This window comes from Diabrotica undecimpunctata, chromosome 1, assembly GCF_040954645.1.
Source record: "Diabrotica undecimpunctata isolate CICGRU chromosome 1, icDiaUnde3, whole genome shotgun sequence".
Taxonomy (NCBI): Eukaryota; Metazoa; Arthropoda; class Insecta; order Coleoptera; family Chrysomelidae; genus Diabrotica; species Diabrotica undecimpunctata.
This window is the reverse complement of record NC_092803.1, coordinates 150,087,024-150,201,419: the sequence shown is the minus strand read 5'-3', so window position 1 is coordinate 150,201,419 and position 114,396 is coordinate 150,087,024. Positions and strand designations below refer to the sequence as shown.

Sequence of the window (114,396 nt, the reverse complement as noted above, 5' to 3'; positions counted from 1 at the left end):
AGTCTACAAAAATAAGTACATGTCCTGATTCATATCCATGCATCTCTGGGTTACATGTAAGCTAAATTCAACTAAAATATTAAAACATACTATGTGATGAAATGAAAAAATTTAAATGTTGTTATCGGTATCTTAGCAGGGTATATCGCCGGTGTTTGGTGATTTGTTCCCCAGCATTTCTCTCCAATCCTCACCCCCGGAATGAGGCACTGGTGATCGTGATGTCGTATATTATCTGTCTCCAAAGATCACTGCCTTTGGTCATTTCTTTGAACTCGTGCATAGGTCTTTTGCATATAGCTGTAATTTAATCGATCCATCTTCTTGGAGATCTTCCTCGTGATCTTCGGCCTTCTACTTTTCTTTGAATAATAGTTTTTTCATATTTTCTATGTCTGCTATCATAACATGTCCAAAGTAGGTATGTATTTTAATTGTTAAAGATGGATTTTGCTACATAGCCTTTGGTTGACTTTGCCCTTTGTCCTTCTCCAACAGAACGTTTCAGTGGCGTCTATTTTTCTTCTTTCCGCTTGTCGTAGGGTCCAAGATTCACATCCGTATGTCAGTATTGGAAACTTTAGGCAGTTGATCAACCTCATTTTTTAGAGTTCGTGAAATTTGAAAGTGCTTCCATATTTTGGCCATCTTTCCTACGGCGACTTTTGCTAGATCACATATACGTTTTATTTCTTCCTGTAGTCACATGTGTTTGTGATCAATGATCCCAGATATAAATATGAGCTCACAACCTCAAACCGGTCAATCGTGGTTATGTGTGGATGATTGTTATGTAGTATATCCACTATCATGAGCTTTGTCTTTGATATGTTTAATTGCAGACCAAATATTTGATTTTCGTTTTCATTTCCACGGCATACTTGTGTATAATATTGTTAAAGTTTACAAATTAGGAAATCTTTAAATATGTCAAAAGAGGGATAAGCTTAGTAGACCCTAATACAGGTTGAAGGCTAAGTAAAATTTCCATACTACAGACTAATAACATAGAAACTTTATTTAAAATAAGTACGTTAACACACCATGAGTTTGCTAACAGAACAATCTAGTGTTTTGTAGAAATTTTATATTGTCGTAGAACCCTGTAAATACCCTGTGAATTTGTCTTCAGTTCTTATATTCGTAGGCATTTAATTTTTTCTAAAACCCTCCATTCTTAGGAAAATCGAAATAAATCAAAACACCCTGTATATAGGTGTAGGGAACCCTTATAAAAGTTTAGCTTAATTTTTACGGACAATTTAAAAATTTTATCAAATATAGGGTATTTCATAATAAAAAATATAACTTTGATATACCACTCTTTTTGAAGCACCCTGTACAATTCACATTATTTTTAAATTGTAGTGGTAATAGCCCTGTACAGTTCTATGAAGAAAAAAAACTTTGGATATTAGGCGTATGTTCGTTAAAAACAGTAGTCACACTATCAGTTAGCTATTTACATAATTAGTAATTAAAAACAAAGCAAAATTAAAACCAAGTAACAAATTACACAATCAACATATCGAAAATAAAATTAGTCATATTTATGTAAGTTAAAAATTTATAGGATGGTTACAATTTTGTTGTTTAAACATAAAAATTAGCTTAAAATATTTGGAATATTACAGTAGATATTGCTTGATTGTTCCGCGTCTGCTGTGTACTTCATTGCATCGTTTTTCTTATTTTTCTTATATATTAATATCAGTTACTTAAGGATGTGTTTTGGGTATCCAATATTTTCAAAGATGTTTAATAGCAGGTTTAAATTTCTGTTTATGAACTTTTCGTCCTTAATATTCTTTACTCTATTTTTCATTTTAATTGCAGTGTATGATTTTTGATGAGTTGGGTGATTTGAAAAACAACTTAAACATCTTCCAGCTTGTGTTGTTTTGATACCAATTTATCATTATTTGGTTTTTTTCAGTTCTTATTCTGTTCTAGACACCAAATTAATGATAAGGAGATGATAAGGATTATGATTCTTACTATAGTCTGTCCCACCTTAACTTTATAGTACGGGTTCTTATGATCAACAGTGATGGCCAAATTTTATCAGAAACAGATTTGTAGTAAATATACTTTTTTTTATAGGATAACTATAAATAACTTATGATTTATATTATTGACATTTTGTGGCTGTCAGGGGTTCTAAAACATTTTTTTTTGAAAAATACCTTTATGTGAATAAAATAAAAATAATTTTGTATAAAACATTTCTATAATAATGTATTTAAGCGCATAAATATTTTAAACTTTAATAAATACATAGGTACCTACATAAATAATTAAAATGTATTTAAACTGTGTATTTTACATTTCTTCTATAATCCACAAGGAAACAAAGTTCCTGTATTTGGCTGTATACCATATATTAAAAAATTTTGAATAAAATCCTTTATAAAAAGGTATATAAAAAACCCAGTTGGGCTATGTTGAATTGAGAAAACGTTTTCGGAATAAATATTCCATCATCAGTGTCTAGTTAATACATGGATGTAGCCACTAAATATGTGGGTAAAAACCTTTTAAAAATTATTAAATAAAATTTGGTTTACATTATGTCTAATTTACAGTTAAGATGTTATAGTTACCGTTGGATTGGTAACATGGCGACATATGACTCTACATTAGTTGCGAGTCCTGAGACGGTATGTCTACGAGGACTTTGACAAAGTCAAAGTCCATTGATTTCGTCATGATAGTCTGCTGTATTTTTCTTTGCTAAAAAATTTTTAAATATACAATGTACGAATTTCTAGAGCTTTTTAGCTTCTATGAGTTCCGTCTGTATTTCTAATTTGTACGTTGCCTCCCATAGTTCTGGCCTTGGTACAGAGTTATACGTCTTTCTCAGGTCTACAAATGCAAAATATTTACTACTGCTAACAGATAATGTAATGTTGGGGGTGTATTCTTTCGAAAAAATCATGCACTATTCGAATGCTACTCTTTGTTCCTTCATCGTAAGTTTTATCAGGTGAGAATAAAGTTAGCTTGTTTTTGGATCATCTCTTTGTTGGTTGTAATCCAAGTGCCGAGGAATTTTCTTTTCTTACAGAGTAAATTGTTTTTTCGGAAATGTCGGTTTCTACTGCCACTGTTTGTACAGTGGCAATAGAAACACAGCTCTTTCTTGATTCGGTGGGTGGTGGTGCATTGCCGTTCTTAGTTGGTGGAGCGATTTGTTTGGTTAATTCCGATAACGAACGAGACCCTAGCCTGCTAACTAGGCGTATTTCGACATCTCAAAGGCCCGTCGTTGGAGTTTCCTACTCTTGCTGCACGCGGTTTTACATTCAATGCACAATTCTTCTAGAGGGACAGGCGGCTTCTAGCTTCACGAGATTGAGCAATAACAGGTTTGTGATGCCCTTAGATGTCCTGGGCCGCACGTGCGCTACATTGAAGGAATCAGCGGCCCGGGTAACCAGCTGAACCTCCTTCTTGCTAGGGATTGGGGCTTGCAATTGTTCCCCATGAACGAAGAATTCTCAGTCAGCGCGAGTCATAAGTTCGCATTATTTACCTGCCCTTTGTACACACCGCCCGTCACTACTACAAATTGAATTGTTTTTGAAAGTGAATCATATCCTTAATTTACACGATAATAATTCACCATGTTGACTAAGATTTGTTTCTCCCCTAATGACAATGCCTTCCTCTGGGGATGTTTCAGAGTACTGTTCTCCATTAATAAATTCATTCATTATAAATAAAAAACCTCAATAATAACTATAGTCGATATAAACTTCAACGAATCAAACGAACTAACTAAAAAATGAACTAACTAGAATTAATTTCAAGTTTAGAATGTATACTAAATTTTAATGAGGCTGTAAACACATTAAATTGACATTAATTTCAGGTTGGAAATCAGTCGTTAAGAATAACAAAAAACTGCAATTAGGATCCAAATTTTCCAAATGAATAATGAGTTACTCAATACAATGTTATCAGTAATAAGTATAAGCTTATTTGATATTCGTTGTTATAATTTAATTTAGGTGAACTGACCATCAACAATTTATTATATTTATTCTCAACTGCAGGACAATATAAAACGTTACTTAAACTTGACTGACAATATATTTTATATTTTTCTTGACATTACTTTAGAACTGTCTATACTGTCAATACATAAATTAACAAACATAGAACAACATTCACTTTTAATGTTGGATATTCTTCTATTGAACATTCTATACCAAAATAAGTTATTACGCATATCGATTATAAAATTACTGATTACTTTTCGAAGATGACTATCACAAAAAAACAATGAAAAATATTGTTTTACTGCAATGCTATTGACTATAATGGCACAGAATAATAAACAATCAGAAAGCCCACTCTGCACGTCAAGATAAGTACGCGCTTCTCGTCAGACAGAATCAGCCATGTTTTAAACGGAACCAGTATTAGTTCAGTGAAATTTTATCTGGTGTGCATAGAAAAATTAACCCGGTATAATTTAATTAAGAGAGGACTAAACGATGGAGAATGAAACAACAGAGAGAGATGGAAACGGTTGAGCGAGGGAAGGCAGTGAATACTGTAGAATCCCTAAATATATATATAATTTAATTACGGCAACCATAGACATAATATGCACTATCTTATTCGTACTTTTAGTTGAAGAATAGATTAAATTATTTCAAATTTACTAAATTATTAATCTTTAAAAATTTAAATTACAGTTCGGTTGTAGCTTGTCACAAATTTCTCAATCCAAGTCTGTTTCCGTTTAAAATATGGCGATCGCGTGCTGACACACCTCAAAGGCGGCATCTAAGAGTGGGCATTCTGATGTTATTTATTCTGTGGTAACGGGTTAGTTTTAATTTAACATTTTTAGGGCCCTACATTTTTAGGACCCTGGTAATGTTCGATTGAAAATTCTGTTTATCTGTTTGTCTAAAAACTCCCATAAGGATTGCATTGCCGTATGTTCGTGTACTGTAAAGTCATGGAAGGACAGACTATAGGATATATTATATTCAGTATATATCTCTCTCCAATGGCGCTACAACCCAAATTGATCCTTGGCCTCCTCCAAACTATGCCTCCAACCTTGTCGGTCCCGCGCCGATCTTCTCCAGGTTCTCATGTCTAGCAAATTTTGCGCATCCGCTGCCACTTCATCCTTCCATTTTTTCCGTGGCCTTCCTTTTGGTCTTGCTCCCTGCATTTTACTATCTAGGTCTCTTTTCGGCAATCTTTCTGTCTCCATTCTTACTACATGACCCGCCCAGCGAAGTCTCTGAAGTTTAACGAATTCTGAGATCGGTGTCTCTTTGAACAGTTGGTAGAGTTCATTGTTATACCTCGATCTCCATATTCCGTTTTCGTTAATAGATCCAAATATCTTTCTTAGGACTCTTCTTTCGAAGACTTCCAGTTTTCTTTTTGTCTCTTCTGTCATCACCCATGTCTCGTATGCATAACATACTATTGGTCTGATAATAGTTTTGTAGACCCTGATTTTCGATCTCCAGTGTGTGTTTTTTGAGCGAAACACATGATCGAGTGAAAAATAAGCTTTGTTTCCCTTTACTATTCTTCTTAGGATTTCTAGTTTTTCTGTTCCATCCGTGTTTAATGCAACTCCTAAATATGTGAAACTTTCTACCGTTTTAATATCGTCCTCTAATTCAACTGTGCGTCTGTTTCCCCTAGCTCTTGCCTGTGTTAACTTTATTGTCTTTTGAGTATTTATTTCTAGTCCGGTCTCTTTTGCCTTTGATTTTAATTGTGAATATATTTCTGCCGCCTCTTCTGTTCTGCGAGAGATGATGCTGATATCATCGGCATAGGCGGCAATGTGTATTGATTTATTTGTTAGGAGACCTCTTCCTATACTCAGCTGTCTTATCAAATCTTCCAAGGTCAGGTTAAATAGTGTCGGTGCCAGCACGTCTCCTTGCTTTAATCCTTGGGCTATCCTAAAGTTTTCAGTGAGCTCATTTTGGACTCTGACAGTTGCTATTGAATCCATTGTTGTTTTTATCAGTCGGTTGAATTTTTGAGGGATATTAAAGGTCTGCAATATTTGATATATGATATTCAGTATATATGGGAAAAATAATAACAAAAATTATAATCTAGTTTTTTAATAAATTATTTGATAAAGGTACATTTCTGATAAAGTTAATCTAGTCTTTCCTCTGGTTTCAGTTTCACTATTTCTTCCGACGCCCTCCAGATCGCCTCACAAAATTTTGTATCGTAAGCTGCTCTTGGTTTAACATTATGCAAAAATCTTCCGACAAAACTGCCTGTTACATTCTCAAACTCTTTGGCAATTGCTATTTGCACGGCGCCTTGTGAGGTTACCCTTGGTTCCTACAAATGAAGTATTTAAGTTACACAAAATATACTATAATTAGTATGTATATCTTGTGAAAATTGTAACAAAAAAAATCGGTTGCCTGTAAAGTCGGTTTTACGGGCGAGGATTTTACGTGACAACGTCTTTTTCTCGGTAGAATATTTATTGATATGAATATTATTAAATTGCACAATAGGAACAAGGAATTGAATGAAAATAACAATTGCACAAATTTTAACTATAGAAATATATTTTGTTTACTAAAACATTGTACATGTAAACTTAAACTTAACTAATTTCTATTTGAGTGATTTTGTTGAGGATAGGACGATGATAGGAGAAATATGAAATGAAAGGAAGTGTTTCTGCTGTAATATGTCTTGAACGCCAAGAACGCTCGAGAAAGACAGAGACACAAGCACGGAAGCACGCACTGATTCAACGCGCCTAATTCTCTAGTGCTGCGCGCGCAGCGGACCGATCATGTTTGAGTGGGAGAGAGACGCAAGGCATTCGCCGGTCCAGCGGGCCTCTCTCTCGTTCGGTGACTCACTGTAACAGACGTGAGCGGGCGTTACACTTTTTCATGAATGACTCCGAGCCACAACCTAATTTAAGACGTTGTCACGTCAAAAAGTTTCTTGTCTAGCGTCCAATGTAATTTCTAAACTATACGCCAATGGTAAAGTCTTTCATTGTGGATATTTTTTTAAACTGAAAACAAAAGCATGGCTTTTTGAGATATTTGAAGTTAAATGATATTTATAAGAACATATTGTTCAGATAAAACTTCTTGCTTAATTAATTCATCTTTCAAATTAATATATTACATGTGAATCGCCTATTTCAGAAACAACCTAAGTCACATTTTGACGATTTTGAGGTTATACCACTAACATATATTTCTGTGGATTACACACAATTTAATGCAGAATACACCACAAGTCCCGTGAGAATAGTTGATTTTATATCAATTTAAAATATTCATATATTACTGAAACCACCTTAGTACCGGACTAAGGTTGTTTCTGCACTAAATTGTCAGTTGTCATTTTGCATATCGACGTTTACCATAATCTATAAAATTTATAGTGTTTATATTGTTTGTTCTTATTGCTGCTTATAAAAAAATGTCTGTATATTGGAAGAAAAACGTTCATATTTTAATATTATTATGGACAACGATCAACCAACCGCTAGTGCTAAAAACGCTAAGGATGGAGAGCCTGCTACTAAAAGGCGTAAGGCAATTAGGAAATCGGATGAATATCAGCGTACTGTTACCAGAAACTCTAGAGTTAAAGGGCAAACATATATTAGCTATAAAACTAAGGCAATGGAAGCAAAGCAAATAGGATCTCAGTGCAAGTAAGTTAATAAAAATATAATATTTTTGAGTTTGTAAAGTACAGTGTGTACAGTTTGTAAAGTTTTAGGTGTCTACTCAAATGTTTTGAAAAAGTGAACGAATATCAAAGGAACATTATTTTTGGTAACTTTTACGGTATGATAACAAAAACGAGCAGGATATATATCTACAAGGATTAACAGAAGTAATGGAGGTGTCTACAAGAGAAAACGTAATGAATGAGATAAAGATAGGACAAGAAGTTATTTGTTAATATTGATCAGACAAAAAAAAAAGAGATACGAAGGAGCTTTTTTAAGTATTCACGCCATTCGAAGAGAAAGGCTAAAGAGAATTAAAAGACTTGTGGTAGGTGGTGTGATACCTACAGATAAAAGGTGAAAAAATATAAAAGGGAACATTACACAGGTCTGCGACATAAAAATTGTTTAAAATTGAATAAGTGATTTTTATAGTATTTTCAACGCTAATTTTGGGAAAAATAGTGAAAACATTCCATCACGTACAGTTATTCCACAAACTGCTTGTCTATTTTTAGCTTTTTTTCGATATTTTTATACATAGTTCCGTACTCTAGTGAGTTTGAATTTTTGTTTTTTGGATCTTTATGAACTGTTTATTAAGCCCATAGTACTTTTAATAAGTATAAAAAATACTTTAAGGTATTTTCAGTTACTTAGCTGTTTTTTTACTATACAAGTTGTATGTAAAATAAAGAGTTGATTAGAAGAAACCAGCATTATTTTCATGTCGGTACTTGTCCATTGCCTCCCCTCCCTCGCCATCCACTTACTGACTCACTGAGCATCTTTTATGTCAGTGCCTGTCTGCCACAGTGCCCATCCCCCTCTCCATCACCAAGCAGTGAGCTTCTGCTACCTGTTCTTCAGTTCACAGTATCTCTTCACTCTGAGCTGTTCACGTGCTGTGGTTACTAGTGATTTGTAGTAGTGATTGTGAGAGTAGTATTAAATGATATCTCGTTACACACGGATAGTTGGCAATAAAGTATGAATCAAATAACTTTCAGTGATTTTTTATCGAACTACAAAGAACATAAATTCAAGGCATCAGCCTAAACAGATTGTTTTCTTGTGGTGTGAAGTTGTTTTATGAAAAATGGCTACCAGAGGATGTATCAACTCACCAGATTGCTTCTGCTACATTTGTGGTAACTATACAGTTAAAAAGCAACAAAGAAACATTTCCGATTTTGTTGAAAAAGTATATTTTGCTTATTTTGGTATAAAGTTGGGTGATCAAGACAAGTCTTGGGCCCCACACAAAGTTTGTTCAGTGTATGTTGAAGAACTGAGGCAATGGTTTCAAGGTAAAAAGCAGTCATTTCGTTTTGGAATACCAAAGGTTTAAAGGGAGCCCAAAAACCATAGTGATGACTGCTATTTTTGTTCTTGCAATGTTCAAGGTTTCAATTTGAAAAACAAAAAGGGTATTTCTTACCCTAACATTAAATCAGCCATTCGCCCTGTTCCTCATGGACCTGAAGTACCAATACCCTCCCCTCCAGTTTCTTTGGATGGTATTTTAGATGACCACGAGCCATTGGCTCAGCTAGGTGAAAGTGAAGAAGACAGTGATGGCTACGATCCTGGCACAACCGATCCCGTTCCATTCTCATAATCTGAACTGAATGATTTAATTAGAGACCTAGGTCTTCCTAAAGACTCGGCAGAACTTTTAGGGTCTAGATTAAAAGATAAAAATATGTTGGCTCCGGGTACGTCCTTTTCTTGGTATCGTTCCAGGGAAAAGAAGTTTGTATCTTTTTTCTCTCAAGAAGGTGACTTGGTGTTTTGCAGTGATGTTCCTGGACTTATGGCACGTTTCAAAATAGAATATGCTTCTATTGAGTGGAAACTTTTTATAGATTCTTCAAAAAGAAGCTTTAAAGCAGTGCTTCTACACAATGGCAATAAGTATGCTTCTATGACAGTTGGACATTCTGTTCACTTGAAAGAATGTTATAAAAACCTCGAACTGGTTTTAAACAAACTCTGCTATTCAGACCATAAATGGAGACTATGTGGTGATTTGAAAGTGATCTCAATGCTGCTTGGTCAACAAAGTGGTTATACAAAGTTCTCTTTCTTTCTCTGGGAATGGGACAGTAGAGATAGAAAGCAACACTAGATTAAAAAAGTTTGGCCCTTGAGAAAAACCTTACAGGTGGGGGTTAAAAATGTTGAGAGGAAAAGCCTTGTGGATCCCAAAAAGGTATTACTACCACCACTCCACATTAAGTTGCGGCTAATGAAACAATTTGTAAAGGCGTTGCCAAAAGAAGAGGAGTGTTTAAAGTTTCTTTGTGTACAGTTTCCTGGTTTATCCGAGGCAAAAACTAAAGGAAGGAGTCTTTGTCGGACCAGACATTAGAAAACTGATGAGAGATCCCAATTTTATAGACAAAATAGAAACAAACGAAAAAGCAGCATGAACATCTTTTAAACTAGTTGTTACCGGTTTCCTAGGAAACAAAAAAGATCCTAACTACAAGACAATCGTCGCAGACATGCTCGACAACTTTAAGAAGCTGGGATGTAACATGAGCATTAAAGTTCACTTCCACCATTCACATCTAGACTACTTCCCTGCAAACCTTGGTGATGTAATTGAAGAGCAGGGTGAAAGATTCCACCAAGATATCAAGGAAATGGAAAGAAGGTATCAAGGAAGATGGAACGTCAACATGATAGCGGACTACTGCTGGATGCTAAAACGAGATGACCCTCAACGAGTGCAGAGCCGGAAAAGCAATAAAAGAAGCTTCGACGGAAAGCAAAAGCGTTACTATAAGGACTTATGAGCTTAAAGAGAAATATAAGTGTACTAGATATGTAGTTTATAACATGTATTATACATGAAATAAAATCCTTTAACTTAAGAAAAAAATTGAAAAATTGCTAAAATTTTGTTATTATACCAAAAAGTAATTCCTTTTTTGTGAGAAAACCTTACGTGATAGAAAAAAATGGATTGCATTTTTGCAATCACCGCTGAAAAATACATAAAAATCAGTTATGAAATTCCAAACAATTTTAAAAAATATTTTTTTTGTAAACCTGTGTTATTGATGGAACTAGGGAACTTAGTCAAAGAGTCTTATTACTCTGGTAAGGAATTTAGGTACTTAGATGCGAAACTTAATACAGTAATAGTAGATAGATAGGGTTCCTTCTGGAGCGGAAGTGACGTCACACGTCGATCGTCAAGCGTACGTATCCTCATGGGTCAAGGCCACGCCCCCCTCGTGACGTAGGAACGAGTCTAGGGTCTCGAGGCCACGCCCCTCGACCAATGGTGACGTAGGAACGTACCTCGTGTCTCTAGACCACGCCCCTTGGCCAATGGTGGCGTAGGAACGTCCCCCCATGTCTTGCTGACCAATGGTGGACGTCCTCGTGACGTCGGAACGTGTCGTCGACCAATGGCAGCATAGCAGCGTCAGTGGTGGGAATAGCAACACCCCCAGCGACCAATGACAGCTCAGAATTTGAATAAACATCATAGAAATGGCGGTATAGCGATGAGGGACCAATGGTGACATAGTAACGCCCTCCTCGTGACGTCGGAACGTGTCGTCGACCAATGACAGCATAGCAGCGTCAGTGGTGGGAATATCAGGCCAATGGTGGCATAGTAACGCCCTCCTCGTGACGTCGGAACGTGTCGTCGACCAATGACAGCATAGCAGCGTCAGTGGTGGGAATAGCAGGCCAATGGTGGCATAGGAACGTCCCCCAATGTCTTGCTGACCAATGGAGGACGTCCTCGTGACGTCGGAACGTGTCGTCGACCAATGACAGCATAGCAGCGTCAGTGGTGGGAATAGCAGGCCAATGGTGGCATAGGAACGTCCCCCAATGTCTTGCTGACCAATGGTGGACGTCCTCGTGACGTCGGAACGTGTCGTTGACCAATGACAGCATAGCAGCGTCAGTGGTGGGAATAGCAACACCCCCAGCGACCAATGACAGCTTAGAATTTGAATAAACAACATAGAAATGGCGGTATAGCGATGAGGGACCAATGGTGACATAGTAACACCCTCCTCGTGACGTTAGAACGTTTTCCTCGACCAATGATGCCACAGAAACGTGTCCTCGACCAATGGCGGACATCCTCGTGACGTTGGAGGCCAATGGTGTGCATCAACGGCCAATGAGAAAGACGTGCATCGACTAATGGTGGAGTCGTACCACAATATTAACGAAAAGACGCCCCCAGTCCCCCCCATTCCCCGAAAAGACGCCCCCAGTCCCCCCATTCCTCCCGAAAAGACGCCCCCCCAATAATAACGAAGCTACACGTCCAACGTAACCAATGAGAACGATGTTCAATCGCTGGTCGGTGACTGCGTTCTATGAATTGACAAAGAGAAGAAGACGAATGACAGACAAAGAGAGCAATTTTTCCTCGTATTTTTTGTAATTAAAACCTACAACCATTAGCGTAAAACTTCTAAATTTTTTCAATTTATATTTTACGAGTTACCTCGTATATATTTTATCGATTACCATAATAACAAAAATTCGTTTATTTTTCAATTTATACTTTACATGATCAGTTGAAATCTTTATAAAATAGATCTTGCTACTGAGAATAATGACATCATCGGATACGCCGGCTATTAAAAATGTCTCACGCGATCACGATATATAGCCGGAAACACGTGCACATTCCAATTCGATTATTTAATGTAAGATAAAATATATTCTCTCATGGAGGCAGGAAGTTAATAATTAAGCCCGGCATGTGATGCATAAATGAATAGTCTTACGAAATATTGCGCAACATAGTTTTAGCGTGGGAGAGGCAGTTAGATAAAGAGCAGATGCACTACATATCGTCAGTTCAATTCTGATCATCCTTCAGACAAGTTGTGTGTTTTGTGCAGCGTCAGCAATTATACAAAGTACCGTTCGGAGAAGTTCTGTGTTTGTGAAGTGCCGGCAATTATATATACAAAAGTAAGTTTTATTATACTTAACCTTTTTTATATCATTTAGAATTCATCATTATCTTTACTAATTTCCAATTCTTAATAATTTTTCTGATTTAAACATTTTATTCAAATTACTTGGTTATATTCTCCGTTCTAAAAAAAAATGTTTGTAAATAGTGCGGTATTTGTAATTTTTTGTTTCTATGAAAGTTTTGTTAGTTAAAACTATTTCATTGTTAAATTAAAAAATATACATATTATAATAGATAGAATTTTTGTAAAATAATATTGCTACTCAAAGATATTTCACTGTTAAATTAAGAAATTGCTAGTCAAAGATATGTTACTGTTAAATTAAGAAAATATATATTGTTGCAGATGGACCTAAAAAAGATTAATGCATCCTCTCTGCTTACAGAGAAGACAATCAAGCCAATTAGAAAGCTAAACAGCCTACCCGTAGGAGTACCCCAGAAGATAATTGCGGCAAGAGAAGTCGATACGAAATTTGGGAAATCCATCCTTATTGAATTAGAAAAGGAGGTGACGTTCTTGCCGCAAAGGGTGGTTGAACTCTACAGGCCGCATTTGGAACATTTCAGCGAGGGAAAGTACAGCTTGGTGTTCCGAGGAAACGTTGCCACTGGAAAGGTGCAGCCAGCCGCCTCGTTTGAAATAATAGAAAATTAGAGGATAAAAAAAATATTGGTGAGTTTTTCATTTATTGATTTATTGCTTTTTACTTAATCATGAGTAACATTGGTGATCTTAGTAGTGACATTGTACAACATTTAATTCAAGCGCGTGATGTTTTGTTTCGAAATTATACACCGCGAGAAGCGAATATTTGGTTAAATCACATTAAAAGACATTTGACTTTGTTTACTAAAGCGATTCGGTGTGGGGACTTGGAATTAGCTAAATTACGGCAACTACAGACAAACGCGGGGCATTTAAAGACAATTAAATCGGAAATTCAAAATTTCGGTCTTCGCGTGGGTGGTGGAATTACTAAACATCGTCGGGTTAAATGGGAAGATGTAAATTCCGCATTCAAGAGTAGAATCAGAACAGGTATAATTATTAATCTAGGACACAAAGATTTAATGCAATTTTTCGGGGATTGTTTTAAGTTATTTAGAATTCGAATTAAAAACATTTTAAAAAAATTAAATATGATAAAATGTAATATGACATTATGTGGAGAATTTATTAGAAAATCAAATCAAGGAGGTGATATTAACCAATTTAAATATTTTAATACCAAAAACGAAGCCATAGACGCAGGAACGGACTTGGTTTTATGGTTTCACACAAACATAGTCGATAAATTAATGTCTAAGCTATCGGAATTTGAAGAAACGGGATCAGGGTGGGCTTTGAAAAAAATAGTTTCTTTAGAAGTCAATATAAATAAATATGAAGTGGGAAATGGAGCTTCGTCGTTCATTAGACTACCAGAACAAATCCAAAAGAAGCACGCATGTATTAATATCAAAAACGATGATGAAGCATGCTTTTTTTGGAGCATAGTTTCAGCGATTTATCCAGCTAAATGCAGTTCAGATCGTACATCTTCATATCCACATTATGCGACTGTCTTAATAATCGATGGGCTAGAGACACCTATGACTATAAAGGGTATTTCAAAATTTGAAAAGTTAAATAATATTTCTGTAAACGTGTACGGGTTAGAAATGAATGTTGCTAAAGAGAGAACATTTTACGTAACAACGCCGGTAAGGCTATGCAAAACCAAATTAACTAAACATGTAAATTTATTGATTGTACAAGATAAATATTTTCCAAAATTGAATGACTACAAAGCACCTATGGCTCACGATGAATCTGTAGAAATTAAGTATCATTATTGCATGATTAAAGATATGTCTCGACTTATGTCCAGGCAGTTAAGTAAGAACCGTAATAAAAAATTTTTATGTGATAGGTGTTTGAATTATTTTAGTAGTTTTGACAGATTAAATGATCATGCAAAATACTGTGAGAAAATTAATGAATGTAAAGTTTCTTTTCCATCATATCAGAATGTTGAATTTAAAAATCATATTTATAAACAAACAACTCCTTTTGTAGTCTATGCCGATTTTGAGTCAATGTTGAACAAAGTTAAAAACAGTCCATTAAAATGCAAAACAATTAAGTATCAGCAGCATAAAGCCTTTAGTGCAGGTTATTACGTAAAATGCTCTTACGATGAATCTCTGTCGTTTTACCGAAGTTACGCAGGTGAAGATTGCATGGAGTGGTTTGCCAAGGAAATGACGTTGTTGGCGGCATTTGTGCAAGGAAAAATTAAAGATATTGTACCTATGAATGTCACACCCAGTTTTAATGCATCTAATTGTCACATTTGCGAAAAAACGTTTTCAGATAAGGATGTAATTGTTCGTGATCACGACCATTTTACCGGAGATTTTCGAGGACTCGCACACCAAGTGTGTAACTTAAATTTCAAAAAACTTTTCGTTGTCCCAATTTTTTTTCATAATCTTAGCGGTTACGATTCGCATATGATGATTAGAGATCTTGCGAAAAATGGTAGTATCAGCTTACTACCAATAAATAAGGAAAAGTATATTTCATTTACAATATACGATTCTGAGGTCAGTATTAAGTTGAGGTTCGTTGATTCACTGAGATTTTTAAATTCATCATTGGACAAGTTGGCTGCCACATTGCAACCTGAGGATTTAAGATATTTAGCTAGCGAATTTCCAAATACCACTCCCGAACAAATGGAATTATTGAAACGAAAAGGCATATTCCCATACGAATATATTGAGTCTTTCAATAAATTGAATGAAACGCAACTACCATCAATTGATAAATTTTACAGCTCATTATCGGGTGAACACATCTCCAAAAATATGTATCATCATGCTCAGAATGTTTGGCAGTCATTCGGTATTAAAAATATTTTGGAATATAGTATGTTGTACATGAAAACTGATATTATGTTACTGACTTGCATTTTTGAAAATTTTCGACAAAAATGTCGAAGTACATACAGTCTTGATCCTGCATGGTACTATACCATGCCTGGATTTTCTTGGGATGCAATGCTTAAATATACTGGATGTAAACTTGAACTGCTGAATGATATCGATAAAATCATGTTTATTGAGAAAGCTATCCGAGGTGGTATAAGTCAAGTAAGTAATCGGTATTCTGAGGCAAATAACAAATACATGCATAATTATGATCCATCAAAGCCTAGTAAATATGTGCTATATTTAGATGTCAACAATTTGTATGGTTGGGCAATGTCTCAATTCTTACCATATGGGGGTTTCGAGTGGGTCGATACCAATATTGATGTCTTGTCTATTCCTGACGATGGAGATACAGGATACATACTACAAGTGGATTTGGAATACCCAGAACACTTGCATGACTTACATCGAGATTTACCGTTTTGTTGCGAACATCGTGTGCCACCAAGAAATAAGCTTCCAAAACTTATGACCACCTTGTACCATAAAAAAGAGTACACTTTGCATTATCGCAATCTAAAACAAGCTCTGAATGCAGGACTCAAACTAACAAAAATCCATAAAGTGTTGAAATTCAAACAGAGCGCTTGGCTTAAGCCATATATCGATCTTAATACAAAATTGCGAACTGCAGCAACTACAGCATTTGAAAAAGACTTGTACAAGTTAGCCAACAACGCCATATTTGGTAAAACGATGGAAAACATTAGGAAACATCGCATTGTAAAACTTGTATCAAAATGGGATGGAAGATATGGAGCGAAAAATTTGATTGCTAGTCCAAGATTTCATAATAGAACTGTGTTTAATGAAAATTTAATGGCAATCGAACTTAACAAAACAGAGCTCATTTTCAACAAACCATTGTACATCGGCATGTCAATTTTAGATATATCCAAAGTGTGTATGTACGATTTTCATTATAACTTTATGCTGCCATATATGGGAGTTGAAAATTGTAAGCTAATGTATGGGGACACTGATAGTTTTATCTATGAATTAAAATGTGATGACGTTTACAGAGATGTTATTAAAGCAAATTTATCCAAATTCGATACATCAGACTATTCTGAGAATAATATTTATGGAATACCTCAAGTCAACAAAAAAGTTCTCGGAATGATGAAAGATGAGGCAAACGGTCGCATTATGACTCATTTTGTCGGACTTAGATCTAAAATGTATTCGTTTAAGATTAGTACGACGGATGAGGATCGAAATGCATTGTGGGATAAATACAAGAATAATATGGATGATGCAAATATTGAAAGACTTGCAAATAATTTAGGCGTCACAAAAAAATCTAAGGGTGTAAAATATTCAACGGTAAAAAATGACATTACTTTCGATGATTATGTTAAGTGTTTAAACGAATTTACAACTAAAAGTGTTTCCCAATCAACGTTTCGTTCCTACGCCCATGATCTTTTTACAATAACACAAGAAAAAATTGCATTAAGTCCGTATGACGATAAACGTTACTTGCAACAAAATTCTCATGACACTTTACCTTGGGGTCATTATGAAACCACAATGATTGAGTAAAAACAAAAATTAATAAATGAAAACATAACCAATTTTTTTTTTATAGCTTTATCAATCTCCACACGAAAATGGACTGGCTATTTGTTAAATGAATATGTAGAATGATAATTGTAATTTAGTGAAAATCAACATTTGTAATTATTATAAGTAGAAAATAAAAACTCTAAAAAATATACATTGTTTTCCTGTAATTTTAAGTCTCAGCTTATCTTTTCCAGCGTTGTGAGACATTCAACGTGAAAATAAAAAAAGACATGTTTGCATAAATAGCATTTATTTTGATTATTACATAAAATCATTTACAACTTTAATTTTATAATAATATAAATATTCTCTTAAAGCATTACTTAACAAAGTGTCTGTGGAAATTTCGCAAAACGCAGTTAGAGCTTCAAGTGGTCCATATAAACTGCTTCTGCTGCAAAAGTTTGATTGTATCAAATCGATAACATTTCTATAATAAGCATGAAAGTGTAAATTATCCAATAACGATACACGATGACACACCAGACTGCTGTTTACTTCTAGGATTTGGTTGACATCCCTTTCATCTAGATAGTATTCCAGACTATGCTTTTCAATAACAAGGAACTTGGTTGAATCATACACTATTTGTTTAATTTTACAATAGTCTCCACACTGAAACTCGATAGGATTGTAATCATCTTGAGAGGTGCTGTTAAAGAAATCGCAAATCTTCTGCTTAAAAATTCCGATTATATCATCCCACTCGAACGTGTTTAAACTAATTCTTGCATTCTTGTTGTGCTGACACAAAATAATGGTTGATGAAAAATCACGAGCTGGAGAAAGGCCAACTTTGATTATACACTTGTCAAGCGGAAAGGATGCTTCTAGTAAATAATATGGTTCATTTTTGGCTGCTTCTTCGAATTTCGCCAAAACTCCATCTAATTCAGCTTCATAATCGATATCATCTGATGGTGAAGCAGCAGCTACCACCATATCGTCTGATGAACTATAACCACTATCTTGAGAACTCATATTGATGAACTGGCAGGAACAACTGGGCATGAGCTTGCAGCATTTATGAAATTTATACTTTTTGTCACCCCCCACTCATTTAGTGTATATCTACGCGGTGTATGTAAAAGTAGATCCTAAATGATATCTTTAACGTTAATCCAACTATTATGGCTACTATCGAATCCCAACCATTGAACATACATCTTATTTCCACGTCTGCGCAGTACTTTCTCTACTAAATATATGTCTTTATTTTTTGTTTTCTGTAATTCTTCTTCGTAGAATGCTCCTTTGATAGGCGCTCCAGTCATATCTTCAATCAAGTATGTTGTGGGATTCGTTATTTTAATTTCAGTAATTTTAAACAGTTCTGTTGTCCAATTCGGTTTATATCCCTTATCGAAAATGTGTTTATTTTTACTAATGCGAACCACGTCACCAACTTTCAATTTTCTTGGACCGGCAATTTTCAAGTGAGTATAATATTTTCGTAAAATGTCATTTTCGTTAGATTTATTAACATCAATAGGTCTAAGTCGAATTTTGCTGTGTTTCGTGTTGTTGTACTCTTTTGTAATTTGAGGCAAGATATCAATCCATTTGTAAGTTCCATTAAGACTGAAATACTTGTAAAGTTTTTCCTTCAATGTTCGAATAACTCGTTCACATATGGCTGCTTTTTTAACACTAAAGGTATTATAGTGATTAATACTATGCTTTCTCATGAGATTTTGAAACTTGGAATTGAAAAATTCTGTGCCTTGGTCTGTTTGTAAATTTTTCGGACATCGTCGAGTATGAGCGAGAATATCCGAAAATGTTCGAGTAATTTCCTCCCCTGTTTTCGTCTTTAATGGTCGAGTCCACACAAACTTTGAAAAACAATCAATTACAACAAGAATGAGCTTGTAAGATTTATTTTGACTGGCATAAGGTCTCATCTCAGCAAGGTCCATTTGCCACAAATCGTCTAGTCCTTTAATGATTGTTCGTCGACGAGGATAATTTTTTCGTGCAGGCTTGTGTAGCTCGTTAACTAGTTGTATCTTCTCCTCGGTAAATGCCATGTCTAGCTTCCAACGATTCGATTCTTTGAACTAACGCTAATTCGTTGTTCCGTTGGCTTTATTATGTAAGAGGTAATCTTCCATTACATTAAGACGCTCATCTAAATCATGTGAATTAAGATCCGCCGTTTTAATCTTTTTTTCTATTTCCAACGTTTTCATCATAATTTGTGCATTTTGGTTGGCGGCATCTGTAATATTCTTCGTCATTTCTTGTTTAAATATATCAAGATCATTTTTAAATTCATGCATTTGTTTTGATAAATCAGATATTTTCGAAGCAGTCATTTTATTCTCATCAGACAACTCGTTAACTTTTTTACTTAAATTAACTTCTATTTTACTAATGGAGTTTGAGATTTTTTGTTCGAGTTGAGTATCTTTTTGAATTCTATTTTTTTGTATCAAATTAATCTCTTTTCTTAGAAAAGTTTTCGCACGAACAATGCTGTCATCTACATATTTCTTATTGGAAAGATGATTACCTGCTACAGGAGGATCTCGTGTAATGTCTTTATGTACTTCATGTATCTGGTTTTGTAAATCCAAAATGGATTGCTTTAAGCCTTCACGTAGCTTTTTAACAACTTGTTCATTAGAACGGTAATGATGACGACCAAACTTGTCAACACTCATGTTGGAAATGATGTTCCAATAATCCAAACATTAATATATAATATCTGCTTCACGTAATTCGTTGATAATGGCAACAATTTCGTTATTGTGAGATGTGTTTCCTGCTTCTTGGGAAGCAACCAGCAATTTGAGTCTGTCGCATAGTTCGTTTGGATCATCCCAATATACATATTCAATAGGATTATCGTTGTAGATCAAATGAGAATTATCGACGAGCCCTGACCCTTTGGAGCTAGATGGTGAAGATAACGATGTTCGAGGAGACGTTGTCATCGATGATGAACGAGTCGTTTTTGCTAAACGAACAAGACCTTCGAAAGGTTGTCTCTTTAATGCAGTAGATCGAGTTTTCGGTGGCGATTTCTTTGTTGTTTCATCGGTAGGTTTAAATAGCGGTTTGATAATATGATGATATTTTTTCCCAGTTGCACCTTTAAGACGACCTTTGGAATCCAGATGAACTTCTGTACTATTTAATAAACTTTTATAGTGCTTTAAATCTGTATCATTATAATCTTCAGGGTTATCATAGAAAATTAGTTGGTATAGACCTGGCGTTCCCGGCACCCATCCTCCTTCCCCACTACCATCACTGATGACTTGTATACTACCTTTGTTTTTGTTAAAGTTTATTCGTCGTTTACCCAACATCCAGCCAATTTCATCATTGTAAATAGGTCCGTAGTTTTTATCAATTTTATTATCTTTCATCCAAAATTCTTTTATATACTTATGGCTCATTGGAGGATATTGCTCGATATATTCATCAATAGCCTCTTTCGAAACATTATTAGGATCAAATATATCATGTTCGTTAACTTGATCGATTGATACTGCATCGGAAAATACATCGTCATCTCTGGCTTCTTTTTTTATCTCTTCCTCCGTTTTCACCTCTTCTTTTTTAACGTGTCTAAGCTTGTTATTAATAGCATGATGCAACGTTTTTGACGATTGCGCAATATCTGTTAGAGGTTTAGCTATGGGCTTAAAGAGTTTATTTAGCGACTCATCTTGTTCTGTTTTACCTAACTTTAATGCCAAATACTTTTTGCGAATGACACGAGCTAGTTCGGCAACTTTACGCGTGCGCGCAGCTACCTCTTTGTCTGACATATTGTTATACAATGCGTGTTTTTCAACCATACCTACAGTTTTATAAACTTGTCGAAACCTTTACGATATCGTCCGTTAGAAATATCGAAATCCTTAACAATGACGAATGTACCGTATTTGTCCTTCCAACATTCGGAACAAAATTGTTTAAATTGCTCAAATGTCATATCAGGTGATACGTGGTCATCAAAGACGTGTTTCAAATTGAGCTCATCTTGCTTAAACAATACAATAAGATTCGCATTATCACGTAAAAGTTGTTTGCCTGCTCGACTGTATGATTGACATAGGTATGCACAATCAATGTCTTTATGTCTACCCATACAGTAATATTCACGTATTGTTTGTTGTGGATCCGTTGATACGTCATCAAATATGAATATTGAGTTTGGTTTAGCTTTACTTGGGCTTATAACATCATCATTATCTTTAAATGGAAAATAACCTACTTCTTTCACAGACTCCAACACTTCCTTCAAAAATTGATACTTGGGCTGAAACAACGACTTTGAATAAACGTAAACATTTTTGAATTTAGCGCCATTCAGGTCAAAAAGTAATGCCAACATAACATTAGTTTTTCCACATCCGCTTGGACCACATATGATAGCACGAAATGAATGTGGTAGCAATGCACCATGTTTGCTGGTTCTTGTCACGTTGTCGACAAAATCCAAGTTTTCCACTGCTAGTGTCTTGTCTTGTTGAATGACCTTCATCTTGTGATTGAGATGTATTTTGTACACATGGTTATATAAAGACATTTTTCAAAAAGCGATTCATTTCAATGTTGATCGTTCAAGGTGAAGGAGTGTTGAATTCTCTGATCAATAGTCTACCGTTTGAATTGCATGCTCCTGGTTACCAATATCTAGGACCTGGAACTAAATTACAGAAACGTCTAGCTCGTGGAGATCCGGGGATAAATCCGTTAGATCGAGCTGCGAGAGATCACGATCTCGCATATTCCCAAAGTAATTCATTGAAAGATCGACATAAAGCAGATTGGGTGTTGGAAAATAAAGCGTGGGAACGAGTTAAAGCAAAAGACGCATCTTTGGGTGAAAAAACCGCTGCCTGGTTAACTACTACAGCAATGAAAGCTAAACGAAAACTGGGTATGGGTATGAAACGTGGTAAAGGTGTTGGTTCATTTAAGCGACATGTGTTACAGCCAATTATCAAAACATTGAAACGTGCTCCTCCGTCACCAAATCTGCGTAAATCCGCTCTACTTGCACTTGCAGCAGCTAGAACAGCCGTTAAGAATGTAGGTGGGAAGAAAAATGTACGTGTTCCAAGAATTATTCCATTTGAACCAAAATCTGGTGGGATTTTACCTTTAATCCCAATCTTTGCAGGCCTATCAGCTCTCGGAAGCCTCGCTGGGGGCGCAAGTGCGATAGCGAAAACTGTTATCGACTCAAAGAATGCTCAAAAGAAACTAGAAGAAGATAAACGTCACAACAATGCAATGGAACATCTAGGCAAAGGATTATACCTGCGAAAAAACGCTAAAGGTGGCTTTGGATTATATTTAAAAAAGACAAAAAACTTCCGCTGAAGCTACCTAATAGGCCTTTAACCAATGTGGATTTAAATAGATTTGTTAAACTACTTAAAATTTCAAATTTCCGCGGCGTGTTCATGCGAGATAATTTACCACGTAGCCCTCGTAAACATGAATGTGCTATTATTAATCTCGACATTTCCACAAACCCCGGTACACATTGGGTAGCTTACAGAAAGATAAACAACGATATAGAGTACTTTGATTCATATGGTTGCCTGAAACCACCGCGAGAACTAGTATCCTACTTGAACGGTGGAAGAATTTTCTACAATAACGATCAATATCAAAGTTATAACCAAATTAACTGTGGACATCTTTGTTTAAAGTTTCTCTACAATGGAACCATCTAACGATATATTGAGAAGTGCCATTTGCATTTTTATGAAAAATATAACGAGCGTTGTTTGGTATGAACTACCTCAAGATATTCGTCGCGCACTAAAAGATTATTTACCCTGCAAGAAAGACTATGATAGACATGAATGGAGTGATGTTTGCGGCATGTATATGGAAAGTAGATGTGTATTTTGTAATGTATCATATTATGAGAAAAATTTGTAACAGTATAAGAATAAATAAAGGAATTTTTAACATATTTTGCTATTTAATTTCATACACCTATTCAAATGTATCAGTCATGTCTCGATTGTTGACCTTGACAAGTACTTCCAACGAGTTTTCGTTTACTCCTCAAGTACCTCTTGTGCTTGACCCTAACCGACAGTATTATGTAGCAGTGTTGGGATTTCATACATTTAATTCGATTCCAAACATCGATGGCGAAAAGTTTTACTACTACGAGAAAAATGATCGAAAAAAGTTGTGTAGCATCGATATTCCGTCTGGATCTTATGAAATTACCGATATCGAAACGTACATTTATAACGCATTAATCGATAAATATAATTCGATTCGAGATAATGAGTTCATCTTAAGACCCAACAACAATACGCTCAAGTGTGAAATCTTTAGTCAAGATCATGCTGTTACTTTCGAGAAAGATGACAGTCTCGGCAAAATATTGGGTTTCTCATCAAACAGAATATTGGTGCCAGGAAAAATGCATTCTTCGGACCAACCTGTAAACATTATAAAAGTATCGAGCCTACTTTTTGAATGCAACATTACCGAAGGAGCCTTTTACGAGGACAGACCTGCGCACACCGTTCTACATTTTCCGATAAGTGTTGATCCTGGTTTCTCTATTGACGAACGTCCTCATAATCCTATATACATACCAGTAAGCAATAGCATACGTGAAATTGCCAACATTACCGTTAGCGTACTCGATCAAGATTTAAGACCAGTCAACTTTAGAGGAGAGAAAAGTACACTTCATTTGGATTTTAAGGAAACGATATAGATGGGTTTAATTATAAAACAAAGCTCTACGCATCAATATCCATTAGTCTCACGCAAATCTTACAAGCGACGTGACGTGTCTGCTGTCAATAAAGCCTTTCTTGTTTCCATTGGATTACAGCTAAAAGATGTCAAAACGTCAATACATTCGACGACAGGTTCAGGAACCTCAACCACCTATTTTAGATCTGTACCAGAAACCTCAGTTCGACGATACTATTAGAAAAGAAGAATTTCGTACATATACACCTTACATCAAGTCATTTAATAATAGCGACGTTGTCGAGTTTATCATCAATCAATCAGATGCATTTTTTGCCATACACGAAACACTTTTGGAAATTAAAGGAAGTATAAAGAAAGTGGGTACTGGAACTGTTTCTCTTGCACCGAATGCTGGAGCCTTCTTGTTTGATACATGTACATACATCCAAAGTTCACACGACATGGAAATAGTTCGAGATCCTGGTGTAGTTAGCACTATTCGCAGTTTGTTGTGTTACACTCCTGACGATTCCAAGTATCTCAGTACTGCAGGATGGAACTATCCCAATAATCCACATTTATCGGGAGACAGCTTTAGTTTACTGATTCCGATAAAACATATTTTCAACATTTTCAACGATTACAATAAATTAACCTATGGTCGTCAAGTGTTTCGATTTGTTCGAGCACGTAATGATAGAGACAGTATTTTAGTGGAAGAACCTAATGCCACAACAACAACAACAGTGTCTTTAACTGTTACCAGCATGGAACTGAAGGTCAAACATGTCTTTCCGAATGACGATGTGAAAATTGACCTAATGACTCCGATTAAGAATAATACGCCGATAACCATACCTTTCCGTAAATGGGAACTTAATGAACTACCTTCACTTACGGCTGGATCCCGACGTGAGATATGGAGTGTAAAGACAACTTCAGCTGTTGAACGTCCACGCTATGTCATTGTAGCTTTTCAAACTTCTAAACGAGATGACATTCACGCCAATCCAACGTTATTCGATAACATTAAGGTGTCCAGCGTACGAGTGGTTATTAATGGTGAATATTGGCCTAACGAGAGAATGCAATTGGATTTTGCGAAAAATGATTATGCTATAGCTCACTACAACTATACCCAATTCTTTCCCAGTTATACTCATTCGTCAACAAAACATCCAATCTTGGATTATAATGCTTTTAAAAAATATGCTTTGTTTACTTTCGACTGCTCCAAACAGGATGATACGTCATTTAGATCGGGAACCGTTGATATTAAGTTGGAAATCGAAGCAGATGAAGGTTTTTCTGCAGGCACTCGAGCGTACTGTTTAATTGTCCACGACAGTCTACTCGAATACTTTCCTCTAACTGAAGTTATCAAAAATATCATTTAACTTGACTTATTCAATCATATCCAATTCAGTATACTATCAGCCATCATGAGGATCGCATTAGTTGACATTCAAGGATTCACCGTAGATGGGTGGTTTGTTCCCAAAGAACTTAGCATTGAAATTGGCTTTAAACATTGCCATTATATATTTAAACCTCCACAACCGTTTGCTACATTAAGTAATCAAGATAAGAAGACTGCTGTGTACTTGGAGAAAAACGTGCATGGTCTTCGGTATTCTAATGGAGATGTTAAATATTCAAAAATAAATAAAATACTGGAATCTAAGTTGTTGTATGCAGCTGACTACATCTACGTTCGCGGAGAACAACAAGCAGAATTTTTAAGATACAAATGTTATATGCTTGACGTCTGTCCCATAATTATTGATGTTTGCAAGTTTGATGATTCTCCATACTCCACTGGAGGCTTTGCTCCACATGAATACAACTGCCACGCTACTGGACTATTTTCCTGCTCCTCGATAAATGTGGATCACCTCCGTCAATGGCTGTGTAACAAAATATTACCTATATAAATTGGATTTTTTTAAATAAAAGATTAAAAGTTTTATTTTAGTTTTATTTTAACAGTTTTACATATTTATTTTAATGCAAGATGATTCGCATTTACGATTTACAAGAAATTTTTTAATGATATTAATCGCTATAAAGGCATTTATTACGAATATAATACTTAAGAGTATAATCGATAAACCATATTGATCGATGTCATCATTATTAGTTTTGTACCATTTTGAATCACTTTCGGTGTTATTTGGGGATATTAGCTTGATCTTATAGAATGCTCCTCCTGATTTTGGTATCGCTTTGAAAAATACTGGAAGCTGTCCATAATTCACCACTTCATGATCCATTAGAGTCCAGTTCGGTCGATTACAATCAGTTTTTTCATCATTAAAACATATCGCCTGGTTCTTAACGTTGTTTGGAACGTTTGTATAAAGGACATTGTTAACAATAGCTGTAAGGATGATGAATGAGGTTGTTAGTGGAGGCATCTTGTCGGTTGAATTCTTTTTAACGGGTATTGTGTTGTTTTTGGTAACTTTCTTTCTGACAAATTAAACTCTGCAAATCGTTTTTCAATTGCAGTTCTATCTTCGTACCACTGTATATCGGCTTTTAACTTTTGTATTTTTTCGTACAACTCTTCTAATCTACACCGTATGGAAGTCATCGATGAAATAAATGTCTTTCGCTCCAGAAGCCAATATAAATAATATTCTTAGTCACCCCCACTACCCTGGTATAATAAATAGAAATAAATGTTTTAATTCTTTATTCAAAAATACTGCTATTTAATTCACTAATTGTATCTTCCTTATAATAATACAAATATTCCCTTAATGCTAAACTTACAATACTAGTATCACAAGAAGTCTCACAAAATGAATATAAAATGTCTATTGGTTGTAAATCGTTTTTGAATGAAGTAGCAATTTTTAACGCATTACAATAGTAATCTAAAAATCTCAGTCCTTCGAGAAAACGAATGCGTGGTAAAATTAACTTTTCATTTCCTTCAATAAGATTTTTAACATCTTTTTCAAATATCTGCAAAGTAACACCAAGTTTCTTAACATTGAGCCATTTAAGTTGATCTGTCGCTTGAGTTTCAATTGCTAACAATTCACAACATTCTGGAGGTTCATCTTCACAATAGCATTGCAGAGGCATCAGGAAAAACTGATTATATTTACGATTAAGTTCATCGATGAATTGGATCCAATCACATATACCGAACGATATCTCATTATTCTCGCTGCTTAATTTAACACCCGGTCCAAATGATCGAGCTGAACTTAATCCAACTAATACTTTTAAATGCTCAAAATTATACAAAGTATTAAGCAGCATCATTTCACTTTTGGCTCTTACTTCCACACTGTTCATGTTGTAATGACTACGTTTTACGAAATAACGCTGTGAACATGAACACGTTTAATTATATCTTCTTACCTCTCCACACCTGCCTCTCCCACGCTAAAACTATGTTGCGCAATATTTCGTAAGACTATTCATTTATGCATCACATGCCGGGCTTAATTATTAACTTCCTGCCTCCATGAGAGAATATATTTTATCTTACATTAAATAATCGAATTGGAATGTGCACGTGTTTCCGGCTATATATCGTGATCGCGTGAGACATTTTTAATAGCCGGCGTATCCGATGATGTCATTATTCTCAGTAGCAAGATCTATTTTATAAAGATTTCAACTGATCATGTAAAGTATAAATTGAAAAATAAACGAATTTTTGTTATTATGGTAATCGATAAAATATATACGAGGTAACTCGTAAAATATAAATTGAAAAAATTTAGAAGTTTTACGCTAATGGTTGTAGGTTTTAATTACAAAAAATACGAGGAAAAATTGCTCTCTTTGTCTGTCATTCGTCTTCTTCTCTTTGTCAATTCATAGAACGCAGTCACCGACCAGCGATTGAACATCGTTCTCATTGGTTACGTTGGACGTGTAGCTTCGTTATTATTGGGGGGGCGTCTTTTCGGGAGGAATGGGGGGACTGGGGGCGTCTTTTCGGGGAATGGGGGGGACTGGGGGCGTCTTTTCGTTAATATTGTGGTACGACTCCACCATTAGTCGATGCACGTCTTTCTCATTGGCCGTTGATGCACACCATTGGCCTCCAACGTCACGAGGATGTCCGCCATTGGTCGAGGACACGTTTCTGTGGCATCATTGGTCGAGGAAAACGTTCTAACGTCACGAGGAGGGTGTTACTATGTCACCATTGGTCCCTCATCGCTATACCGCCATTTCTATGTTGTTTATTCAAATTCTAAGCTGTCATTGGTCGCTGGGGGTGTTGCTATTCCCACCACTGACGCTGCTATGCTGCCATTGGTCAACGACACGTTCCGACGTCACGAGGACGTCCACCATTGGTCAGCAAGACATTGGGGGACGTTCCTATGCCACCATTGGCCTGCTATTCCCACCACTGACGCTGCTATGCTGTCATTGGTCGACGACACGTTCCGACGTCACGAGGACGTCCTCCATTGGTCAGCAAGACATTGGGGGACGTTCCTATGCCACCATTGGCCTGCTATTCCCACCACTGACGCTGCTATGCTGTCATTGGTCGACGACACGTTCCGACGTCACGAGGAGGGCGTTACTATGCCACCATTGGCCTGCTATTCCCACCACTGACGCTGCTATGCTGTCATTGGTCGACGACACGTTCCGACGTCACGAGGAGGGCGTTACTATGCCACCATTGGCCTGATATTCCCACTACTGACGCTGCTATGCTGTCATTGGTCGACGACACGTTCCGACGTCACGAGGAGGGCGTTACTATGTCACCATTGGTCCCTCATCGCTATACCGCCATTTCTATGATGTTTATTCAAATTCTGAGCTGTCATTGGTCGCTGGGGGTGTTGCTATTCCCACCACTGACGCTGCTATGCTGCCATTGGTCGACGACACGTTCCGACGTCACGAGGACGTCCACCATTGGTCAGCAAGACATGGGGGGACGTTCCTACGCCACCATTGGCCGAGGGGCGTGGTCTAGAGACACGAGGTACGTTCCTACGTCACCATTGGTCGAGGGGCGTGGCCTCGAGACCCTAGGCACGTTCCTACGTCACGAGGGGGGCGTGGCCTTAACCCATGAGGATACGTACGCTTGACGATCGACGTGTGACGTCACTTCCGCTCCAGAAGGAACCCTATCTATCTACTAGTAATAATCCACAAATTATTTATTAAAAAGTATCCTGAGAGTACAGTAAAATACAGTTACTACAATAAATTCTTTCATGAAAATTTTAACCTACATTGTGATAGTCCACAAATTGACACATTATGCAGTGTCTGTGAGGAGCCTAATTTAAAAAATTAAAAGCCCTAGTTTTGGCGAAGCAGCAAAAAAAGTAGCGATTGCCGAAAAAATCGTACACTGCCGCCGAAGTAAAAAATTTTACACTACCCTACATGATCAAGTTGAGGAATGCATTCAAAGAGATGATGTAGAAGCAATCGCCTTCGATTTTATGCAGAACCTTCAACTTTCTGCAATTCCTGTACAAGACCAAATTTATCAGCAAAAACCACTGAGTTACAAGAATCTGTTTCTAGAATCTGAGTTACAAGAATCTGGCTTTAACCGATATAGGCAGATTTAAAAAAATTCAACAATTTTTCCCACTTTTAGGTTACTCATTTCTGACCGTGTTTTTGGGGTTATTAAAAGAAACCTTAGAAAATTTGACCGAGTTTATGACATCCATAAGTATACGGAGATGATTGTTAACGCAAGTGCCCAAAACCTATTCACGGTCTGTGAAATTAAAAGGGAAAGTATTATAAATTTTAAAGACTGGTAGCCTACGTATTATAAGTTTGCATGTGCGTCGACCAAGATACAGAAGTTAACAAGGGACCAACGAGTTCGTTCTCAATTTCCCAATTTGTATCATTTTGTCCACAGCGTTGATGCTCCCGGCAGTATTCGAGGTAGTGAATACATTAATGGTGCGTTATGGAGTACCTTCAATGTTTCCATTCCAAAAACAAGCAATTTCACAGTTAAAATGCCAACTCAAAAGGCGTATAAAGACCGAATTCTTATACTAGAGGCCAAAACAGAAAATTTTACCACACTGCTTCAATGGGTGGAGAAATCGTTAAAACAATTTTACGAAAATATTATTCAAATATCAGCCACTAAGAAAAAATCCAAGGAAGTCACAAAATAAACTGTATGAGATTAAAATTGTTTAGTAATAAATACTTTTGTTTTGAAACCGGTCATTTCATTATTGAAACAACCTAAGTTCATTTTGTAGCATTTTAAAATTCCTTGGTATATATCGATATCCCCTCGTATATGTATTAAATTATCAAAGTATTTCAATTCCTCTTAGCGTCGTCGCCAAGTTAAAATAAACCATTTTAGAGTTTGTTTGTATTTCACAGATGCGTTTTTCCTCGGTATTTCTTTTGATCGAAGCCATTTTTTAGATATTTTGGGCGTTACAAATAGACAGAAATATTCCAGTTTATATGTTTTGTTTAGGCTAAGTTGGGCGAATGAATTTAAAAGATAATTAGATCACTCTCGCTGAAGCTACTGTCAAAGGCAGTTGGTGTCCGTGTTAGTCCGAATTTTCGTCAGATTCGTAAATTTTTTTATTTTATTTTTTTTTTATTTTTTATTTATTTTGAGAACGATTTCCGAAGTGGAAATTGAAACGTCAATAAACGTAATTTAACCTTTAATTGTGGCTTATTCCCATTTAAATAGTAATTACTTTAAAATGCCACACTAAAATAGCTTCAGAACAATAGCTGTTTTTTTATTGTTTCTTTGTTATGGAACATAAGTAGTTTTGTGGCAGTTAATAGTAGCAGTTCAATATGTGGTCGCAGTCTAAGTGAGTCAACTTCCAACCTCAATAATTCGCAGTGTGATATGCCGTTTTTGTTCGTGTGGCAGAGAATTTAAGCCCAGTTCTAACCCCAGAAATTCCAGTGAAGTCTAGTTTCCACCCCCTGCATTTTTGTGTAAAAACCCAGTGCAATCCAGGTAACTTTTGTGTTTAAATTTTAAAGGAAAAGTAAAAGTTAACATTTTTATAAATAATTGCTTTCATGGGAGTTTGTAAAGATAAATTTTTATTTGCAATAATTTATTTCTGTCGCAGTTTATAGCCCAATAACAATTTTTTTGTAAGTTTTGTAGCATCTCCCACTTTTACACAGAGTTTGTAAACGGATAGGACGTGTAAGTTTTTCTTCTTTGTTATTTTTGTATTTATTTTTTAACTATTAATATAGTATTTTTGTGCCATTTATATTTGTAACAATTGTAAAACAATTTGTTTCTCACATATGTCGTTACAATTTGTCACCTCGAAGCAGCGTTCTTATTTTAAATAGCTAGAGGTCTTTCTTGTTGTTTTGTTTATCCATTTGTTGTAGAGGATTTATGTAAATACCCCTTTCTTTCAAGTTTTGTAGTTACCCCAATCCGACCCCTTGCCATTCAACTTATCCACGACCCCAGCTCTCTGAAGAAAAAGACCCCAGAAACCCTGAGTTCCGTTCACATAAGTATCGTTTATTTTTCTTATCCTATCTAATCCCCCAGTCCCAATTTTCAACTCCTTATAGCAATACCTTATGTGGTAGGCAAAATAACTCGTTAAAAATTTAAAAATGTTTATTTAAAGGGTTAAGTAACGATTTAGAATGCTTTTGCTTTTGATAAATTCTTACATTAGGTTTAATCTATTAACTCCAAACTTTACTTTTAGTGAAAATGTTCAGATAAACTTTCAAAACGTTTTGTTCATCTCCTGCAAACTGTCCGAATGTGACTTAGGTTGTTTCTGAAATAAGCGATCATTCTTTAATATTTCCTATAAAAATAGATATAAAACTTAATAACATTTAAATAATACAGAATACAGGGTATACCAGATGTTATATGGATGTAGTTCTGCATAAAGGAACCAACCCACATTTTGGCAGTTTTGAGATAATGAAGTTTTCGATTATAAAAATTAGTGTTCTATAAAATGCAAAATAGAACCAACCTATTTATGTGCATAGTCACGCTATCTGTGGGATAGTACCCTTATGCATACAGTAAAACGCGGTTACAGAATTCTGCATAAAGGAACCAAACGGGTTGGTTCCTTTATGCAAATTTCATACCTAGTTATTAGATTGTTGGTTCCGGTTGTGTTTACATAAACCGTTATCTTTCAGTTACATTTTAAGTGTTAACGAGTGATATCACTATGTCTGTGTCCAGAGGACGATATATGGTGCAGCTAACACAAAAAGAAAACAAAGATGAGGTGTGTAATAAGTATTAAAAGCGTGCAAAAATAAATTTGTTTAGATTAAGTAAAAATTTGAAACCTAACCTCAATACTTTTTAGGAACCTACCATTGACGGTGATAATCTGTTACAAGATTCGGGTGATTTTTCAGAAGACACCGATGATAGCATTGTTGATGCGAATTATGTACCCTCTTCATCAGATACAGAAGATGAAAATGCCCCGTTGGAAGATGTAGTTAGCAATCAAGGTACTTCTACAGGCAGACGGCCAAAGGGTCGAAAACGCAAATATAACAATCAAACACGTGATAGCAGGAAAAAGTTCAAGAACACCAACAAACCTTACGTAAATTATAGAGGTATCCATGTTAATTCCAAAGAATTTGAAAACTACGTGTGCAAGTGTAAGAATAGGTGCAGTGAGATGGTTTCTGTGGAAGAACGAGAAAAACTGTTTAACAAATACTGGAAATTAGGATCATATGATTCCCAAACAACTTATTTAGGTACACTAATCAGCGAGGAACCAGTCAAGCGTCATTATGGAGTTAGTTCTGGTGATCGGGCGAAACAATTTACTCGAGTATATAAAATAAGTAGTATTAAGGTTTGCCGGGACATGTTTGTTTGCTCCAAATATAAACAAAACGTGTTAATACCGCTCTCGTGAAGATTAAGTCGGACAGTATAGTTGATAAGAGAGAAGCGTATGGTGGTTATAATAAACTTAGCACTACACGTTTCAACGAAGTTATTGACCACATAAAAAGACTTCCAAAATATAAGTCCCATTACAGACGGGAAGAAATGCAAGATGCTGAGTATTTAGAAAGCCACATAACTATTGAGAAAATGCATTCTTTGTATTCAGAAGAAGTGGAAAATCCAGTCAGCTATCAAAAGTATAAAAAAAATTTTTATTCAAATTTTAATCTACGGCGTAAGCCGTTAAAAAGGGACACCTGTAATCTATGTGACAAATTAAATACTGCTGTAAAATGTGCTAAGAGTAACGATGATAAAGAAAAGTTTTTGCAGGAGCATAAAATACATTTAACTAATCAGGAAGAAGCAAGAAACAGAATGAACAAAGACATGCAACAGGCAAAAATCGATGACAGTTTAGAAGTCCTTACGTTTGACATGGAAAAAACATTACCCTTGCCAAAAATTCCCACGAATATAGTTTTCTATAAGAGACAGATATGGTTTTATAATACTGGTATCCATTCATGCAAATTCAATAAAGGATATTGTTATACATGGTTAGAAGGCAAAGCTGGTAGAGGAGCTCAGGAGGTAGGGTCTTGTTTGCTCAAGCACATTGCGCGACATGTTCCTGAATCCACAAAACATCTCATACTTTGGTCAAATTCTTGTGGTGGCCAAAACCGAAATATAAAAATTGTACTAATGTTAAAGGCTGCATTGGAAAATCATTTGACATTAGAAGATATTTCATTAAGGTTTTTGGTTTCCGGGCATAGTTTTTTAAAAAACGACAGCGATTTTTCAGACATAGAAAAGGCATTAAAGTTACAGCAAAGAATCTACAGTGAAGACGATTACATAAATATCATAAAAAGCTGTCGTAAAAAAAATCCCTTATAGGTTACGAAAATGAAAACGGAACATTTTTTTGGCACCAAAGATACAGAAAAGCTTATCACCAACCGCAAAGTAGATACGTCTGGAGAAAAAATTAATTATCTTCATTTGAGAGAAATAAAAATTTATAAAGAAAAACCATTTGAATTATTTATGTCAAAAACACACAGTGAAGACTATGTTCAAGTAGACATTTCAAAAAAATCAAAAGGCAGACCTTCTTTAGATAACACAAGGAACATCTTTTCGCCATCGCTAACTCAACTGTGGCCTACGGGCAAACCAATATCGCCCAAGAAGCTTGAAGACATCTCATCTTTACTACATCTTATTCCTGAAGACGTTAAGCACCACTATACTACTCTGACAAGTGATAGTAATGTTGAAGATTATCTTGATGGCTACGACGCTAATTTAGATATTGAATTTGACGGATAATACATGTTGATTTGATAAATAAAATATTTTGCCTTCTAAAGTGTTACTTTTTATCCATATTGAATAAATATCAGAGTGGTTCCAATATTCAAATTTTATAATCCAGGTATTCACATTATGCAAAAAAGAACCAAGCCACATAACAAAAACAAAATAACATTTTTTATAATATGGTCATTAAATTATCTTAGATTTACACCAATAAATTAGTTTTATCCATAAATGAACGCTTAAATAATTCAAACTGCCCTACTACATTTTTAGCAATTTAAATACATAAAACCTGTCATAGCTCATTTTCATATATTTTGGGTTGGTTCTTTTATGCATAACTACATCCATATTACATAATATAAACATATTTGTCTTGACTCACAACTAGTTTGCCGTGAGATATAATTCCAAAATCTATTACGTTAGTAATTTAAAATAATATACAACGATAGCTTAATATAATTTTTATTTTTTGCTATAGAGATGTGTAGATGCTCACATTTTACTTAGTAATGATACAAAAATGTTTTTTTGTATTTAGCATTGGTTTAGAATATTTGGCTCCCAAAGAAATTTGTGCGTTTTATTGTTATACATTGGCTCCTAACTTTCATTGTTACTCATTGGCACCCACCGTTTCTGATGAGTCGTTCGATGGTAAAAAATTCTAATTAGAGTTTTCAAAACCGTATACAGGGTGAAATGATTGCTATGAACAAAATAAACTAAGTTTTAGCCGGACCTGATTTTTTTTTGTTTGAATAAATCAGTTGTTTAGGTGGTAGTGTAGTGTAACCGTTGATCAAATACGAGGCACAACGAATTTACCCTTCAAAAGTTATAACGAATAGAAATTTTAGTCAAAATTTATAACTCTAAATATTATTAAACAATGGGAGAAGACACTTTTTAATGGTCATTTGTTATTCCCCATATGAGCCTCCATACGAGGAAGGAGAATATGCAGTTGATCATGACTCAACCTGATATGAAAAGACAAAACATGTAAATTTATTAGCAATACCTGAAACAAACAAAAATATAATACTTACCACACCACACAATTTTATCACTAAAGGAATTGTAGAATAATACATTACAATATCAAATAAATTCGTCAAATTTTTCTCAGCTATTTTAAATATCCCTGTTTTTACTACTCCAGGATGGTAACTGTTACAAGTAATATTCCATTGTTTAAGTTTCCTTGCAAACATGTCAGCGGTTATTATATTACAGAATTTGGAATTGGCGTAGTCGAAGTTTCTAAACACAGAATTATAAATTTTATAACCTTTCACAGATCTCCTTGTAAGAGTATGAAAATAAGCCAAAAATGATGTCACAAAAATTACTCTAGCACCTTCGGACTTCTTCAGAAGATCTAAAAACGAAAGAGATATTTATTTTATACTATAAAATATCTTAAACTTAATTTAAATATTTTTAATTTAGTTTAATTAAAACTAATTTACCTATTTTAATTTAATTAAAACTAATAAAATAATCAGTTTTAGAAAGAGTTTTTTTTTCTGGACGTCATCTATTATCAACCAGTATTACTACAGCTAATTAGGTTACTGTACATCTTCTATTTACTCAAAATACCCATTCTAGAATTCTGAAAGCCTGTATCAGGATATACAGGTATAGTGAATGGGTACCAAATATTTTTGAAACCATATTATGGTAGTCTCCAGAAAATGTTTGCTGTCTGAGTTCTAGTGCGTTGCAGTGAGCATAATATGATTTTACTGTGTAAGTTTCACTGCCACGGAGGCTGCAGCTAAAAAACACCTCATTGTATGCAGGTGTCTCTTGACTGGCGCATATCAATTGAAAAAACCTGTTATCCTTTTTAGCTGATTTTTGCTTATTTTCCTCAGAACTTCAGCCATATTATCGCGTGTCCGTCCAGCTGTTTATTCCTTAATCATGAAAGAAATAGAAATTGAAAAATATCCAAAAAATTTAAATACAAATAATGGTTGACAAAGACTTCCATTGACCTTAAGGCAAGCAAAATTATTAAATCAGATGTTTTAATTGTTTTTGTTTTAAAGTAGTTTGTAATTGTTTATGATAAATTACGCGCTTTTATTTCACCGCTAATATTCAATCTGTACTCGGAGCATATTTTTAAAGAGGCTCTAAAAAATATTGATTAAGGCATCTCAATAAATGGAGTCAAGCTCAATAACCTGCGGTATGCAGATGATACAATAGTGTTTTCCAATACCATAGAAGGGCTGCAAAACTTAATGAACAAAATAACGGAAACAAGTAGAATATGTGGACTGGATATAAACACCAGCAAAACCAAACTAATGATCATCAGCAAGGAAACCATAACTGGAGCAAATCTGTATGTGAACCAAATGAGAATTGAACGTGTCCCACAGTACAACTACTTGGAAACTAAAATCAATGAGTTGTGGTAAAATACCCAAGAGAATAAATGTCGCATCAGAAAGGCAAAAAGTGCATTCTTAACTGTGTTAAGAATGTGTTCAAGAGCCATAACCTCACCCTAGAAACAAAAATAAGGCTTGTTAAATATTACGTGTACTCAGTGCTTCTGTACGGAGTAGAAACGTGAAGATTGAAGGTGGAAACTCTATCAAAACTTTAGGCTTTTAATTTATGGTTATACAGAAGGATCCTGAAGATACCATGGACAGACAAAGTCACCAATTAAGAAGTACTACGGAGAATAAACACAACCGCGGATTTGGTCAACATCGTAAGGGCCGTAAGCTGCAGTACTTGGGAAATATAATAAGAAATCAAGGCAGATATGAGCTACGCCAATGCATTTTGCAAGGTAAAATTGAATGAAAAAGGGCCCCAGGACAAAGAAGAATATCCTGGCTTGCTAACTTGATAGCATGGTATAGAAAGACCTTAACACAGCTATTCCATATACCAACCAACAAAGTCATCATAGCCAGAATGATCGTCAACGTTCGGAACGGACAGGCACCCTACTAATAAGAAAAAGTGTTTTTATAACATTCTGTAATGTATTGTGCAGAAATACATAAATCAACAAGAAGTAGGGAACTTCTGGTGATTTGTGAATTAGGTGAATCGCAAATTCAAAGCTTCTTACTGGAGGCTATTGAACGATGCAATGAATAACATTTTAATCCGACATCTACAGTTTACCCTTGAAAACATTTTCTTTTTTATTCGTTACTTAGAGAAAAGACGTTAAAATAAAAGTAAAAGATTGCACTTAATTTCAATTCCAATTCCACCATTATTCTACACGTGTTTCGTATGCTAGCAGCGACATCTATAGGAAACAACAAGAAGTTGGGAGACCTCTCTTCGATAGAGAATTAGGTGAACCGCAAATTGAAAGCATCTAACTTGAACGATTTTCTGTGTAATCTATCCTACCTTTTTCGATATATCTTTGTTAAACCTAGCATGCATCACTCCATTGACCTTTAGAGGTGACTTTGACTTTATTTAGTGTCCAAGTTTCGCAGTCGTATATCACGATTAGTAGTATACACTGATCAAATGCTTTTTTCTTCAGGTGAAGTGGAATCTTTGATTTGAATATAGCTGCATTTCTACCAAAAGATGCCAAAGCCAGTTTCATTCTTTTGTTGATTTCTGAACGTAAGAAGCCAGATTTATCTATTAATTGTCCAAGTTAAATATACTCGTCTACTGTCTAAAGTGCAGCGTTGTTTATTATTATATCTTGGACATCCACTAGCTCGTTGTACATTTTTTTTGTTTTTGTCAAGTTCATTTTTAAGCAAACTCATGGCTAGCTGCATATACATCACTTAGATGGCTGAGGTATTCTCCATGAATGAATAGGCCTTTGTTTGGCTAGTTTATTTTGTTGAATATATTTGGTAGAATTATAATGAAAAGCTTTGGTGATATTGTCTTTTGTAGGTTGTCGAATACCTCTATTAGGGAAATTCTGGAGTATTTTCATAAATTTTTACCTTAGCTTTTGCTTATCTGTACATATTTGCTAAAGTCTCTATGTACGGTTTGTCAATGCCTTGGTTGGTAAAGCTTCTATTGTCGTCTTGGAATATATAGAATCGAAAACCTTGTCGAAATCTATGGAGGTTAATGCTAGCGGTATTTCATATTCTTCAGCTCTAGTCATTAGTTTTCTCTAAGCGTATGGATATGATCCACGGTACTGCATCCACTTCTGAAACCAGCTTGTTCTCTTAGCTAAGCAGCGTCTAATGCATTTGTTAATCAGTTGTTGATGATCTTTGTAAATATCTTGTATATGATTGGTAGTAGACTTATAGGTCTGTAGTTTTTGATATCCTCTTTGCTATCTTTCTTATGAATGAGAATTATGTTTGCTGTATTCTGCAGCCGTAGAAGAATGTCATGGCTACGTAATTTGAGAGAGTGGTTTGGCTGTACCACTAATGAACTCTTTAGGTCAGCTGTAAACAAGGTCAGGATAGCCTTGATGATTTCCAATCTCCGATAGGAGTGGCACAAGAAGAAGAAGAAGATTCTGCAGAGTATTTAAGCAGTTTTTCAGCGTATTTAGGCAGTTCCACTGTTATGCAATCTATCCCAGCTGCCTTAACGGTTTTTATTTTGTAATTGCCTATTTAACTTCTTTAGAAATTCTGGTTACTGATTGCTTCTTTAAGTATTTCAGGGGCTTTGTATATTATGCTGTAAACTTTAGACACGATTTGTATTATTTCATTTTTATCTGTAATTCTGGTGTTTTCGTTTGTTAGAGTTACGATTTGGTTCCTCCCAATGCTTAATGCTTTTCTTGTTTTTTTTTTTATAGTTTTTTCTGTTTTCAATTGCATTTTCTATCAGTCTTTCATTGTATTTTCTGATGTCTTTCTTAATACTTTTCCTTATTATCTTACAAAGTTCTGTGTAATCTATTCTCTGTATGCTGCTACTTATTTTAATTTCGCTTCTTTGCTTTAGCAATGTTTTAGTTTTATTAGAAGTTTTCTATTTTCAGTTTGTGGTTGCGGGCCTCCGATTTCTTTGGCAATATAAAGGATGATTTCCATTCATTGATAGCTGTCGATTTGGACATGTAACCTTTCATCAATTGTCCTTTGGTAGTGATCACAGTTTTAGTTTAGATTGTTAATATTTATATCGGTTACTGTTGGTTTTTTGATTAATTTTATTCTTTTCAGTTTTAGATCTAGAACAATTTTTGCTCTGTTTATTCTATGATCTCTGCCTGTTTAAAATTTATTTATTAGACTGACATATTTTATTGTAACAGTCTTGTTGGTGAGAATGAAGTCAATTCGTTATTAGTTAGTTCATTTTCTGTTCGATTTTTTCCTAAACAATATATTTGCAATAGGCAGGTTTTGGTAGAGTGCAAACCTAACCAGTCTTTCTCTTCTTTCATTTCTCTTATCAACTCCATATTTTTCCATGACTTGTTCCTTGCCATTTCTCTTTCCCACTTTGGCATTAAAGTCAAAAATTAAATACTTAAAGTGTGAGTAATCGTTGGGGCGTATATTTGTATAAAATATATATTATATCTCCTTGATAGTCGTATTTTTATAAAGTATATCTCTCTAGATTTTATAGATTTTTATAGATAATTTTAAAGTTTTAATTTTTCTGGAGGTTTTTTGTGTCTTGGTTAAATCGGTTATGTTGGTGAACAATCGTATATCGACCGATCAATAGCTGAATGATTACCTATAGTAGAGTTTGTTTTTTCTTCTGTGTTCAATAGAGTAAATTCAGATGTATTTAAAAAGTTTTTAATTTGTTTTCTTTGTTTGATCCAATTGATTTGTTCAAATAATATTGCAAAGTATTTTGGTTCACCTTCATTAGAAGGTATGTATACATTGCATATGGATGTATTGACTGGCGATAGAATTTTAACAGCTACAGCTTCTATATTTGTTTTCAACGTTCACAGAGACAATAAAACGCACTACAATACAAATATTAAACATTGTTCTTACCCACAAGTAGATGAGTCAGTAGGAATCCACTAAAATGGTTAACTTGCATTGTTTGGTTCAACCCGTCTTCGGTTGTAGCATTTGAACAAACAGGAATCCCAGCGTTATTAATTAGTATATCTAGTTTGGACTCAGATCGTTTTAGCCTACTTACAAGTAGTCGTACTGATTTAAAGGAAGTCATATCAACATATTCTAGTACTATATTTGGGTTATTGGTTTCATGTATAATTTGTTTTCTTAACTTTTCATCTATTGTTCTGCTAGCTATGATAATTTTGCACCCCCTGGAGGCTAGTTGAAGAACTATGTCATATCCTATGCCTAAAAAACAATATTTTTTAACAGCTTTAAAACAATTTTTTTTAATTGTATTTTTTATTGTTTTATCAATTTAATAAAAATTAGGTGTCAGCAAAATTAATTTAATATATATATATATATATATAAATAACAAAACAGTTAGATCAATTTAAAAGTATATATTCGAGTAGACTCTCTACTCGAACGTGTAAAAAGTCTTGTGTTGTCTTGGCGAGATAGCCTTATGGTCATTAAAGAGCCTTGATTGTGATCACATCATCATCCAGCCTTCATTTATCACGTCCACTGTTGGACATAGGCCTCCCTTAAACTCCTCCATTCTTTGCGATTTTGTGCTCTTTGTTACCAATTTTTGGTGATACGCCTGATGTCGTCAGCCCAACGTGTAGGTGGTCTTCCTCTACTACGTTTGTCTGCTCTTGGCCTCCAATCTGTAATTTTGCTCGTCCATCATGAGTCATGTATTCTCGCTACATGGCCTGCCCAGTTCCATTTTAGTTCCGGTATGCGTTCCACAACATCAGCAATACTCGTCCTTCCTCGCAGATCTTCGTTTTTTATTCGGTCCCGCAACATCACTACCAGCATAGACTGTTCCTTCCATTTATCTCTGTGCCACTCTCAATTTCGAAGCCGTAGTCTTGGTTAGAGTCATAGTTTGCGCCCCATAGGTCATAACCGGTAAAACACATTGGTCAAATACTTTTCTTGTGAGGCTAATTGGTACGTTAGCCCTAAGTGTGTCTCGCAGTTTAGCAAAGGCTGGCCACGCTCAAGTAATTCGTTAAGTTAAGTTCGGTTAAGTTTTTTGATGTCAATCGTTACTCCTCTGTGGTCCCAATTGACCATCTTAAACACATACTCTAACGCTGTTATGAATAATTTCGGTGACAATGTATCTCCCTGCCTTATCCCACCTTTTATTTTTAATGGTCGGGTTTTACCGTGTATCTTAACAGTCATAGTGGCACTTTTGTAAATATTGTAACTAAGTTCACTTTACCTATGGTCAATCCTGCTGTCATTCATTGCTTCTATAAGGCTGTCTATTTCGATCGTATCGGACCCTTATCATGAATGCTTGGACTTATGGACGCTTATTATGAAAATTATAATAATGAGGCTGGAAATTATCATGGACGCTTATTATGAAAATCTATGAAATTGAGGACAAGAGGTTTGTTGTATTTTATAGATTTTTCAATGAGCGTCTTTACTGTATGGAAGTGATCATTAGTACCATAATCTGATCGGAATCCTGCCTGCTCTCTCTGTTGGCATAAATCTAATTTTTTCTCCAATCTTGATGTCACTAACCTAGTGAAGAGATTGTATATTGTAGTTCAACAGGCTAATAGGTCTATAATTTTTTAGGTCCGTTCTATCCTCCTTTTTTTGCAAAAGGATGGTTATAGCATTGTTTCATTCTTTGGGCACCTCTCTTTGCTGCAAATATAGATTTAACAGTTTCTTTAATTTATTGAATATCATATCTCCTCCACTTACCATAGCTTCTGTTACAATTCCATCCTCTCCTGGGGCTTTAGTATTTTTTATTTTTCTTAACGCTTGTCGAATCTCATCTACCTTTATTTCTGGCATTAGTTCGGAACCTTGATTCATGATCTTCTTTGAAATGGCTGTTTGTAATCATGTTTGATCTTCTCGTCTATTTTCATATAATTCCTTCTTCGACGACCTGTATTAACTTTCGCATTTCCCATTCTTTAGCTTTCTAAGTAGAACTTTAGGCTGTTTTAGACGTTTAGTATTATCGGTTTTAAATGTCCTTAAATTTCTCCTGATTGTCTTCGAAACAGTTTTATTTATTTCTCTTAGAGTGCGGCTGTATGCATTCTTATCGCTTCTCATTTATCTCATTTTACTATCTGATTTTCTTTTAGGACAATCCACTCTGTGACTTTCTTGTAAGGCGTTTATGATGCAATTATTCAAGTCGTTAAGATCGTTCTCGGAGGTTACATGCAGTAGTAGCTTATTATTGATATGTGCCTGATATTGGTTTATATCTAATGGGGGTGTCCAGATACCATGAGATTAATTTTTAGTCATTATGTTCTTTTCTCTTTTTATGTTGATTTGGACTTTCGCGCATATCATTCTGTGGTCACTGCTTGTGGTGAACTTGTTCAGTACTGTTACATCTTTAATTATTTGTTTTTTCTCACTTATGATATAGTAGATTTAGTTCCTTCTATACCGTTTGGACTTTCTCAGTTCCATCTTCTATGCATCTTTTTGTGATCACGTATAAAAGGGTTAATAGAAAGATTCTGAGAACTAAGGATGGAGTTGTTGTATTTGAAAACTACCCTTTATTCCGAACTCTATAGAAAAGTTAAAAAACAGTAAAATTTGGTTAAGATGAATTGGATAATAATAAACCCATTAGCGTTGTGCGTTGCTTTAAAGCAACGGCAAACATGACAGTATTTGGGAGTAGCTTGAAGTCATAAAACAACCATAAAAGAGGTGTGACCTTGTCAATTCCATCAACCATAATCGCCCACACTTAGTTATGCCTATTTATTTGCGATGTTAAGAACTGTTTGTTAGTTTGGTGAATTTAAAGTATAGTATAATATTAGAACTTGAAAATAATGGACATTCTATTTGAGTAAGTAACATAATTTCGATATAAATGAAACTTATTATTTATATATGTTAAATTTGTGTTGATTATACTTCTAACAAAACATATTTTAAATGATTTAAATGAATTGATAAATAACTACTTGTCAGTACCTGTTGTAACCCTACCGTTGCCTTTAAACAACGCTAGGCGCTTGTACTATCCATATTTTAAATTTTATCATTGTTGTTCTAGACGAGGTTTTTCGCTTGCTCACGCGCTTGATATAATTTATAATGATGAACTAGATGACGATATTCTTGTAGAACTTCCAGATATAAACTTAGACAGTGACGAGGATTTAGGAGATGAAGATGAAGGAGGGTATGTAGTGATGTAGTAATCAAATCTTTTATAATAAAAATGTATGTCCTTATAAAAAATGTAATGTAATGTTATTTTAAGGCTGGTAGATAACGTTTCATTCCGTCAATTAAGCGCAGGAGCATAAATCCAACTACCAAACAATGAAATCATTGGTTTGAACGAAGATTCTATACACAATGAAGACATTCCTGGGTATAATTTTAAATCTGAAGTGGTAAAAAATTGGATTTCAAAGAGACTTTTTAAGCCTCGAAATCAACCTCAATGTCTGAAGGGAGCAGACTTTGAAAAAAAACGTGCATCGGCATTTCCAAAACCCAACTATTCTAAATATGAACAAATGAAACAATTTGCAGTTGTCGCTATGCATTATTTTTAAATTGTCCCGATCCCAAGACAACAGGTGAAGATATCCGTTTGTTTATTACTATTTTATATATAAGTGGATATAATCAATTATCATCCAAGCGACATTATTGGGATTATAATGACGATCATAAAACTACACATATACTATATACTACATAAAAAATTATGTAGTATTTAAGGCCATACGAAGAGATCGATTTTTATAGATGTGCCGGTTTTTGCACTGTTAAAATGCTTAAAAAAAGTTGTGTTGAAAATTTTGTACCGGAAGAATATTTACCTTACGATGAAAGTATGATAAAATACTTTGGCAGACATAGCTGCAAAGGAGTTTATTAGAGGAAAGCCAATTAAATTTGGATACAAAATGTGGTGTGTCAACACAAACAATGGGTATTTAGTTAACTTTGACTTATACCAAGGAAAAAATCCAAAATCAAATAATGACTATGAAAAACTATTTGCTATTTGGAAAAGCTACTAGTCCTTTGTTATTACCATTAGACGATCTGCCAGCCGAGAAAAGCAATCTAAGATACAATACTTATATGGATACTTTGTTTTCGGGAACGGCTTTATTTTTATTTTTAAAATTTCGTGGTTATGTTGCCATAGAAACCATTCGCGAAAACCGAGTTCCCAGAGAATGTCCGTTAACTCCTAAAAATGAGTTTATCAAAAAAGGATTGAGCTTATTTTGAAACAGCTATTGAACGAAATGATCGACAATTATTTGTCCGGTGGATGGATAATGCAGTAGAAACAATGATTTCAGCATCCTGTGGCACTCAAGAAGTAGGTCAAGTAAGAAGGTTTTCTCAGAAACTCAAACGAAACATACTTGTTTCTAGACCGAAATTTATGGTCAAGTATAAGACATTTATGGGAGGAACTGATCAAATGGATCAGAATGTAAGTTGCTACCGGATCTATATTCGTGGCAAAAAATGGTATTGGCCAATTTTTACATGGATGCTCGATGTTGCATTACAAAATAGTTGGATATTATATAATAGAACTGTATTGTATAAAAAAATTTAGCGAAGTATAGTGTACTTAGTAAAGGAAGCGGAAGACCGTCGGCTTCCTTGACAGGATCTGTCGATAGCCGAATGTAGGATGACATTCGTTTTGACACCATCAATCATTTGATGCAGTACATTCCAGATGGGAAAAAGAGATGTGCGTCTAAAACGTACAAATTTATCGTTAGAACAATGTGTTTAAAATATGATATTGGACTATGCACTTCTTGTTTTATATCATTTCACTCTCGATAGTGTAAATTTTTATAATTAATCACAATGAATTATATTTTTTATGAATAAATCTCTATTTTTGGTTTATTGGATTTTAATGGCTTTTAATTTTTGGATTATTATTTTCAACAAAAACTAGAGAGTGTAAGCGCCTAGCGTAATCTCGGCGCTAATGGGTTAAGTATAATTTTTAAATATTTCAACCCTTTGAAAATTCATTTTTAAGGAGTAATTAGCCCTTCATTGCCAAAATGTATAAAAAAAGTTAAGATAAAAAACTTAAAATTTGGTGTGAATTACGTAATGATAATCGAAACATAAAATTAATACAAACCTTTAATATATATTATATCACATTCAAATATTCGTAAATCATACATTTATAAATCAAATCTCATATTATATACATTGCATTATACATATATTGCATTATTATATATGTATATATTATACATATATACATATATTGCATTATTAAATTTCAAACTTCATTTTTGTCATTCGTGTCGTTTCGTTCACCATCTTCTTCCTCATCTTTCATTACTGGAGTACTATTACTACAATTATCACCAGAACAACCAAAGCAAGTTGGATTACAAAATAACTCAGTTTGCTGCAGCTATATGTGGCACGGGAAACTTTCTTGCAGTGACAAAATATCACTTTTAAAAGTTCTTCAGGAGCAGGCTACTCTCTCATTTTTAATGGATGCAACAACCAATCTTTTGAAAATCACCCTTGGTCAGTTGGTTGAATATTGTAGTTTCCAAGCCACTACTGGACCTGAAGGTAAGTCCTTTTTAATTGCTTATCTAAAGCATCTACAGTAGGCACGAGTGATGACAACTTGACGGCGCTATTTTTCGTAGTAAAATTTACGGATACACGCTTACATAAACATGTATATGTCAGTATTCGTGTTTTATGGTTCCATGAGCCGAATGTGAATGAATGTATGCGTGTATATAAGTTTCTAACGTACAAAATACAAAAAACATGGCTAACGGACATTATGATGCTTCCAATTGGATTTCTCCATTTTTTCCAAAAAAATTTATTGTTTTTTTAACCATAACTTTTTTATTTTGTAACTTCTTTTTGTAAAATTCTGTAAAAAGAATTTTTCAGTTTTTTACAAGAGCTGCAAGTTTATTAATATTTTAAAACCCTCAGCTACAAAAGGGGGTGACTTTGAAAGGGTTGGTAAAGGTAGTTTTTGCATATTAGTACAAGTTTTAATTGTCAATGTCTCACTAAATTTTTACCGTACAAAATTTTCGTAAAATAAATTCTTGAAAATTAAAAAGCTACAATTTTACATATAAACATTTTTTTTTAGTATTTCTAATGCTAATCTTTTTATTTTGAAGAATAGGGCATTTTTTACCAAACTACAAAAATTCGTTATTGGCTTTTAGCTCCATTTTTTTAAAACTAACCATTGTAAGTCATTGAAGCCAAACTTCTAGAATATATTAATAATACATAAATAAAGAAGTGGTAATTAGCGGGTTAGATATATAGATATGTATATGAGATATAAATATATGGTATAGATATTTTTTTAAATATTTTTAACTATTTTTTAAAATATCAGTCTTTTTAAATACTTTAATTAGTTTCGATAAGTTATCCTCGAAAAATGTTAATTTTTCCCGTCATTTGACTTTGAAACTTCAAAACTTATCATTAGACGAAGAATACTAACCTATAATAAAGTATAGCTCGATTAATATTTGTCTTAAAGAAAATTTAAAAAAATATATTTTATTAATTTTTTTAAAAAGTGCATTTTTGTTAATTACTGTTTTTTGATAAAAAGCATACTTTTTAAATTCTTAGCAGAAAACTGATTTAAAACATTGATTTTTTTCTATTAAAACTATTTATTTTATTAAAAAAAATGTATTGAACATTCTTTGCATAGAATTAATTTTTCTACCAATTTTTAAAATTTTGAAAATATAATAAAAAAATTCCACCCTCGAGATGGGTTGGCAACTAACCCCATGGTAAAAGCGTCTTTCGACATGATATATATTTTAATCCTTGGACTATCCACTACTTATTCTAACATTTTCAAGTAAATCGATTTTTTCCGGAAAAATTGCGAGTTAAAAACCTTTGTTTTCTAGACTATAAACTCTACAACGGGCTTTTTATTATTTTTTATTGTAAGATACAATAAATAGACACGCGTGCTAATAATACTATGACTTGGCCATACAATGATCATCTGTACACCTTAGGCAACCAATGATGCCTACGTTAGTACTCCGAGTACAACTATATATATATATATATATATATATATATATATATATATATATATATATATATATATACGTTTCAAAGAAACGTGTGTTGACGATATAATGCAAGTACCAAACACAAAAGATATAGAATAGTATGTTTTTTATACAGTCGATGCAAGTTTGCAGGAAAACGCACTGATATGGTATTTGGGTGTGATTTGACGTAAACATTCTTGATGACGGAAACTGGAATGCTAGACAGAGATCTCCATATTGAAGGCAACCTGGTCTATAAACCAAGAAATATCCGAGAAGCCAAAGAGACCGAATAAAGCCTCAACTCTATGTAAGAGATGATGGCACTCAATATTACGATATTTCTATTATATACTTTGTACGTAACATTCAGCTCGTTTTCAATCACAACAACCATCTTAGAGACGTCATCCACAGTAAATTGCATTATTATTATTTATGGCCAACAAATATACATAAGCCCAGAAAGGATGTGGAAAGGAATTTGTTTTAAAAAACTTCAAAAATTAACGAAAGAATAGAAAAAGAATTTCAAAATATAAACAGCCAAAAACACGCAAACTGATTAATAACAATATTAATAAGTTATTATTAAAAATATTATTAATTCTATTAATTAATTTCTCCTGTGTAAATAATTTAGAGTAGGTACTCAGCTAAATCAAATTGACTTTAGTACGCTACTGAATAAACTACTTCTTGACACAATTTCTACCTTTTTTTTAATAGATAAACTTAATGCGATGTATATGTGATTTAAAATGATTTTAATGTAGTTTTTGCACAAACTTTCTTCTCCTTGATTCACTTTTGTTGTAAATCTGTTTCGACAATTATAAATATATTTAAATATAGTAAAATATGAGATAGCGTTTGTTTATATATATATATATATATATATATATATATATATATATATATATATATATATATATATATATATATATATATATATATATATATATATATATATTATATACACGTCCAAAAGTTTGGAATACGTACAAATAATATATCTACGCCTATGGTGGTTTTAAACCTGTTGTTGATATTCACTCTAGAGCGTTTTTAAATGGAAATGATAAAAAATTTGAATCGTTTTTGTATGATTTTGGTCACATTCAACTGATTAGCGTATTTACACATTATTTCAGTCTTTGTTTAAATTTGAATTGAGCCGTTTAAAAATGCCTAGAAACGTGATATCTCATTTTGACAGATCTAGAGTAATTGCTTTGTTACAACAGGGCTTTAGTCAAAGTTATATCGCGAATATTGTTGATGTTATTCAGAGTGCTGTATCAAAAATAAAAAAAAAATTCCAAGATACAAATGACGTCAAGGATCGATCAATCGATCGATCGATACAACAGCAGCACAAGACCGGCAAATAACATTGATAGCTCGTAGAAATCGTCTGGAATCTACAAGTGGTATATCCAGAGAAATTTCTAGGCTTCAAGGACTGAATATTTCACGGCAAACAATAACACGTAGACTAAATGTGGTAAATTTGTATCGTAGAAGACCGCTACGTGTTCCTAAACTAACCTACCAACACAAAATAGTAAGGTTGCAATGGGCTAGAGCAATGGTACATCATGGTCCTAACTGGAATAACGTGATGTTCTCTGATGAGTCAAAAATTGGCTTGGTATCTGATTCGCGAAGAACACTGGTTTGGAGGGCCCCAGGACGACAAGTCCGACTAGAAACAGCCCAACTGCGTGTCCCATTTGAAGGTATTATGGTTTGGGGTGGTATTATGAGTGGTACACGGACGCCACTGCTGGTTCTGAAGAGAAGAGTCACTCGTGCTGTGTACATCGAGGAAGTTTTAAATCCTGTCGTACGTCTATTCCGAGGAGCAGTAGGTGATGAATTTGTGTTTATGCATGACAACGCACCTCCTCATCGAACAGCAGCAGTACAAAATTTTCTGGAAGAAGAAGGAATATCTACATTACAGTGGCCTTCAAATTCCCTCGACATGAACGTTATTGAACATGCTTGGGACATTCTCAAAACATGCATGAAGAAGCGAAACAATCGTCCTATTACACTTCGAGAACTAAAAGATGCTGCTCGTGAAGAATGGGAGAGAATTCCGCAAGCCCAGCTCGACCAGTTAATGGGCAGCATGCCAAATCGCCTACAGGCATGCATACAGGCCAATGGAGGAAATACTAACTATTAGTTTTATTAAAAATTATTTTTTATATACTAATTTTTTTTTAAATGTAAGTTGTACATTGTAAGTTTTTCACTCCAATAGAATAAAGAATTTTTTTGCATATCGTTTATCTGGTTTTGAAATTTATTTAGTATTGTTGAGTATTAAAACAAAATAATGTTTAACTATTCAGAAGATTTTATATATAAAAATCGATAAAAAGCTGAAATATTCCAATATTCCAAACTTTTGGACATATGTATATATATATATATATATATATATATATATATATATATATATATATACGAGGCATGTTTTTCAAGTAATGAAACCGGCCGTTTCAAAAAATTGTAACGGCCGGTTCGGCCAAACTATTTCCTACGTATTTCAGAAACTGCCCACTTTAGATCCAAGGATATCTTTTCATCGACTTGTAATCTCCTTCCACAATTCTGCTAACTTCCTTTCGCAATGCCGGTATCCAAACTCATGAACACACCCTCTATCGAGACGCGACCTTTCCTCTCGATGATCCAAATGGCAACTGCCACTTTGCTTATACATCGACTATCAATTCTCCCATTCAAAAAAAAACTGTCCAATTAAAAAGCTTTATTTTGTTTACAATCATTAAGAAAAAACTCTGTTTCCAGAGAAACTAAAATGTTTGCTTTAAAACTGGCTTTCCCTTTGGTTACAAATACATAATTCATTCCTATAACAAAAGGTTAATTACAATATCTTAATCCTAGGTCATATACAATGAAAAGATTATAATGAGTATGGGCTTTCTAATTCTATATAAAAAGATTTTACCTGCGAGTGTTTAAAAATCAGTTGTTGACAGGCAAAACTTTCTGTTAATCTAATCTTATCCTAATCTAATACATAAATTTTGTTTACCAGGATGTCTTGAAAATTTATTTAAATGGTCTATTTATTAATTTTTATTTTTCTCTTCGGCTGAGAAAAAGAAGTATGACGATATATATATCTTCTTCTTCTTAAAGTGCCTATCCGTTCCGGACGTTGGCGATCATCACGGCTATCTTCACTTTGCTTATTGCAGCGCGGAACAGTTCAGTGGTAGTCGTGTTATACCACTTTCGCAAATTTTGAAGACAGGAAATGCGTCTTCTTCCCAGTCCTCTCTTACCATTTACTTTCCCTTGGAGAATCAGCTGGAGAAGGCCGTAACGTTCTTAATTTCTCATTACATGACCTAGATATTCCAACTTTTTAGTTTTGACGGTCATGAGAATTTCACATTCTTCCCCCATTCTACGCAGGACCTCCACATTAGTAACTCTGTCAACCCAGGATATACGTAAGATGAGCCTATAACACCACATTTCGAAAGCTTCGAGCCGATTCATAGATGCAACAGTCAGTGTCCATGCTTCCATTCCGTAGAGCAGAACTGTGAATATGTAGCAGTTCAATAGACGGCATTTTGTTTTTAATGATATGTCTCTACTGTTGAAAATAGTTCTCATTCTAACGAATGCTGCTTTTGCTTTTATTATTCGCTGTTTAATTTCTGTTGAGTGGTCCCATTGGCTATTTAAATTGGTGCCTAGATATGTATATTGCTCGACTCTTTCGATATTCTGTTGGTTGATTGTAAGTTGAGCGTTTAGTATTGGTTTTTTACTAATTGTCATAAATTTGATTTTCTTTATGTTAAGAGCTAGTCCGTATCTGTTGCTGACTTCTGTTATGCGATTTGTTAATATCTGTAAGTCATTCAGATTATCGGCAAAAACTATAGTGTCATCTGCATATCTAATGTTATTCAACCATTCACCGTTTATTAGTATATAGATATATATATATATATATATATATATATATATATATATATATATATATATATATATATATATATATTTCCCTAATATTAAATTTCCTGACTAAATTAAAAAAATTTTAATATTCATATTTGACACCACTTTGTACGCAACCCTACAATAATCGAAAACTAGTTATCAATAACAAAAAATATAATAAACAAAAACGAGTGTCTTTCTGACATAAATTAAACAAAATAATAATTACTGTCAAACATGATTCTTACAAAATTAAATAAAATTAAAATATTGTAATATATACATATTATACTTAAGTTTAATGTTTTGTGAATTTCAAAATTTAATGGATTAACCTCATGTTGTAAGCTTTTGTGCTAGTTTTATACAATGTTTTTAATTATAATTTCATTGTGTTTACTGATAAAAATAATTCTAACCATATTTTAGCATATCCTGAAGAAGCATTAAATGTAATGTTTAGTACTATTCCTATCGTTGTTGGAGATTACTTTCTCTTTACCTTCCCTATTAACTCATTAGAAACAAGTTCTCAGGGAAGAAGTACGAGTAGGTACATTTAAGTAGTGTAGTTTTTAATATAATCTGTTTTTAGCCCTTGCAAGTGATAGATGCAGAATTAACGATTTCGAAAATGTCAAAATTTAATAGTTCCAGAACATTGAGGATTTTATCCCTGTGTGCGCAGACAAGTGAGGATAGCAACGACATGCAGAGTAAGTTGAATATAAATTAATCGTTGTATTATAATCTAGGAATTGGATGCAAGAGGCACAAGATCGAAATAGATGGAAAATTATGAGGGAGATCTATGTCCGGCAGTGGATAAGCGAAGATTGAATGATGATGATGATTATAATTTATTTATCTACTCTTGTTTTCAAATTCAATGGTGAGAATTTCTACGACTAGTGTAAACTGAACGAAATAGGGGCGTTCAAAAAAATACTTCTGATTGAAGCGAAATGATTAAAAGTACATAGACACAATGTATTAGAGAAACAATAATACTAAAGTTTATTTATCAAAATAATTTTATATTCGAAACCGCACGATAACAATAGTACTACTTATTTACAGAGATTGTTTCAACTTCTTCTTTTTCTTCTTCTTTCGGTGTAGCCATGTCTACCTGTTTTTTCAAACCGTGGTCATTATATTCTATTCTTCTGTTTCTTACTCAATTATTGTTTGTTTTAACTTTAAAATCATTATTATTTTCAGATGCTATCAATGGTACTTCATGAACTGCTATCGGTGATCAAGTTCAAATTTTAACGAACGTTGAAATACCGAGAGAGGACTGAGGACTTAGAGAGAGATCTCCCAGAACCAATTCCAACTTATGACGCTACATTAATGGAAACAAAAAACGAAGCTACTGAAGATATGGAAGAGGACATTTTGATGCAGAAAACGACTTTTCCAATTATGATTCTATGTAAGATCTCCCATATCTCCCAGAACAAATTCCAACCTATGAAGCTGCATTAATGGAAACACCAATCGAAGCTACTGAAGATAGTGACCGTGAAAGTGACAGTTACAGTGTATCTTGTAAGAGAAAACGAAGTGCAAATCCTGAAGAATGGAGACGAAATAAGGTCAAGAAACTTCGCAACTCTGGTAAGTCCTACAAGTCAAATAAAGGTACAATCATGCACGCTCGACAAATGAAAGAAGCTTGTTCTCAAACTTGTCGTTTAAAATGTTTTGAAAATTCTGTGGATATAAGAACGCATATTCATCGAAAATTTTGGGACCTGGGTAACATAAATTTACAAAGAGACTTTATATCACGACACACCAATGAAGTTAGACCTAAGTATCAAAATAAAACACATGGAAGCAATCGCAAACATAACTTGCAATATAAATTTAGGATTAATGACAAGAACACTCAAGTATGCAAGACGTTTTTTCTCAATACTTTGGGAGTGAGTGATCGATACATTTACACCACATGGAAGAAAACTGATGATGCTGGTATCCTCGAAGATGATCGAAGAGGGAAGCATGTGGCTCATAAAAAATCTGATAAAGTTGCCTTGGAAAAAATACGTCAGCACATAAAGATGTTTCCGACCATCGAAAGTCACTATTTAAGGGCTCAAACTAGTAGAGTTTTTATTGATGGTAGCTTAACCATATCCGAAATGTATAGACTAAATAAAGATAAGTGTATTTCAGACGGCGATATTTGTCTTAAGGAACATCACTATGAAAGCATATTTAATTATGAATTTAACATTGGATTCTTTTCTCCTAAAAAAGATCAATGTTTTGAGTGTGAAGTGTATAAAAACTCTAATGAAGAGCAGAGAAAATCATTGCAGGACAACTACGACTTGCATATTAAAAACAAAAATCAAGCACGCGAATCAAAGAAACAAGATCTAGAATTAGCTAATAATGATATAAATCAATATTCCGTTTGCGATTACGATCTTCAAGCTGTATTACAGACGCCATGCGGAGATGTATCAATGTTTTATTATAAGCGACGTTTAAATGTGTATAATTTCACATTATTTGATAACGTATCCAAACAAGGATACCGCTTTATGTGGAATGAGTCTGTAACGAAACGGGGAAGTAATGAAATTGCAAGTTGTGTCTATTATTACATGACAAATCATGTAATAAGCAAACATTTAATTTTTTTTAGCGACAACTGTGCCGGGCAGAACAAAAATAAATTTATCGCCTCTATGTATTTGTATGTTGTTACTAATGTGAGTCATATAGAATCGATTACCCACAAGTTTTTAATAACAGGTCACACACAAAACGCTGGTGACAACATGCACTCAGTAATAGAGCGACAAAAGAAAAGAGTGCTGAAGAGCGGTCCAATTTATGTTCCTACTGAATGGGCAACTGTAGTGAAATGTAGCAAAAAAAGTGGTTCACCCTACATAGTTCGAGAAATGGAAACAAAGGACTTCATTGATTTTAAACATGTTTCCTTTCTGTTGGGAAACAATTATAAAATTGATCAAAATAAAGAAAATGTGAAGTGGACAGATATAAAAATTCTGCAATGTAGAAAAGATAGTCCGCACATAATTTTCTTTAAGTACAACTATGATGACGAACTATGGAATTCTTTTAATCTAAAAACATCATCGCGGACTACACATAATATACGAGAAGTGCTACTTAAACCTGTCTACAAAGAACAGCCAAAAATTCAAATGGCCAAAAAGAAAGATTTGGTATACTTATGCCATTCGAGTATGATACCAGAAGCTTACCATAGTTTTTATGAAAATATTTTGGCCCAAGATGATCAAGAAGAGGACAACAACTAACAGAAAGTGTGTCTACACTTTTTATAATTTTCTCCGTGCAAAAGTGTTTTCCCGCTTGTGAAATTCCTACTCTTTTGGCATTAATATTATTTTATTTAAATTTTTATTTTTCGTTAATGTAATATAGGCTAAAAAGCATGCAAAATAATAATTAAATGTTAATTTTTCTTCAAACTTAAGTCTTATTTCACCGATATTAGCACGAAAATAAAACAAAATCGTCTTATATATATATATATATATATATATATATATATATATATATATATATATATATTATTTTAAAAAAATAAAATTTACCTTTACTGCCACCTGTAACTAATGCAGTTTTTCCCAACAAACAAATATCGCTAGTGCACTTAATACGTTCAAAGTCCATTAACAACTTTAGCATTAATAGCAGAAGAATTAAAAAACTAATTATACAACCAATTAATAAAAGTAACGACATCTTCGGTACTTAAACGCAATGTACGAGCAAAGAATATATATTCTTTGGTACGAGTTTTAGTTAAGTTTAACCTATCATAACTGTCTTTGATACAAAACTTTCACGGTAGAGTTCAACAAAAATAATAGATAATAATTATATACATGCCGTAGCAGAACTACTTTCTATTGAGATTTGGGTACCACCAGAGTGGAATCGCATGTATTTATAAAAGGGCTATAAAATCATGTAAAACCAATTATTTATTGTAGTAGTCCGTTAAATATTTTTAAACATGCCTTACAATTATACAAAAATAATTATTTAACGCAATAATTACTTCTTACAAAAGCATACCACTAATAAAACGAAACACATTCAGAAGGAAACATGGGCAGACTACGTTCGATCCCTATTTGCTAAAGGTAACGACGATGAACCACCACCACCAGAGGTGACGGCTAACGAAGAAATAAATATTGAGGAGGAAGAGGCAAAGGAACCATTAAGGAAATAAAAAAACAGAAAATACCCAGGAAAGGACAGAATACCAAATGAACTCCTATAGCGTGGAGGACTAGATCTGATCAAACAACTATTAAAACTAATCCAAAAAATAATAAAACAAAACAGAATTCCTCAAGAATGGAGATCAAGCATCCTAATACCTCTTTTTAAAAAGGGAGACAAATCGGGCCCGGAAAATTACAGAGGAATTAATTTATTAAACACAACACTAAAATTTACAAACCAAAGTTAATAAATAAACTGAATGATAGTATAACACTAGCAGAAGAACAACAAGGTTTTAGGTCGGGAAGATCATACACCGACGCTACATTTTTAATAAGGCAAGTGCAAAAGAAATCACTAGAATACAAAAAACCGGCATATCTATGTTTCGTGAATCTTAAGAAGTCATTTGACTGGGTCTAATTAAAGAACGTTATCCACTTATTGTACGCAAGAGAGATACCTTTAGGAATAATTAAAACGATCGAAAATATCTACCAAAACAACAAAATAAAAGTAAAACTAAAAGAAGAACCAAGTGAGCCTATTGAAGCTGGCAATAGGATAAGACAGGGAGATTGCCTGAGTCCTTTATTTTTTAACTTGATTATGGATAAAATAATAAAAAAAATAAAAACTAAAAATGGATATCAAATGGGAGAAATACAACTTAAAAAAAGACAAAATGCATAGTTATAACAGCAAATTTACTAAGATGTAAATTGGAGCTGGAAGGTCAGATAATAGAACAAGTTATGGCGTTTCCATATCTAGACATAACATTATCTAGCTACGGAAAGCTCAAAAAAGAAGTGGAAGATCAAGTGAATAGATTAAACAGAGCCGCAATTTGCATGAATGAAACAATGTGGAGAAATAAAAAACAGTCATCAGACCAATAAGAACATACGCGGCAGAAACACGACCTGACATAGAGAGGACAAAAAGAATGTTCGAAATAACAGAGATGAAAACACTTAGAAAAAATGATGGAAAAATACTATGGGACAGAGCTAGAAGTACAGATATACGACGTAGATGCAAGGTACAGAACATTAAGAACTGGGTAAGAAATTGGAGATCATATAAGCTGAATTACCACAAATAGAGTAGTAAAGACGGTAAGAGACGGTTCCCCAATAGGAAGACGACCAGTAGGAAGACCACGAAAACGATGGAACGACAACTTACTGGGGGCTCATTGAAAAATAGACAGAATCACGTCCATATAAAAAACAAGAAGAAGAAGAAAAGCATACCACTGGATATAATTAGGACAATGGAAAATATATACAGCAAGTGACAAACCTATGAAACAAATTCATAAATTATGGAACAAATCGATTTTTTTGCGATGATTCTTATAAGAATAGGGATCGTGTTCTAGCTCGTTTGAAAGGTTATTTAATTCTCTATTAAACGATATAAACAATAACATAATTATTTATATAGGATGGCCAAAAATATTTAATTTGTATGTATGTAATTTAAATATGAGAAACGGAAAAAAAACTGCTGGCAAAAAACGGAAAAAAAAGTTTAGTTTTCAAATAAAAATTGCTTTTCTCTTAAATTGAATGTTCGAATTGTCACCCACCAGTCTCTTAGCAGTAACTGAAGCGACGACGAGAATCCTATTTTTATTACGAATTTCTATTTTTTTGTGTAAGACTGGAAATCTTTTCATTTTTAATTGACAACTGTGAGTATTTTTGCAACAAGATCAAATTAATTATTTTAATCAATTGCTATCTAGGGAATCTTGGTGCTTTCTAGACTCACATTTATCTTCGGGTAACAAGTTTTGCATATTTTATGAAAAAATTATGGAACTATTCGATAAAGCATTTCCTTTGCAAACGGCGGATACTAGACGATTTTCTAAACAGTCTAAAAATAAGGGCTGGTTGACTTCTAATTTAATAAATGAGGGAAATTTTATTAGAGACATTTTCAGATCTATAAAATATTCAGAAATTCATGAGCTCAGAATACGGTTTAACATTCTAAAAAAAATCATGAATACAAAGTTAAGTTAGCCAAACAAACTTATTTTAATATTAAAATGATAAATGCGCAGAATAGTACGGCTGAGGCTTGGCGCATCATAAATCAAAAGACTGTCGGAGGTAAAAATCGAAACTCTTCTAAATACCCAAGTAAATATAAAAATAATTTGAGAATTTTTGTGAATGACCCTCATGACATAGCAGAATCTTTCAGTCTACATTTTTCGAATTCCGTAAAAAATTTAATTAGTCAAACTTCACCTCACTATAATCCTAAGAATCTTTCTTCGCCTATACACTCCCTTTTCCTTTATCCTGTTAGTGATGAAGAAATAAAAAGTATAATTAAAGATATCCCGAGATATGAGATCCCATATTCTATGTTAACACATGTATCTCATAACATAGATAAATAATTAACATTTCTAGTAAATCTTTCATTTCAGGAAGGGATTTTTCCTCAAATTCTAAATACTGCTTTAGTTGTGCCAATACATAAAAAAGGCGACAAATCAAACTTTGGTAACTATCGAGGCCTATCACTTTTATCTGTGTTTTCAAAAATATATGAGAAGGCATTTCATACACGTCTCCTCTCGTATATTAACAAGAACAACATTATAGAAAAGTCTCAATTTGGTTTCCGTGAAGGTATAAGTGTGCAAGATGCACTACTAGCGCTGTGCAATCATATTTTATCGAACTTTGATAAGGGTAATAAAGTTATCGGTTTGTTTTTTGAGTTAGCACGAGCTTTTGAAACTGTAAATCATCCAATACTGCTGGAAAAACTTTGTCATAGTGGTGTTAGAGGAACTGCATTAAAGTGGATCCACACCTTTTTATCGAAAAGGTTTCAAAAAATTAAGGTCATTGTGAATGGGAATATAATATTTTCTTCAGAAGAAAGTGTCCTCTCCGAAGTTCTACAGGAAAGTATCAATGGCCCTCTTTTATTTTTGATTTTCGTTAATGATTTAAATCAACTGATAAACGATAGCTCAACATCTTTGGTTCGGAATCCGTTAGATAATTTTTCTGATGCAAGTGTTCGAGTAGAAAACGTGGAACTGCAATCAGGCTGTTATGTCACTCAATTTCTTGACAATACCACAGTTGCACTAAATTCCAATAATTTTTTTCATGTAGTACAAAAAGCAAACTGTCTTGTAAAAAGTATGACTCATTACTGTTTAAATAATGCCCCAATCTTAAATGGATCAAAGACCAATATGGTAACCTTTTCACCTTCTACTATGCAGATGAGTCCATTAGTAAAACTTGACAATGGGTCAGTGGTAAATAGCCACTCCACTAAGTTGTTAGGTGTTTACCTGGATTCTAATTTGTCTTGGAGCTCTCACGTTGATTATGTAGTGGGAAGATTGTCTGTGCACTGTTATGTTATATGGCAACTTAGGAATTTTGTCTCCCTAGGTATCTTAAAACTTTACTATTTTGCTCATGTACAGTCAATTGTGCAATACTGCTTAGTTTTTTGGGGAAATTGCTCGCGAATTAATGAGGTGCTTGTTCTTCAAAAAAAAATTATTCGTACCATGACGTTTAGAAGACGGTTAGATTCCTGTAGACCAGTTTTTAAACAATTAAATATTTTAACTGTAATTTCGCTGTATATTTTCAGTTGTGTTGTTTATGTAAAGTCACATAGATGCAATTTTATTTGCAGAAATGATGTTTCCTTAATGAGTGGTTACAATTTTCGTTACAGAAATGATTTGGTGACCCCTGTTCGTCACTTGACCGTTGTAGGCAAGGGTCCTTACCCAACATGCGTTCGTTTGTGTAATAAATTACCTAATTATGTTAAAGAGTCAAATATTTATGTATTTAAGAGAACAGTTAAGGATTTACTTCTGGTAAACACTTTCTATTCGATAGAGGAATACTTGCAGGCATCTTTTTAACAATTTGTATGTTTTTGTGTATATTTTATATGTTTTTATGATAACTGTTTTTATGTAGTTATAGTTTTTTACTGAGCATAGATTGTATTTGACGCATTTCAATACTTGTAAAAGTCAGATGAAATAAAGAATATTGATTGATTGATTGATTGATTGAGTGATGATAAGGTAATATTTAGAACTTGTCGGGTATTGTTTCCTTAAATTATCATAAAATTGTCATGACAGTTAGTGGAGTAAGCCTACAGGGGAAACTACTGTAAAAAACGTGCCGAGTATATTTTGCTCGTATCGTTTGCTCGAATTTTGATCTCGCACAACTTTTATAGCACACATACGATCGATGGGGATTTTAAAAACTTTATTTGTAATCGTAAACTTTATTTATTATTTGTAATTACTGTTTATGGTGGAGCATGTGATTTTTCTCTCTAAACCAAGTGTAGTATTATTTCCTTTGAAAAGTTTTTCACCCTTTTATATTATTTAGGTAAGAAAAGTCTTTCTTTCCATCCAGGCCGGAAGATTCTTGTAAACGGCGTCCAATTTAATTAGTTTAGGAACCTTCTTGTGTTGTGTTGTCCAGGAAACCCATGTAAGTACTTTTTGATTTCTCTTTTTGTAGTTACCCCTTTCCAGTCCCTCTGTTATTCACTTACTTACGACTTACGACCCAGTTTTCCAACCAAACCAAGAGTAGCCGTTCGCAGACGTTTCGGTTTGTTTGCTTCCCCTTTCTCCAGCCCAGTAATTTTTGTCCTGTTACAACCCCATATAAGTAATACCCAATATGGTAGGCAAATATAACCGCTACAAATTTTAAAAATATTATTTAAATTTCAGTAATACAGAAAACATAGTATAAAGCTTGGTGATAGTCTACTGCACCGCCTACTGTAATATCTTTTTTCCTCTCCATCATAGGCAGTTTATATCTATTTTTCACCGAGGTGTTTTTTCAGATCATCTGTTGATCTTATTTGCGGTCTCCTTGTTTTCCGTTTATAGTTCTGCGGTCTCCAGTGTATAAGTATCTTATTCTATCTGTCAAACTTTTTGCCGGGGCGTATGTCCAACCAATTTCCATTCAAGTTTTGCTACTTTTGTTTTATTGCGGATTCAATCATTTCTTTTCCTGTCTATTATTTTGATTTTTAGCATTTGTCTGTGAAATATAATCACTGGTACGAACACGTGGATCTCAAACATTCCAAGACTTTTATACATGAACTTTCGCAGAAGAAATCCAAAGATCTACTAGATATATTGTAACAATTTATTTTGCCTACCACATTGGGTGTCACTTCAAACAATATAAATTGCTTATAGCGGGTTGAAAGGGGGACTGAACTACTGAGTTGGAGATAGGGTAAGCAAATAAACTAAAACGTTCGCGAATGGCTACTCTTGTTTTAGTTGGAGAGCTGGGTCGTAAATAAGGTGTCTTTATTTGAGGAACGGGGAGAACAACTACACCAAAAAAGAAATAAAAAAAATACTTAGAGATTTCCTGTGCAACAAACAAAAGAAGATTCCTAAACTATTTAAATTGGACGCCGTTTAAAAACTCATCTTGCTGGATAGAAAGGAAAGCTTTTCTTTCCTAAAAAATTTTTAAAGATGAAAATATTTTTAAGGGAAATAGGTAATTTTAAACTCTTGGTTTAAGAGAAACATTTCATATTTATTATTATTTCACATTAACAGTTATTACAAATAAAATTTTCTAAATTTATCAACAAACCTTACATTGGTGCTATTTGTAGCAATTTAAACAAGTATTATAAATCAAAATCCTAATTTTAATCAATATTACTTACATTGAGTTTAACCTTTAAACAAAACACAATTTAAAATTTTGGTTATGTACTAATTGACAGAAAAATATAATACTGACTGTCATATGTCGAAATAAAATATCAAACTTTTTTGAATTATTAATTAAGTATTAAGGTTAACTTTATTTAAAAGAAAACTGAAATATGACAATTAGCTAATTCATAAAACATATAATTTTATTTATTTATAATTTTTTAATTTGTCATGAAAGCAAATCTTTGTATATTAATGAAAAATGTTAACAAAATCTCTCTTCACTGGCTGTTTATTTCCTTTTAAAAATTATTAAAAAAGTTTATTACCTTGGAATTGGATACAAATCAAACACACTGTCCTACACAAACTGCAAATGATCTAGGGTAACCCTTGGAGACACAAAATAGGCAAATATTAAGGAGGTCGAACATTGTTTTGAAGTTCAGATTATCCTGGATGATAAAAAAATGTATTCTTAATGACTTCTTAAAACGTTGGAAATACTGTTTTTCAAAACTCTTCAGGCTGAAGACAAAATATATAGGGAGATATAGTGTCAGACCACAATCCAGTAGTGGCATAATTCCGAATAAAACTTAAAAGAGTACAAACATTTAAGTCCAAACAAGTAATAGATATCAATCGTTTAAATGATGAACCGATTAAACATCAGGCAGAAACAAGCATTCAGGCAAATCTTGAAAAACTTGAAAAGGCAGAGAAGATACCAGAACTAGGCATTAATAAACACTGGGCCATTATTAAAAAAAACGTGCTGGAGCCCGCTAAAAATATTCTGAAGAGAGAAAAACCAAAGAAACAGAAAAAATGGATGAGTGACGAAATTTTGTTATTGATGAATCCTCGAAGACTATCGAAAGGCAAAAATGAAGAACAGTATAAGCAAATTAACACAGAGATCAAAAGAAAAATCAGCGACGCTAAAAAACAATGGTTACAAGACAAATGTAAGGAGATTGAAAACTTGGAAGCCAAATATGATACGTTCTTTCTTCACAAGAAAATTAAAGAAAATATCAACAATAGAAATGGGAAGCAGACAGTACTTATAGACCAACAAGGGAACATGATAATGGAAACAGAGGAGAAACTAAAACATTGGCAGACATACATAGAAGAACTTTTTGATGATCAAAGGCAGCCTCCGTGTGATAATTTTCCAGAGGAGACAGGTTCAGAAATAAGCAAAGAAGAAGTAATGCAAGCGGTGAAGTCATCAAAGAATAGCAAAGCTGCAGAACCAGACGAGCTACCAGCGGATATACTAAAGTTGATAGACGAAGATCGAATCTATTTGTTAGTAGACTTATTTAACAAGATTTATGAAAACAGTATAATTCCTGAAGAATGGCTAAGATCAACCTTTGTCCCTCTTTCCAATAAGGCACATGCTAAGCAGTGCAAATATCATCGCACGATCAGTCTGATGAGCCATACCTTAAAAATATTCCTCAAAATAATTCACAATAGAATTTACAGAAAATTGGAAGAAGATATCGGAGAAACTCAGTTTGGATTCCGGGAGGGATATGGAACTCGCGAAGCATTATTTACCTTTAACATCTTGACATAGAGGTGTTTGGATGTGAATCAAGATGTATTTGCTTGTTTCATTGATTACAAGGCATTTGATAACGTCAAGCATGACCAACTTTTTTAGAGATCTTGGAAGCTAAACAGTTAGACACTCGCGATATAAGAATAATATCTACTCTGTATTATAATCAGAAGGCAGTCGCACGCATCAAAAATAGCACAACAAATGAAATTCAAATTAAAAAAAGAGTTAGACAAGGATGTGTGCTGTCACCAATGCTATTTAATCTCTATTCGGAAGAAATTATGAAGAAAGCATTGGAGGAAGAAGAGATTGGGATAAAAGTTAACGGCCAACCAATTAATAATATTAGATACGCAGATGATACGGTTTTAATGGCGAAGACAGTAGAAGACCTGCAAGCCATTTTAAACAAGGTAGTCATAGCTAGTGAAGAGAAAGGGTTAACAATGAACGTCAAGAAGACGAAATTCATGATTATTTCAAAAAAATCAAAGATTAAATGCAAACCTGTACATTCACAATAACGAAATCGAACAAGTGCACAAATATAAATATTTGGGAACAAGCGTTAATGACAACAATGACATCACAGAAGAAATAAAAACTAGAATTGGAAAGGCTTGAGCTGCTTTTGTTAATATGAAGGACATTCTGTGAAGTCATGACATTAACTTAAACCTGAAAATGGGATTGGTTAGATGCTACATCTTCTCGATACTGCTGTACGGAGTAGAAACTTGGACTTTAAACAAGCGCAATACCGATAAACTAGAGGCCTTCGAAATGTGAATATACAGAAGAATTTTGAAAATACCTTGGACGGACAAAATAACAAATAGTGTAGTTTTTCGAAGAATTAACAAAGAACGGGAGCTATTGATCACCATCAAGAGAAGAAAGTTGGAATATCTTGGTCATGTGATGAGAGGGAAAAAGTACCGATTGCTCCAGTAAATTATCCAAGGAAAGATTCAGGGCAAACGAAGCGTGGGGAGACGACGTATATCTTGGCTGCCCAATTTAAGAGACTGGTTTCAGTGCACATCTAACCAATTATTTAGAGCAACAGCTTCAAAGATACGAATACCAATGATGATTGCCAAACTCCGTAGCGGAGAGGGCACTTGAAGAAGAAGAAGAAGACAAGACAGCAGACCACTTTCTGTGCAACTGTTTACGGTTGAATATAATGAGGTTTAATACATTTTAGCATTATCAAGTCGAGCCCTATGACTTCGTAGAAGTATTACACCAACGGCATAATATACTATGTTAAAAAGTCTGGGGTGAACGGACAATTTTAACCTAGATATGAACTCACAATAGACCCTCTTCGGTTGAGTGGAAGGGTGGATAAGCGTCCCCTTATATTAAAATTAACCTAACCGGTCCATGTCCCATTCTATTGTTGCTACTTTTTACATATTTTCCTTTATAAATGTCCAGGTTAGAGTACCATATGTGAAGACAAGGAGTGTACATTGCTTGAATACTTTTGTCTGTAGGTGTTGGGAATAATTTATTTTTTTTTAAAAGGTAAAAGAAATAATAAATTAGACTTACTTACAATCAATTTAATTTAACTATCCAGACATAACAGGTTTCGCTTTCTACAATATGCAAAGCATCTTCAGGTCTCGATATCAGATGCTTTGCATATTGTAGAAAGCGAAACCGGTCATCTGGATAGTTAAATTAAATTGATTGTGAGTAAGTCTAATTTATTATTTCTTTTACCTTTTGAAATGGACTCACACAAGCAACACATTCATGATTATTTCTTTTTAGTTCATAAGATAGTTTCCCAATGATGCATATGTAAACCTTTTTTTTATTTGTTCGGTCTGGTTTTTCATTATTTAATTTGATGATTTATTTTAAATACTGTTGCACTGACGTTTTAGCTCATAAACATTTATAATAACAACTATTATATTTTTTTACGTCAGACGCTTATAAGTAGACTTAATGAAAAGCTAGTGAAAAAACACGCTCAATACGAAAAATTGATAATAAATAAGTAAGGAAATAAATAATAGTACGATCAAATATATAAACTTAAGATAAAATATAAGTATGGAACTCCACGACTTTGCACGGGAATAATGAAAAAGATAATGATGATCATGATGTTTAGTATGTTTGGGGGTAAAATAAAAACAAATGACTAAATTTGAGTATTTAATAAATAATAAATTATTTAATAAAATATCATTATTTATAAGCTAATCCAGTTTTTCCTCAGGTTTAAGCTGTACTATTTCCTCTGAAGCCTGCCAGATTGCTTCGCAAAATTTTGTATCATAAGCTAACCTAGGTCTTATATTATGAAAATATCTTCCAACAAAATTGCCTGTTACGTTTTTGAACTCGTTGGCAATTGCTATTTGTACTGCGCCTTGAGAGGTAACCCTTGCTTCCTACAAATAAAATACTTAATATAAACAAAAGCATGATTACAATCTATTTGAAAGTTATGGAGATTTTTAAGTGGCTGCAAAGTGTTTATTCTTATAATTTACAAAATATTTTTATCTTTTGCTTTGATAAAAACGTAATGTCTTACATATACATACCTATAGGTTGAAATTCAATAGGATTGGAATAGGAATAGGAGTAGCACACATATCGGCTTTTCTCCCTATTTAGTTTACTTTACTGACTCTATATAGTTTTTACTCTAGCATGACTTTGGGACTTGAGTCCCTAAAAAGATATGTGTTTCGAACAGAGGGCCACCCACCTAAGTTGATGACTCTCTGTCCGAACTTGGTGTATGCTCTGTCACTAAGCCGCCGATTTGGCAAAATAACTTTGTTCTCCTCGTCGGCTGAGCATCCGAGTGGTCTGACCAACGAGCCCACATGGTCGGTGTCGCACATGGTCTCGTTGCTCAGGTTCTAAATGTGACCTGCCAGAAGCGCCTACGCCTAGGCTGCTGTGTAAAAGGTCTGATGGACCTTGTATACTTATTCATTTAGTTTTAGTGCGAGCATCAGTATTTACTAATACTCGAACTTGTACAGAGAAATTAGTGCGATGACTGAAGGTTTTTTTTATCCTTAACTATGAGGAGTGTATTCCCAAGTGTATAGTGCTTCCACGCACCCCGTGTATATATTTACTTACATGCTAAAAAGTGTGCGTGAGATGGGAAGTGTATTGCTAGGTGTATATTGCCATCACACACCTCGTGTATAGTGTTCTGGAAGTTTTGTTTGGACCTTCTTTCACCGCTTGTGTTGACTGTTGCATGGCTATCTCAGTATTCTTAGATCCTGCTGGTTCACTTTATATCCTGCTAGTTGTTATTTGCGTTGTCTGTTTGTTTTGCAGGTCTATCCGCAGACTGCAGAGGCATACTATAACGTTGGCAAGATAATGTTGTTTACAAATCTGATCTTTGTTTTGAACTTCAGTTTATTTTTCCGTCCTATTAGCGAAGAGAGTTGACTCCTTAATGCCTTAGCTTTGTAGACCGTTTGGTTTACATGTTCTGTAAGCATCACCTTTTTATCAAGCGTTATGCCTAGGTATTTAGTTTTGCTGGTCTATTATATTTGGAGTGTTAGGTAACGTTAGCTCTCTATTTGGTCTGCCTCTTCTGTGCTGGTACATGACGGCCTGTGTTTTTCCGGATTTACTGCTGCTTTCCATTTTATGCACCAGGCTTGTATGCGATTTAGAGCTCTTTGTAGATGACTTGTGGCTAGGTCTGGGTCTGTATTACATGCTGCTATTGCAGTGTCGCCTGCGTATAAACTCAATAACGATCTGGGAACAGTTGGAGCTGATATAACTTCGAACTGGCTAAAGTAGACTCGCCTTGTTGCGAAACTTTAGCCAGTTCGCATTATTTAGTACCGCATGCAGCTTATCGGAGCCGTTGAGGTATACCTGAATGACAAGAGAAGGACATGAAGTCTAATGTAAAGAGTTCCTTACGAATTAGTCCTCACAATGATTTTCCTTAGTTTAAAAGTGTACACGCCACCATTGAACTAGACTCTCTCGTCTCGGGCCCCTACGCCTACATAGTATATCATTTTTAAGCAATGCCCTGACAATCCTATTAGACTATAGGAATACATTAAAAAAAGTGGTAAAAAAAGTACATTTCTAGGCTAGTTCATCATAGGCTTACAAGCGGGAGTAGAAATATAAATTTTACCTTTTTTATTCTGCGCCACTGACTAAATCTCCACTGTCGTGAATTATTTTAGAATTTTTCAAATAATTTTATCTTAACGTACCTACAATATAGCTACAATTATTAAACCATGTTTGAATAACTTTTGGCAATATGTTCAATAAGTAATTTGTATCTAACATTACACAGCAGAACAGGCAGATAAAAAGCTCGAACAGTTTTAAAATGAATTACAACAAGCTTTAGAAGTAACCAAGTCTAGAGAGTTACAATAATCATGGGAGATCTAAATGCAAAAATCGATAGAGAAAGTCAAGGTGATTTTATTGGAAACTTTGGACTGGACAACCGTAACGAGAAAGGAGACAGATTGGCTCAATTCTGCCAAGAGACCGATTTTATTGTCGGGAATACTTATTATGATCTGCGTATATATATATATATATATATATATGATAAGAAATACTGGATATTATTAACTGTCGATATAAACAAACAACACAGTTTATTAGGGCTGCAGTCGGAAAGTTTGGCCGGGATGTTACAGAAACACTCTTTTGACTTTTGGTCTAGATTTCCGAATTATTTTTATTCCTTCTTCAAGACACTGTAATTAGAAGAATGTGTAAATATTTACAATATATCACAAATTGTCAGTGCAACTTACTAGTCGTCGTGATTATTTATATAAAGCTATGACACTCAACATTAATAACACACATATAAAATATAACATATAAAATAATGAACAAAATACATTTTAATATTTAGTTATTGATAGTAAAACTTCGTTTTTGACATCTTTTAATGGTGTGTTTTAACTGATCCATAGAGAACAGAAAGAAAAAACAAAAGTAGTATTATTAAAATGTAATTAAGTGTTCTTCATGTTCTTCTGCATGCAAAACATGTTGCATACCATCAAGACTGGTTTAATATATTACTTCCATTAATAAAACATGAAGAACACTTAATTACATTTTAATAATACTATTTTTGTTTTTTCTTTCTGTTCTCTATGGATCAGTTAAAACACACCATTAAAAGATGTCACAAACGAAGTTTTACTATCAATAACTAAATTTTTAAATGTATTTTGTTCTATGCAAATGCATTTTTAACTAATGGTTCCCTTATAATCTTTTTCATATCCCCATAAAAATAAAATAATATATCTTCTTTTTCTTAATATTGTTCTAAAGCTATTTTCTTGTAGCATGTTAAAGTAAATACTATTTAAATGAGAATAAGCCACAATTAAAGGTTAAAGTACGTTTATTGACGTTTCAATTTCCACTTCGGAAATCGTACTCAAAATAAAAACATTAGTAAATTAAACAAATTTTGTTTTTTTGTTACTTGGTGAAAAATTCTTCTAATAATTTAATTTTATCTGACTCATTTATATTGACAATTCAGACATACATTATACATTTTAAAGTAGACGACTTTAAAATGATAATGCCAATATTGTTGAGTTGCGTTCCTGGGACGACTTTACTGATAGTTGAGTACATGAAATCAACTTTAACTTGAGAATATCCGTCAGAAAAAATCATAGCATGTAATTCGTCTTTAAAAAGGCAAACACATGCCGTGATGACAGTAAAAATCTCCTGTTAGTGATTTCATAGTAAATTATGAGAGAAAAACCAGGAAAAAAACCTCATAATACTATCCCGACATGGTAAGTATTTGGTCGTGCATTTAGTTTAATTTCAATAAACACCAAATTCTGAATTTATATGGTTGTTATGTAAAATACATAAATGTATCCTCTATATGTTACCGACTCACTAATACTGGTATTTTCCTTTTAATAACTTCCTCTTTTATTATGGGTAACCAGATCCTACTACATTCTGCCGAGGAATTTGCGACACAATTGTTCTCATTTAGCATAATTAGAGCCGCTTCTTTGATTTTTCTCTTTTTACCATCCGTTTCTTTTAGGACTATATTTGAATCATTCCATTGAACCCTATGTTCATTATCCCATGCGTGTTTACATATTTGAAATTTAACAAATTCTCTATTTTTGATATAAGATTGATGTTCACTTATTGTAACATTTAACGGCCTTGATGTTTCACCTAAATAAAACTGATCGCATTAACAAGGTATTTTATAACTGCAATTCTTTGTCCTTTCTTGTTCATTGTTAGGTTTGGTTTTAGACAAAATAGATCTCAATGTGTTTGTTGTTTTGAATTTTGTTGAAATGTTGAATTTATTTCCTATCTTTTTAAGTTTTTCTGATAATCCTTTTATGTATGGTATTTTTATTTTCCTCGTATTATTTCTTCTGTATGCTGATCGTATAAGGATTTATTGATTCCTTTTTTAAAATAAATATTGTAATTTGATTTGAAATTTAAATATCTGTTGGTATGTGTTGGTTTTCTATACACCTGAGTCTCACACCCAGTATCGTTCTTAGAGATTAAAACATCCAGGAAAGGTAATGTGTTATTATATTACTTTTCCATGGTAAATGTTATTGTCTCTTCTTTATCGTTTATATCATTCAGGAATGTGTCCAACAACTCTGATCCATGATCCATTGAGAATACATCGTCTACATAGCTCGACCATACTAACAAGAGATTTTTACTGTCATCGCGGCATGTGTTTGTCTAAGACGAATTACATGATATAATTTTTTCTGACGGATATTCTTAAGTTAAAGTTGATTTCATGTAATCGAATGAACTATATTACAAGTAAAGTCGTCCCAGGAACGCAACTCAACAATATTGGCAATATCATTTTAAAGTCGTCTACTTTAAAATGTATAATGTATGTCTGAATTGTCAATATAAATGAGTCAGATAGAATTAAATATTTCGATTTCCGAACGATTTCCGAAGTGGAAATTGAAACGTCAATAAACGTACTTTAACCTCTAATTGTGGCTTATTCCCATTTAAATAGTAATTATCTTCTTTTTCTGTTCATTTCCAGTCATAGCCTGCTTTTTCCATTGATGAAACTTCTACTCCTTCCTGGTTAGCTTTTATCACTTTTCCTAGAACAAAGGGAAAACTTCATTATCATTAAAACATAGTTCCCTTAGAACTCAAGGAGATGGAAACAACAAATTATATTATATTTATAAAATATTACCTGGACCAAGATTTTTATTGTATTTGATAACAACAAAATCCTCACTATGAATATTCTTGATTGTATCATTTTCAACATCACTCGCATCTAGATCTTCATCACAATTAGGTACATCATCGTCGGAAGATTCATATTCGCATATTACTTTTCTCTGTACTGCAGGTTTTTTTACTTTAATTTGTAATTGCTTTAAAGGACCACTGTTAGATGTTATATTATCATAATGGGCCCTGTAAAGTGTAGTGGATACAACTGCTGGAAATATTTTTCGTTTTCTTTTTAGTGGTTCTTTTTCAGGAGTCTTAGGAAAAATAGACATTTTTTGAAAGGAGTGCTAACCACATATCCTTGGTCTTCTTTGTGCTTATACAGCGCAACGTTTTCTAATTTATCCGGTAAAGGAAATAACTCGAAAACGTTTATTGAACTAGTACTTTTATCTTGTAAAATAGTGCTGTTACCGTTCTGTGACTGTTCTTCATTTGGAAGAATTACCCTTACTTCTCTCTGCTCACCGATTGGAGTTGAAGTTGACGTTGTTGGAACTGAAAACGATATTGACATTTCTTCATTTCCTTGAGTTAAATTAGAGTCATCCTCCCCAGTGACATGTTTATGTTTATTTGTTACTAATAAAGCTTCATCCATAAATTCCGCCCAAACATCATAAAGTTTCTTAAATTGTAAGTCTCCCTTCCAGTCTTCTTTATTGTTAAAATTTGTTCTGAAATTATTCATTTCAAGTGGTGATATTTTTTTCTCAAGTACGGATAATATATTCTCTTTTGTAAAAGTTGTGCTTTTAATATCTGATAGATTTGTAAGATCTACAACTTGCCGAATGGATACACATTTCGTGTAATCAACCTTGTTTTTTTCAAAAGGAAATATTGAATTAAAATAATTCCGTTGCATATTTTTTTAAACCGTACTTAGAATGGTTGCAAATGTATACTTTGTTACGTCCTTTAAAGTTTTCAAATTTCCATGTTCTTACTATTATTTGCCAACCAGTTTAAAGATTAAAAAATTAAAACATCAGCGGGTTGGAGAATATGATTGGCGTTGGGGAAATGAGCAACCAGGATGATACCACTTGCTTCCATAATTCGCTGACTTATTTAGTTATATGGGACCTATGTCCATCCACAAAAAACAGAACAGGTTCTGATATATTTTTTTCTTTGAGAAAGGGCAAAAAATGGTTGCGGATATACTCATAAAATACTTCCGAATTCATTCATCAGTGGTCTGATCGTCCCACTGTCCATTCTGATGGTGCAGAATTAACTATATCCTTTGGTATTTTTTTGTACGGATATATGACAATTGGTGGAAATGTGACATCATTGGCTGAAAAATAAGCCATTACAATGATTTGCTCTTCTTCTGCATTAGATTTTCTCTCATTAAAGTTTTCTTCCAATTTCGCCGGCCCAAGGATATTATCAGATCTAGGATCAAGGCTAAACCCGGTTTCGTCTGCATTGTATATCCTATTTGGGTTTAGTATGTCAATGATACCATCTTTTTTTAAATAGTTTTCGATTTCAATAAACCATTTTTCTATATTATCTTTAATAATTCCGTTGCATATTTTTTTAACCCGTACTTAGAATGGTTGCAAATGTATACTTTGTTACGTCCTTTGTAAAGTTTTCAAATTTCCATGTTCTTACTATTATTTGCCAACCAGTTTAAAGATTAAAAAATTAAAACATCAGCGGGTTGGAGAATATGATTGGCGTTGGGGAAATGAGCAACCAGGATGATACCACTTGCTTCCATAATTCGCTAACTTATTTAGTTATGGACCTATGTCCATCTACAAAAAACAGAACAGGTTCTGATATATTTTTTTCTTTGAGAAAGGGCAAAAAATGGTTGCGGATATAATTTGGAAGCTCTCGATTTTGTAATACTCTGCTCTTGGTTTTTTTATCTTAGGATGTCTTCGAAGAAAAGCAGCGAACCTAGATTTCCCGGGTATCCCATCTTTAAAAACAGTCGACCTCCCCGTTTCTTTTATAATTGTATGCACCGTGGAGAGTAAATTTGTTGCATTAACAGGAAAGCCGTTTCTGTCCATAGACAAGATACATTTCGCTAATTTGTCTTCGTCTTCTAAACGAATAGTTTTACGACCAATTTTTCGTTTAAGAAAAGTTTTTTCAAGTCCACGCTTTAAGGTTGTTCTAGGAACACAAGATTTTTTTAGCTGTACATTTTTTGGACATATCTTCATTTTTTACTCATTATCTTCCTTCCATTAAATAACGGTCTTTTCTTTCCTTTCTGGATATCTGGTTAATAAATTATTGTGTTTTAACAATGGTAACCTATATAATCAAAAACCTCCACAATAAAGCCCGTTTCTTCCTTAATATTAGCCTTCTAAATTGTTTAAATTATCGCACCATCTTTTTCTTGGTTTTCCAATACTTCTTCGTCCATTTGGTGACTTATCTCATGCTATTCGTACTATCCTATCCTCTGCCATTCTACTAATGTGTTCGTTCCACTCCTATTTCCGTTTTGTCACCCATCCATTTTCGTCTTTTATATTGCATGCTCTTCTTATGTTTTTGCTTCTCTCCCTATCCAACAGACTTTTCTTTGATATTTGTCACAATATTTTTATCTCTGTTGTTTCTAGTAGTCGTCTAGTTTTAGATGTGTAAGGTCTTGTCTCCGCCGTTTATGTTAATATAGGACCTTGTTTTTGTGTCTTGTTTAGGTGTTTGCCAAGGCGAAGAATAGGCGAGAATGGAGACTTATCCTTGAGAAGGCCAGGACCCACCATGGGTTGTGGAGCCAATGATGATGATAAATAAAAAATACAAAGTACTTACTATACAAAGTATTACTATATAAATATCAATAATCACTTCACGGCACTAATTGCAACCCAAAGACTAAACAACATGTCGCATAGATCAAAACAAAAATGATTTTTAGCGCGCCAACGTTTGATACATGGCAATCAAGCAAAAAACATTGTCACATGGTGCCGAGTTCGTCCTTGTATTTTGGATAGTATAAGTAATAGAGTAACGTAAAAATATGCGGTAAAATGTAATACGAAGTGAAGATAATAACGTTAATTGGCTTAAGGTGACCATAATAGTGGTGTGTCTATTACTGGTGCTCTTACCCTACTCTTTTTCCCAAGCAGTACAGAAATATTTTATTAATACTAAACTTTAAGAAATCGTTGTAACAATATTTTGAAAAATCTTGAAATTGTTCTTATTTTAAGTTATTAATTTAATCGATATGTTTTCTAATTTCGACAATAAAATTAAAAATTTAAATGTATTTTTAGTTCTCAGCAGTCTGGATAACGACACTTACCGTACAAATTTGTTTTAATATATATAGTGTTGGATAATACACTAATCTATCAACTAAATACGACGTATTTCTCTCAGCGTTTGTAAATATCTCTGTTTTTATTAATCCAGGTTGGTAACTATTACAAGTGATATTCCATTGTTTTAATTTCTTCGCAAATATGTCTGAAGTTATTGTGTTACAGAATTTGGAATTTGAGTAGTCGAAGAGTTTAAGGATATTATTTTTGTTGAATTTCAAACTTCTTACCGACCTCCTGGTCATTGTGTGACAATAAGCCATAAATGATGTCGTGAAAACTACTCTAGCACCTTCAGACTTCCTCAAAAGTTCTAAAAATCAAAATTTCAATAATTATTAATAGGTAATTAAATAAATCCTAAAACTAAGGACAATAAAGAACAGACTTGTTAGAAGGTAAGAAAGTAGGTAATAAAGTAGTAAAGAAGGTAGGGTTATAGAGGTAATGGATTTTGACAAGAGCTATGAGTCATGCCGATGCAGTACACAAGTTTACCTGTTATTTACAAGGGCATAGCTCTTGTCAAAATCCATTAACTATCATAAAAGTTTTAAAAAACAGTACTAAGAGATAAATTGAGATTTTGTCCTGGAATTTAACTACAACGAAGAATTCCAGGTTAAAGACTTTCAGTACTGTGGGAGGGAGGAGGTTTAGGTGTTAAACCCGCCCCCAGATCATATAAAGTGAAAAGTATATAAAGAATAGGAAAATGTAACTTTTCACACAAATACACACAATACACCAACTACCAAACTACTAATTTAGTAATTAAAGTACCACTTTAAATACATAGAATACAATAATTATTTTATAAATACACAATAACTAATATTATTTTTCATTTTACTTAGATACGGATACCTAATTTTAAGCTCATGATAAAAGTACTCGCTGTTCCGAGTAGCATGCGCCTACAGGACTGTATCTGAGATGGTCTTGTGGAATATCACGGGTTGTGTTCCTCTGCATGTGCTAGCAGTAAAAAGGAGGCATCTCGGAAGATGTTGACCACTGGACCAAGATGCTGATTCCGAGCCTAAGAGACTGGATATATTGTTTGTTTTAGGGCGTATCTTCGTAGATTCAAAAAGACAGATACAGATAAATGCCTGTACTGCGAATATTCCAACACTGTTACTCACACAATGCTGGAGTGTAATATATGTACAGTGGAGAGAAACAGAATGTATAGAGAAATATATATAAACCCCGTGACTGTGAGAGATATGATTGTGAAGATAACGGGAAGTAAGGAGAAATGGAATAGTATTCACAATTACATCCGAACAGTAATTAAAAAGAAAGAATAAAAAGAGAAACACCAACCGGACCAACGACAGAGGTAATATCTAGATGAGAGATCCATCTCTGATCTAGGTGAGATGAGAAGTGTTCCAAAAATATCGCCAGCCTTACAGCGGCCATACCAGTTGCAGGAGTACGGTACGTGCGACAGTACTATCTAATCTGGCGACGGGCAGGTCCAGATTCAAATTAATTCAAGCTATATTTACGATACCTTTATGTAAATTTCTTCCACCAAAACTTACAAAATCCCGATTCTTCAACTTCGTTTTGGTTGGTTCAACATTAATACTGTGGAGTTAGTGTCATAACTTATGGAATTAATAATTAAAATTTTAAAAATAGTTTTAAAAGTACATGTCGAATAAATTAAAAACTAAGACAAACATGAAATTAAAATATTCTGTAAAGGCGTAAAGGAACTACTCTCTTTTAAAGTAAAAATGCGTAATATGAAAATTGTTGAATTAATGAAAAGCTCTTTTTTATAAATCATAGTTTTATTTATTACATATTAATTCCCAGACAACTTAAATATTGTTTACAAAACAAAAATATTATATAAAAAAGTTTAAATACCTACACTTTTCAAAGTTCATCGTAAATGTTTAAAGATTAAAATAGACAAATTCCAATAAGATATATAATCCTATATGTATATCTACGTATATCCTAGATATAGATATCAACACAGTTAAAAGTATAAAGTATATTTTAACACTTTCATTAAAATTACACCTGGTTTTTTTCGATTTTATTTGTATCCAATTGATAAAATCGTAATTAAATGTAGTATTATTATGAAAATAAATTAATGAACATTTTGGAGAAAAACTGTAAGTAGTATTTAATATAATTGGAGATACTTACATCAAAACAAATTCCTGATAATATGAATATTTTTAAAAATGGATGAAGATTCTGTTGGTTCTATTTCTTCTCCTAACAACAATAAACCAAGTTCACATTCCACCGCTGTTACTTCATTTAAATATCCAATTAAAAACCACCAAACATCCCTATCTATCAAAAGTGAAAAGTAGATCCCGCTGACTGGGAACTAGTAAAAAAAACTGCTGCCATGGTGAAATCAAGAAATAGCTGTTGCTATAAAAGCTAGCATGATTCTGATAATCTTCTTAATTTTAAATCTTATTACCGGGTTGTGGAGGTACCGTTCGAAGAAAAATGATGAATTCCATCCTCAAGGGTGCTTTAAAGGTCCAAACCGGAAGGAACCCATATAATGTGTTCCAAGCCAATGAGGTTGAGTCTGTCTAATATTGTGTAAAAATCCATTTCCATATTAAGTTCTATTTACATTTATTATTTAATTGTTTAAAGTTTGTTTATTGTTATTATTATCCCAGATTTAGTCATACGGCTCACACTCCCTCTAAAGGAAAAATTCACTCATCCCAGATATTTACGGTATCAAAAGGATTGAGCTCTGTTGGGGCTCTTTCCATGTTATCGAGTCCTAGGTGACTTGGTACGTCGGTGTATCTTCCAAAAATCTTCATCTTCGCTCTACAAAATCTTCGCTCACACCTGGACGTCGAAAGTAGCACAGCTTTCTGCATGATCTTATATAGATGTTCATTTATACTCTGCTTTGTTATGTTTTCTACTAGGTTCTTCGGAATGACTCCAGTGGTAGAAAGAATAATAGGTATCATCTGGGTACTTTCCATTCTCCATTGTCTCCTTATTTGTATTTTCAGATCTCTGTACTTAAGGATCTTTTCGTTGTACTAAACACGCAAATTATTGTTGTTAGATTCGATTAGTGTTGTCTTGTTAGTTTATTAATTAGCACGAGATTTGGTCTATTATGTGCTACAGTTTGGTTTGTGTTATTATTATATATATATATATATATATATATATATATATATATATATATATATATATATATATATATATATATATATATATATATATATATATATATATATATATATATATATATATATATTATTTCTGAGTGGTATTCCACGAGTGCTTTCTCGCAATGAGAATGCCCCGGCATCAAGCCATTTCCATTTCTTCTTCAACAAAGGAAGGGTAGATGGTAATAAAACATATACAAGGTGTAGCACTTGCTACAAAAAGACCAGATCCCTCCAGCGCGTGAAACCAGGTATCGGAAGGTGCTTGGCCATGCAGTGGACATGCTGTGCTCTGAGACTAAAGAGAGCTATTGTCTGAAAGTGTCGCCTATTTATTTGTTTTGAAAAAAATGATCTATGGGCACTTTCAGTAAAATAGTAATAGCATTTATCAAATCCCGAACAAGCTCTAACATCGCTCGATCAATAGTCAAGATTTCCCGGCAAATTGCATTCTTCAACTCGATCGATCAATTTACGAGGCTTGCTAGCATATACACGACTCTTTAAATACCTCCATAGAAAAAAATCACAAATTGACAGGTCTGACAGACCTTCTAGGCTACGGCAAATCTCCGAAACGTGAAATGAGTTGTTCTGGGAACAGATTGCGGAGAATATTTATTGAAGCACACATTCCTTGGGTTTATCCCTTTTCTGCGAAGTTCTGGAACCAAAAAATTTTGAAATATGTCAACGTAGCAAATAAAATTAACGGTGGTATGGCCAGTCTCTTCGAAAAAATATGGCTCAATAATGCCAGTAGGACCAATGGCACACCACACTGTGACTTTTTGAGAATGTAAAGGATGCTCATGTAGATTTCGTTGGTTTTCATGAGCTCAGTAGGGGAGTGGTAGGAACACTGAGACGAAAAAATTTCAATGCCAATAACTTTTTTATTAAATGCTACTTTAAACTTATATTGTACAATGATATTTGGTATATAAATAAGAACTGAAAAATCATGTCGTTTTCTCATAAAAATTAATGTTAAAACCTCAAAAATATAAAAATTAAAAATTAGTAAATGTCACACTGTTCCTTTCAATGTGGGAACACTGAGACGTAATAATTAACATTATTTGACGTTAAGACTATATATATATATATATATATATATATATATATATATATATATTTAGGGATTCTACAGTATTCACTGCCTTCCCTCGCTCAACCGTTTCCATCTCTCTCTGTTGTTCCATTCTCCATCGTTTAGTCCTCTCTTACTCATGGCGTCGTCTACTTCGTTCCTCCAGGATTTTCGGGGTCGTCCTCTTTTCCTCCTTCCTATGGGGCTCCATTCGGTTATTCTTTTTATCCATCTGCTGTCGCTAGCTCTTCTTACATGTCCATACCACTTTAGTCTTTTTTGTTCTATATATGTTAGTATGTCTGTTTCTATTGATGTTCTTTGCTTTATTTCGTCATTACTTCTCCTATCCATTCTTGTTACTCTGCAGCATCTTCGCAAGCATTCCATCTCTGTTGCTATTATCTTACTGCTGTTTTTCTTGTTTATGATCCAATTTTCGGCCCCATATGTCATAATACTTCGCACTAATGTTTTATAAATCTGCGTTTTTGTCTTCATATTTAGGTGTCTATCCCACCATACTGAGTTAAGTTGTCGGATTGCTGTTCTTGTTTGTCCTAATCTTTGTGTAATTTCTTCCTCTGTTGTTGCCTTTTTCGTGATTATGAACCCCAGGTATTTGAATTTATCCTTTCCTTTGATTGTTACGTTGTCATCAATCTGTAGATCTTCTATGTCTTCTTCACTTAGGTAGATAGGTACTCTGTTTTCGCGAGGTTAATATCTAGGCCAGCCTTGATAGTTAAGACTATCAAAGTTTAATTCAAATTTTAAAAGCGAACTTTGGCGCTTGGTTAACCCTTGCATTAAAGGGGGCGGCAAAATCATTTTAATGTCTCTTTTTAATACATGTGAGACATCTGGGACAACTGGAAAGAAGAACCTATTTTCACATTTAGCGCTTTTTCGCAAAAACGATATTTTAAAATCATTTTCTTTTATTTGAGACGAGACTTTGCCTACATAATATGTCTTTTGCTTAGAGTTGAATTCAACGAGCACATAATTCCCATCATTTGGACAGCGATCAAGATCTTCGAAAATAATTGGTTCTGGATCTTCACCAATAAAATCCTCCCCTCCGCTGAAATCTTGTAGTTCCATCTCATTTTCGTCTTGCTCGTCAGAATCACTATCTAATACGCGCCGTGCTACTTTTTTCGGTTTTGGTGTTTTTTCTTTAGATTTAATCAGCTCCATTTTTTTCGGGGTATCCGTAGCTATCATCGTCCTTCCTTTGCGTCTTTTGTTGCCCTCTACAGATTTTCTTGTCGGAGCTTTAGGATAACCCTTAAAAACTGTTGGACTAACAAAGGTTTTAGTAGTAGTAGCAGTATGACTTGGACCTGGATTTTCTACATCTGGAGATTCACTTATCTTTTCAGCAGCAGCTTCAACTGCAACAAGCGGCCTATCTGTCACAAAACTTGACAAAAAATCTTCTTCAGCGAAGACATGCCGATCGAATGGAAATATTCCAGATTTTCGAAAAGCGCTTGCGATGTTAACTGGCGTCATTGCTCGTGGATATGCTGTGCCCACACAGGCTGCTACGTTGTAAATTGTAAATGTCTGACCGGGATGGTTCATCATCCATGCATCTACTGCAGCATTGTAGAAAGTCTGAAATGGCTTAAATAAACCTACGTCCAACGGCTGTAATCTGTTCGTGCAATGTGGCGGTATAGTTAGGATTGTAACGCCATTATTTTTACATAAATCGATTGCCTCAATCGATAAATGACTTTGATGATTGTCCATTAGCAATAAAGAAGGGTTTTCTCTAGTACTACCAGTGTGCTTAATAAAATGCCTAACAACTTGCACAAAGCACTCTGTATTCATCCAACCTGTTTTTGAAGCTAGTCCTAAAGTTCCAGGAGGCGACCCATTTATCATAAAATCTTTAAAGTGTACTCTTGGGAATACCAGAGCAGGAGGAATAGCTACTCCAGATGCTCCAACAATACAGCATGTTGTAACGAGTGTTCCACGTTTGCCACTTGTGGCTTTACTAACCTGTCGTATACCTCTTTCTGCAAACACTTTTTGGGACTTTTGAACGGTAACGGTTCCTGTCTCATCTAAATTAAAGATGCGACTACCATCTCCAAACACAGGGAAATGCTGTAAAACGGTTTCAAGTTTACTGAAAAACATTGCAACATTAAATTTATTGAAACCGGTTGCCCTTGCAAGACTACAACCTTCTGGGGTCCGGAGGGATAAATTATTGGAATGACGTTTCTGAAATCCTTTCATCCAGGCAAGTGAAGCGATTTTTAAAGTATGCCAGTTTGCTGGAACCACTATGTTATTGTAGACTGCAGCTTCATATGACAGTTTTCGGGTATCTTCTCTTGATAGGCCATAAAACATTTTAGAACATTTAATTATATATTCGCACAAGTCGTTCTCCTGTTCGATAGTAAAAATTTGTTTTACTTTGTAATTAGGACATAAACGGACGTTCTCATCTTGTTGATATTTTTTAACATATCTGTAGACTGTTTGGAAAGATACTCCTTTTATTCGTGCTACAGTGCCACCTTGTACTAATTCAACAGCCTGTCTCATCATATCTTCAGAGAATCTTCCTATTTTCCGATCTGTTTTATTTTTTCTTGGCATCTTCGTTCTGTAAGAGAAATTATTTTGCAAATGACCTGGCTTATACAACTATAACGGAACAGTGAGACAGTAAAGGAACAGTGAGACGCGTCTCACTGTTCCATCTGCTGTGTTGTCTCACTGTTCCTTAAAAAATCGTTAATAAAAATATATGAAAAAAACTAATAAAATATGTACAAAAATCGTTGGTTTTAATTTAATTGTTTCGTAAAATGGTTTACTTTGTAGTTAGAATAACCTACCTTGTCTAAGAAACTTCAATTTTCGTGAAAACAGCGGCCACGTGGATACGGTATATTTACTACGATGCACTCACTTCAAATGACCAGCGATAACTAAAACATTTCTTTTTGAATCTTAATGGTTTCTTGTTTGCTTCACTTTAAGGTGGTAATAGGCATGTTCGTTTAGTTCTACCTTATAATACCGAACGTGGTAAGCTCTACCGCGTTTGTCTCAGTGTTCCGACCGTCTCACTGTACCTACCTCTCCCCTACCTGTAATTCTGTACCTGATTTCTGAAGGGGTTCAATTAATTAATAATATACAATAAAGAAACATATTACGTTTAGACCTGTATGAAGATTTAGAGATTATTAAAGATATAAGTAAAAGTTATACTCTAACTTTTCGCATCTTTTTCTCCTGCTACTACGCCATTTTTCGCCTTCATCGTCTTGATGACTACATATAATTACATTTCTATAATTTGTCATTATTAACTTTCACTCTTATTCCCGTATTACCAGTATCATTCCCTTCTACATTAACGAAAACTAACAACCCACCTCATATAAATGTCATCCATAGTAATTCATCCAGTTCTTCCCAGTCCTCATAAATGATCTTCATTTTATTCTTCTCAATTTCTTTAACAGTTTATCCTATATTAACTACACTGAATATCTATTAAACTTTTCATAAAATCTTCTAAATAAATATCCATAACATTTCATAATACAATAGACAATTTCTTTTCCATTCAAAATTTCTTAGGCCAATAATGAATTTATACCCAATCACATATGTTTTCCCATCCATAGGTACATTGTACTAACACACCCTAACTTGAGGAATCTTTAAGTTCACCACTCTTTCTTTTCTCTTTAATTAATTTTCATTCCATTTCACAATTTATATTACCAACTTATGACACTGACTACAATTTATTCTTTTACTATCTCCACCACAGCTTATCTTATAACCCTTGCAATTATTTACTGTCTTTTAGCATCAATAATCCTAAAAAACCCTAAATTTTTCAATCAAATTCAAATAGGTAATCCGTATTTTACATTTTTACAATTCTAATTTACCTTATACATAGACAACCAACCATACTTTTGACCATAAAATTTCCAACACACTTTATTTTCACTTCATTTACCACTAACATTACTTTATTCACACACTATTAGTTATAATTACATACAGGACATTACAATTTCTTCCAGTGTATGGAAGATAAATTTCTTTTGTTTCACATGTAATTATCCAACCATTAACAATTTCTTTATTCATTTACTTTAAATTATATAATAGTATAGACAGAAGGTATGAAATTTCCGGTTTTGACAGGTTCTTTGGGGTTATAACTAATTTTCACTAATTATTTGAAATGTAAACACATTTTCGCGCCTTAAGAAAATAATTATTATTATCCAAAAGAGTCGTCATAGGTCATAACGCTAACTGTTACCAAAGAATATAGACGCATATGCGTCTATATTCTATGCTATTACTACTTTGCTATTACTTTAGTGTTCGATTTCTTGGGGTTAGTACATACCTATTTATATACCAATAAATATATTATCTAACCTCTAATTTGACATATTTATATGCAAGTTTCATACATATGAAAAGCGAGGAAAAAATACCAGAAAGAGAAAAACAAATATTAAACATTGTGCTTACCCACGAGTAGATGCGTAAGTAGAAATGAGCTAAAATGGTTAACTTGCATTGTTTCATTTAGCCCATCTTCTGTTCGAGTATTCATACTCTGAACCATTCCAACATTATTTATTAATATATCTAATTTTGATTCAGACAGTATTAGCCTACTTGCAAGTAGTCGTACTGATTTAAAGGAAGCCATGTCAACATATTCTAGAATAATATTCGGGTTATTAGTTTCACGTATAATTTGTTTTCGTAGTTTTTCATCCACTGTTCTGCTGGCTATGATAACCTTGCAGCCTCTAGAGGCCAGTTGAAGAACTATGTCATATCCAATGCCTACAAATAAAATAGAATGTAAAAAATGTTATCGAAAAGTACACCTTATATTTTAACAAAAAATACACATCTTTAAAAGTCTACTGGATAAAAGATAAATTTAAGTGAGCAAGAAAATAGGACGGTGATATTATACATCATAAGACGCAGCCCTAAAACCTGTTATTTAAGAAAACTATTTTAAAGCTTAAGGTATTCTCAGGACCCTTGTATACCCTCAGGAACAAATGAGTGGAATCCAATTTAACCAACGTCATATTTTTTCACCCATTTTTCACTAATTTATTACCACCCTAATAATTTTTTACCACCAAATCAGCCTTAAGAGGAGCGATTCTGCTGGCTTAATGTTTAAGCTAGCAGAATTCGGAAAATAACTTTTTGCCTATGGAATATTTGTTCACCCATTTTTCACAAAATTATTACCACCCTAATAATTTTTCACCAGCAAACCACCCTTAGTGGGGGCGATTTTGTTGGCTTAAGATTCAAGCTAGCAGAATTCAGAAAAAAACATTTTGCCGATGGCATATTTTTTCACCCATTTTTCACTAATTTCACTAACCTTTAAATGGAGCGATTCTGCTGGCTTACGGTTAAAGCTAGCAGAATTCCAAAAAAAAAATATTTATGATATACCATAGTGCTTTGCTAGGTTTTTACGAATTTATTACCACACTAATAATTATTCATCCCTTAACTACTCCTAACTCAATAGTTCTGTTGGGTTAATATTTAAGGTGATAAAAAATATATTTTTACAATTTTACTGTACTCTAATTGTAACTGAAATTATAAATTGCTTGCCAGATTTTTACTTAATTTTATCTACTCTCATAATTTTTGACCACTTAAGCCACAGTTAATGGGAAACTATCAACAAGCTACGCATTCACGCTAGCTAAATGCAAAAATTTTTGGAAACACGAAAGTGCTCTGATTTTTACTATATTTTTACCAACGTAGTCATTTTTTTCTCAACTTAGTCATGAGTACATGGCTAAGCGAAATCGAATCGTGAGTCCCTTTTATAAGTATAAAATAACTGAAATCAAACTGAGTTTTAGTAAATATAACGGAATTGATATATTTCACAGAATAATTACCAGGTAAGAAATATTCAAATTGAAATAATTTTACTATGTTTATTATATTAATTGTCTAATTGTACAGGAGGGTCGGGAACCTTACACACCTATTGTTAAAAGATTAAAAGATTTGTATTTATTAGGTACATCCATAGACCTGAGCGAAGTGTAGCTACCGCCAATCAAGGAGTGGGGGCTGCAGTCTTAATTGGATATTAGATTCATAGTTTTCAACTTTGGTAATAAATTGTAAATATAGCACCTTGAGTACTGACCCTGAGTGTGTTTCATGCTTAGTACAATAGTTTTTGATTAATTTTTAATGGTAAAAACCAATGCATATTCATCTACGCACGATCACGTCTAGAGTTGATTTATAACTCTTGAAATGCGAAAACGTGCATTTTTTTTACGACTTTACGCCCCCAAAATTAGAGCGTAAAGTGCGGAATTTACGCCCAGTGTGTTACGTGAAAATTTTGAAGATAGCAAAAAATAGTAAAAGTTTGAAGTAAAAGTACAATACAAAAAAAAATATTAAAAATACCTTTTTACCCCATTGAGGGGTAAATAATTGTAAAGGTGGTAAGTAATTGGAAAAGCTTTGTAGCACACAGTGGTATTAAAAACTGACTTCTTTTAATTTAACCTAAGCTACCACGGGTTCATTGAGAGGCAAAAAATTAGTAAAAATCGAGCAGAATCATGTGGTATTTCAAAATTATTTTTTTTATTAATAGATTGCTTAAATTTTAACAGAATTATTAGCTTCCCATGAGAGGCAGTTGAGAAATGAATAATTACTAGGGTGATAATAAATTCGTTAAAACCTAGCAGAACACTGGTATTTCAAAAATTTTTTTTTTTTTTTCTAATTTCACTGGCTCAAATATACTTAGTGACATTAGAAGTGTTACACCCAGAAGGAATAATTTCTTAAACTTAATTTTTTGGCAACATGGCAGATTTACATCAAGAATGAAACGATAACGTTGTCAAGAATTTTTATTAACAAGTAATCAAAAAAAAAAATTAATAATGTGTTTGGCGACCCCGTAGCTGAATACACTCCTGTATACGTCTAGGCATGAACAAAATGAGATGTTCAATGCCTGCTTGTGGCTCCTCGTTTCAAGCAACTTAAACTTCATGTATTAACTGTGCCAGAGTCTGTACAGGATGGTGCAAAGTGGACAGTCTCCTTCACATCATATCCCATACATTTTCGATAGGATTTAAATCCGGAACACGGGCGGCCGTGGCAACACATTAACGCCAGCTTCTTGGAAAAGTCCATAGTTTAATGAGCAATATGAGGACGCACGTTGTGTTGCTGAAAAAGGACGTCTCGACGGCCGTCGAGATAAGGCAGTAAACTGGTTTGTAAGATGTCTTCAATATAACGCGCAGCTGTGATTACATTACATTACTCCAACTGTCCTGTAAACATGCCTCTCAATAGCAAACCCGATATCTCATCGTTCTCCACGGCGGCGTCTTACCATCCTACGACCATTATGCATTCCTAAACAGCATCGTGATTCATCGCTGAATGCTACATTACGCCATTCTGCTACCCAATGCTGCCGTTCTCTGCACCAATTCAAACATTGATGACCGTGGTCCGCAGTCTAAGGAAGCACTAGTCATGGGCGGAATTAAACCAGTCCAAAGGCTCGAATACGAAGGTATAGTGTACGCATACTAACAGGTTTACCTACTACTCCAAACCATTGGTCAGCAATTTGACGCGCAGTAGCAAAACGATCTCTCAGAGCCAGTAATCTAAAGCGTCTATCCTGACGCTCTGTGGTACGCCTTGGTTGACCAGTTGGTCTTCTTCGTATTCCTCTGCCTTAGTTTGTCCACACACGACAGACACGCATACGACAAACCCATATCTTTATACACAATAATTCTACCCCTGTCAAAATCGCTAAAATGGTGGTAATTATGGTTTATTCGAACTCGAGGCATTTGCTTACACTGAATACAATTAGACTGAGGAACAATAACTAAAAATTTCTATACGAACCGGTTTTCACAGGTCGGTCTCTCACAAAAAAAATTAGAAGATAAAACTTTATTTTTACAAAAAGTAGAAGAGATAAACGATTGGTATTGTTATCATAGCATGTTTTAAATATAGTCATTCTGTTGCCAAAAAATTAGGTTTAAGAAATTATTCCTTCTGGGTGTAACACTTCTAATGTCACTGAGTATATTAAGCTAGCAGGAACGTTTCCAAACAAGATTGGTTTAGGTATACAAAATTATTAGGGTGGTTAAAGTTTAGTAAAAATTTAAGAAACACTTTTTTATTTCAGTTATAAGTAGAGAACAGTGGATTTGAAAAAAAAAAGATTTTTTCTCCTTAAATTTTAATTTAACAGAATTATTGACTTTCCATAGGGGTAGCTGAGGGATGAAAAATTATTAAGGTGGTAATAAATTCATAAAAACCTAGCAGAATACTGTGGTATATCATTTTTTTTTAATTCTGCTAGTTTTAACCACGAGCCAGTAGAATCGCTCCCCTTAGGGGTGGTTTGGTGGTGAAAAATTTTTAGGGTGGTTATAAATTAGTAAAAAATGGGTGAAAAACTATGCCATCACCAAAAAGATTTTTTTTAAATTCTGCTAGCTTGAACCTTAAGCCAGCAGAATCGCTCCCCTTAAGGGTAGTTTGTGGTTGGTGGTGAAAAATTATTAGGGTGGTAATAAATTAATGAAAAACGGGTGAAAAATTATTACGTAGGTTAAATTGGATTTCGCTCATTTGTCTCCGCTAGCTTAGGGGTCCTGGTGTTCTCATAACTCGAGAACACCACTTTTGGTAAATTTAGTACCTGACTTTTTTTTCAGATGAAAGATAAATTTAGGTTTATGACAACTGGGTTTTATTCCGTTTTTTGTATTACTAATTTGGGCCCTCAAGAAGAGGCAAAAAAGTTTGTCACTCCTGCCCACAGGATTCTCGCTAAATTCACTCGATTTACAAGAACCTATACGGCGTAAAAAAAAAGTTTTGAATAAGAAATTCGGGATAGTATCTAATAGTAGAGGATCCGATATAACAAAAACCTTCACCGATTTTTTTATTAGATAAAAATTTCCAGCCAAATTTAAAAAGTAGTAAAATGGCTGTTAGAATAGTCACAATTTTTAAAGATTTATAATATATAAATGGTCATTTAATTTTATAATTAAGTTCCAAAACCAAAATTTTATTAATAACATAACTAGTTCAGTTTTGAATTAAAAAATCAGTTTAGCTTCCAATAAACAACAAATTATTTTGTGACGAGATTTTTGACGATTATACATTTAAAGATTCTAAAGCCATTGAAGGAAAATTTACATATTTATTGGTAAATATTACTACACCGCTGTGAATTTTTTGAGTGAGTTCTAGAAAAGGATGATGCAGCTACGTAGCCATCAAAATTAATGGTTAACACATTGATTACAGGTTATGTTGCTAGAACCATGTAATTTTTCACTTTTACTGCACTGTGCTACACTTGCAGTCACTTTTTTTTACATAATTTAGTAGATGAATATTAGTGAACCTTGTCGGAAGTTTGAATGATAAAAATAGATCAATTATTTCCTTCTTTTTGAGCTTATTTAGCTCCGCCGCTAAAATCACTACTTCTCCGTCGACAATCATCTTTTCTTTATATGATCATTTTAGCATTGTATACATCATATTGAAATATAAAAATAAAATAAATTGTTTAATCATTCACCTCTATAACGTCCGTATTCTAACATTATTCTTACAAAATAACATTACAATAGTTCAATGCCTCAAATATCTGGATCGGAACTCGAATCTGTATCTTCTGTATCTGTATCATCTTCGCTATCACTATCAGCGTCATTTTCCATTTTGCTCTAGAGGTTTATCTATTTCATATGATTTATGATGAGGTTGATAAAATTTTGCTAAAGTGTATGGCTCGGCTCTTAACATATCATCTGTAAATGGTATATTTCTCTTTCTTAGCCACTCTTTTATTTCATCTTTTTTTGATGCAGTCGTTATATTTTTTTTACTTTGAACATTGTGGTATGGGGCATTATCAACCACTAATACACTTTGTTGTGGTAAGTTCGGAATCAACATTTCCACTTGCCACTTTTTATAATTTTCAAAGTTCATCTGAGTATGGTAATCACCAGTTTTTAAATTTGATTTAAATTTTAAGTAGGACTTTTTTATGAACCCCATTTCTCCTCCTGTATGAACTATTATTAACCTCTGTCCTTTAGAGATAGGCTTACGCAAACCATCGTGAGAATCATCATTCCAACTTTTATTGAATGTGTGACAAGAGTGGATGTATGTTTCGTCCATGTATACTATAGGACGATTTTCGTTTCTATACCTCTTAATACTTCGCAAAAAAGCTATCCTTTTTTGTTGGATATCAGGTTTTTCCATAAGCAATTTTTTCTTTGTCTGAGTTTTTCGCCAACGGAAACCAATTTTATGTAATACTTTTCGTAAACTTTCGTACGATTCTGTGTAATTAATTTCATTGGCAAATTTCCTGTGTATGCCTCTCAACTTAGGAACTTTTTTTTCGTGGACGTGAAAATTTATTACAAATCTCCGAAGAATTTCCTTATCCATATTATCCAACATTTTGAGAACGATTTCCGAAGTGGAAATTGAAACGCCAATAAACGTACTTTAACCTTTAATTGTGGCTTATTCTCATTTAAATAGTAATTATCCAACTTAGTTTTGGTAGCACTTTTTTGTCTTTTAATATTAGGTGTATGAAACGAATCACTTTCACCATCTTCACCTGATCTCATTTCCTTTAAAATTTGCTTTACAGAACATAACACCAGTTGCGCGCGAAACACGTTCCTGAATTTTCGTTAGTTCTATTATCGGATATTTGGCCTCCGCTTCTCGTTTCATAAAATATAATAATATCACATTTGCTATAATTTCACGAGATTGACCACTCAAAACTTTACGATGAACTTTTGATTTAAATTCCATTGTAACGGTACCGGATTAATAAGTCCTACACCAGTGCAATTAATATGCGTCTGATCTTCTTGCTTCTGCTAAAAAAATGGAACTGAGTATATTCGGGCTACTGACGGATCCTCCCCTCCAAATTTATATTCTTGTCAAAATTCAGAGACATTGGTATTTTTCACGAGCTGTACATCTCGACCTATTAAGATTTATGTAAAAATACACGCATTCTACAAATCTATTGCATATTGCAGAAAAAATAAATAGTTTAGTTTTAGTTAAATACGTTTGTAACTAAATATTTTTTGTAACAGTGCAAGTAAAATAAAGTGCCGTTGAATTCATTAAGCATTATTATTACCAGTTCGACTTAAAAAATTGTTTCGCGAATAATTATTTATTCCAAGTATACATACTTAGCCAGTTCCAACGTCTGGCCCGCTACTTGTGTTGTAGAAAGGAGACAATTCGCAACAACATGTTACCACGAAGAAGCGGATAGACGGATTGCTTTTCACACTCATAAAATTGGTTTTGGTGATTTTGCTGGGAAATATGTACAAAATTTCACAATCCGCAGTTTGGCTAGCCTCTTTAACAATTAAAAAGTTACATAACCAACATCTTGATTGCAGTAAATGCATCGATTTGACTGTGAAGTTGGGTTCAAAATTATGTCAAAGTTTACCTGCTTTCCACAGGTAATGCAATTCCAGGCTGCAATTACACAGCAGAATTTTATAATAAAGAAAAAATTAGACCATTGAAAAAATTTTCTCAGAATGAAAGGTATGAAAGGTATCAAACCGTTACAACATTAACTGATGAAGCTGATATATGCATTGATGAAAAAATGAATGTTGTTCAAGAGTTTACCGCGAAAATGTATGCCAAAATAACTACAACAGAGTTAATGATGCCAGAAATCGCATTTTTATAAAAACTTATGCTGCGAAAGACGAAAACGAAGAGTTTTTGAAAAAAATTTAAAGCTTTCACTATAAGACTATACCACCATGCTGCAAATATTTACAACAAACAATTTTAAGAACTACTTTTGTTAATTCCGTGTGGCTTAATACAACCGTGGCCAAACTCTGTTGAGCGTTTTTTGTCGAATGTCGCTTTCAGATAATTTTTTTTTTAAATAGATCAATGGATCCGTGTGTTATATACTCGGTATACAAAAATATAATGTATATATATATAACGAGTTTATTACAGCTGCCGCCGTTTCTCGCAACCTAGCTTCCAACGCTTGCGATCGTTCCAGTCATCTACTTGTAGACCCCTATCTTCCATTCACCTCTTACTTCTTGTCTCCACGATCTTCTTGGTCTTCCCTTTTTCCTGCGGTTGGTGGGGATCCACTGTAACATTCTCTTTGACCATCGTTGATCATTCATCCTTTCTACATGGCCATAACATTTCAGCCTTTTGCATTCATAGTTTCCAGGACGTCAATGTTTATGCCCATACGCTCTCTGATTTCAGTATTCCTTACTCTATCTCTTCTAGTGAGTTGGCAACATCTTCTCCAATAATTCATTTCCATTGCTTTTATTTTGGATGCGTCATTTTTATTTATTACCCAAAGCTCTGAACCATATGTAGCAATGCTTTCTATGATACTTTTGTATATCCTAATTTTTGTGTTTCGGGTGATGTGGTTATTCCAAAGTATACTATTCAGTTAACGTATTGCTGAATTTCCTTGACCAATTCTAGTAGCTATTTCTTTTGTATTCCGACCATTGTTTGTAATGTTTACACCGAGATATTTATAGCTATCAGTATTTTGAATTTGTTTGCTTCCTAGTTCTAAGTGCTTTCCTTCACCTCCCACTACTACGTACTCTGTTTTTGATGGATTAATTGATAAGCCCTACTTAGTATATTCTTCATCTATTTTTCGTAACATGTAGTGGATATCATCTTGATCTTCTGCAAGTATTACTTGGTCATCAGCAAAATGCAAGCTGTACAGTGTATGGTCTCCAATTTTAACACCCATAGGTTCACATTTTCTTTTCCAAATATCCAAAACCCCCTCCAAATAAATCTTAAAGAGTGTAGGTGCAATGCAGCAGCCTTGGCGAAGTCCTTTGGTCACTTTTGTCTTTTTTGTCACTTTTTGTCCAATCTTTATTACACTCGTCATATCATCGTACAACTCCCTTACAGCAATAATATAAATCGGTGGAATATTCTTGTCTTCTAGCACCTGCCATAGCTTGGCTAATGGGACACTGTCATACGCTTTTTGAAGATCAATAAATACCATGTGTGTCTCCATATTATGTTCCAAACGCTTTTCTATTGTTTGTTTTAGGCAGAACACATTGTCTATACAAGAACGACCAGTACGAAAGCCACTCTGATCTTCAGCGTCTTCCCAGCAATCTTCAATTCGGCTTTTAATTATCTTCCCGTAGACTCTACAGATTGAGTTAGTTACACTAAGCCCTCGGTAGTTCTTACAATCTTTTCTGTCGCCTTTATTTTTGTATAGATTGCTGATATATGCAGTTTTCCATTCTGGGGGTAGCTCCTCTCCTCTCAAGAATAAGTTAAAAGTATAAGCCAATAGCTGAAATAGTTTGTCAGGGCCATATTTAATTAGTTCAATGGGTACTCCCCCCGGTCCTGGAGCCTTTTCATTTTTCATAGCGTTGGCGTGTTTTTTAATTTCTTCTGGTGTTATTTCAGTTTCTTCGCGGTAGGAAATATTATATTTTTGGTAGCCAATATCTTGGAATTCTGTTCGATCTTCTGTCAGCATTTGTTCATAATATTCGACCCATAATTCTGGGGCTATTAGAGTTAACCTACTGCATTCTTTTCTATCTGTTCTACACCTCTAATTGTTTTCCAGGCTTCTTTACTTCTTGCTGTACCCATAAAATTTTCTACGTTATCGCAGGCTTTATTCCACATCTCATTTTTGGCTTTATTTACCTCTTTTTTTACTTCTTTGTTTAAGCTGTTATACTGTTGTCGATAGTAAGGGTCCTTTGTTGCTAGCCAATTGTTATACATATTCTTCTTCTTCCCCTCAAGATCTTCTATTTCTTTATTCCACCATTCATTTCTATTTTTTATGCTATCCACTTCTCCAATAGCTTCCATTGCAGCTTCGTCAAGAGCTTTCATAATTCCGTTGTACGTATTAATTGGTGAGGAGTAACAAACCTCATTCGATACAGAAACTGGGTAGACTCATTTTCAAAACCTTGTAGATTATATCTCTTTGTTGAAATGTCTTGCAGTATCATTGAACTTTCGTTTTCATTTTGTCGTTGGCTTCCTTTAAATGTAAATAGTAGTGACGCTTTAAGCAAATGGTGATCAGATCCACATTCTGCTCCTCGATGGACTCTAACGTTATTAACCTTTATTGTGGAGTTTTCTTTGCATATACAGTAATCGATTATTGATTTCAAATTCCTCGTTGGCTGAATCCACGTGAATTTATGAATATCCTTGTGCTGATAATATCCATTCATTATCTTTATTGTAATCATCTGATGATGAATCCCACAAAGAGTTTTTTAATTTTCTCGATAAATAGTTCACTATCGAGGTGTTCCTTTAGCAAAATTACTTCATATCGAAGCATCAGCGACAATGTTGCATAAAAGCACCGATTTAATTTAACGTATGTACTTATAAAACGCTTGTCGTGACGTGTTCTTTAATTCCGGGCGACAGAATTTGAGACCGCTGCAAAAAACGGATGCATAAAAGCGACCATACAAATATCAATGATATTATTGAACCCTTACTGAATTTTTGGGAAAGTCACTATAGCAATTATTGTTTTATTGTTTTTCTATTGAAAGCTTATTTTGTATTACAGATGCTAAATTACCATTCATTAATTTTTTGGTTAAATTTAATTGTTTTCAGAGGTTTTTTTAACCGTATGGATATCGTGCAATGTTTTTGGCTTAATTAATAATGGTTGTTTACTCATTAATGATTTTGGAATTACATGAAAATGATTTTATGTTCTAGCGTTTAACGATATTGATTGTTGATAAAAAGAAACGAAAATGTAAGGCTAATTATGTTTGTGATAAAATAAATCCATTAATGACGTAGAATGAAGTTTTATAAAATGTACAACAGTGTTCAATATATTCATCTATTATTAGAAATTTTGCTATTATATAACAATAATATATAATAATAGTATTAAATAATATATAAAATACTGCCATAGCAAAATGAAGAACCAGAATGATAAGAAAAGAGCACTATTAAAAGTATAAAATGATTACGAATTTAGAAGAAACCTTACTCAATTCCTAAAGAAAGCAAAGGAAATAGAGAAATATTAAACAGGGTTTAGAAACAAAACATCAGTTACAGGCAGGTTTTTGGCATACGTCCATTGCATAACTAAAATATTATAAAACAAGAAATTCCTGATCTATATTTCTGGCTGTGTTTCGTGTTTTTTGTGCAAGTGATTAGGTCTAGATCATATCCGTATGTCGTAATTTGTGATCTATTAAAGATTGGCTTCCCTTACCGTCTTTTTTAGAACTATATTGAAAAATAGGTAACATAGAATATTCGGTGTATCGTAAACCTATATGCCTCTCAAAAAAAAAAGACAGTTAAGATTTGATTTCACGTATAGTGCCTCTGTTTACTCGCTTATACGTATTTGATCCTACCAGGATTCATCAGAGCGACTGTTACTTCTTCTTCTTCTAGTGCCGTCGCCACTAATGAAGGTTGGCTATAACCATTGCAAATTCGTCTCTATCTTGTTTTTGTTAACGAATGTTTTTCAGCCAGGATATTTGTCGTCTACCAGGATCCCTTTTTCCTTCAATTTTACCCTACATAATCAGCTGCAAAAACTCGTTCTTATTATTTCTAAGTATGTGCCCCAAATACTTGTGAAAGACTGTGTCTTTCCCCTTTTAATGGTGGTCAAAAGTTCTCTGTCTCATCCCATATTGTGCAACAAAATTTCGTTTGTATTATGATCGGTCCATGGTATCTTCAAAATTCTTCTAAAAAGCCACATCTCAAAAGCTTCTAGTTTTCTCATTAAGTCAGCATTAACAGTCCAGGTTTCGACACCATAAAGAAGAATACAGTGGATATAACATTTTACCATTCGATATCGGATTTGCAGATTGAGTCTTTGGTTACTCAGAAATTTCCTTGTCTTCAAAAAGGCTGCTCTTGATTTTTTATCTCCTTGTAGTGACTTTGTCCCTTTTACTGATAACCATGGCTTTTGTTTTCTTTATGTTTATTTTTAAACAAATTGTATTTAGTAACGTCTGCAGGTCTGTCTCACTTTCAGCGATAATGACTGTATCGTCAGCATAACGGATGTTATTTATATGTTCACCATTTATCTTGATCCCTTCTGTACAGTTTTCAAGTGCTTGCGTAAATAACTCTTCGGAATATATATTAAATAGTAATGGTGAAAGTACATAGCCCTGTCTCATTCCTCTACTTATCTGTTGCGCATCCGTGGTATTTCCTTCTAATGTTACCACAGCCTGTTGGTTCCAATAGAGATTTCTCACTATGTTAATGTCATTTTTGTGGAGTCCTTTTCTCTTTAGACATTCCATGATTTAACTTTGTCGAAAGATTTCTCATAGTCTATAAACGCAATAAAAAAATCTTTTTGTTGGTCTCGACATAATTTATAGGGAATGGCAAGGGCAACAAATGCTGGAAGATTGGCTTCTTAGACTTTAAGGGCTTCGAGACCAGACAATTACTGATACAGCTTTGACTAGGAGATTGGCAGATGTTCATAGTACAATACTTTCACCTGGTATCATCTTATATATCTGCAGGCTCTTTATTGGACACTGCTCATCGAACCTTGAAATACTCTTGTGCTAATGCAGATTATGATATCAAAGATTGAAAAATGTTCTGTTTACAGATAAATTGTCGGATATTGTGAGAAGGACCCGGAGATTGCTATGCCCAATGTTGCTTCTCTCCTATGGTACAGTTTGTTGCTGGAGGTATAATGGAATGGGGCAGCATTTCTTTGGATGGAGAGAGGTGGCTTTAATGCTGATTGGTACATTGGTGAAAAGTGAAATACTTTTCCTAATGCAGAATAATGCTCGGCCGCACATAGCCAGGTAATAATGCAATACTGCAGCAATACGTTATAGATTAACTTATAAGATACGTATTCGGGTAATTAGTAATCGGTTACTAGCCGACTAGAAGAGCGTACCTTAACCCCATAGAGCATTTGTGCCACAGCTTGGGAAGAGTAGTTATGCAAAATTGGGGCAAGTTTATGGCACAAATCCACGCGTTAATACCAAATTGCACAAATTTAACGGTGACCAGAACATGTTTGCATTGGTGCGTGAAATATTCGCGATAAAATGTATTTTCGGCTTCGCTTACGCATAGAGCCCCAATTAGGTCTTAAATTAATGGATATTTTGGAATTTGTTTTTTATTTTATGGTATACTTTACAATAAAAAAATTATTAAAATTTAAATTTTTCCAACTTTTTAATTTTGAAAATAGCCCCAATGTATACACGTATCTCTTGACTGGCACGTATCCAACAAAGAAACCGTTTATGACTATAAGGTGATTTCTACTTATTTCCCGTAGCCCTACTAAGGCATGTCTAACCAATATACATTCTACCGTGTACTTGAACAGATATATTTTCACAGTGAGTGATATGTAGCGTTCGAATCCAGGATTTTTGCCGGAAGCAGACGATGTTTTTTTGCCACTCCTACGGCCGACTCTGGATCGAAGTATTTTGTAGCAGATGCTCTTCTGGAAAGTTCATTAGCTCTTTCTTTGACGTGTATTCTTATACCAGAATGACACTATTATATTTCGCCAATTTATCGAGTTCTTGTAAAAACCTTTATGCGTGATGGGCTACCTATGCATATATTGATCGGCTTAAGTTTGAGAGCCCTACACTAGATCCTTCTGCAATTTTAAACATGTATATGCTACACTGCACCCTAAATTGTGTGTTTACTTTACCCTATACTGGATGGATGTCTAGGAATGTATCTTGTACGTCGGTCAGAAATCATCATCCATTCGGCATTCGCGATTTCTTTTAGGATATTAGTATATTCTGATCTAACCGTGACGTTGCTCAGGTTTTCTCGCAATATACAATATCTCCTTCTCGCCTCTCTCCTTAAAAAGATGTGCAGAGAAAAGAGTTCAAAATATGAGTCCTTGACGTGGTTTACTTTTTAAAAACTATCAATTTCGTTTCGAATGTCATTTTCATTGAAACAGTAATTATTATTTCCGGCATCTAAGGTTAGTTGGCGAAATTCATTTTTACATTTGAACTGTCGAACTCCAGTTCGACAGTTCAAATGTAAAAATATTTTATTTCGAGTAGGGACTTATGTTCCCGGTTAGTAATCCAATTACATCGTCATATTGCCATATAATTTAATACTTTTAAGTATGTTTTTATTAATGTAAACCCAACCACTGTTTGGTTTTGCGCTTAGTTATGCAAGTACTCCAAAATAAGTAATCTAAATACATCTTTGACATTTAACAGTCAAAATTTGGCCTTACGTTTTTTTTTAACTGAGTGAGATTACTTTCTTTGTAGGTTCACTGAAGAAGAACTGATTAGTACGAAAACGTTCTCAACTTTTTAATCTATTTGGATTATTTTAATTTAATCTTGTAATTAAATATACCACTTACAACAGAAGTTTTTTACCATGATATTCTAGTTTTTGAACTAATATAGTATGCAGCCAACTTCCGGGAATTATCCCTTTTTAAAAAAATATTTACAATTAATCACCTCCTAAACTTAAGAGAAGCTTCAACTATAACCTACAACCAGCAGAGTAGCTGATACACATCTCCACATTTGGACCCTATCCAACCACGTGAGCAGATTGAGAAACTTTCTGACATAGAAACCAATTCCAAACTTAGATACCTTGTTAATATACGACTGAGCTCACTATAAATCCAATTTTAAGTCCACTGTGTCATATTGGAGCATCAACTTGCAAGTTTCTGGGAGTTAGAATCACTCACACAATCCACGTTTATTTTTTAAATAAACATGCTGCTTATAATAAATTATTATTATAATACCGTTATGAAAAAAGATATCTGACCTTTCTTCTATAGAAGAATCCAATTCCAACATTGGTTGTTTTATTTTAATAGCCATCCATCATATCAAATCTAAGGAGAAGTGGCTCATTCAGTATCCAGATATCTAATAGTAGTGTCAATTACACAAACAGACAATAAGACCAAAGACCACATGTCAAAACTGTAGAGCTTGCACATTACTAAGAAAAACGGAATATTATTGCATACCCCAGCATTTTATTGTAAAGTCGGAAACCAAATACAGGCATTAAGTATCTTTCCAAATAGGCATCTGCCCACGAGAGAGATGAGAAAGCACAATCCAGGCTGCAGGGTTATATCTTCTAAAACTACAGAAGGGTTGGTTGCAGAAATATTCAGTAGTGAAGTAATTTTAAACATTTCGAATCCACAAGGAAAATCAAATTTCTGTAGTTGGCTGTATACCATATACCACAAAAGTTTTATTTAAAAATCCTTTATAAAAGGTATTTAATTAGAAAGATCCTTTGCGTCCATATCGAAGCCATTTTAGCGTTGCTTCTATTACGACAGGAAAGATTGTTTTCACGTTCAGAGCATCTGTAAATAGCCACTCCGAAGATTCCTTTTAGGATCAAATACGTATAAGCGGATATACAGAGGCACTATACGTGAAATCAAATCTTAACTCTCTTTCCTTTTATTTCGGTATACTCTTTATGAGTACTAGAAACCAATTCGCCAAGGATTTTTGCTTAGTTGAGGAGATATGTTGTGGACTGCAATTTTAGATTCCCCATTTCTGTAATTACATCTTTATCAACGTTTGTTTTGCCTTGCAATTCTTAGAAGGCACAGATTAAAGCAAAAATCTGAATTTGGTTTCGACAATTAGAAATCTTCGGATTTCGAGTTTCGGGATTTATTATCAGATGTCGCTATTGCGTCCATATCGAAGCCATTTTAGCGTTGCTTCCATTACGACAGGAAAGATTGTTTTCACGTTCAGAGCATCTGTAAATAGCCGCTCCGAAGATTCCTTTTAGAATAAAATACGTATAAGTGGATATACAGAGGCACTATACGTGAAATCAAATCTTAACTGTCTTTCCTTTTAAAGATTATTTCATTTACCCAGCTTACATGAGTCAAACCACTAAATACGTGGGTAAAGACTGTTAAAATGGTAGAAAATGTGTTCCTTATTATATCTTTGTTAATAGGTTAGTGTGATGTTAAAGTTTTGCATGGCAGCATGGCAACGAAAGACTTGCAATTTGGGGTTTGCTTACCCTGAGACGATGTTTCTGTATGGACTCTAGATGGCAACTTTTTTTAAACATTTCTATTCCTCTGGAAAGTTCCAAATTACCAAAATCACATTCTGAGAAATTCTGAGACATGAAACCATACATGTTTAAGTAGCGATGAATAAGATAAAGAAAATTTTTAAAGAAAGCATTTTTCTAATAGAGAACGATACAATAAAAAAATTAAGTTTACCTTTACTTCCACCGGTAACTAATGCCGTTTTTCCCACCAAACAAACATCACTTGTGCAAGTAATGTGTTCACAATGTATATAAAACCACGCACATCCAAAATAAATAAGTAAAATACTGACTATACAACCGAATATTAAAAGTAGCGACATGTTGATACCAATATACCAAAAGAGTAAGTAGAAGCACTATTAATATAGTATTTGTTGAAGTTTTCTTTGAAGCTGATTGTTCACGGTAAAGTTTAGAATATAATATTATATAAATGCAATAGCGGTATTACTTAATGTTATAATTAGGTACTACCAGAGGTGGGATCGCTAAATGTTTCTAAAAGGTTATCATAATTACATTAAATAATTTCTAAAAAAAATAAAGAGTTTCAAGGGAGATTCACGATTATGCAAAATATAATTATTTTACACATAAGTAGTTTGGATAGCCAGTTGTATAAAATTAACAGATCACTGATATTCTGTTAAATACATCATCCTGTTGCTTTAGAAAAATTTTAAATATTTAATGGTAAAAAAAATGCAAAACAATTATCCTTTTCTTTTTCTTGATGTTTCTTATCGTCCACGTATTTTTCTTCTACGTCATCCCCATTTAGCTTGGATTAGTAGGTGTTATAGTTCATATTTTATGTTTATCATTGTTGCAGTTTCGCAACGATATAAAAACATTTATATAATATTAACAGACTTTTTGTCAGTTTTGATTCTCCCCGTAGTATATTTAAACGTGTACAAGGGCACAGCGGTTTTAAGAACTAATTTACAAGAACGAGCCATCTGCAAAATAACACCAGACGTGTGTGTGAGACAAGGGACGAATTCCATCTACAAAATCACAGTCAAGTTTTGTCTCCCACACGACAGACACGTTGGTTTGGGTTGAGAGTTGTGCATCCTACCACACACTTCGCTTCGGTCTTGTGACTGCGACAGTCGTTAAAATTAGGAAGGGGAGACATGTGGAGGTTGGTCCATTATCAATTTTTTGTGGTTCCTGTACGTCGCTAAAGACGTCTTTTGCGATAGCGGTTGATCATTTCATTGGGTAAGGTACAATACACCATTTATCTTGTTGCTGCATATATCAAGTACGTTTACTTGGTATATAGATTTCATATTTGTTTAGAAATTTATCTCAGCTGTGCCGCGATCGCGATTGAACATTGTCAATTGAACGTTTTGCATTAGTTTTGTTTTATTTACTGGTATATGCATATTATTAAGCAATTCATCTTGTGTGCTGAACTAGCTATTTCATATTGGATCGTGATTTGAACTTTTAAAAGAACATTTTACGTATATATGTATATTACTTATAATATTGTTTGGTTCGTTTACCTTTATATATACACAAAAGTATTCTATTGCATTGGCTTTGGTATTGCCTGTCGTATCTTATTCTAGCATATTCCTGTTATGATTTCATCTGGAGACAAGCGGTTTGTGTGATGTATAGATATCCATCGTATCATATTTTGTTTCAAACAGCTGTGTTTTTACGTTAATTCATTCAACTGTCTTAACGCACTTGTCACGCGTATTTTAAATTGCAGACATAAAGGATTTGTTCTAATTAAATGTATGTAATTTGTTTATTGATTTTACATATTTTTAAATAGAATTTCATACGATCGTCTTGCTTATTATTTCTATGATGATTTGCATACCCAATGCGAAAGGGGGAAACCAGCGAGTTCTGGATTGAACAGAATATATTCTCTTCGCTTTCTGATGACCTCAATTATTATATATGTATATATATGCGTATGTGCAGAACGCTACAATCATAACATCGAATATGGCTAACATATTTTCATTTTCCCATCGTGGTGTGTTACCTCGAAAGTGTTTTAAAAAGATGGAAACAAAAATGCAGGACAATGGGGATACCGCTCACCAATACTATGGTATATACGCTTAACTTTGCAGACGATCAAGTAATAATGGCTCAAGATTATGACGATTTAAACTATATGGCACGAAAATTAATTAAAGAGTATGATATATGGGGTCTAGAAGTAAATAAAAAGAAAACCGAATACCTGTGCATTGGAGCAGAACAAAAAGATCTCATATTAGACGATAACACTACGATAAAGCACTGCTGTGACTACAAATACCTAGGTATCACTATTTCACAAGATGGAACATTAGAAAAAGCTATAAGAGAGAGACATACGTCAGGGAGAAAAGCCATCACAATGTTAAACACCATTTTATGGGACCAATCCATCAGCAAAGAAAATAAAAAGAGGATATATGAGACTATAGTAAAAAGTATCACTTTATACAGCTGTGAGGTATGGCCACTGAAAGAAAGAACACTGTCAACGCTGAGAGCGACGGAAATGGATTTTTGGAGAAGAGCCGCAGGAAGATCTAGAAGAGAAAGCATTACCAACGAACGCATTAGAGAAATAATGGGAATCAAACGAACAATCGCAGATGACCTAACAACAAAACAACTTATCTGGTTCGGACACATACAAAGAATGGACGAACAACGAATGCCAAAAGAAATACTAAAGTGGCAACCAGAAAGAGAAAACAAGGTAGACCGAGGAAAAGTTGGAGCGAAGGAATAAATAAAGAACTGAGAGAGAGGGCCATAGAAGAAGATCTATGGAACAGCCGGTCTAAGTGGCGATTGGAAGTCGGAAAACGGCGGAGAACGTTATAAACCGACAAGTAGTAGTAGTAGGTGTTGTTAGTTAGTTCAGTTTGTTAATTAATTGAGCTCATTATTAAATAACCCATTTACATGTCTAGTAAATGGAAATCCATCTGAAAACAACTAACTATAAATAAAAGAATGCTGTGTTTCCTTCTAATATCAGAAATATCAGAAAAGGATGGCCAGACGAAAACATAATATGAGTTGGTAAGTGATCTACAGGTAGAAAAATAAAATTTAAATGTCTAGCACCAGACATACTCCGAGAGTTATATTATTACCTTTAAATAAATTTTATAATAATGTGAATCATTTAATATTCTTTTAAGATCAAGATAATTATTGCACATACTATTTTTATTGGGAATAAGCCACAGTTTAAGTTTAAAATGAGTTTATTTTTGACATTTCGAAATCCACTTCGGAAATCGTTCTCAAAATACAAAACATTAATAAATTAAACAAATTTTGTTCTTTGTTACTTGGTGAAATAATAATTATAATCTAATAATTTAATTTTATCTTACTTATTCGTATTGACAATATATTATACATTTATACATACATACATATATAAATAAATTTATACCTACTTGAAAATGATATTGCCAATATTGTCGAGTTGCGTTCCTGGGACGACTTTATTGTAAGATAGTTCATTCGATTACATGAAATCAACTTTAACTTGAGAATATCCGTCAGAAAAATCATAGCCTGCGATTCGTCTTTAAAAAGACAACCACATGCAATGATGACAGTAAAATTCTCCTGTTAGTGATTCCATAGTAAATCTTGAGAAAAAACAGGAAAAGAAGCCTTATGATACTATTTCACATGGTAAGTTATTTGGTATAGTTTACTCTCAATAAACACCAAACTTTGAATTGATATGTATGTTATTTTAAAACATAATTGATGTATTCTCGATATCTTATTGACTTCCTAATAGTGGTATATTCTTTCTATTGGTTTTCTCTTTTATTATGGGCAATCAGACCCTACTGCTTCTTCCAAGAAATCATTTATAATGCAATTGGTCTCATTTAGCATAATTACTTTTAGAGATGGTCTACCTACTGGTTTCCTCTTAGGATTTACCTGATATTTGCAGAGTACATCAGCCACTGAATTCCGAAAATTTGGAAGGTTCTGAATTACAGTTTTCCCATGAATTCTACGGTCTGAATTTACCAAAGTCATATCGATAAAGTGATAAAAAAGGCGAAGTGAAGCGCTTTTTGTTTTTAGTCGGTTGCGATATCGACCAAGTAAGCCGTCTAATAAATCTACTCCGCACATGTGACAATGGTACTCTAAAAATAAAATAGAATATAGAACACAGAATTAATAAATGTGGACATAAAATACCTTTAATAACATTCGGACAAGCAAGCTCCAAATATTTCTTCTTCTTTCTGTCATATCTGGCAATCTTTCTTGGTGACTCTTTTGGAAGTATAGATGAGAATGGCTGAACCCCAACGTAAGTAGACACTAATCTTACATTTTTGGTATCCTTCCAATGTATTGTGGTTATGTCAACACCATATGCAGTACCAACGTATTGGTATATATAGAAATTATCAAAGTAAATTATATGATTCATAAAATGAGGAACAGTTTTTGCTAGGACAATGTTATCACCAGCACCAATATAAACTGCGAAGCGGTATGCAAAGCCATAGGAGTCACAGAGAATAAAAATTTTCATTCCCCACTTGTGGGGTTTATTCGGCATATATTGGCGAAGTTGTGAACGCATCTTCGTTGCACACATTTGCTCATCTACACACAAATGTGATGAGAGGCGAAAGATACAACATCTTGAGACTCATAATTCAAGGAAGAGTAGAGGGTAGGAGAAGCGTAGGAAGAAGACGCGTTTCCTGGTTGAAGAACCGTAGAGAGTGGTTTGGTTGCAGCTCAATGCAATTGTTCAGAGCAGCTGCCTCGAACGTCAGAATAGCCATGATGATTGCCAACCTTCGTCGTGGAGATGGCACTTAAAGAAGAACACAAACGGGGCTATTTTGGTATTGAATCAAAACTGTCATTGAGGTGATCAATGATTGGTCGAACTTTGTAAAGTGGATCATACCCCGGTTCACCTTTTTTCTTCAGCAAAGAAAGGTCATTAAAACTTAGATGCTTACGAATTGCGAAAAAGTTTTTAGATGTCATTGTACTTCTAATAGCTTCAAAAGCGTGTTCTCCCCAGTATTGCTCCACAGTTGGATAACGGTACAAAGACATGTAAATAAAAATAGCCACATATTGTCTAATTTCTAAAGAAGTTACTTTGAATAAAGAGTTTATATTTAGCAATCGTGCGTTCATATTTGTGCTTGTAGCTATATGTTCATAGAAATCATCTGTAAAAAAATAATTGAAGCACTGATATAGTGTTTTCAAATCTCTGAATCTATATGGTAACTCTTTGTTACTTTGAAACAGCACCTGATTTTTATGTAGTTGTAAGTTTTTCAGTCTCCAAACTATATTTTTAAATTAATCAGACTTGGTATCAATATTTACTGCTTGTCCAATAAACCCGCCATTGTTAGGTAGCATTTGGGGACCCTCAGGCTCATTCTCGGGTAATGGTGACTTTGCTCTTTTCATAGGCTTTCGTTTTAGGTAAATAGCACTGCGCTCTGTACTTCCTGATGAAGTGGATGGTTGAACATCTCCGGATTCCGTCGCTGCTGCTATTGATGGTTGAACATATTCAGATTCCCTCACTGTTGCTGATAAAAAACCTAGTATTGAGGCTAACAATATATTTTTTGATGTTGCTGGTTTAGGTGAAGATGCTGGAGTCGATGTCATTGGAGAGAAATATCCAGTTACATCCAGATCTAACTCTGTAGATTTCGTAAGAAATTCGACCAATGATAGTCTCTGCATATCTGATACACATTCGTTAATTACATTTTCCTTATCTTTTGTAAGTTTCACTTGATGGAAAATCGTCATCAGTTTCAACCAAGTAATCGGAGTCGTCCACAAACTCGCCGTAGTCTTCGTCATTGTATTTGGATTCTTCATTTCATCATTTCTCTAATTTCCTCTTTAGTCATTCGAGAGTAGTTAATTTTGTACTTACGCCACATATCATTGCTTCTTTTAGAAGACATTTTAGATAACTGAAACAAAAAATAATACTCAAAATCCCAAAAAATCGATGTAACATAATAAACGTGTCTAATTTGTAAGAGAACCGGGAAATTCATGTAGACAGGCAACACTGCCTTGAGACGGTCAATGTTCAAACGCATTTTACGTCTTTGATATAAATTTATACCGCAAATTATGTAACCTATACTAAAATATATATATTCATACACTTACCAATAATTTTTTAGTATTAAATTTAAAAGTGAGGTTCTGCACAAAACAATTGACCGACCGCTATACAATTTCAAAGTCAACTCAGAAATAAACACATCGAGCGGCATTTTCGCTTACCAAATGCGTACAAGTATACTCAGTGGTATACGACCAAAGGCGGGATTACATGCTGCAGACATAAAAATAGCTGGAAGAGATTATAATGACAATAGAAGTTAAGCCGTATGGAAGCAGTCTTGCCTGCTAGAGGGATAAGTTTTATTTTGTTTTATTTAATCAATTTATAAGTCATATTTAATAATCACACAGAGTATACAGCAATTGGCATAATTGCTGTATACTCTGTACCAGACAGTACCCTAATACGGGTTATTATATTTTCAGCATTTAGTTTACCATATACCGTTGACCTGAAGATGCATAGCAAATATAGTATGCGAAACCGGTCGTTGGTGGTAGAATAAATTGATTGTGAGTGTCTTATTCTTATTTCTTTTTACCTTTTTATTCAAGATTTCTTAATAAGAAATTATCTCACCAAAAAAACATAAAAAAACATTAAGGTGCCAAGGGGACATAAAAGTGCATATTTAACCCCTCCCCTGGTTCATAGACTGTATTATAATTTTGTTTTGGCGTGATTGATTTTAAGGCGAGTATTTTATGCAGCTCGTTCTAGTTAACTGAATGTCTTGACCTAGCGATTATGTCAACATCATCTGCAAACGCCAAGTATTTACACACTTTTATTAATTATTGTTCCTCGAGTATTGACTGTTGTGTCTCTTATTTTATTTTTATTTTTTTTTTTTTTTTCGGGAATAATGTTGAATAAGGTAGAGCCTACCCTTTTTCGTGGTCCCTTTTTCCCTTCTATTATTTCCGTTAATTCTATTGAGTTATATTGGTATATTAAACTCTGTCAGTACTTTTATTAAGAATTTTTGGTTTATATTGTCAAATGCGCTTTCGGTTTATATTGTCAAACATTTTTTTCCAAGTCTATGAAGGGATGATGTGTGTGATGCTCACTGGTTTTTTTCGAGGATCTGTCATAAAGCAAATATCTGCTCTATTGTTGACTTCTGTCTGTAGAATCCACATTGGTATTTGCTAACTATTTTTTCAGCGTATGGTCTCTGTCTTTCATAAATGACGTTGGACATTAATTTCATGCTGCGATAGTTTCCACATTCTAACTAGTCTCCTTTTTCATGTAATGGTACAATTTGTACCACTATTTTATTCCGTTGGTAACTGATTATACAACCATACCTTAGTTATTAGGTCATGTGTTGATTTTAGTAATACGTCTTCTCCTTCCTTCAGTAGCTTTGATGCTATTTGCTCCGATCCCGGTGATTTATTTTTCTTTAATTTGTTTATTGTTGTTCTAATCGCGACTATTATTGGTGGACTCTTTTCTCTGTTGTCTGTTTGGTCTAATGGTATATCATGGTTCGCTTCCTTCCTATCTTCCTCAAGCTTTTTCTTAAAATGGTATGTCCATCTTCTTAGTCTTTCTTGCTGTTCTTTCAATATATTACCCTCCTTACCTCTACAAATTATGGTTTCCTTTCTGCTTTTATTCAAATTCTGGTAAAATTTTCTTGTGTCTGTTGCTTCATTTAGTTCTTGTAATTCTTGAAGTTCTTCGTTAATATATTTTGCTCTGTTTTTTCTTTGTGTTATAATTTGACATTCTTCATCAAACCATCATTCGTTTTTGTTCTTCTTTGTTTACGTTTACCTTCCATGCCTAACACTTCTTCAGTTGTTTCTTTTATGATTTCTCTGCACGCTTTCCACTCCTCATTTATGTTTTTTTTATTTTAGTCTGTTTTTTAGTTTGATGTTTATATTTTCTTTATACTGTTTATTTTTGTTTATATCTTTGATTTTAGCTATCTATTTAGTATAAATCTAGTTCGTTTACGTTTAGGAGATTTTGGAGAGCTCCTAATCTATACAAGGTTCGAATATTTCATGTCGTAACTCTCAAATCGTGTTCCTTTTTATCCCACAGTCATTGTCGTTTACTCAGTCCGGCTTTTCTTCCTTGAAAATTTATAACTCATCATTTTTCTATTAGGAGGTAGTTAACCTTCAGCCCAACTCCCTATTCTTCGGAAAACCATTTATCCCGCTTTCGTTACCCTTGGCCCTGTTTTCCACTGGTCTTGGTTGCCACAATCTTTTACAGGCCTGTTTAGTTTTTCGAAGATTCGCCACGTATATGTGAGAGTCGTGTCGCCAAGGTAACCAATCACGACAAAGATTGTTACTTTGGCCGGCCAACCACAGCGCTCGTTATTAACTGCGCTGTCATTGGCCTCTCGGCGGAAGTGTGCTGAAAATTCTCAAACACGATGTGTATAAAAGAGCAGCACATCTTCCGATACGGGATCCAGTCGTCATACACTACTAGCCCCGTAAGACCTTGTTGGTTCGGTGCGCTACCAAGCTACCTTTGAGTTTTATTAATTAACCAATATCCTGCTATCGTCGAAGACGTCCAAAAAATTGAAGAATAATACCTTATAATGGTTATCCAATTTAGAAGTTAAATCATCAAGTGTACGAGAACCGGCGTGTCTACTACAAAACGCTTCCTGACAGTAGAACACGACTTTCTGAGATAGAAAAGACATTGGTCTTATTACTATCTCAAATCGTGTCGAACTGACCACAGCGTTATTTGGGCCTGTCACGGTAAAGAGCGAATAAAAGCCCCGACGGGGACTTGTAATTGCTTTTCCGATCAGGTTGAGCTGCAATACCACTTCGTCTCCAAAACCTTATGTGAATAGTAACTATATGAATTACTGTTAACAAAAAGGTAGTTATACGAAGCGACTGGCATCAGGAAGAGTCGGCATTGCCGGCATTCTTGTACCTCTCTCGAGGAGAGGGAATGCGGCTACACGAAGCGAGAAGGCCGACATCTTTGTGGAACTTGAGTTATACACCACGCATCAGAGTTCTAATACATATTAATTCAGTGTAAGAATATTTTGTCTGTAAGAAAGCTCGAACAGTTAGAGAATTCTGATTGCCGGTGTCTCCTCACCTACCACAAAGGCTCGGCGGAACTTCTTGCCCGTGGCGACCGGTATCTCAATCAACTCCTTAAATACGAAGATGGACTCTCGAAACTTGAGATCCTCTTCGAGAGCGGGTTGTAGATCGTCCAGAAATCCCTGAAAACCAGGAGGACGCTACGGCCGTACGACAACCGGAATTGGGAAGGAGAGGTTAGTGACGCCAACTGGATGCAGCGTCGTATTTTGCGGATCACTACCCTATTTGAACCTCACTTTATCCGAAATATGGGTGAAAAAATAGGTATGTTAATCCAAACATGCGGTGAAAGGACCGACATAGGGAATCTAAAATTGCATTCCACGACATATCGATTCATCTAAACAAGAACCTTTGGTGAACTGGTTTCTTATACTCATATAGAGTAAATAAAGATAAAGAAAAGATTTTATTTTTTTCTTTGACGACTGAATTTATTGCTTAGGGAACACTGCTGTCAGATATTATATGCACAACTATCTTATTGTTCCGGTATATTGCTTATGATATAGTTTAATGGCTATTTTTTAGCGAGATATAAAAATATAGTGCAAAATCAGCTTCTATATGATTTACAGGTTTTTTAATAAAGTTAAAAATACATAACATAAAAATTACCCGACACTGGTTTGATTATCTTTGTGTAATTAAAAATGTGTATTACATGTCTTGTCTACAGTATTTATAGAGTTTTTTTTAAGTTGCACTTCGTGTAAATTTATTAGAATAAGGATACATGAAACTAAAATAAATTAATAATTAATAGATATTTAAACATAAATCTTCTACTTCCCCAGAGCTCTGGGTAGTCATAGCCATAACAAAAAATATATAAAAACATTACAATAGCTTTACAAAAATATGACGGTAAACCTTAAAACTAGAAATAAAATAACTAGAGAAATTCTAATTAGTAAGGATTTAATGAAAGGCTGCTGCATAGCATCTGCACTCTTCAAAATATATCTAAATGAGGCGCTCTTAGTGTGCAGAAGAAAATACTGCAATATGGGTATTCTAATCCAATACGAGAACTTGTATACGAGTATAAGATACTTTTCACTGACGACAAGCCATTCTAGCTGAAGACGAGAGTGACATAGACTATAATGCTAAGAAAACTGGAAAAAGAGTAGGTACACCAAGTGGAGCCTTACAATTGATATACAAAAAACCAAATACTTAATTGCAGCAGAAAAACCAGAAAGTCTACAAATTAAAATGGGATCTATAAAATCAACTGAAACCTTTAAATACTTGGGAGGCCAAATAGCATCAAAAGCAGATAGTAACGAAGAAATACATTCTAGGATGGTCCAAGCAAGATCAGCCACTAGACGGCTACACGAACTATTGAGGAATAATAAAATAAAAGAAAAAAAAAGAATTTATAAAACAATAATAGAAAGTATTGGGTTATACGGCGCTGAAATCTGGGAAATAAATCAAAGAAACAAATCAAAAATTAAGGCCATAGAAATCAGTATATCAGGAGAAAATTAAAAATCGACCTAGACATAACAAACACTATCAAAGTCAAAAGACTAAACTGGTATGGACACCTGCAGAGAATGCCTGAAAATAGATAACTGAAAAAGATATAAATATGGACTTCGCCCACTAGAAGAAAAACGAGGTAGACCAAGACGGTCATGGAGGGAAGATGTCGAAGATACAATGACCACCAGAGATTTAAAAACTGAAGATTGCTTCGACAGAAAACGCTGGAAATTAGGCTTCAGCTGTAGAAGATTCGCCCATTCTTCCGAATTGATCCTTATATACAAGCTGCTATTATTTTTTTAAAGAAAACAGAAATCATCGTTATTATTTTCCCGATATTTACGTCAGATCCCACTGCTGTCTGAATAATATTACTCGTTCATGACGATAATTAAACAAAAACTGAGTTATACAACTTGAATTTTAAACTTCAGGTATTCGAGTAGCAACCGTTTGAAGCCAAATGAAAAAACTTGGTGATTTTATGTCAATAATAAAAAACATCATAGAGAAATCATAAACACCATGAGATTTGCAGATGACACGGTAATTATGGCTGAGAGTATAGAAGAACTACAAACTTTACTAGATGCAATAAATAGTGAATGCATTCAAATGGGACTTGACATCAACACAGATAAAACCAAATTTATGATAGTATCAAGGAGTCCAATAAATAATGAACAACTAACTCTTGGTGGACAGCAAATAGAGAGAGTGACAAAATATAAATATCTGGGAGCTTACATCAACACAGAATTAGATCCAGACCAAGAGATCCGAGTACGAATAGAAATGGCAAGGGCAGCGTTCTTAAAATTCAAACAATTGTTCTGTGACAAAAATCTGAATACTGCGCTGAGACTGAGGTTTGTTGAATGTTACGTCTGGTCGCAACTATTGTACGGGGTAGAAACATGGACACTAAAAGCGCAAATAGTTAAAAAGATTGAAGCCTTTGAACTTTGGATACACCGGAGAATGTTAAGAATTCCATGGACTGCCAGGGTCACCTATGAGGAAGTGCTGAGAAGGATGGGTCGAGACAAAAAATTGTTGAGAACGATAAAAGTACGCAAGACTGCATACCTTGGACACATACTAAGAAATAATAAATATAGTCTTCTGCAGGTCATCATGCAGGGTAGAGTCGATGGCAAAAAGGGAATAGGTAGAAAGAGGAAGTCATGGCTGCGAATATACGAGACTGGACAAACATGACTGTAGACGAATTATTCCACGTTGCAAAAGACAGAGAAGCTTTTAAAAATGTGGTCGCCAACCTCCGTTAATGGGGACGGCATAGGAAGAAGAAGAATAAAAAACATGAAAATCTCATGGAACGCTATGGTGGATTTAGATATATCCCAACAGTTGATAACAGTAATAAAATACAAGTATAGAAGTAATATAGTAAAAGTAAAGGTGAAAACGAAATTTTTCTACAGAATATTTTAATGTTTTGTTTAAAAAGAAAGAAAGAAAACTAAATTAATAGCGAGTATTCCCTCCTTGATCGTTGACTACTGCCTGTAACCGTCTCGGAATTCTGCGAATTAAATCTTGAATATATGCTTGAGATCTTGTATTACATTTTTCTTGTGCTGCAATCTTTAGCTCCCCCAGTGTCATAAGAACAGAATTGCTTTTCCGAATGCGACGTTTTTAAGTGTCCCACAAATTCTCGATTGAATTTAAATCCGGGCTATATGGTGGCCAATATAATCTTTCAAAGTAAACCTCATCCAGGTAAGCATTATCATCCATTAGCACAAATCTGTATCCAATATGGCTGTCACATGGCACAACATTATCTTCTAAATTGTTTTCAATGTAAATGTCAGATGTTATTCGCCCAACTACCTCCACAAGTTCGGTATGTCCTTCCCAAACAATACCACCCAATAACATTACGCCGCTACCACCAGAATTAACGCTCTCTATTAGGCTACAACTGGCATACCGTTTGACAACTCTTCTGTAGACGAAAGTTCGTCCATCTGGCATACATAATTGAATTCTCATCTGTCATCTGTCACCATTTGTCGTTTTGAGAGAGACGTGGACCTTAGGCTTTTAGGTTATCATCTCTTAACATTCGTCTGGCTATATTAGGACTAAAGCTGGATTTATAGTTTGACGGACTGTAGACGTAGACGCACTGCAGACGTAACAAACGGACTGTAAATATTATTTCAATTTATAAATCGACGGAGTGGAATTTTTTTGCATGAGTAGAAACAGTGGCTAGAGTTGGTGACCATGATACTATAATATTCTTTTATTATTTATTATTATTATTTTATAAATTCTTAACGTTCATTGTAACAAATAATCAACAAAATCAAAATTCGATTATGTTGATAAATAACTTTACAAAATGGTGGGCGGGCCAGACAGTTCACTTTGGTTGACAGCACAAAATTCTTCCTTTTGATTTGCCAGACGCAAGTAACGCACTGTAAAAAAAAGATGAAAGTTGGTCAACTCTTCCGTTGCAGTGCGTTTTACTTACGTTCCGTCATGCGTTTACGTTTATTTATAAATAAGAGTACCTACATAAAATTCTATGTTGATCTTTTTCCAGTGCGTCTACGTTTACAGTGCGTCAAACTATAAATCCAGCTTAACATTAACCTGTCTAATCTGTCAAAATACTTGTACCGACTACATATCGGTGTAAATAATAGGTTTAGCAAGATAGTTCGTAATTATTTTAAGTTATGGGGTCATAACATAAATATTTCATATTTTTGTCCATGACTGTATATATAATTACCCAACAAAGAAGATAGCACGCATCTCTGGACGACTCCTCGTTGTATTAGTATTTCATCCATTTTGTCTTATTCTACCCTTACAGATGCTCTGTGTTCTCTGTAGAATACTAAAAAGTACTTTAATTATAGGCCTTTTCATTGTCGATGAAACAGATATATAGGTAACTCTTTTTTGTCTCTACATGTTTGTAATAGAAGAGATAACCCAAATACTACTTCCGTCATCCAAGTCTCATATATTATAACGCTTGTCTATTCTCAAATAAGTGACAGACCATCATTTTCGCGTACAATGCTGGCTACATTTGTAACCATTTCAAAAGTTAACCCTTGATAATTCATGCAAATTGTAATTCTTAAAAAATATTTAAATTAATGATAATCCCGCCGCCTATCCGTCAAGTAAGGAAACATCTAAATTACCTTCTCAAGGATCCAACTGCAGTTCATAGTAAGTTCCGATTTTGGCATAAAAAAATTTAAGCACTGGTTACCTCTCCGCAATTCATCTCTCTTTCTTTTTCTGAACATCCAGCATACATTACGAAATTGTTTTTAAGTGGTCTCTTGACGAGGTAAGCCAAAAAATCCCTTTTTTCTTTTATATTTCAAATAAATATTTATTTTAGACCCTTATGGGAACACTATTTGCTGCCAAAACTATATTTGATGGCCCGATATCCCTCTATTGCATGAATTTATTTATTTTATTTTTTGACAAAATAAAATAATATATTAAATTACTCTTAATAGATGTATGTAGAATTCACTGTTACACATTTTTTTTTAAATGATCCGGTTTTTGAGAAAAAAAATTTGTGCCCATTTGGGAACATTATGTATAAAAACTTTTATTAGAACCAATTGTCATACACATTAGATCGATGTATTGTCAGTATCAAATTCTTCAAAATTGTGAAACTTCTTAAAACAGTTACTACTTTTAGAATGAACTACCAGCAGTGGTATAATTTCTTCAGTTTTCCAATTTGTTTTTTGATTCGCCTGTCTAATAGTCAAGCATTGACTACTGCTACATCCAGCATGTGATAGAAAATACGGTGGTACCATTTTTTGCTTTTGATTTTGATTGTATATAATCCCAATAAGGAATCTTGCAGATCCACACCGCCCATGTGCCTGTTATATTGTTTTACAATATCTGGGCAATCAATTTCTTTTCTAGTTCTTTCGGTGTAAAACAATCTTTCCACTTTGGTTGTTGGTTGAGTTCCACAATAATCTGACAGTAAAGACATAATTTTGTTGTCACACCACTGGACTGTATGTATTGCAGTATTCTTATCAGTACCAGAGTGTTCCTGAATGCTTCCCCTTTGTAATTTTTTAATTTCTTTCTTTTGCCAACTTTTGTAATTCAGAATTCGATTTGTACGGATTGCTGCGATAGAATGTATGCCTCGTTTTGACAAATATGACACCAGTGGTATAATTAAAAAATATTTATCTGTGAAAGAGTTTGTGCTGTTTATTGGACGGTACTTCTCTGCTCAATCGAACTACAACATTACTAGCCGCTCCCAAATTTAATTCATTCGGTAATTCTGTGTAACCATATTTTCCAGCCAAAATTTCAAAATTATATGAAAATTCTGAGATTCCTGAGAGAACCCACATCTTGTATCCCCATTTATGAGGCTTTTTGGGATTGTATGTCATCATACTCAAACGTCCTTTGAACGATATAACTTGTTCGTCACAAGATAAGTGTTCTTCTAAAGGCAAACACGATCTTTTTATTTGTTCAATCAGGGGCGAGATTTTATCAAGAGTCAGTGTATTTTTCAAATTATTACTAAAATAAAGAAACCTTTTGATCGCTTTAAAAACGATTGATAGGCATTACGTCTGCAACTTGTGAAATTCTTGTTGTAGGAGCCCAATAGCGTCTTGTAGTAGGTGGTCTTATTAGAGATATCCACAGCAATATCCCCATAAAATTTTCAATTTCTAGAGGACATATGGTAATTGGCTTTTGTGGATTTGTTTGAGCTCTGTATATAAAGTTTGTCGAACTACCTCAATTATTAAATCTGGTGTCAAAAAAAACTAAACAATTTGTAAGGAGAATTGAGATGCAATTTGTTGGTTGGAAGTAATTCACAATCTTTAAAATGCAGTTCATTTACATTTCGCACAGTTTTTGAAGGACGCCATATCATATGACTTTTTTGATAGGTTTTTGTTTCGTATGTAGTTCAGTATCCAACTCATCGTTTGATAAATCAATATTTTTAGTAACAGAATCTTCTTGACTGTCAATGATTACTCTAGCCCTGGTGGTGTGTGCAGCTAACGGCTCAACGTTATCTTCATCAGATAATTCCGAATCTTTACTTTTAGAAGGAGTCTGTCGTTACTTATGGGGCTGAATAGTTTTTGTTTTATTG

The 114,396-nt window shown here is 34.0% G+C and overlaps 2 protein-coding genes across 3 annotated transcripts; both read right to left on the bottom strand.

Annotated features, from left to right (window-relative positions):
• Positions 1-6,117: 6,117 nt before the first annotated feature.
• On the bottom strand, positions 6,118-61,512 carry LOC140440796 (retinol dehydrogenase 14-like). 2 transcript variants are annotated; one of them, XM_072531169.1, is made up of 4 exons: positions 61,472-61,512; positions 40,230-40,553; positions 35,304-35,635; positions 6,118-6,354 (listed from the first exon to the last, which is right to left on the bottom strand). In XM_072531169.1, the coding sequence occupies exons 2-4, from the start codon at positions 40,411-40,413 to the stop codon at positions 6,160-6,162; spliced, it is 711 nt and encodes a 236-aa protein (XP_072387270.1). In that variant the 5' UTR covers positions 40,414-40,553; positions 61,472-61,512; the 3' UTR covers positions 6,118-6,159. The 2 variants fall into 2 exon arrangements, with proteins under 2 accessions (XP_072387270.1, XP_072387264.1); XM_072531163.1 differs by lacking the exon at positions 61,472-61,512 and adding an exon at positions 55,072-55,287.
• A 3,710-nt stretch (positions 61,513-65,222) lies between these two features.
• Positions 65,223-98,811, bottom strand: LOC140440786 (retinol dehydrogenase 12-like). Its single transcript, XM_072531153.1, has 4 exons — positions 98,581-98,811; positions 82,548-82,871; positions 73,679-74,010; positions 65,223-65,468 (listed from the first exon to the last, which is right to left on the bottom strand). The coding sequence occupies exons 1-4, from the start codon at positions 98,729-98,731 to the stop codon at positions 65,274-65,276; spliced, it is 1,002 nt and encodes a 333-aa protein (XP_072387254.1). The 5' UTR covers positions 98,732-98,811; the 3' UTR covers positions 65,223-65,273.
• Positions 98,812-114,396: the final 15,585 nt, after the last annotated feature.

Excerpts from the sequence above, each read along its gene's own strand:
- LOC140440796 (XM_072531163.1), bottom strand. The coding sequence starts at position 55,222 with ATGTCGTTACTTTTATTAATTGGTTGTATAATTAGTTTTTTAATTCTT. Across the intron at positions 40,554-55,071 it reads AGTTACAGGTGGCAGTAAAG|GCATAGGATATGACATAGTT; the intron begins GTAAATTTTATT and ends ATTGTTTTTTAG. Across the intron at positions 35,636-40,229 it reads ACTGACTCATCTACTTGTGG|ATCTTCTGAAGAAGTCCGAA; the intron begins GTAAGAACAATG and ends TTTCGTTTTTAG.
- LOC140440786 (XM_072531153.1), bottom strand. The coding sequence starts at position 98,731 with ATGTCGCTACTTTTAATATTCGGTTGTATAGTCAGTATTTTACTTATT. Across the intron at positions 82,872-98,580 it reads AGTTACCGGTGGAAGTAAAG|GCATTGGATATGACATAGTT; the intron begins GTAAACTTAATT and ends TTTTATTTGTAG. Across the intron at positions 65,469-73,678 it reads TATTAAAACAAATTTGTACG|GAAGCAAGGGTTACCTCTCA; the intron begins GTAAGTGTCGTT and ends TTTTATTTGTAG.